Source organism: Phoca vitulina, unplaced genomic scaffold (genome assembly GCF_004348235.1).
Source record: "Phoca vitulina isolate PV1807 unplaced genomic scaffold, GSC_HSeal_1.0 scaffold57, whole genome shotgun sequence".
Lineage (NCBI taxonomy): Eukaryota > Metazoa > Chordata > Mammalia > Carnivora > Phocidae > Phoca > Phoca vitulina.
Genome location: NW_022589760.1, coordinates 8,809,519 through 8,953,697, shown reverse-complemented (window position 1 = coordinate 8,953,697; position 144,179 = coordinate 8,809,519). Strand labels below are relative to the sequence as shown.

Sequence of the window (144,179 nt, the reverse complement as noted above, 5' to 3'; positions counted from 1 at the left end):
CAGAATGATCAGTCAATTGAATCTAATTGATATTTATAAAATACTTCACCCAGCAAGAGCAAAATGCAAATATTCTTCAAGCTCACATGGAACGTTTACCAAAATAGATTACAATTTAGTTCACAAAACACACCTTATCAAACTTAAAAGAGTAGGAATTATACATGTTCATACAACAATGGAATTAAAGTAGAAATCAACAATAGAAAGATACACTTGATCTTAGCCAAAAGGCCGAGAAGCGATAACAATAGAAAGATAAATAGAAAACCACAAAATGCTGAGAGATTAAACAACACAATAAATAAAAAATTGGCCAAAAAAGGCTCAGGAGAAATTAAACAATATTTGAACTATATTACAATTAAATTACAACTTATCAAAATTTGTGGAAATCAGTGAAAACAATGTGTATAAGGAAATGTATAGCATTGAATGCATACATGAGAAAATAAGAAAGATATATTATCAATAATCTAACCTTCCACTATAGGAAACTAAAGAGAGAGAGAGAGAGAGAAAACTAAATCCAAAGTAAGCAGAAGGAAAAAAAAATAGAGATTAGTGTAGAAATAAAATTGAAGCCAGAAAATCAATAGACAAAATCAATGAAATAAAAATCTGGTTCTTAGAAAGGATCAGTAAAATTCATAAGGCTCTAGCCACGGTAACTAAGAAAATAAAAAAGAGAGAGAGAGAACCAAGTTACTAATATCAGAAATGAAAAAAAATCTGTATCTGTATCACTACAGATATCATAGATATTAAAAAGAATAAAAGAATAATATGAACATCACTATGTGTACAAATTTGACAATCTAAATAAAATAAACCAATTCTTTGAAAGACACAATTTATTGAAGGTCACACAAGAAAAAATGGGCAATCTGAATAGATCTATATCCATTAAAAATATTGAATCAATAATTAATAACCTCCCAAAACAGAAAGCACCAGTCCCAGATGGGTTCACTTGTGAATTCTACCAAACGTTTAAAGAAGAAATTACCTCAATTCTCTGCAATTGCTTTCATAAAATAGAAACAAAGGAAGCATATCCTAACTCATAATATAAGGCCAGCATTATCCTAATACCAAGAACCAGATAAAGACATTGAAACAAAGGAAAGCTACAAACCAATATATCTCGTACACATAGAAGAAAATCCTCCACAAAATAGCAAATCAAACCCAAGGTTGTATAAAAGGAATTATACAGTTTCAGATATGCAACACTGGTTCAACATTTGAAAATCAATAATGTAATCCACCACATTAACTGAGCAAAGAAGGAAAATTCCATGATCATATCAATAGATACAAAGAATTTGATAAAATAAAAAACGCACTTATCATAAAAACTCTCAACAAACTAAGAATAGAGGGGAAATTACTCAACCTAATAAAAAATATCTACAAAAGCCAAGAGCTAACATCATAATTACAAATGAAAAACTTAATGTTTCCTCACTTTTGACAAAAACAAAACAAGAATGTCCAATACCACCACTCTCACTACTCATTATTGTACTGAAAGTCCTATCTAATGCAATAATATAAGAAAAGGAAATATTGTGTATAAATTGGGGAGAAAGAAATTAAACTACGTTCACAGATGACATGTTAACGTAGAAAATCCTAAAGAATCCATCCCACAAAAATATCCCTCGTGCATCTAATAAGCAATTATAGCATGGTTGTAGGATGCAAGGTTAGGATACAAAAGTCAATTGCTTTTCTATATAAAAAAGAAATACTTAGAATTCAAGATAAAAAACACAGTACCATTTACAAGATCACCAAACAAATAAAATGGTTAGGTATAAATCTGACAAACTATGTACAAGATATATATGATATGAGGAAATCTACAAAACCTTGATGAAAGTAATTAAAGAACTAAATAAATGAAGAGATATTCCATGTTAATGGATAGGAAAACTCAGTATTGTAAGATGTCAGTTCTTTCCAAATTAACATATAGATTCAATACAATCCAAATAAAAATTCCAACAAGTTATTTTGTGGATAGCAATAAATTGAAGCTTATATAGAGAGGCAAAAGACACAGTATTGACAGCATAATATTGAAGGAGAAGAACAAAAGTCAGAGGACGGACACTACCCCAACTTCAAGACCTACTCTAAAGCTATAGTAATCAAGACAGTGTCATATTGGCAAAAGAAGACAAATTGATCAATGGAAAAGAATAGAGAGCTCAGACATAGATCCACACAGATATGGTCAAATGATCTTTGACAAATATCACAGACAATTCAATAAAGAAAAGAGTTGTTCTTTTTTTTTTTCTTTTTCAACAAATGGTACTGGAACAACTGGACATATCCATGCAAAAAATTATAATAAATCTAGACACAGACCTTATATCCTTCACAAAAATAATTCATAATGGGTCATAGACATGAATGTTAAAATGCATCACTATAAAACTCTTAGAAATGACATAAGATGATATCTCGATAACCTTGGGGTTGGCAATGACAAAGATGTGATTTTGTTAAGAAAAAAAAAAAAAGATTAAGTTGGAATTCTTAAAAAAATAAACCAAAAACTTCTTTTCTCCAAAACACACTGTGAAAAGAACGAAAAGACAAGCCACAGATTGAAAGAAAATATCTTCAAAAGATTTATATATAAAGGACTATTATCCCAAATACACAAAGAATCCGTAAATCTCATTTTGTTAAAATTAACAACCCAGTTAAAAATGGGGAAAAGATTTAAATTATTTTGGGTAAATACCCAGAAGTAGGATTACTGGGTCATATGGTAGCTCTATTTTTATTTTTTTAAGATTTTATTTATCTGTGGGCGCCTGGGTGGCTCAATTGGTTGAGCGACTGCCTTCAGCTCAGGTCATGATCCCGGAGTCCCGGGATCGAGTCCCACATCGGGCTCCCTGCTCGGCGGGGAGTCTGCTTCTCCCTCTCTAACCCTACCCCCTCTTGCGCTCTCTCTCTCACTCTCTCTCTCTCTCAAATAAATAAATAAAATCTTTAAAAAATATATTTTATTTATTTGTTAGAGAGACAGAGAGAGAGAGAAAGAGAAAAGGAGAGCACAAGCAGGGCAAGTGGCAGGCAGAGGGAGAAGCAGGCTCCCTGCTGAGCAAGGAGCCCAATGTGGAACTTGATCCCAGGACCCTGGGCTCATGACCTGAGCCGAAGGCAGAGGCTTAACCGACTGAGCCACTCAGGCGTCCATATTTTTTATTTTTTAAGGAACCACTATATTGTACATTTTGCATTCCCACCGACGGTGTGTAAGGGTTCTAATTTCTCCACATTCTTACTAACACTTGTTTTTTGTTCTTTGGATAATAGTCATTCTGACAAGTGCGAGGTGGTATCTCTTTATGTTTTTGGTTTGCATTTCTCTAATAACTTGTGATGTACATTTTTTCATATACCTGCTGGCCATTTGTATGCCTTCTTTGGAGAAATATCTATTCAAGTCCTTCACAAATATTAAAATCAGGTTATTAGTTTGTTTTGTTTTTACTATTGAGTTGTGGGAGTTCCTTTTTTTGTTTTTGTAATTAAGTTCAACTAGCCATCATTAGTCTTTGATGTAGTGTTCAATGATTCATCAGGTGCGTATAACACCCAGTGGAAGTTTCTTATATATTTTGGAGATTAACCCCTCATCAGAAATATGGTTTGCATACATTTTCTCCCAACTGGAAAAAATATTAGCACTGCCATGTTCATTGCAGTATTATTCATATTAAAAACCTAGTCCATCAACAGATGAGTAGATAACTAAAATATATACATACAATCGAATAATATTCCACCTTTAAAAAAATTGCAATATGTGACAACACGAATGAAACTTGAGGACATTATGCTAAGTGAAATAAGCCCGTTACACAAAGGTAAATAGTGCATGATTCTACTTTTATGAGGTATCTAAAAATAGATTAGAATTAAAGAGAGGAATTAAAGAGAACTAAACACTGTCATAGAATTAAAGAGTGGAATAATGGTTTCTGGGCCTGGGAGGGTATGAGGAGTTACTTATCAACAGGCATAATGTTTAGTCAAGCAAGATGAATAAGCTCTAGAGATCTGCTGTATAACCTTGTACTTATAGTCAATAATAATATACTGTATACTTAAAAGTTTATTAAGAGGACAGATCTCATATTTAGTGTACTTTTCATGGTAAAATAAAATTTTTAAAAAGAAAAAAAAAATGGAGAAAATTTCTGAACAGACAACTCACCAAAGATGATGTGCAGATGGGAAATGGAAAGTATTATGCTAAGCAAAATAAATCAGAGAAAGAATAACACCATATCATTTCATTCATATATGGAATTTAAGAAACAAAACAAATGAGCAAAGTGGAAAAAAAAAAAAAAGAGTGAGAGAGGCAAACCAAGAAACAGACTCTTAACTGTAGAGAACAAACTGATGGTTACCAGAGTGGAGGTGGGTGGGGAGATGGGTTAAATAGGTGATGGGGATTAACGAGTGCACTTGTTGTGATGAACACTGGGTGCTGTATGAAAGTGTTGAATCAGTATATTGTGCACCTGAAACTAATATTATACTTTATGTTAACTAACTGGAATTTAAATAAAAACTTAAAAAAGAACTAAAAAATATTTTTTAAAAAGGTGATCACCATGGGACACCTGGGTGGCTCAGTCAGTTAAGTGTCTGCCTTCAGGGCTCAGGTCATGATCCCAGGGTCCTGGGATCTAGTTCTGCATTGGGCTCCTTGCTTAGTGGGGAGCTTTCTTTTCCCTCTGCCCCTTCTCCGCTTGTGCTCTCTCTCTCTCTCTGACAAGTAAATAAAGCCTTTAAAAATAAATAAATTAATTAAATAATACCCACTCTATCCTCTAAAGACCTGCTTTGTCTAATTTAGAAAAAAAAAAAGGCGATCACTATAATATGTCATTAGGGAATTGAAAATTAAAATGACAGTGAGATACCACTATATACCTTTAGAATAGCAAAAACTTAAATCATGGACTATACCAAATGCTGACAAGGATTTGTAGTAACAAGAACTCTCATTCATGGCTCGTGGGAATAAAAAATGTTAAAGTCACTTTGGAAAATAGTTTGGCAGTTTTTTACAAACTGGAACATATTCTTAGTGTATAATCCAGCAATTGTGCTCCTTAGCATATATCCAAATGAAGTGAAAATTTATGTCCACACTAAAACCTGCTCACTGATATTTATAGCAGTTTTATCCATAATTGTCAAAACTTGGAACACTCAAGATGTTTTTCAGCAGGTAAGTTGATAAACACACTGGCACATCTAGACAATGGAATATTATTGTCAAAGCTATAAAAGAATGGAATATTATTGTCAAAGCTATAAAAGAAATGAGCTATCAGAACATGGAAAGACATGGGAGAATCTTAAGTGTACATTACTAAGTAAAGGAAGACTATCTGAAAAGGCTACATACTGTATGATTTTGTTTATATTACATTCTAGAAAAGGCAAAAAAAAAAGTATGGAGACATTAAAAAGATGAGTAACTATCAGGGTATAGGGAAAAGGAAGGGATACATATGCTAATCACAGAGAAGTTTTAGGACAATGAAACTATGTTGTATGATATTGTAATAGTAGATACATAACATTATACATTTGCCAAACCCAGAGAATATACACTATCAAGGGTGAACCCTAATATAAACTATGGACTTTGGTGGATAATGATGTGTCAATAATGGCTCACCAATTGCTACAAATGTACCACACTGGTGCAGGATATTGACAGTGGGAAGCTATTTTTGGGGTGAGCTAGAGTTTATGTGTGAGTGCTGCATTTTCCATTCATTTTTTTTCTGTGAGTCTAAAACTGCTCTAACAACTGTTTATTAATATTATGATAAAATTATGTAAAGGTAACTAGCTGCTATTTTGTGCCATGATAAATTGCCAAAGCAACAAGCAAGTTTCAATAAATTGGAAAAATTAATGTTTTGGTCAAGACCTTAAGTGTCAGGGGAAAACTGAAGACAAGTCTTCAGAAAGTCCCTGATTTCAGTGTAATGGTGGAATAGTATACAGTTAGCTACTAAAATCAAGTTTCCTTACCTCATAATTTCTTTATTTTTTTATTATTTTTTAAAAAATTGTATTTATTTATTTGACAGAGAGAGACAGTGAGAGAGGGAACAGGGGGAGTGGGAGAGGGAGAAGCAGGCTTCCTGATGAGCAGGGAGCCCAATGCGGGGCTTGGTCCTGGGATCATGACCTGAGCTGAAGGCAGACGCCCAACCAACTGAGCCACCCAGGCGCCCCCTCATAATTTCTTTAAATACACACAATATTTGTTTGCTAGAAGCCTTCTTTGGAATGCAATTCAATTTTGGAGTTCATTACCTAAGTTGAAAAAATAAAAATAAAATTATTTAACTTAAATTTTTTTCATACAAGAGTTTTCATTAATAATTAATTCACCCACAACCTGTCATTACCAAGAGAAATGGGTGTATGTTTTCTTTACAGAAAGAAGTAAGTGTTACCATTTTCTTTGTATTTTCAACCAAAAGAATACATGTCCCTTAGAGTAGGAAAAGACTATGCTGTTGGTTTGTCTTCCTTCCTCTCTCAGTCCTCAAAAATGGACCTTACACCTTTATTAAAATTAGAATTTCAGTTTATTTTGCAAATAATCACCCTTTTCTACCTAATGTCTTCTAGTGTAAATATATAACATGTTAAAAGAAATATATTTAGTACACTGTATATTTTCAAGTTCAGAGTTGTATGCCAATTGCTTCTGGCAATCAAAAGAATGAAGTGAGATACTAAGATAAAAATAATTAGATGAGGTTAAAATACTTAGAGTTGAAAATGTTTCTTCAAGAAAATATATATTCAGACTTTATAATGATCTTTGTATTATATCAGGCACAAAACTTTCTTTTGGGTCAAAAGAGGATGATTAGACTCTCCAGAACAAAGGAGCTGGCTGACAACATTTCCCTCTGCCACCCCTCAGCATAAACACAGAATCACCAGCAAGAAGCAGCACAGAACCCACACTGTCTGCCTAACTTGTTTACACAAAGCACCACCACCCTGTGCTCTGGCGGGACTGCCCTTCTCAGTGAAGTTTGCCTTAGTCCCACCATGGAGTGCCCTACACACACTAAACCAGCAAAAAACCCTGCCCATACAGTGTCTCCCAACTAGAGAGTGCTGCAGGTCCTCAGTTCTGGTGGAGTTGGTGTCAGGCCTCATTTCACAAGCAGACCACAGCACACCAAGTTAAAACTCACCACATTCAGACTAGGGACCAAACACTGCCCACAGCAGGCAAGGAGAGCCTTTGCAGACTACTGGCCTGAAGGATAAGGCAGCCAAAAAACACAACAGCAGAGCACATGCATTGTGAATTCAGTGACTCCATCAATCATAGTAACAATGGTATTATAGGAGTCCCAGAAAAAGAGAGAAAAAGGGACAGAAAATTTGTTTCAAGAAATAATAGCAGAAAACTTCCCTAATCTGGGGAAGGAAACAGACATCAAGACCCAGAAGGCACAGAGAATTCCCATCAACATCAAAAGAGCAGGCCAACAGCAAGATATATTGTAAATATTTTTGCAAAATATAGCAATAAAGAAAAAAATCTTGAAAGCAGCAGATAAAAGTAGTCCTCAAATTACACAGAAAACCCCATAGGGCTAGCTGCATATTTCTCTACAGAAACTTGTCAAGCCAGAAGGGAGTGGCATCATATATTCAAAGGGCTGAATGGAAAAAAATCTGTAGCCAAGAATACTCTATCCAGCAAGACTATCATTGAGAATAGCGGGAGACAAAGAGTTTCCCAGACATACAATACTTAAGGAATTTGTGACCACTAATCCAGCCTGCAAGAAATATCAAGGGGGACTCTTGGAGTGCAAAGGAGAGACCAAAAGTGAAAAAGACAAGAAAGGATCAGAGAAAATCTCCAAAAACAAAGATAAGACATGAAATAAAATGGCAATAAATATATATCTATCAATAACTCCTTTGACTAAATGGACTAAAAGGTCCAATCAAAAGACATAGGGTGTCAGAATGGATTAAAAAAAACAAAACAAAACAAAAACAAGACCCATCTATATGCTGCTTATAAGAGATTCACTTTAGACCTAAAGACACCTGGAGTTTAAAAATGAGGGGATAGAGAATCATCATGTAAATGGATGGCAAAAGGAAGCTGGAGTAGCAATGTTTATATTGCACTAATTAGACATTAAACAAAGCATGTAACAAAAGACAAAGAAGGGCATTGCATAATCATAAAGGAGAAAATAAAACAAGAATAATAATTGTAAATATTTATACAATCAACATAGGGGAACCCAAATATATTAAGAAAATAATAACAAACATAATGGAACAAATTGATAAAAATACAATATTGTAGGGGGCTTTAACACCTCACTTATATCAGTGGACAGATCATCTAAACAGAAAACAAGGAAACAATGGCTTTGAATGACACATTGGACCAGATGGACTTAAAAGATATATTGAGAACATTCCATCCTAAAACAGGAGAATACACATTCTTTTCATGTGCACATGGGACAATCTCCAGAATAGATCACATATTAGGTCACAAATCAGTTTTCAACAAATATAAAAAGACTGAAGTCATACCACATATCATTTCCAACCACAATGCTATGAAACTGGGAGCCAACCACAAGAAAAATTTGGAAGGCCACAAATACATGGAGATTAAACAACATGCTATTAAATAATGAAAGGCTCAACCAAGAAATCAAATAAGAAATTTAAAAAAATACATGGAAACAAATGAAAATGAAAAAACAATGTCTAAAACTTTGGGACGTGGCAAAAGCGGTCCTGAGAAGGAAGTATATAGCAATGCAAGAAGCAAGAAAAACCTTAAATATACAACCTATCATTACATTTAAGGTAACTAGAAAAAAAAAAAAAAAAGAAGAAGAAGACTAAAGCCAGCAGAATGAAAGGAAATAATAAAGATTAGAGCAGAAATAAATGATATAGAAATGAAAAAATGAAAACAAAAACAGTAGAACAGATCAATGAGATCAGGAGCTGCTTCTTTGAAAAAAATTAACGAAACTGATAAACCACTAACCAGACTTATCAAAAAGAAAAGAGAAAGAACCCAAATAAATAAAATTATGAATGAAAGATGAGAGATCACAACCAACACCACAGCAATACAAACAATTGTAAGAGAATATTATGAGCAATTGTAGGCCAACAAACTAGGTAATCTGGAAGAAATGGATAAATTCCTACAAATATATAACATACCAAAACTGAAACAGGAAGAAATACAAAATCTGAACAGACCCATAACCAATAAGGAAACTTAATCTGTAATCAAAAATCTCCAAAAACACGAGTCCAGGGCCAGATGGCTTCCCAGGGGAATTCTACCAAACATTTAAAGAATTAATACCTATTCTTCTGAAACTATTCCAAAAAATAGAAATGGAAGGAAAACTTCCAAACTCATTCTATGAAGCCAGCATTACCTTGATTCCCAAACCAGAAAAAGACCCTACTAAAAAGGAGAATTATAGACAAATATCCCTGATGAACATGGATGCAAAAATTCTCAACAAGATACTAGATAATTGAATCCAACAGTGCATTAAAAGGATTATTCACCACTACCAAGTGGGTTTTATTCCTGGGCTGCAGGGGTGGTTCAACATCCACATGATTTGATGATTGATTGATTATCAATGTGATATAGCACATTAATAAAAGAAAAGATAAGAAACATATGATCCTCTCAATAGATGCAGAAAGAGCATTTGACAAATACAACATCCTTTCTTGATAAAAGCCCTCCATAATGTAGGGATAGAGGCTACATACCTCAACACCATAAAGGTCATATATGAAAGCCCCACAACTAATACCATCCTCAAGGGGGAAAAACTGATAGCTTTTCACCTAAAGTTAGGAACACGACAGAGATGTCCACTCTCATCACTGTTGTTCAACATAGTACTGGAAGTCCTAGCCTCAGCAGTCAGACAACAATAAGAAATAAATGTATCCAAATCGCCAAAGAAGAAGTCAAATTTTCACTCTTCATGGAGAATATGATACTCTATGTAGAAAACCTGAAAGATGCCACCAAAAAATTGCTAAAACTGATACAGGAATTCAAAGTCACAGGGTATACAATCAATGCACAGAAGTCTGTTGCATTTCTATATATTAACAATGAAGCAGCAGAAAGAAAAATCAAGGGATCAATTCCATTTACAATTACACCAAAAACCATAAGATACCTAGGAATAAATCTAACCAAAAATAAAAGATCTGTACTCTGAGAAGTATAGAACATTTATGAAAGAAATTGTAGACAACACAAAGAAATGGCGACACTCTATGCTCATAGATTAGAAGAACAAATATTGTTAAAATGTCTATACTACCCAAAGCAATCTACACATTTAATGAAATCCCTATTAAATACCACCAGAATTTTTCACAGAGCTATAACAAAGAATCCTGAAATTTATATGGAACCATAATAGATCCTGAATACCCAAATCAATCCTGAAAAAGAAAAGCAAAGCTGGAAGCATCACAATTCCAGACTTCAAGTTATATTACAATGCTCTAGTCATCAAGACAGTATGGTACTGGCACAAAAACAGACACATAGATCAATGAAGCAGAATAGAAAACTGAGATATAAACCCACAACTATACAGTGAACTAATCTTCGACAAAACAGGAAAGAAAATATCCAATGGAAAAATGAGTTTCTTCAACAAATGGCATTGGGAAACTGGATAGAAATATGTAGAGGAATGAAACCAGACCACTTTCTTACACCATACACAAAAATAAATTCAAAATAGGTGACAGACCTAAATACGAGACAAGAAACCATAAAAATCCTAGAAGAAAGAATAGGCGGTATCTTCTTGGCCATTGGCCACAGCAACTTGTTAGTAGATATGTCTCCTGACCAAGGTAAACAAAAGCAAAAATAAACTATTGGAACTTCATCAAAATAAAAAGCTTCTGTACAGCGAAGGTAACAATCAACAAAACTAAAAAGCAACCTATGGAATGGGAGAAGATATTTACTAATGACATATCTGATAAAGGTTTAGTATCCAAAATCTATAAAGAACTTAATCAAACTCAACACCCAAAAAACAAATAATCCAGTTAAGAAATGGGCAGAAGATATGAATAGACATTTTTCCAAAGAAAACATCCAGATGGCTAACAGACACATGAAAAGATGCTCAACATCACTGATCATCAGCAAAATACAAATCAAATACATCTTGAGATATTATCTCACCCCTGTCAGAGTGGCTAAATTTAACAACAAAGGAAACAACAGATATCGGTGAGGGTGCAGAGAAAGGGGAAGTCTGCTACACCATTGGTGGGAATGCAAATTGGTACAGACTCTCAAAAAGAGGTTCCTCAAAAAGTTAAAAATAAAACTACCCTATGACCCAGCAATTGCACTACTAGGTATTTACCCAAAAGATATAAAAATACTGATTCAATGGAACACATGCACCCTGATGTTATAGCAGCATTATGAACCATAGCTAAATTATGGAAAGAGCCCAAAGGTCCATCAACTGATGAATGGATAAAGAAGCGGTGGTATAAATATACCATGGAATATTACTCAGCCATAAAAAAAACGAAATCTTGCCATTTGCAATGACGTGAATGGAGTTAGAATGTATTATCATTCTCTGACTGACTTCTTTTGCTTAGCATAAATACCATATGATTTCACTCATATGTGGAATTTAAGAAACAAAACAGATGAACATAGGAGAAGGGGGAAAAGGAGAGGGAGTCAAACCATAAGAGACTCTTAACTATAGAGAACAAACTCTGAGTGCTGATGGAGGGTTGGTGGGCAGGGGATAGTCTAAATGTGTGATGGGTATTAAGGAGGGCACTTGTGATGAGCACCAGGTCTTATATGTAAGTGATTGATCACTAAATTTTACTAATGAAACCAATATTGTAGTATATGTTAACCAACTAGAATTTAAATAAAAATTTGGAAAAGAAAAAAAAACTAAAAATAAAAATAAATAAAAATAAAAGGAGGAACACCTGGGCGCCTGGGTGGCTCAGTTGGTTAGGCGACTGCCTTCGGCTCAGGTCATGATCCTGGAGTCTCCGGATCGAGTCCCGCATCGGGCTCCCTGCTCAGCAGGGAGTCTGCTTCTCCCTCTGACCCTCCCCCCTCTCATGTGCTCTCTCTCGCTCTCTCAAATAAATAAATAAAATCTTTAAAAAAAAAAAAGGAGGAACACCCCCCCAAAAAAAATCAACACTCTAATATGACCAACAAAGTGACATAGAAGGAAAGGAGGAGAGAAAGGAGAAAGGGAGTAGGGAGGACAGGGAGAGCAACAAGGGTCCTATACAAAATATATATATTTTTTTTTCAAAAAGAGCATCTACGAATATAATAAGTAGACATGATAAAGTTACTTTAAGCATTTTTATTCATATTTCCTGTCGGCAGTAATCCACAATACTTTCTCTACAACCTTTTGAAGAACTTGGTTTGTGGAGAAGCCCTATTTTTAGGGCTTGACTTATATTTCCCCAGGGTAGTAAACTATACTAACATAAGAAATTCTGAATATAAGAAATTCTGAACATACTTTCAATATGACCATATCCTTTGTCATGCAGCTGCTATTCTGGGACATGGAAATGACTTCTTTTCTGGGACCTATAGATCCCAGTGTAATATTTTTGTATTACATCAATCAACATAAATTTCATTTAAATATTTTATAAGTTTGTAAAATATATACCATTTGAAAATGTTTATTAACATCCATATATTTTAAGATAGGCCATTCTATCTCCACTATTAACTGTTATTACATCGCCTAGTTTGTTTCCTATACGGATCTTGTCAAATAGAATTAAGTTTTTTTCTTTATTTTTGTCTATAAATATGCCCCCTCTTAGAATGTGAGAACTATTATGTATAGCAGGAACCAATAATTTCTTGTTCAAAATTCTATCCCCAGTGCCCTTACTTATATAAGTAAATGGATGAACCACAGATAGACCTTAAAATGTATCTTCATACCATCGTATATCAAATGTCAAAAAATTTAATAACTGCATAGAGGACCCCTTTCAATATTTCTTGTAAGGCTGGTTTCGTGTTTGCAAACTCCTTTAGTTTTTGTTTGTCCTGGAAGTTTTTTATCTCTCCTTCTATTTTCAATGACAGCCTAGCTGGATATAGTATTCTTGGCTGCATATCTTTCTCATTTAGTGCTCTGAATCACAGACCTGTACCTCTGAAACAAATAATACATTATATGTTAAAAAAAAAAAAGAAGATAGCAGGAAGGGAAAAATGAAGGGGGGGAATCGAAGGGGGAGACGAACTATGAGAGACTATGGACTCTGAGAAACAAACTGAGAGTTCTAGAGGGGAGGAGGTTGGGGGGATGGGTTAGCCTGGTGATGGGTATTAAAGAGGGCACGTACTGAATGGAGCACTGGGTGTTATACGCAAACAATGAATCATGGAACACTACATCAAAAACTAATGATGTAATGTATGGTGATTAACATAACATAATAAAATAAAAAAATTTAATAACGTCTTAAAACAGCTTTGTGAAGAAAAATTAATGTCATGCTGGGGAAAGAGGAGAGTTGAAGCAAACACAAAATGTCTAGCACTCAAATTGAAACAAAGAGATCACTTAACTTGATGAATAATGTATCTAAACATTCTAAGGGTCATTTCAATATTATTGAAGCCACAATAGATAATAATTAACCAAACGAAATGTCCCCTCATTATTAATTATTGTTTTTCAGTTTTAGTAGTAAATCAGTTTCAAGAATGTTTCAGCAATACAAATATAAGTAGTAGATTAATCACTTATAAAACCAACACAGAGGTCAAAGCACAAATGCAGTAAAATCAATTATATCTATAAAAACCAGTCAAGGGAGTCACAAAATAAAAGAATGTAAAATATGACATCATATACATAAATAAATGCATAAATATGGTGGGGAAGTAAAAACTACTGCTTTTAGAATGTGTTCAAACTTAAGTGACCATAAACTCAATATAGACTGCTATATGCATAAGATGTTATATGTGAACCTAATGGTAACCACAAGTCAAAAACCTGTAATAGATACACAAAAAATATGGAGAAAGGAATCCACACATATCACTAAAGAAAGCCATCAAACTACAAGGGAAGAGAGCAAGAGAAGAAAGGAACAGAGAAGGACTAAAGAAACAACCATAAAGTAGGTAACAAAATGGCAATTAAGTACATGCCTATCAACAATTACTTCAAATGAAAATAATCTAAGTGATCCAATCAAAATACATAGGGTGACTGAATGGATAAAAAAATGTAAGACCCATCTATATGCTGCCTACAAGAGACTCACTTCAGACCTAATGATACATGCAGATTGAAAGTGAAAAGATGGAAAAACATTTACCATGCAAATGGAAGCAAAAAGAAAGCTGGAGTAGCAATACTTAGACAAAATGGCCTTTAAATAAAGACTGTAGTAAGAGACAAAAAACCACTGCATAATGATAAAGGGAAAAATCCAACAAGAGGACATAACAATTGTAAGTATTAATGCACCAAACATGGGAGCACCTAAATACATAAAGCACCTATTAACAGACATAAGGGAAAAAGAAAATGACAGTGATACAACAATAGTAGGGAACTTTTAACACCCCACTTACATTAATCGATAGATCATCCAGAGAGAAATTAACAAGGAAACAGTGCCTTTGAATGATACATTGGACCAGTTAGACCTAACAGATATATTAATATATATAAGATATATTAAGAATGTTTCATCCAAAATAAATAGAATACACATCAATTTCAAGTACATATGGAACATTCTCCAAAATAGATCATGTGTTAGGTCACAAAAGAAGTCTCAATAAATTTAAAAAAGACTAAAGTCATATCATGCATCTTTTCCCAACCACAAAAGTATGAAACTAGAAATCAATCACCAGAAAAGATCTGGAAAGGACACAAATACACGGAGGCTAAATAACATGCTACTAAACAATTTGGTGAACCAAGAAATCAAAAAGTAAATTAAAAAATACATGGAGACAAATGAAAGTGAAACACAATGGTTCAAAATCTTTGAGATACAGCAAATGCTGTTTTAAGAGGGAAGATTATGGCAATGTAGACCTACCTCAAAAAACAAGAAAAATCTCAAACAGCCTAACCTTACACCTAAAGAAGTTAGAAAGAAAAAGAACAAATGTCATTGAACACTACATCAAAAACTAATGATGTACTATATGTTGGCTAATTGAATTTAAAATTTAAAAAAAGAGCAAAGCCTAAATCCAGTAGAAGGAAGAAAATAATAAAAATTAGAGCAGAGATAAATAAAATAGAGACTAAAAAACCAGAACAGATCAATGAAACCAGAAGCTGGTTCTTTGAAAAGATCAACAAAATTTATCAAACGTTAGCCAGACTCATGAAAAAGAGAGTGGGGCGGGGGGGAGGTGGGTAACTCAAATAAATGAAATCAGAAATTAAGGAGGAGAAAAAAACAACCAACACCACAGAAATACAAAGGATTATAAAAGAATATTATGAAAAATTGTATGACAACAAATTAGACAATCTAGAAGAAATGGATAAATTTCTAGAAACATAACCTTCAAAAATTGAATCAGGAAGAAATAGAAAATTTGAAAAGACCAATTACTAGCAATGAAACTGAATCAGTAATTAAAAAAACTCCCAACAAATAAAACTGCAGCACCACATGTCTTCACAGGTGAATTATACCAAACATTTAAAGAAGAGTTAATAACTGTTCTTCTTAAACTGTTCCAAAAAAATAAATAAATAAATAAATAAAAGAGGAAGAAAAGCTTCCAAATTTATTCTAACAGAAGGGCATTACCTTTATACCAAAACCAGATAAGGACACAACAACAATAACAACAGGGGAAAAAAAAAAAAAAAAAACTACAGGCCAATATCACTGATGAGCATACATTCAAAAATCTTCAAAAAAATTTTTAAAAACCAAGTCAACAATACATACAAGAAAAAAATCATTCACCACCATCAAGTGAGATTTATTCCAGGGATGAAAATATTTGCAAATCAATAAACATGATAAATCATATAAACTAGAGAAAGGATACAAAACATATGATCATCTCAATAGATGCAGAAAAAACATTAGACAAAGTGCAAATTCCATTCATTATAAAAACTCTAAACAAAGTAAATTTAGGGAAATTTACCTTAACAAAATAAGGGCCTTATATGAAAAATTCACAACAAACATACTCAATGGTGAAAAATTGAGAGTTCTTCCTCTAAGATCAGGAACAAGACAGGTATGTCCACTCTCACCACTTTTATTAAACATAGTACTGAAGTCCTAGCAACAGCAATCAGACAAGGAAAAAAAAGAAATGAAAAATATACAAATTGGTAAAAAAAAGAAGTCAAACTGTCACTATTTGCAGATGACATGACACTTATATAGAAAACCCTAAAGAATCCACAAAAAACTACTAGAAATGATAAATGAATTTGGGAAAGTTGGAGGATACAAAATTAAGATACAGAAATCAGTTCCATTTCTATGCACTAATAATGAAGTAGCAGAAAGAGCAATTAAGAAAGCAATCTCATTTACAATTTCCCCCAAATAATAAGATACCTAAGAATAAACTTAAGCAAGTAGGTAAAAGACCTGTACTTTAAAAACTATAAAATACTGATGAAAGAAATTGAAGATGACACAAACAAATGGAAAGATATTCCATGCTCATGGATTTGAAGAACCAATATTGTTAAAATGCCCATACTACCCAAAGTGCTCTACACATTTAATGCAATCCCTATCAAAATACCAACTACATGTTTTAAAGAATTAGAATAATACTAAAATTTGTATGGAACCAAAAAAGACCCTGAATACCCAAGGCAATCTTGAAAAAGAAGAGCAAAGCTGGAGGTATCACAATCCCAGATTTCAAGATAAATTACAAATTCGTAGTAATCCAAACAGTATGGTACTGGCACAAAAATAAACATAGATCAATGGAACAAAGTGGAGAAAAGAGAAATAAACCCATGGCTTTATGGGCAATTAATCTATAACAAAGGAGGCAAGAATATACAATGGGGAAAAGACATTCTCTTCAACCGTGTTCGGAAAACTGGGCAACGACATGCAAAAGAATGAAAATGGACCACCTTGTTATACCATATACAAAAATAAATCTAAAATGGATTAAATACCTAAGTATGAGACATGAAACCGTAAAATTCATAGAAGAAAACATAGGCAATGATTTCTGTGACATCGAATGTAGAAACATTTTTCTAGATATGTTTTTTTTCTGGTAAGGGAAACAAATGCAAAAATAAACTATTGGGACTACACCAAAATCAAAAGCTTTTGCACAGCAAATGAAACCATCATAAAAAAATGCAACTTATGGATTTAGGCATTTCTGGGAGCAAGATGGCGGAGGAGTAGGAGACCTGGGTTTCGTCTCCTCTCAGGAATTCAGCTGGATAGGGATCAAACCATTCTGAACACCTACAAACTCAACAGGAGATCGAAGAAAAGAATAGCAACAACTCTCTGAACAGAAAAGCGACCACTTTCTGGAAGGTAGGACGTGCGGAGAAGTGAATCCGAGGCGTTATTCGGGAGGATAGACGGCGGGGGAGGGGCCTCCGTCGGCTGCTTCTGGCAAGTGATAGAGCCACGGAGCACAAAATTGGAACTTTTAGAAGCCTGCTCCGCTGAGGGACGTCACTCTGGTGGCGAAGTGGGGGGTAGAACCCTCGTGGGACAGTGTGGTCTCAGGACCCTCGGGGTCACAGAAAGACCGGGGGTGCCTGAGTGCGGCAGAGCTCCCAGGTATCGGAGCAGGGAAGCCGGCTGCAGAGAGGGAGCCGAGGCGCGGGCTCTCAGCTCGGGGTTGTCATAAACAGTGATCCGCGGCACAGTCAGGCCACTGCTCCTCCAGCAGGGACCCAACAAGCGGCAGATCCGGGGAGACTCACCTTCTTCCCCGGGGAGGAGAGGTGCGGGAGCGCACCGCGGGGATCTGCTGGGTTTGGAGACTCCACCTGGGGTCGGGTGCCAGATAGAAAGGCGCGGTCACAGGCCGGGTGAGCGCGGAGTGTGGCCGGAGACCGGGGAGACGGGAGTGACTGACTGGTTTTCTCTGGGGGCTCGCTGAGGAGCGGGACCCCGAGTTCTCGGCTCCGCCGGGGCGGAGACTGGGAGGCCGCCATTTTCACTCTCCGCCTCCAAAGCTGTACGGAAAGCTTGCAGGGAACAAAAGCTCCGGAGAGCAAACCCGAGCAGATTTCTTAGCCCGGACCGGCAAGGGCAGGGCAATTTTGCCTCCGGCAAAGACATTTGGGAACCACGGCAACAGGCCCCTCCCCCAGAAGATCAGCGAGAACAGCCAGCCAAGACCAAGTTTACCGATCAATGAGAACGGCAGAACTCCAGCGCTAGGGGAATACTGCACATAGAATTCATGGCTTTTTTACCATGATTCTTTAGTCTTTCAAAGTTAATTATTTTTTTTAACTGTCTTTTTTTCTTTTTTCCTTTTTTCTTTTTTTTTGAATTTTTCTTTTTCCCTTTTTCAACCAACATCTTATCAATCCCTTTTTTAAAAAAAAACATTTTTATTTTTCATTTTTAAAGTCATATTCTATCCCTTCATAGTAGTTACCCGTATTTTTGGCATATATATATAAGTTGTTCTCTCTTTAAAATCTTGAGATAGTTTCTTCTAACAGATCAAAATATACTCTAAATCTCTAGTGTATGGTTTTTTTCTACTCCCCTGCCTGAACACATTCTCTCCCTTTTTTCTTTCTTTCTTTTTTTTTATTTTAACCCTCTTCTTTCTTTTTTCAAACAACTTATCAAATCCTTTTTCAAAATTTTTTATAATTTCCATCTTTACAGTCATATTCCATCCCTTCATCATATCAAGCCTTATTTTTGTACATATATAAGTTTTTCTTTCTTTAAAATTTTGGGAGGGACTTTCTTTTAACGGACCAAAATACACCCAAAATCTAGTGTGTGGCACTGATCTATAATCCAGCCTGATCATATTTGATCACATTCTGTTTTTGTTTTGTTTTGTTTTGTTCTGCTTTTGTTTGTTTTTATCTTTATCTTTTTCTTTTTTCTTTTTTCTTTCCTTTTCTTTTTTCTCTCTTTCCCTTTCTTTTCCCACTGCTTCAGGTCTTTTCTGATTTGTTTAGAGTATATTTTCTGGGGACGTTGTTACCCTGCTAGCATTTTGTTCTCTCATTAATCTATTCTCCTCTGCACAAAATGACAAGACGGAAAAAATCACCTCAACAAAAAGAACAAGAGGTAGTACCGACTGCCAGGGACCTACTCAATACAGACATTAGTACGATGTCAGATCTAGAGTTCAGAATCATCACTTTAAAGATACTAGCTGGGCTTGAAAAAAACATGGAAGCTATTAGAGAAACCCTTTCTGGAGAAGTAAAAGAACTAAAATCTAACCAAGTAGAAATCAAAAAGGCTATCAATGAGGTGCAATCAAATATGGGGGCGCTAACTGCTAGGATAAATGAGGCAGAAGAAAGAATCAGTGAGATAGAAGACCAAATGATGGAAAATAAAGAAGCTGAGAAAAAGAGAGATAAACAACTACTGGATCACGAGGGCAGAATTCGAGAGATAAACGATACCATAAGACGAAACAACATTAGAATAATTGGGATCCCAGAAGAAGAAGAAAGAGAGAGAGGGGCAGAAGGTATAATGGAGCAAATTATAGCAGAGAACTTCCCTAATTTGGGGAAGGAAACAGGCATCAAAATCCAGGAAGCACAGAGAACCCCTCTCAAAATCAATAAAAATAGGTCAACACCCCGACATCTAATAGTAAAACTTACGAGTCTCAGAGACAAAGAGAAAATCCTGAAAGCAGCTCGGGAGAAGAGATATGTAACCTACAATGGTAGAAACATTAGATTGGCAACAGACTTATCCACAGAGACCTGGCAGGCCAGAAAGGACTGGCAGGACATATTCAGAGCACTAAATGAGAAAAATATGCAGCCAAGAATACTATATCCAGCTAGGCTGTCATTGAAAATTGAAGGAGAGATAAAAAGCTTCCAGGACAAACAAAAACTAAAGGAATTTGCAAACACGAAACCAGCCCTACAACAAATATTGAAAGGGGTCCTCTAAGCAAAGAGAGAGCCTAAAAGCAACATAGACCAGAAAGGAACACAAACAATATACAGTAACAGTCACTTTACAGGCAATACGATGGCACTGAATTCCTATCTTTCAATAGTTACCCTGAATGTAAATGGGCTAAATGTCCCAATCAAAAGACACAGGCTATCAGATTGGATTAAAAAACAAGACCCATCGATATGCTGTCTGCAAGAGACTCATTTTAGACCCAAAGACACCCCCAGATTGAAAGTGAGGGGGTGGAAAACCATTTACCATGCTAATGGACACCAAAAGAAAGCTGGGGTGGCAATCCTTATATCAGACAAATTAGATTTTAAACCAAAGACTGTAATAAGAGATGAGGAAGGACACTATATCATACTTAAAGGGTCTATCCAACAAGAAGATCTAACAATTGTAAATATCTATGCCCCTAACATGGGAGCAGCCAATTATATAAGGCAATTAATAACAAAAGCAAAGAAACACATTGACAACAATACAATAATAGTGGGGGACTTTAACACCCCCCTCACTGAAATGGACAGATCATCTAAGCAAAAGATCAACAAGGAAATAAAGACTTTAAATGACACACTGGACCAAATGGACTTCACAGACATATTCAGAACATTCCATCCCAAAGCAACGGAATACACATTCTTCTCTAGTGCCCATGGAACATTCTCCAGAATCGATCACATCCTAGGTCATAAATCAGGTCTCAACCGGTACCAGAAGATTGGGATCATCCCCTGCCTATTTTCAGACCACAATGCTTTGAAACTAGAACTCAATCACAAGAGGAAAGTCGGAAAGAACTCAAATACATGGAGGCTAAAAGCATCCTACTGAAGAATGAATGGGTCAACCAGGAAATTAAAGAAGAATTAAAAAAATTCATGGAAACCAATGAAAATGAAAACACAACTATTCAAAATCTTTGGGATACAGCAAAGGCAGTCCTAAGAGGAAAGTATATAGCAATACAAGCCTTTCTCAAGAAACAAGAAAGGTCTCAAGTACACAACCTAACCCTACACCTAAAGGAGCTGGAGAAAGAACAGCAAATAAAGCCTAAACCCAGCAGGAGAAGAGAAATAATAAAGATCAGAGCAGAAATCAATGAAATAGAAACCAAAAGAACAGTAGAACAGATCAACGAAACTAGGAGCTGGTTCTTTGAAAGAATTAACAAGATTGATAAGCCCCTGGCCAGACTTATCAAAAAGAAAAGAGAAATGACCCAAATCAACAAAATCATGAATGAAAGAGGAGAAATCACAACCAACACCAAAGAGATACAAACAATTATAAGAACATATTATGAGCAACTCTATGCCAGCAAATTAGATAACCTGGAAGTAATGGATGCATTCCTAGAGATGTATCAACTACCAAAACTGAACCAGGAAGAAATAGAAAACCTGAACAGACCTATAACCACTAAGGAAATAGAAGCAGTCATCAAAAATCTCACAAAACACAAAAGCCCAGGGCCAGATGGCTTCCCAGGGGAATTCTACCAAACATTTCAAGAAGAATTAATACCTATCCTTCTGAAACTGTTCCAAAAAATAGAAATGGAAGGAAAACTTCCAAACTCATTTTATGAGGCCAGCATTACCTTGATCCCAAAACCAGACAAAGACCCCATCAAAAAGGAGAATTACAGACCAATATCCCTGATGAACATGGATGCAAAAATTCTCACCAAAATACTAGCCAATAGGATCCAACAGTACATTAAAAGGATTATTCACCACGACCAAGTCGGATTTATCCCTGGGCTGCAAGGTTGGTTCAATATCCGCAAATCAATCAACGTGATACAATACATTAACAAAAGAAAGAACAAGAATCATATGATCCTCTCAATAGATGCAGAAAAAGCATTTGACAAAGTACAGCATCCTTTCTTGATCAAAACTCTTCAGAGTATAGGCATAGAGGGTACATACCTCAATATCATAAAAGCCATCTATGAAAAACCTACAGCGAATATCATTCTCAATGGGGAAAAACTGAGAGCTTTCCCCCTAAGGTCAGGAACGCGGCAGGGATGTCCACTATCACCACTGCTATTCAACATAGTATTGGAAGTCCTAGCCACAGCAATCAGACAACAAAAAGAAATCAAAGGCATCCAAATTGGCAAAGAAGAAGTCAAACTCTCACTCTTTGCAGATGATATGATACTTTATGTGGAAAATCCCAAAGACTCCACCCCAAAACTGCTAGAACTCATACAGGAATTCAGTCAAGTGGCAGGATATAAAATCAATGCACAGAAGTCAGTGGCATTCCTATACACCAACAACAAGTCAGAAGAAAGAGAAATTAAGGAGTCGATCCCATTCACAATTGCACCCAAAACCATAAGATACTTAGGAATAAATCTAACCAAAGAGGCAAAGGATCTGTACTCAGAAAACTATAAAATACTCATGAAAGAAATTGAGGAAGACACAAAGAAATGGAAAAATGTTCCATGCTCATGGATTGGAAGAACAAATATTGTGAAGATGTCAATCCTACCTAGAGCAATCTACACATTCAATGCAATCCCCATCAAAATACCATCCACTTTCTTCAAAGAAATGGAACAAATAATCCTAAAATTTGTATGGAACCAGAAAAGACCCCGCATAGCCAGAGGAATGTTGAAAAAGAAAAGCAAAGCTGGCGGCATCACAATTCCAGACTTCCAGCTCTACTACAAAGCTGTCATCATCAAGACAGTATGGTACTGGCACAAAAACAGACACATAGATCAATGGAACAGAATAGAGAGCCCAGAAATGGACCCTCAACTATATGGTCAACTCATCTTTGACAAAGCAGGAAAGAATGTCCAATGGAAAAAAGACAGTCTCTTCAACAAATGGTGTTGGGAAAATTGGACATCCACATGCAGAAGAATGAAACTGGACCATTTCCTTACACCACACACAAAAATAGACTCCAAATGGTTGAAAGACCTCAACGTGAGACAGGAGTCCATCAAAATCCTAAAGGAGAACACAGGCAGCAACCTCTTCGACCTCAGCCGCAGCAACTTCTTCCTAGAAACATCGCCAAAGGCAAGGGAAGCAAGGGCAAAAATGAACTATTGGGACTTCATCAAGATAAAAAGCTTTTGCAAAGCAAAGGAAACAGTCAACAAAACCAAAAGACAACTGACAGAATGGGAGAAGATATTTGCAAATGACATATCAGATAAAGGGCTAGTATCCAAAATCTATAAAGAACTCATCAAACTCAACACCAAAAGAACAAAGAATCCAATCAAGAAATGGGCAGAAGACATGAACAGACATTTTTCCAAAGAAGACATCCAAATGGCCAACAGACACATGAAAAAGTGTTCAATATCGCTCGGCATCAGGGAAATCCAAATCAAAACCTCAATGAGATACCACCTCACACCAGTCAGAATGGCTAAAATTAACAAGTCAGGAAATGACAGATGTTGGCGGGGATGCGGAGAAAGGGGAACTCTCCTACACTGTTGGTGGGAATGCAAGCTGGTGCAGCCACTCTGGAAAACAGTATGGAGGTTCCTCAAAAAGTTGAAAATAGAGCTACCATATGATCCAGCAATTGCACTCCTGGGTATTTACCCCAAAGATACAAAAGTAGGGACCCGAAAGGCTACGTGCACCCCGATGTTTATAGCAGCAATGTCCACAATAGCCAAACTGTGGAAAGAGCCAAGATGTCCATCAACAGATGAATGGCTAAAGAAGATGTGGTATATATATACAATGGAATATTATGCAGCCATCAAAAGGAATAAGATCTTGCCATTTGCAACGACGTGGATGGAACTGGAGGGTATTATGCTGAGCGAAATAAGTCAAACAGAGAAAGACATGTATCATATGACCTCACTGATATGAGGAATTCTTTATCTCAGGAAACAAACTGAGGGTTGCTGGAGTGGGGGGTGGGGTGGGAGGGATGGGGTGACTGGGTGATGGACACTGGGGAGGGTATGTGTTCTGGTAAACACTGTGAATTGTGCAAGACTGTTGAATCTCAGATCTGTACCTCTGAAACAAATAATGCAATATATGTTAAGAAAGAAAAAAAGAAGAAGAAGAATGTAGCAGGAGGGGAAGAATGAAGGGGGGGAAATCGGAGGGGGAGAAGAACCATGAGAGACGATGGACTCTGAAAAACAAACTGAGGGTTCTAGAGGGGAGGGGGTTGGGAGGATGGGTTAGCCTGGTGATGGGTATTGAGGAGGGCACGTTCTGCATGGAGCACTGGGTGTTATGCACAAACAATGAATCATGGAACACTATATCTAAAACTAATGATGTAATGTATGGGGATTAACATAACAATAAAAAAATTAAAAAAAAAATGCAACTTATGGAATGGGGGAAGATACTGGGAAATTATATATCTGATAAGGGGTTTAGCATCTGAAACATTTAAAGAACTTATACAACTCAATAGGAAAAAAAAATCCAAATAAAAATGAACAAAGGACCCGAATAGACATTTTTCCAAAGAAGACATACAGATGGCCAATAGACACATGAAAAGACGCTCAACATCACTAATCATAAGGAAAATGTAAATTAAAACTACAATGAGATATCATTTTACACCTGTCAGAATGGTTAAAATAAAAAACACAAAAAGTAACAAGTGTGGTAAGGATGTGGAGATAAAGGAACTCTCATGCACTGTTGGTGGGAATGCAAATTGATGTATCCACTGTGGAAAATAGTGGGAGGTTCCTTAAATAATTTAAAACAAAATTATCACAGGATCCATCCATTCCACTACTGGGTATTTACCAAAAGAAAAGAAAAACACTAATTCTGAAATATATATGCACCCTATTTTTACTGCAGCATTATTTATAATAGCCAAATATGGAAGTAACCCAAGTGTCCTTTGATAGATGAATGGATAAAGAAAGATAATTAATATCTTCTTCTGGAATATCACTCAGTTATAAAAAGAATGGAGTCTCGCCATTTGCAACAATATGAATGGACCTAGAGGGTATAAAGCTAAGTGAAATAAGTTGGTCAGAGAAAGAAAAATACCATATAATTTCACTCATATGTGGAATTTATGAAGCAAATGAACAAAGAAAAAAGAGATACAAACAAGAAAACAGACTCTTTAAATACAGTGAACAAAATGTTGGTTACCAGAGGGGAATTTGTTGGAGCAATGGGTAAAATAGAGGGGATTCAGAGTACACTTATATTGATGTCTTGATGAGCACTGAGATGTGTAAAATTGCTAACTCATTACATTGTACACCTGACACTAATATATCACTGTTAATTATACTTGAACTAAACAAACAAAAAGAATGTTTCAGCAGTCAAATTTTAGTAGTAAATCTTAAATATGTTATGAAGAAAATAAGAGGAAATAACTAGCCACAAGCTAACTATTTTAGTTAATAGTAACAATCTCAGTACTCCTTATATCTTTTGAAATTTTGTGGTAGATTTATCCCCCAATCTGTATTTATTTAAATATCTATAAGAGGATTGCATTTCTACTGGAAATGTGCTAGAGCTTAGGTATTGTTCCAAGTCAATAAATAATTATTTTTATTATATTATAAATCAAAAAGTAAGCATTGCTGATGACTCTTTATTGAAGAATATCTAATTAATTCGAATTTGTATCTCCTTTCCAGATCAGATGAATTAGTTTACTTTAAACTTTGAAGTTTCTGCAAGTTTTTATGTTGTCAAAATCTAGCTTGCCACTTAGGCTCTCTGATATTGCACAGGAACTATTTTTTTAAGTAAGGAATTAAATTATAATTTTAATAAAATAATTGTAGAAATCATCATAACTTTTTATAAAGGTATTAATATTTCTCTGGTGCCAACCCACCCCCAAAAAAGTATTCTATGGAAAATATATATATAATGCAAGACTTTTATTTTTTAAAGATTTTATTTATTTATTTGAGAGAGAGAATGAGAGAGAGAGAGAGAGCATGAGAGGGGGGAGGGTCAGAGGGCGAAGCAGGCTCCCCGCTGAGCAGGGAGCCCGATGCGGGACTCGATCCCGGGACTCCAGGATCATGACCTGAGCTGAAGGCAGTGGCTTAACCAACTGAGCCACCCAGGCGCCCATAAGACTTTTATTTTTAAGAGTGTATTTAGAAACATGGCAAAGAGGAGTGTCTGGGTGGTTCAGCCGGTTGTGTCTGCCTTCAGCTCAGGTCATGATCCCAGGGTCCTGGGATTGAGCCCGATGTTGGGCTTCCTGCTCAGTGGGGAGCTTGCTTCTCCCTCTCCCATCTGCTGCTCCCTCTCCCCCATGCTTGAGCTCTCTCTCTCTCAAATAAACAAATAAAATCTTTAAAAAAAACAAAGAAATAGAAACATGGCAAAGGTAAAGTACTAAGGAATTCATTCAAAGACCAAATTGAAAATGTAGGATTTTCACCTGTGAATCTAATGGCCACTTAATATAACTACCACTATATGTATGAAAGCATGGAGATAATTATTATTATAATATTATCTCAGAACAAAATGAGCATACAATTCCTGTCACCTGCTGTGAGGATTAATATGGATGACCAAGAAATATACAAGAGGAGTCCCAACAGCTTTCTCAGGAATTTTCTGAGTATTTAGTGTGCCGATAGCCACAGGACAGGAATTTGGGAACGTGGGATGTCTTAAGACAAAGAAACTATGATCCTCCCACTGATAAAGATTAAACAATAATGTATTATGTTACACCTGAACTTCTATGTCAGAAAAGACAAGCAGAGAATTTTCTTCAATCCTCTATTTATTTAAATGTTCAATGTTCCTTATCTGTGGAGAACTGTTTCCCATGCTTTACACTTCTGAACAGATAGTCCAGAAGGAAGGAAAAAAGTATAAGATATGATGGTCAATATGTGGAATGTTTTATTTTGTTTTGCCATTCTAAACCAGAAGTCTTTAATTATCTTCCCATCACATATCCCCTTCTAAATCCTTATTATGTAAAACTTAACCCTGCTCCAGCAATCTGCCTACTGCCACACTCACACATAACACACAACTAAGTCAATAGTTATCCAAGTTCCATCAGTAAATGGGCCGACCATCAGTCTATAACTTTATTCTGGTTTGAAAAGAGAAGCTGGGTTTATGAGAATTCTCTCTTAATTTTATAAAAGTGACCTACTATTTAGTTGGAAATAGTTTGAATAGCACTGACCCTACTTGCATTTTCTTAAAGACTATAGAATAGTACTCAATTATAAAATCACCTGTGCCTCTTATTCTATTTTTCACCTACATGACTTATTTATTTTATAACTGGAAGTTTGTACTTCTTAATCTCCCTTATCTATTTCACCCATACATCCACTCACCTCCCTTTTGGCAACTTTCAGTTTGTTCTCTGTATTGTAAAGTGTTTGTTCGCTTGTTTTGTTTTGTTTTACAGATTGCACATATAGGTGAAATCATATGGTATTTTTTTAATAGCATATGTAAAATAATTCTCTAATATGGACATTAGCAATTGTTCTTCTATTTTTCCTTTGAATCAAATTTGGTAATTCTTTTTTTTTTTAAAGATTTTATTTATTTATTTGACAGAGAGAGAGAGATAGCGAGAGAGGGATCACAAGCAGGGGGAGTGGGAGCAGGAGAAGCAGGCTTCCCAGGACCCTGGGATCATGACCCGAGCGGAAGGCAGACGCTTAACGACTGAGCCACCCAGGTGCCCCAAAATTTGTTAATTCTTATTTTGCTAGAAATTGGCCATTTCATCCAAATTTTCATGTTGTTGGTAAAATAAGTAAATTACTATAGCATGTTTGAAAGAAATCTGACTAGTATATATAACCAAATAATAATACATATACCATTTAATTGTGTAATCCCCACTTCTGAAAATCTAGCTAATAGAAATAGGAGCAATAATATATTGCAATGCGAATATATTGTATGTGAATAAGGATGTTTATTAAAGCATTGTGTATCATGATAATAAAATAATTTAAAGCCTTAATGCCCTATAAAGAAATGGCTTAACATATGTTAAGTGTCATTTAAAGCATAGATTAATGGATAGAGAATTTCAGTTCGGCAAGATGAAAAGAGTTCTGGAGATAGTGGTGTTGGTTGCACAACAATGTGAGTATAGTTAATGCCACTGAATTGTACACTTAAAATCATTAAGATGGTAAACTTTGTGTGTTTTAACCATAATTTAAAAAACAAGAATATAGCACAAAGCTTACATTTAAAAATGACTATAACTCAATGTTTTAATCAGAGTATGTGGGGTGTGTGTGTGTGTGTGTGTGTATTTTCCTGTATGAGACATCTGTTCAGTAAACAGACCCTAGTGAGGAGAAAGAAATTTGAGACTATCCGCCAAGTGGGTGATACTCCTACCCTATTTTAGTGCATCATAACAGAAAATACTTTGATTCAACATCATATATGCTATATAAACTTTTAGATAGGCTAGATTGTGACTACATATCAATTGCATAAATTCCCAAGTAGTATTCTTTACATTTATTTTAAACTTAGAGGATCTAATTAAAAGAGCACCCTAAGGGGGCACCTGGGTGGCTCAGTCATTAAGCATCTGCCTTTGGCTCGGGTGGTGATTCCAGGATCCTGGGACTGAGCCCCTCATCGGACTCCCTGCTCCGCGGGAAGCCTGCTTCTCCCTCTCCCACTCCCCCTGCTTGTGTTCCCTCTCTCGTTGTGTCTCTCTCTGTCAAATAAATAAATAAAATCTTAAAAAAAAAAAGCACCCTAAAGAGACACTTAATAAAACCTAAATATATATGAAGTTGTTACGTAATATTGTATTATGTTTATTAATACTCAGATTTCTTCACAGTAGAATGCATGATATTTTTGCAGCAGTTTTTTGTCTTTTAAATTTAATTTTTATTATTTTTATTGAAATATAATTAACATATAATGTCATATTAGTTTCAAGTGTATAACATATTGATTCAGCAATTCTATATATTACTTAGTGCTCACCACAATAACTGTAGCACCATCTGTCACCAAACATTATAAAAATATTATTGACTCTATTCCTTATGGTATGCTTTTCACCTACATGACTTATTTATTTTATAACTGGAAGTTTGTACTTCTTAATCTCCCTTATCTATTTCACCCATACATCCACTCACCTCCCTTTTGGCAACTTTCAGTTTGTTCTCTGTATTGTAAAGTGTTTGTTCGCTTGTTTTGTTTTGTTTTACAGATTGCACATATAGGTGAAATCATATGGTATTTGTCTCTCTCTGCCTGATTTATTTCACTTATCAATATATCCTCTAAGTCTATTCATATTATTGCAAATGGCAAGATCTCACTCATTTTTATGACTAAGAAATATTCCTTGTGTATACATACCACAACTTCTTTATTCATTCATCTATTGATAGACATGGGGGTTCCTTCCATATCTTGGCTATTGTAAATAACACTACAAAAAACATAAGGTGCATATATCTTTTGGAATTAGTGTTTTTCTTTTCTTTGGGTAAATACCCAGGAGTGGAATTACTGGATCATATGCTATTTACATTTTTAATTTTTTGAGGAACCCCCGTACTGTTTTCACATGGGCAGCATCAATTTACATTCCCATCAACAGTGCACAAGGGTTCCTTTTCCTCCATATTTTTGTCAACACTTGTTATTTCAATCCCATATTTCCAGATATAATACAGAGCTATGATAATCTAAACAGTATGGTACTGGTACAAAAATAGACACATAGATCAATAGAACAGAATAGAAGGCTCATAAATAAATCCATACTTATATGGTCAAATCATCTTTGACAGAGGCAATAATATACAATGGGGAAAACATAGTCTCTTTAATAAATGTTTTTGGTGAAACTGGATAGCTATATGCAAAAGAATGAAACTGGACCTCTTTCTTACACCAAACACAAAAATAAACTCAAAATGGATTAAAGACCTAAATGTGACATATAAACCATAAAACTCCTTGAAGAAAACATAAGCCGTAATTTATTTGACATTGTCCTTAGCAATATTTTTCTATATATGTCTCCTCAGGCAATGGAAACAAAAGCAAAAATAAACTAATGGGACTACACCAAAACAAAAAGCGTTTGCACTGCAAAGGAAACCATTAACATAATAAAGGGGTAACCTACTGAATAGAAGAAGATATTTGAAAATGATATCATCTGGGGGCGCCTGCGTGGCTCAGTCGTTAAGCGTCTGCCTTCGGCTCAGGTCATGATCCCGGGGTCCTGGGATCGAGCCCCGTATCGGGCTCCCTGCTCCGCGGGAAGCCTGCTTCTCCCTCTCCCACTCCCCCTGCTTGTGTTCCCTCTCTCACTGTGTCTCTCTCTGTAGAAAAAAAAAAAAAAAAAGAAAATGATATTATCTGCTAAGGGGTTAATATCCAAAATATATAAAAAACACAACTCAACACCAAAATATATATATATAAATAATACCATTAGGGCGCCTGGGTGGCTCAGTCGTTAAGCGTCTGCCTTCAGCTCAGGTCATGATCCCAGGGTCCTGGGATCGAGCCCCGCATCGGGCTCCCTGCTCCGTGGAGAGCCTGTTTCTCCCTCTCCCACTCCCCCTGCTTGTGCTCCCTCTCTCGCTGTGTCTCTCTCTGTCAAATAAATAAATAAAATCTTTAAAAAAATAATAATAATACCATTAAAAATGGGCAGAAGTCCTGAATAGACATTTTGTTTTTCCAAAGAAGACATACACATGGCCAACAGGCACATGAAAAGATGTTCAACTTCACTAACCATTAGGAAAATGCAAATCAAAACCACAATGAGATATTACCTTACACGTTTCAAAATGGCTAGAATCAAAAGGATATGACTTTTTGGGGCGCCTGGGTGGCTCAGTCGTTAAGCGTTTGCCTTCGGCTCAGGTCATGATCCCGGGGTCCTGGGTTCGAGCCCCGCATCGGGCTCCCTGCTCAGTGGGAAGCCTGCTTCTCCCTCTCCCACTCCCCCTGCTTGTGTTCCCTCTCTCACTGTGTCTCTCTCTGTCAAATAAATGAATAAAATATTAAAAAAAAAAAAAAAAAGGATATGACTTTTTATTCAACAGAGATTTAGTTCATTTTACAAATGAAAAAAAGAAAATATATTAAACTAATACATTTGTCTTAATTTTCAACAAATCCCCTAGGGTTATAAATGTATGAATTATAGTTACTGCCTTGAATATCTAAAATATAGTTCTATAATTTAAAAATACTGAAATTTTGGTTAAATATTGAAGAATAAGACATTCTGAATTATTAACAATTTAGCATTAATTCTTTTTTCAGTACTTTGCATTTTTCATTAAATAAAATATTCTCAAAAACTTTCTATTCAGCACATACAAATATGCCTCATTCTTTTTTTTTTCAAATTTTTATTTAAATTCTAGTTAGTTAACATGCAGTGCAATACTAGTTTCAGGAGTAGAATTCAGTGATTCATCACTTAAATACAACACCCAGTGCTCATCATAACAAGTGCCCTCAATACCCATTATCCATCTAGCCCATTCCCCCACCTACTTCCCTTCATCAACCCTGAATTTGTTCTCTATCTTTAAGAGTTTTTTACGGTTTGTTAAACTCTGTCTTTCCTCCCCTCCCATATGTTCATCTGCTTTGTTTCTTAAGTTCCACATATGAGTGAAATCACATGGTATTTGTCTTTATCTGACTTATTTTGCTTAGCATAATACATTCTAGCTCCATCCACATCATTGTAAATGGCAAAATTTCATTATTTTTGATGGCTGAGTAATTAATTCTGGAAGGCAGCTATGCTCACCACTATACCACCAACGCTGAGTAATTAATTCTGTTCCATTGTAAACTCTTTTGAAACTTTTCTAGTTTTGGCCACTTTCTCACTTTAGTAAGTATATTCTAATAAACACAAATTAATAATTCTTTGATAATCTTATCAATGTCCTTCAGGATTATCAGGATAAAATTTTTGGAAATAGAAAAGAAGAATCACTATTGGCTCCAAAACCTACTATAAAAATGCCTGTTCGTATCACATTCTCAACGTCAAACTGTTTTCTTGAAATTTTCCTGTATCTAAAAAAATATGAGTCAAGTACTAGGTAATGAAGTTTTAACTTTATAATATTTTTTTCAGTCATCCCAGATTTCACTCAAGAAAGCAGCAAATTTAGTTTCATCGTGAAGTCTCAGCAATATGTACTGCTGATACTTTTAACTGGAAACACAGAATCAAGTGCCTGTTAAGACAAAGCTGAAAAATAAATTCCCAACTTTCCTTTTCTTCCACGCATGCTGACACTTTGCTATTAACTGTAAATAACAACATGTGATGAGATACACTTAGAATGCCAGTTGTTCAGGATTCTTTTCTCATGCAAAACATTTCTCAAATTTGGAAAGACTCAGATGTGCTTCAACCAATTGCCTTAGGAATCTGGGTGGGGATTTTTAATGGATTTCATATATGAATCATATTTATAATAGGCTATAAACTTCCCTTTAATATATAATAATAATGACAGAGAAATGTTCTATATCTAATTTTTGTTTTATAGATTCTTTTCAATTTAAATTTTAAAAGGATTAAACAAATTACAGGTAAAAACTTTTTTTTTTCCCCATAAACTTCCACTTAGCAGAGGGAACACTACTAAAATTCACTCATTTCAAAGCAGTTCTAGATTTCTGATTTTTGACCCAATAAAAAGTTCACTATAGTTTAGAATGTCTATACTTTAATGACCCCAAAATAGCAAATAAGTGTAGAAAGGAGTTTATCTTGAAAATAATTATTTTTAACAACCCAAACATATCTATAATCTTAGAGAAAATATGCACAAATGAATTGGAATATGGAAAACATTTAGATGATTACATAAAAATAAAATATTGATTTGACTCAGTGATAATATTGTGGGAATTCGCTTGGATTTGTGTTATTTTAATATAATATTTGCAGTAAAATAATATTTTTAAATAAGAAAAATAAAAACAGTCCAAAATTCTAGCCCATTGTTAACTAAAGTCACGAGGAAAGGTGTTTATTTTTTTTTTTCAAAATACAATAAGCTAAGCAGGTGTTCACAAGTGTTTCTACATGTTGGTCACTGTGGTTATACTGTAATACTAGTTTTTATTAGTCTATCTCTATTATATTTTTTGTTTGTATTTGCCTTTTCTCACATGGTCTCCATGTCCTACCTAAGCAAGAATCCTATAAAGCAAGCACAAGAGCTCAATAAAGAAAATTACTAAATATTTGAGTAAATAATGAGGGTAAATTGTTATCTTTAGTCAGCTACACAGTCTAATAGAAAATGTAAGATGTAAAAAATGAAGCACCACATGAATTTAGCCTGTTATTATAATAATTTCTTCTTAAAACAACATCCTTTGGGGTGATGTCCTTCACTTGCATTCTTTGTTATTGCCAGGATCTTTTCCAGCATAATAGTATTGATATAAGTTTTGTTTGGATTTTCTTTTAGAGGGGAGGGGTTGTGGAAGGGACTAGATGAGGAGCTGTGTGTTATAGACATTGATGATTTTCCAAAGAGAGGGAAACACTCCTTTCCAAAACAATTTCTCACAAACTTTAAGGAGAGAGATATAGTGGGAAACCTGAGTTGAGTCTAAGCTTATAACATTGTTTCTTGCCATGGTTTAAAGTTGAAAACTCATGTTGAAATTCATAATTAAAGACATTCCATGCTCATGGATTGGAAGAACAAATATTGTTAAAATGTCTATAATATCCAAAGCAATGTTCACATTTAATGAAATCCCTATCAAAATACCATCAGCATTTTTCATAGTGCTAGTATAAGCAATCCCCAAATTTGTATGGAACCACAAAAGACCCCAAATAGCCAAAGCAATCTTGAAAAAGAAAAGCAAGTCTGGAGACATCACAATTCTGGACTTCAAGTTACATTACAAAGCTATAGTGATCAAAACAATATGGTACTGGCACAAAAATAGACACACAGATCAATGGAACATAATAGAAAACCCAGAAATGAACCCACAACTATATGGTCAATTAATCTTCAGCAAAGCAGGAAAGAATATCCAATAGAAAAAAGGCAGTCTCTTCAACAAATAACAGAGGGAAAACTGGACAGCAACATGCAAAAAATGAAATTGGACCATTTTCTTACACCATACACAAAAATAAATTCAAAATGGATCAAAGACTTAAATGTGAAACCTGAAATCATAAAAATCCTGAAGGAGAACACAGGCAGTAACCTCTTTGACATAGGCCATAGCAAATTCATTTTAGATATGTCTCCTGAAACAAAGGAAATAAAGCAAAAATAAGCAATTGGGACTTCATCAAGATAAAAAGATTCTGTACAGTGAATGAAACAATCAACAAAACTAAAAGGCAACCTTCGGAATGTGAGAAGATATTTGCAAATGACATATCTGATAAAGGGTTAGTATCTAAAATATATAAAGAACTTGTACAACTCAACACCCCAAAAATGAATAATCAAATCTAAAAATGGGCAGAAGACATGAATAGAAACTTTTCCAAAGATGACATACAGATGGCCAACAGACACATGAGAAAATGCTCACATCCTTGATCATCAGGGAAATACAAGTCAAAACTACATTGCGATATGAACTCACACTTGTCAGAATGGCTAAAAGCAACAATACAGGAAACAACAGGTGTTGGTGAAAATGTGCAGAAAGAGGAACCCTCTTGCACTGTTGGTGGAAATGCACACTGGTGCAGAAACTCTGGAAAACAGTATGCAGGATCCTCAAAAAGTTAAATATAGAACTACCCTATGATTCAGCAATTGTACTACTAGGTATCTACCCAAAGAATATAAAAATAGTGATTCAAATGGATACATGCACCTGGAAGTTTATAGCAGCGTTATCTACAATAGCCAAATTATGGAAATAACCCAAGTGTCCATCAACTGATGAATGGATAAAGAAGAGGTGGTATGTATATATATGAATATTATATATAGTATACAAGATTGTATATATACAATGGACTATAACTCCGCCATAAGAAAGAATGAAATCTTGCTATTTGCAAAGACATGGATGGTGCCAGAGAATATTATGCTAAGGGAAATAAGTCAGTCAGAAAAAGACAAGTACCATATGATTTCACTCATATGTGGAATTTAAGAAACAAAACAAATGAGCAAAGGGGAAAAGAAAAAGAATGGGAGGCAAACCAAGAAACAGATTCTTAACCATAGAGAACAAACTGATGATTACCAGAGGGGAGGTGAGTGGGGGATGGGTTAAATTGGTGATGGGGATTAAAGAGTGCACTTGTGATGAGCACCAGGTGCTGTATGGAAGTGTTGAATCACTCACTATATTGTACACCTGAACCTAATATTACACTGTATGTTAACCAACTGGAATTTAAATAAAAACTTAAAAAATAATCAGTAATTAATGCATAAAGTGCCTATATTTTTACATGTTTATTTCATCTATGAACGTTAATCATACATTTTGTATTGATTCTGCAGCTTTTATCTCTTTCGGTAAGATTTTGTAATATGTGATTATGGAGACAGCACATTTTCAACGTTTTGTGACACAAGGTATCATAAAAAGCCATTTTATGGTTCTCCAGTCATTAAAATCTTAGTATTACTGGAGCAGTGAAAAGAATTCTGCCTACTACCTGGGGATAATGTGATCATTATGCTGGAGTTTAATGGAGTAAGGATAAAGGCCAAACACAACATGGCCCTGTGTTTTATTTGACCCTGTGATCATTTAGCACTGTAATGGGAATCCAGTATAGCTGTCAATTCTGACTTTCCAATTAACTCAGGAAAGTATGCAACCCTTTATCTTATTTCCTAAGCAGAAATAGTATTGGGAATTATTTTTTTATTAAAAAAAAGTATGAGAGTTCCTTCTGCCTAGGTGATCACCTCCTGCTTTGATTTTGGGATCAGCAGCCTAAAATTAATATTTTAAGATAATAAATAAAAACATAAAATCTTAAAAAAAAATATTGAAAAAGCTTTTTTTTTTTTTTTTTTTTTTTTTAATCTTGGCACAGAGGAAGCGGGAAGTTACTTAGCAGGGTTCCGGGTTTCCTCACGCCCCGCCCGCCCTACCACAGCTAAATGGTTTTCGTCCTTGGGTCGGTCTGTCCTGCGGAGAGCAATCCACGTCCATGGTCCCTGCTCTCCCCGCCCGCTGCGCATCTGCCCTTCTCCTCTGACTCCGCCCCGCATCTGTCCGGAACCGCCTCCCGCCTGAGCTGACCCAGTGCGTGTCTGCCAGTCAGTCCCTCCGGACCTGCCGCGAGTCTCAGACTGCCGAAATTACCGCGCGTCACTCGGTCCGTACCCGGTGGGCATCTGGGGTATCTGGGCGGTCTCCCGTCTCCAGCGCGTGTGTCTGTCTGTCTGTCTTTCTGTGCGATCTGATCCGCCGTCTGCAGCCTGCCTTCCGGCCCCAGCGCACCAAGTGTTTAGTCTGCCCTTTTGCTGACGCTGAGTGTGTTTAGCGGCCTTAGTTAGCTGAGAGCCCGCCTGAGACCGGCCAGGCAGCCGGCGGAGGAATACACGTTTGGCCCCTGCCCATGTAAATAGAAATTTTAAGCCAACAGGAGCTCTAGGCCTATGTTTATGCAGAAAACAGGTCTCGAGGCCTCTGTCTGCAATGCTGGATGTGGGGTGACAGCCAGCTGCCTGATGATTTCTTAACAATTAAATGGGGAACAGGAAATTTCTTTCTTACTACTGGCTTTTGAAACAGATTTTAAATCTTAATGGGTGGAAATTATAAGTCCCCTTAGAACAGATTCGTTATTGGGATGCATTTTTGTCTGATGTGTTTGTTCTGAACCTGCTGACCAGCTGTTTCTGAACTTCATTTTCTCAGCCTCAACAGTGATTCTGAGTCTGCTTTTAGCTTCCTTCTCCTTGGCTTTCTTCTGTTTGTGAACAGCTGCTTGGCCCATAGCTTAGAGAAATCAGCCTTCTTTTCTCTCCCAAGAGAGCCACCTCCCTGTACTCAGAAAGATGGGGAGTGGAGAGCCTAATCCTGCTGGCAAGAAAAAGAAGTACCTAAAGGCTGCCCTGTACGTGGGTGACTTGGACCCAGATGTCACGGAGGACATGCTTTATAAAAAGTTCAGGCCTGCTGGCCCTCTGCGCTTCACCCGAATCTGCCGTGACCCTGTCACCCGCAGCCCCCTGGGCTATGGCTATGTTAACTTCCGCTTTCCTGCAGATGCTGAGTGGGCCCTGAATACCATGAATTTTGATTTGATTAATGGCAAACCTTTCCGCCTCATGTGGTCTCAGCCAGATGACCGCTTAAGAAAGTCTGGAGTTGGAAATATATTCATCAAAAACCTGGATAAATCCATAGACAATAGGGCCCTTTTCTATTTATTTTCTGCTTTTGGGAACATTCTCTCATGCAAAGTCGTATGTGATGACAATGGCTCTAAGGGTTATGCCTATGTGCACTTTGACAGCCTGGCTGCTGCCAACAGAGCCATCTGGCACATGAATGGAGTGCGGCTTAATAACCGCCAGGTGTATGTTGGCAGATTCAAATTCCCAGAAGAGCGGGCAGCTGAAGTCAGAACCAGGGATAGAGCAACTTTCACCAATGTTTTTGTTAAAAACTTTGGAGATGACATGGATGACGAAAAACTGAAGGAAATCTTTAGTGGATATGGGCCAACTGAGAGTGTTAAGGTAATAAGAGATGCCAGTGGGAAATCTAAGGGCTTTGGATTTGTGAGGTATGAGACACACGAGGCTGCCCAAAAAGCTGTATTAGACCTGCATGGAAAATCCATCAATGGGAAAGTTCTATATGTAGGGCGAGCACAGAAGAAAATTGAACGATTGGCTGAGTTAAGACGAAGATTTGAACGGCTGAGATTAAAAGAAAAAAGTCGGCCTCCGGGGGTGCCTATCTATATTAAGAACCTGGATGAGACCATCGATGATGAAAAACTGAAGGAGGAATTTTCTTCCTTTGGATCAATTAGCCGGGCCAAAGTGATGGTGGAAGTAGGGCAAGGCAAAGGGTTTGGTGTTGTCTGCTTCTCCTCTTTTGAAGATGCTACCAAAGCAGTGGATGAGATGAATGGTCGCACAGTGGGCTCCAAGCCCCTGCATGTTACCCTGGGCCAGGCCAGGCGCAGGTGGTGAGAATAAGAATGCTCAATTTGTTTCAGCCTTAAGCTGGTGCCTACTTAGTTTGGGCTACTTTGTGATAAGAGGTTATTTTATTCCAGGTTATTTTTTTTTAAGTGAATATTTTCTTTTGAAAAAAAAAAAAAAAGTAAAACTAGAAAACCTTGTTCATTTTAGTGAAGAACATAATTTCTAATTGTAAAACTGTCATTTTGTACTATTTTTTGATAAAATATCCTTAGAAATATGTAGAATAAAATTCATCCCTCCACATACTGTTTTTTTCCTAAACCAGTCCAGGTAAGGTAATTGGTTGAACATAGGTTCCTTCCTTATTCCAGTTATAATACTAATGTAATTGCTTCTGTGAAAATATTCTCAAGATGGACATTATTTCTGAATCTATCACACATAAAACTTCTGACTTTCTTTTTGAGAAATCAGTAGAGCAGGCGAAAATGTATGTGATCCACTTAACATTTGTGCATAATTTTACCTTATTATTTAAAGTGAATGTTATTTTAAAGAGATGTGAGTTTCTTTATTTATACTTTTTTTTTTTCCCTTTTCTAATATATTGTGGGCATACCACAGAGTTGGCAGTGGCTTTGACTAAGTGTCGGGAGTTTTCTTTCATGCCCAGAGAAATAAACATATTGGTGTTTTCTCAATCAGTACCTTAGGAGACTAACACTTTAAGCATTATTAAAATGAGTTTCACCTTAAAAATCTGAGAGATTTAATATATGAGGACGTCTAAGGAGCATTCTTGCCACTCATTTTTTTTAATTCTTTAGTAGTATAGATGGGTCATGTTAAAATAATGAAAAAGATGAATAAGTGCACTGAATTGCCTTTACCTATAGATAATTTTAAAATTTTACCTCCGCCTCTATAAAGTGTCAATATAAGGATAAATAATCCATACAGTGATGTTGAAAAACTGCATTGAAGACTATCTTCAATATTAAACTTGTCATTATCTCTTGTAAATTTTTTAATACATCCCTGTGATAATATTCACATATGTATCAAAAGTAAGGAAAAGCTTGCCTCTCTTGATTAAATCATATGCCTCCATCTATTATATGAGAGCTATTAATCCAGTATGGTTCTCTTTATGTCTGGCTGCTTGGAAGTTGTGACAAAATGTTCTGTTCTATATTGCAGTTACATTATTTAGCCTGTAATTTCTTGATTACAGATTTTCAATATTTTACTTGTAGTCCCCTCTTTTCCCCACCCATCTACCTTCCATCCATATTATACTTACTTTTATGTTTTCTTTAGATTGCCTTTCATTTAATATGTGGGTGTTCAAATCCATTTGGAAGTAGAGAAATTATTACTTAATTTGTGTAAAACTTAAATAATTACTTTTTAAAAATAGGATTCACTCATATCACAGATCCAACCATAAGAAAATGTTTTGTCTCTATTCTTAATTGGCTTTTATTATGTTATATAGAAATCTTAGGTTACATACATAATGCAATATAAATATATAATTTTGTTAACACTTTTGTTAGCTATGTGCCCATAAAATAATGGGAAAAATCGTTTCTGTGTAACTGTTTATCTACAAATTACATTTATATTCATTATCAAGTATTTTCAAATGGAAATCACTGTTTTTGTTGATCATATGCATAATACATGCTCATTTAAAAAATGTACACAATGCAGACATTTATAAAGAAGTAAAATTTCCACAGGACAGAGATAACCACTATTAGTGTTTTCAATGCATACATATACTTCCATGCCTTTTCTCCCATGTATACACACAATATTTTACAAAAAACAGAAAACATACTATATGTACTGTGTTTTGTTAAATTGTAAACTAAAACATAATCTTTTTATGTCAATAAATATCGATCTGTATCATCATTTTAGTGACTGCACAGTATTCCATTATATGGATGTACTATAAATTAAGTAGCACATTATTGAATAAGATTTATGTTTTTCAATGTTTTCTACATCTATAAACAATGTTGTGATTAACTTCCTTGCTTAAAACAGTATGAGTTATATGAGCTTGAGAAAAAGTATCTATAGCATATAAAAGCTTAAGTCTGCTAGAAAAATTAAAATGCACATTATATTGATATATGTATCAAAATTCTGAAAAAAAACATTCAAGATATATTCTTTACTCAAATTGACAAAAGTAAAACTAAAAACTAATGGGATATAATTTTTCATATTTTCTGAGCCCACTTGCTTTATACCCTTGTGATCATTAAAATATATGAAAACAATGCAAACAAATAAATTTAAAATAGTTACTTTGGTAATTATTTACCATACGTACTCTCTACTCCTTTTTACCCATTACCAGTTTTTATTTAAATTTATAATATTGAAGTGTTAGTGTTAACTTAAAACCTTGACGAATGCTTTGATTCAGTATAAATCATGAAAGATTTCTAGTAGGTAAAAATCTTCAAGTATAAGCATTTAATACATTTTGGGAAATTATTCAAGTATTTTAATAATAGTAAATAATAGTAAATAATTACTATTTTCAAGAAGTCAGACAGTATAAATAAAGGACTAATTAAAATATGTCCAAGGACAGTTAAAACATACGTTAGGACACTGCAAAATAGTCAAAAACTCTAAATTTAGTTGGTAAAAAGGGGGAAAAGATAAAGGAAAGATAATCTCTATTTGAACACAAACACCTCGGTAGTATTCCAATCTTGTACTTTTCATTTTTAACTACATTTAATAGACTAATAATTAAGGCTTCGAAGGGGGAGCAAAACAACTGAACAGCTTAAATTGGTGAAAAGGCATTAAAAACATTTCCTAGCACAAGATAATTAGTAAAGATTAGTAAAACAATACTATCAATTGTCATGGTAAACTTAAGAATGGACTGTTCAACACAAGTTTTTTGTTTTGTTTTGTTTTGTTTTGTTTTTAGCTTTTCAAAAAAGTCACTGTACAAACTTCAAATGTACCCAGGGAGAAGAAAATTAAGAACATTGCTTTGTGGGGTGCCTGAGTGGCGCAGTAGGTTGAGTGTCCGACTCTTGGTTTCAGCTCAGGTCCTGATCTCAGGATCCTGGGATAGAGCCCTGCCTTGGGCTCTGCGCTCAGTGCCTAAGTTTCTCTCTCCCTCTCCTTCTGCCCGTCCCCTCCACTCTCTTTCTCTCTCTCTAAAATAAATAAATCTTAAAAAAAAAAAAAAAAAAGAATGTTGCTTTGTGATTGTAAACCATCATATTAAAGGTTATTTTGGTGCGACTTTTCTGTACAGAAAATGTCATACATACTGGTGCCTTTCTGGTTGTATCTATGGTTAAGGGGAAAAAATAAAATGTTACATGTGTAAGATATTTTCAGCACAGGGGAAAAATAACTAAGAATACTGTGTCTTTAAGGGAATATTTAGGAATGGTGTGAATACCATCTTACCTATAAATGGCCTAATTTAAGGGACTAGTTAGAAATGTATCAAAAAATGACTGAATATAGATGATACATGTGTTCCCAGCACCTACAGTAATACCCAGAGTTTAGTTAGCATTCCATGATTAGTTGTTGAATTATCCCTCCATTTGTTTGCTTTTCAATTCTCTTCTCAGAATTTCACAAGAGAAATGAATTACAGAATAAGCCATTTTTATTAAATTTCATCCCATGAAGAAATAATTGAGAACTGATTGGTTACATAGATTGCTGCTTCTAACGTAGTGTTACTGGTGACAGACTAGTGCTTATACCATTAAGGTGTTATCAATACTTTTATACTTCTCATGCTTTCCTTTTCATTATTGTTCAACAATTGATTGATGAGTTTATCTTAGACAAAGCTTCTAAGAATTGGCAAACTCAAATGAAAGTCTATTTGTATAGAAACATTTTTTAAATAAATTAATGGGATGTTGCTTCAAGACCAAGACTATTCCACAAGGTCCTGCTCCTACATTAAATCAAATGATTGCAATAACCCCTGAAAGACTAATGCTTATGCATGTGAAATTGTTTCTTACATGTTTTAGGGCATTACTTCCCATAAAGTATGACCTAGCAAATGGTTTCTTGGAGCCTCAAGAAAGTTAATGTATCTCACTTGGCTCCAAAGGATCATGGTCAGTAGTTAGATAATCTAGCTACCACTGGAAATCTGAGAAAGACCTAACTCAATGTACAAATACTGAGGATATAATTACTATGAAACTTAAAAAAAAAAAAAAAAAAAAACTAACTCCAAGTACTTTCACCCTCAAAAGTCAAAGTCAATTTTAAAAGATTTCCCGTTTGGCAACCAAAAATGATTAATGTTCACATTAAATTTCTCAACAAAAGTTTGGAGCCTTTGTATTTTATTTAATTAAGAAAATATTAAGTTCTTTAGAAAGACATGCAAGAGAAGAGATGAATGATGATATATGTCATGACTGTCTCAGTTATCAGAGTAAATTAATTTCTTTGTTTTAGAACTAGTAAGGGAAATACCAGATGTTGGCATCTTTTGCATAAAAAATAAGCCTTCTGTAATGTAGAATAAATAATTTTACAAGTTTGGAGATTGGTTTAAAACTTCCAAAAGGGTAAATTATACTTTTGGGAAATCAATGACTTTTTAAATCAATATTTAGGAACATTTAAAAAATAATTTTAAGCAAATTTACACAGGATGGCACACAACTCCTTTTTTAAGCAAAATTGACATACTAATTATATTAGTTTCAGTTGCACAACATATTGACTCAACAATTCTATACATTACTCAGTGCTCACCATGGTAAGTGTAGTTACCATCTGTCACTGAACAATGTTATTACAAAATTATTGACTACATTCCCTATGCTGTACACTTCATCTCCAGGACTTACTTTATAACTGGAAGTTTGTACCTTTTAATCCCCTTCATCTATTTTATCCACCTCCCCTCTGGCAACCACCCATTTGTTCTCTGTATTTAACAATCTATTTATTTATTTGTTTATTCATTTGTTTTATAGATTCCACATATAAGTGAAATCATATGGTATTTGTCTTTGATTTAATTAGTATAATACTCTGTAGGTCCATGCACGTTGTTGCAGATGGCAAGGTCTCATTCTTTTTACAGCTGAGTAATATTCCATTGTGTATATATACCACATCTTCTTTATCCATTCATCTATGGATGGACACCTGGGTTGCTTCCATATCTTGGCTATTGTAAATAATGCTGCAATAAACGTAGGGTGCATTTATCTTTTGGAATTAGCATTTTCACTTTCTTTGGGTGTAAACAACTATTTTTTTGTTGTTTCAAGGTTTTTTTTTAAAAGTTTATTTATTTATTTGTTTGTTTGTTTATGAGGGACTGTGAGAACGAGAGAGAGAGCATGAGCAGGGTGAAGGGCAGAGGGAGAAGTAGACTCCCCGCTGAGTGGGGAGCCTGATATGGGGCTCAGTCCCGGGATTCCAGGATCATGACCTGAGCAGAAGGCAGATGCTTAACTGACTGAGCCACCCAGGTATCCCTGTTTCAAGTTTTTATTTGAATTCCAGTTAGTTAACAAATAGTGCAATATTAGTTTCCAGGGGAATTTAGTGATTCATCACTTACATATAACACCCAGTGCTCATCACAACAAGCGCCTTCCTTAATACTCAACACCCTTTTAACCCATGCCCCTGCTCACCTCCCCTCCAACAACCCTCAGTTTTTTCTCTATATTTAAAAGTCTGTTGTATGGTTTGCTTCTTTTTTTTCCCTCTTATGTTCATCTGTTTTGTTTCTTAAATCCCACATATTAGTGAAATCATATGGTTGTCTTTCTCTGACTGACTTATTTCACTTAGCATAATACTTCCTCCACGTCATTGCAAATGGCAAGATTTTATTCTTTTTTATGGCTGAGTAATATTCCATTGTACATATATAACACGTCTTTATCCATTCATCACCTGATGGACATTTGGGCTCTTTCCATAATTTGGCTATTGTTGATAATGCTGCTATAAACAGTAGGTGCATGTGTTCTTTTGAATCAGTATTTTTGTATCCCTGGGTAAATACCTAGTAGTGCAATTGCTGGATCATAGGGTAGTTCTATTTTTAACTTTCTGAGGAAACTTCATACTGTTTTCTGGAGTGCCTGCACCAGTTTGAATTCCCACCAACAGTGTAAGAGGGTTCCCCTTTCTCCACATTCTTGCCAACATCTATTGTTTCCTGTGTTTTAAATCACCTTTCTGAGGATTTTGGACAGACTACATACCTGAGTAGAACAAACATAGAGAAGAATTTGCAAGCTTTTCTTTTCCAGTGCTTTAGGAAACACAAAATATATGTCTAATTTATTTTATGGCAGAGAAACTTATTATATGTTAATTTCCTTAAATAAAGGAGTAAATATCATACTTTTTGTGATGAAGGGAAGATTTTTTACAATATGGTAGGAATGGTGACAAAGTTATGAAAGTCAAGAGGAAGAATATGTTTTTCTCTATTCATTAAAGAATTTTTTTAAATATATGGGATTTATGAATTAAACAAAGGATAATTTAAAAAGGGACATAGATACACCATACAAAGTTACTGCAATGTTACTGACTGTATTTTCTATGCTGTACTTTTTATCTCCAGGACTTACTTATTTTATAACTGAAAGTTTGGATCTCTTAATCCCCTTCCTCTATTTCACCCATCCCCTAATCCCCTCCCCTCTGGCAACCACCAGTTTGTTCTCTATATTTAAGAGTTTGTTTGTTTTGTTTTGTAGAATACACATATAAATGAAATCAGATGGAAAAAAAATAAAAAGGGACATAGATAAATAAAAAGTAATTTGAATGTTATAAGCATTTAAGAGTAAAGGCAGTAAATGTCTGCCTGACTTGATATTTACTTTAAGGTGAAGTATCATGAATAGTTTTCATTTAGTTTGTATGGTTCTTCTTTTTTATTAAAGATTCATTAATTTATTTTAGAGAGAGAGAGACAGAGCACAAGTGAGAGGGGCAGAGGGAGAGGGAGAAAATCTCAAGCAGACTCTGAATTGAGCATGGACCCCCACGTGGGGCTCTATTTCATGTCCCTGAGATCATGAGTCAGATGCTTAACCAACTGTGCCACCCAAGGCTCCCCTGTATGATTATGCTTAACATTGATTTGACTACTACAGTAATAGTAACCCTCAGGAACTTTTCATTTATAAGTGAATTTCTTAAAAAAAAATCATCAGTGCTAATCTTCTTCTCTCTACTCTCTTATCTTCGTCACCTTATCTCAACTCCATCCTTTGCTGAACACAGACGTTTTAATAAGGCATTTTTAGTTTACATAGTTTGTCTAAACATTACCTCAAACATTTCTAGTAGATGTGTGTGTATGCAATTTTGTACCAATTTGTTGAAATAAAATTTCAGGACTTGCATATTAAGCCACAGTAGATGGCAGGACAGGTACTGTTTATATATGGATGAGTGTATCTAGCTGAAGATATTCTTCTTAAATGTAAATATCAAAATGATGCTAATTAAGCCAACAACAAAACTATGGGCTCTGTTTGGAATTGTGTTTTCATAATGTATACATGCTCCAGAGCATCTGAGTACTAAAGAGGTAATACAACTAGAACTATATATTGCTAATGTGGTAAAAATTTTGAGATGTGAAAGCAACATCCCAAGCATAACAAGAAATGATCTAAGAGACACTAACCAACTTTTCTGAAGTGGCATCTTAGGCAATTAAAATGAACTATATGTAGCCCTTAGTTGTTTTATGGGGATATACCACAATAATGTAAGCCCTCTCAGTCAAAGAGTAAAAATACATAGGAAGATACAGTTTTCTGAAACTTCTATTATATTTTGATATAAATGAAAAAAACTGTGATGATTGAAAAGCAAGCATGAACTAAGTATGTCTCCCACTTTAGTCTCCAAAAGAAAAACAGTTTTACTTCAGACAGAATGATTTTCTTAGACCACTGGGTCATTTGCACTTTTTAAAAAATTTTTTAGGTTGTGAGAGATGCATATATATAATCTATTTTAATGCTCAAAGATAAATATGTCTCCTCAAATATTCTATTTATAAGGTGAAATATAAACTGAAAAACAGTGTCACAACTTTTCCTCAACAACAAGTTTCATCTATAGAAATCATTTAAGCTGAGTTTCTCATATAAGTAATTGCATGTTTGAAATTGTATCTCTAATCTGGGGCCAAGGATTTAGGGCTATAAGAATTGTGTTTTAATTCACTGGGATCATACATTTTTATTTTTACTTTTTCAGATTTCTTTTTTCCCAATGTAGGGCTTGAACTCACAGTCCTGAGATCAAGAGTTGCACACTTTACCAAATGAGCCAGCCAGGCACCCCATGGGATCATATATTTTTAGAATATTGTCTGGTAGAACTGTTTATCTTGCTTAATGTGCAAAGGCAATCTATCAGGTTTCTGAGTGAAATTGAAAATGTAATTAACTACTTGAAACAATATGGAATTTGTCCCTAAAAAACAAAATTAAAGCTCATTGAATAACTAAGAACACTATATTAAATAATTTTAGTCAGTATTAGAAATTGAATTAAAATAGAATAATTTCAGATGGATTGAAGATACATGTTTTGAAACACAAGAAACACAAGAAATAAATTAATACTAATTAATACATTGTCTCCAGAAAGAGAACTTGCACAAAAAATATGTAGAAGTGAGTATTGGACACAGAAGGGCAAAAAAGTCATGGAAATCCTTCACATCTACTCAGAGAAGGAACCCATATTTCTCCGATGCACCATTAGTATAAACAAAAAAGGCAATGAAAATGTCAAGAAAGTAGAGAAAAGAGGAAAGGTTTGGTTCTTAGAAATATGAACTGGGGGCAACCTGTATAAACTTCATTAAGAAGAGTTCATAATTAATGCTTAAAGTTGTCTCTGAAGATAAATTATTTCTTCCTTTCTTATTTTCACATGTACTACCTAAAACTTTCAGGACTTCTCAGAATTATTTTTTTTTTTAAGATTTTATTTATTTATTCGTCAGAGAGAGAGAGAGCACAAGCAGGGGGAGCAGCAGGCCGAGAGAGAAGCAGGCTCCCCGCTGAGCAAGGAGCCCGGTGCAGGCTTCCATCCCAGGACCCCAGGATTATGACCTGAGCTGAAGGCAGAAACTTATCTGACTGAGCCACCCAGGCGTCCCAGGACTTCTCAGAATTCTTATTAAGGTATTTCAGCAATAAATTCTAACAACAATGACTCTAGAATGTACTGTAATGTTTTGATTTTTTAAAGCTCCTTATGTTTTGTTGTTTGTACTCAAATGTCACAACATTTTGTCTGTCCCAGGTGCATTGGTAGATTTCTAAATTGACTATGACATAAACAGTATATCATTTCTATCAAAAATTCAAGGTTTGCATGGTAATTGGGGTGGGAGGTGGTACTAATTCTAGCAAAATTAAAATCCTGTATTTATTTTTTTTATTTTTTTAATCTTTTAAAGGGAGATTGGATGGATGGATATGTGCATACATACATATATACATAAAATAATAAAGAGGGAATAAAAAAGGAGATAAGAACTGATGTATGGAACCCAAGAATAATGATGCATCTATCTATCCCTATCATAGAGGTTCAAATTAAGAGTTACAGACCTCCTAGACCATAAACAATGTTTTGGTTCCCCAACAGTGCTGTGTTCCAATGGATGATGACTGCACAAATGGTGACAGGTGGAAAGAATCATAGACAAGTGTGGTCTCTGTGGCAATTCATTCCAATGAGATCTTTACAATGAACTGGTATTTACCAGCATGCCAGTGGTGAAGTACAGGCCCAAATGTAGCTCAAAGGCAGTACTAAAATTTGCACAATGCAAGTTGGCATTCTGTTTTTTTGTTTGTTTGTTTGTTTTTTATTTAGTTCAGAGTGTATCAGAATTACCTAGGGTGTCTGTTAAAATTGAGATTCCTAATACTCATCCTTGGCTTACTGAATCAAAATTGATGTAGGAGTGGTGAAGGTAGGGTGAACAACAAAAATCTACATTTTTCTCATAGCCTCTGAGTAATTTTTATGCACTTAGGAAGATCTAGAACAGGAGTCAGCAAACATTTTTTCTGTTAAGGCCAGATAGTAATTATTTTAGCCTTTGGGGGGACAAAAAGAAGTAACATCAAAGATATTATGTGGATACTTATATAAAAAAAAAAAATTTTCCACACATTTTAAAATTGGCACAATTCAAAATATAATGATGACAATGATAAAAGAGTATTCTTTGGTAATAAAATTCTAATGAAAATAATTTGGGAGATTACATTTAGCTTAATTAAGGTTCAAAGTTGTTTTTTTCAATCATCAAATCAATTGTAAATGTCTTCATCTATCAAAAGCCTTTTTTAGCTTGCAGGCCATATGAAAAAAAGTGGCTGCCCAGATTTGGCTTGCAAGTTATAGTTTTTCAACCCCTGATTTAGAATCACTGGCATAGATACATTGGCCTATAAAGTATTTCCCAAGGTTAGCTACTTAGAATAAGTAATAATAATAATATAAAAAACTTATTAACTGATATAATTCAGTAAAATAAGTTACAAATTAAGTCAAGTAAAACAATAATGATAATAGTCAAACCATATATGTGCTAGAACATAGTACAAGTGGCTCATTAGGAAAAAAAAAAATCTAAACCAATGCTAGATGTTGAGTATCTGAAATGATCAGCTCATGAAAAGTATCTCATTTTAGTAAGAAAATGTTATATACATAACATGTTTATATTTGTGTGTGTGTGTAAAGACTACAGTTACATCGAGACATTGAGTAATTTTCTTTGGTTATAAAATTATAGGTGATTTTTGTGTTTTTTTTTCTTTTTCCTTATTTATATTTTCTAAATAGTTAAAACTAAAATGTAGAATGTCTTTAATAAAGAAAACTATTTAAAATATCATTACAAAGATTTTTTTAATAACTAAACTCTTAATGTCCTTACCCTCTAAGTCTACTCTTCCTGTATCTTCTTCATCTCAGTAAATGGCAGCTCCTTTCTTGGTGTTGGGGGCCAAATACCTTGGAGTAATTATTAACTCTTTTCTTTTTCTCACATCCCATATCCAGTCTGTCGGGAAATTATGATGTCTAAGTCTTGAAAGTATACTCAAAATCTTATGACTTATTATCACTTTTTATTGCCAATAGCTTAGTCTGAACCACCATCATCCCTTACCTAGATTATTTCATCAGTCTCCTAACAGATCTTCCTGCTCTCACTCTTTTCTTACTACACTTTATTCACAAAACTGATTGAGTGATTCCTTATAAATATAAGTTGGATTAGGTAACTTCCCTGCTTTCAATGTCCATTGGTGGTCCTGCTCACACTGTGAAGTTCAAACTCCTTACCAAGACCTTACCTTGCTGATTAAATATCTTACTCTTCTTCCCCTCACTCACATCACTACCACCACGTTGTTGCTTCAGTATTCTCAGATAGCAAGCTCATTCCTATGTCAGTTCTTTTGTTCCTGCTGTGTCCCTTCACCTGGAGTTCTCTGTATCCAGATATTTGCATGGCTCATTCTATCAATTTACTTGGTCTCAACTAATATAATACCAAATAAAAAAGGCTTTTTTTGGGGTGCCTGGGTGGCTCAGTCGTTAAGCGTCTGCCTTCGGCTCAGGTCATGATCCCAGGGTCCTGGGATTGAGCCCTGCATTGGGCTCCCTGCTCTGCAGGAAGCCTGCTTCTCCCTCTCCCACTCCCCCTGCTTGTGTTCCCTCTCACGCTGTGTCTCTCTGTGTCAAATAAATAAATAAAATATTTTTTTAAAAAAAGAAAGGCTTTTTCTCACACCTTTGTATATAATTGCAAACCCTGCTCCCTTCCTGAACTCTTTATTCCTCTGACTTAACCTACTTGATTTTTCTTCACAGCATGTAAAAACATGTGATATATTTTATGCTTATTTCCATTGTTGTTCCTTACCCCACTACCACTAAACTGTATTCCAGTGCCTAAAAGAGTGACTGATATGTAATGATAGTAAATAAAATCTGTTTAACAAATGAACTGCATGACTTAATAGAATGTAACATGAAAGAGTGATGATTATATCATAGAATATGGCAGAATGAATTTTGCTAATAATCAAGCAACAGCAACATGAAAACCTTTCCACAGAGAACAAAAAAGCAATGAAAAGAAATTCAACAAAATATTTATAGTGCATATGAGGCTGTCTGAAATTAGAAACAATATGTATTTTTTTACTTTTCTATTTTTTGGATATTACAAATTTTATTTAATTAATAGATATGGTTTTATAATGGATAAAATTGATAAACTTTAAAAATTCTTAAAATGGAATAAATAAAAAATTAAAGCTCAATAAGTTTGTCTAGATTAATATTTTATTCTTATATTTCTCTTAACCAGATGAAAATTGAAAGGCAACTAGAAACAGGTAAATATTCATACCAATTATGCCAGATCAATGGTTACAATTTTTAATTTTGTATAAAGAAATTGCACAAATCAATATAAGAGCACATGGGCAAAAGTTTGTGGGGGAAATATACAGACAACTTGAAAGAAAAAGAGGCAAATAATAATTGTATAGCAAACATATGACAATAGCCAAGGTAACTATTAAGAAATGCAAATTTACTGAGATACCATTTTCACTTCTCAAATTAGTAATACTGAAAAAATAAGTCAATGTTGGTGAGACTGTAGTTAAAACAAGCACTCTCAACTATTGCTAATCAAGGTTTAACTTTCTAAAGCTTTTTAAAAGCTATTTTGGCAATTTGCTTATGTATCCTTAAAGTCATTCATAGCTTTTGAACAAGTGATTACCATCCTAAAACCTGCATATGTACAGTTCTCCATTAGGCTGGAAAATTTCATTTTCAAACCCTCATTAAAGATCTCTGGAGTAATTTCCATGCCTCATCACTCTCCTAGGGCCATGAGAACACCCCACTCTGTGCTTTATGTCGGCAAGTTTAACTATTTCATGCTAGAAAAACTCACTTTCTTCAAATATGGCCTTCTTTTACCTATCTGCTTGTCTCAAGGAGCTACCTCTACCATAGAGCTGAGATCATAGAAGGCGTGCAGTACTTATTTGTTAATTGAGTTATTGAAAACACACATCCTGTTTCTCTTCTGATTGTTGGTTTTCTATTGTTAGAAATGGAGGATAATATCCAGAAAGAAGGGAGAGACTCAAATGAAATTATCATCTGCCAACCCAGAATTCATAGCTTTACCTTGATTTTAAACTTTCTTCTATGTTGGCTTCCAAATTACACCAAATATCTATTGGATCATTTAGGCCAAATAAGCTTGTTTGTACACACATGCATGTGGCTGCATGTATGGGTGTGTGGGTGTGTTTGATTATATGTGTTTGTGTGTTTGGGGAAAGCAAGGATTATCGCAGTTGTCTGGTCAAAGTAATTACAGTACTTGAACCAGTTATAGGAGTAGAGATAATCGCCAATATGACTTCAACATTTACTAACTCAGAACTGCAAGGGAAAAGAAATGAAAATTTAAAGGTTTTACCAAATGAAGTATATTTCGAACAGAATAAAAGTGTTAAGGAAAAACCATTATTGAAAGAAATAATTTGTGTTTTCACCCAATATGGAAGGAAACATAATATTTTATATAATCTGTCCAAAAAAAAAAAAAAAAAAAAACCACAAATAGCATAAAGATACTTGAGAATGAAGTTAATGTAGATGTTATCCTCAATAGGTATCTGTAGTCATTTGTAAAATGAATTATTTTAACCAACAGAGCAACTTTTTTTTTTAAAGTTTGTATTTATTTATTTGACAGAGAGAGACACAGCGAGAGAGGGAACACAAGCAAGGGGAGTGGGAGAGGGAGAAGCAGGTTTCCCGCAGAGCAGGGAGCCCGATGTGGGGCTCAATCCCAGGACCCTGGGATCATGACCTGAGCCGAAGGCAGACGCTTAATGACTGAGCCACCCGGGGGCCCCCAGAGCAACTATGGATAAACAAAACGAACATGTCATGAATCTATTTACAGGAATGACAAGAACGGAGACAAATGGTTATATCTGCTGCAAAGTAAGCAGAATACTTTGGTACTTATTTTTATCTATCTAAAGAAAGTTTAGTAGTTAATTAAAATGACACCTCATGTATCTTTTTCTTCACCTGTATCTATTTCTAAACTATATTCTATTCACAAATTTCTATTAGTGATAGGGAAAATCACTTCAGTAAATATAAACTATTGGCAATCTTTTTTTCCTTTTAATTTTGAAAATCACCTCTCTAAGTTTCTCTTTATATTAAAAAAAAGTTTTAAATAGAATGGATTTTTTTTTTTTTACCACTAACTATGATAGCATATGTAGTCTTGCCCAATCAGTCATTAATTCTCTCTTATTTGATAGTGTGTTTGACAACAAACACAGTGTATAATTAAATTCAGATTTTTTGTTAAGTTGTAGCCTAGGGTAAATCAGTCACAGTGCTTTTAACTCCTTGTGCCATTTAAAGCTATGATATACTTTATCTTATCTATGAGTAAAAGGTTTGGGTCCTTTAGAGGATGGAGAGATAATTATCCTTTAGTAATTGAGGAACGGTATTCACAAAAATGTGAGAATGACCAATAATGCATGTATATTTTTTTCCTAAAATTAGGCCTACACCAATAAACATGAGTCTATAGATCTTTATCTTTGATACATCAAATAATCTTCACTTTCCCAATTTAAGTATGGGATAGAAAGCTCCACTATAAAATTACTCTGACAGGGAGATGAGCAACTATCTAAGTAATTTGCATATGTGCTCAAATCAATTTTTTAAAATCCATATGCCCTTCTCAAATTTGTGTCATACTTCCAGAAATTAAATCTTTGTACAGTAAGGTTTTCTTTTCCTGCCCCTATCTTACAGTATTAGTATTGGATTGATGATCAGACCAGAAAAGCATCTGTGACTACCATTATATCCTGAAGGGATTTCCAAGCCCTGTTCTTCTTAATATCTATATATGCCTAGCTTCGTCCATAATATTAAATCATTCTTTATGGCTAAGGAAGCCTAGGGTAACCTGTTGTTACTATGTGGCTATATACCTGCGTACATCCAAGAATATCTACATAGACCACGTTCGTGTATTCTATGAAAATGCACCAATATAAAGAAGTCCAGTTCTTTTTGAAAAGGTTCAGTGCTACATAAAATTAAGCAAATTTAGCATACACAAGTATAACTAAGAAAAGGCTAATTCAAAACAGTAAAAATAAAGTTAGTAGTAAAAACACTACACAGGGTTAGTAAAGAGTCCATCAATAATGAAATAAGTGATAGACTTGATGATTTCACACATAGACTGTTTCCATAACTTATTTTGGAATTAACTGCATTCCCATTTAACATTAATAATATCTTTAAAGATGTCTTCATTTTTTTTTTAATTCTAAGTCAACCTTCTTAGAAGAAAAAGTCAAGAATTATGCTATAACCATTTCTATCTGACAGTGTACGATTTGTTTTAGGTAGTTCAGGAAAACATAAATAAATACATAAATGATTATATATATGTATGTGTATATAAAGGGAAAATGACTAGAAATAAATAAAACTATTATGTACAGAAGATATAATTTTGCAGATTGGAAATACAAATAAATCTGCAAATAAACTATTAGGATAAGAGTGCCTGGGTGGCTCAGTCGGTTAAGCACAGGACTCTTGATTTTGACTCAGGTCATGATCTCAGGGTCTGAGATTGAGCCCCACATCTGGCTCAAACTCAACAGGGAGACTGAGATTCTCTCTCTCCCTCTCCCTCTGCCCCTCACCCCCACTCATGCTCTCTCTATCTCTCTCAAATAAATAAAATCTTTAAAAAATACTATTAGGGGGTGCTTGGTTGGTTCAGTTGGTTGGGCATCTGCCTTCCACTTGTGTCATGATCTCAGGGTCCTGGGATGAATCCCACTTCAGGGTCCCTGCTCAGTGGGGGAGTCTGCTTCTCCCTCTCCCTCTGCCCCTCCCCCTGATCATTCTCTCTCTCTCTATCAAATAAATAAATAAAATCTTTAAAAAAAACTATTAGGATAGAAACTAGATTTCTGATATGTACTGAATATAAGTTTATTTTATTTTTTTATTGTGTTGTTAGCCACTGTATAGTACATCATTAGTTTTTGATTTAGTTTTGATTAGTTAATGATTCATTAGTTGCGTATAACACCCAGTGCTCATCCCTAGTACCCATCACCCCATTACCCTATCCCCCCAACCCCCTCCCCTCTGAAACGCTCAGTTTGTTTCCCAAGGTCCATAGTTTCTCATGGTTCATCTCCCTCTTTGATTTCTCCCCCTTCAGATTTCTCTCCCTTCCCCTATGGTCCTCCGTGCTATTGCTTATGTTCCACATATGAGTGAAACCATATGATAATTGTCTTTCTCTGCTTGACTTACTTCACTTAGCATCCCCTGCAGTTCCATCCATATGGATGCAAATGGTAGGTATTCATCCTTTCTGATGGCTGAGTAATATCCCATTGTATATATAAACCACATCTTTATCCATTCATCTGCTGAAGGACATCTCAGCTCCTTCCACAGTTTGGCTATTGTGGACATTGCTCCTATGAATATTGGGGTGCATGTTCCCCTTCTTTTCACTACATCTGTATCTTTGGGGTAAATGCCCAGTAGTGCAATTGCTGGGTCATAGGGTAGTTTTGTTTTTAACTTCTTGAGAAACCTCCATACTGTTTTCCAGAGTGACTGTACCAGCTTACTTTTCCACCAACAGTGTAAGAGGGTTCCCCTTTCTCCACAACCTCTCCAACATTTGTTGTTTCCTGTTTTGTTAATTTTGGCCATTCTAACTGGTATAAGGTGGTATCTCATTGTGGTTTTGATTTGTACTTCCCTGATGGCTAGTGATGTTGAGCATTTTTTCATGTGTCTGTTAGCCATTTGTATGTCTTCTTTGGAGAAGTGTCTGTTCATGTCTTCTGCCCATTTTTTTTTGACTGGGTTATTTGTTTTTTGAGTGTTGAGTTTGAGAAGTTCTTTATAGATCCTGGATATCAGCCCTTTATCTGTAGTGTCATTTGGCAAATATCTTCTCCCATTCTGTGGGTTGCCTTTTAGTTTTGTTGACTGTTTCCTTTGCTGTGCAGAAAGTTTTTATCTTGATGAGGTCCCAAAAGTTCATTTTCGTTTTTGTTTCCCTTGCCTTTGGAGACGTGTCTTGAAAGAAGTTGCTGTGGCCGATGGTAAAGAGGTTATTGCCTATGTTCTCTTCTAGGATTTTGATGGATTCCTGTCTCACATTTATGTCTTTCATCTATTTTGAGTTTATCTTGTGTATGGTGTAAAAGAATGGTCCAGTTTCATTCTTCTGAATGTGGCTGTTCAATTTTCCCAGCACCATTTATCGAAGAGACTTTTTTCCATTGGATATTTTTTGCTGATTTGTCAAAGATTAGTTGACCATAGAGTTGAGGGTCCATTTCTGGAGTCTCTAATCTGTTCCATTGGTCTATGTGTCTATTTTTGTGCCAATACCATGCTGTCTTGGTGATCACAGCTTTGTAATATAGCTTGAAGTCAGGCATTGTGATGCCCCCAGCTTTGTTTTTCTTTTTCAACATCCCCTTGGCAATTCAGTGTGTTTTCTGGTTCCATACAAATTTTAGGATTGTTTGTTCCAGCTCCTTAAAAAATGACTATGGTATTTTAATAAGGATGGCATTGAAAGTGTAGATTGCTCTAGGCAGGATAGACATTTTCACAATGTTTATTCTTCCAACCCATGAGCATGAAATGTTTTTCCATCTTTTAGTGCCTTCCTCAATTTCTTTCATAAGTGTTCTGTAATTTCTAGAGTATAGATCATGTATCTCTTTGGTTAGCTTTATTCCTAGGTATCTTATGGTTTTTGGTGCTATTGTAAATGGAATTGATTCCTTAATTTCTCTTTCTACAGTTACATTGTTAGTGTATAGAAAAGCAACTGATTTCTGTGCACTGATATTTTATCCTGCCACATTGCCAAATTGCTGTATGAGTTCTAGTAATTTGGAAGGGGGAGTCTTTTGGGTTTTCCACATAAAGTATCGTGTCATCTGTGAAGAGAGTTTGGCTTCTTTGCCAATTTGGATGCCATTTATTTATTTTTGTTGTCTGACTGCTGAGGCCAGGACTTCTAGCACTATCTTGAACAATAGTGGTGAGAGTGGACATCCCTGTCGTGTTCCTGACCTTAAGGGAAAAGCTCTCAGCTTTAATATAAAATTATTGTCTTTCTATATGCAAACAAAAAATATAAATTTAAAAGTATACCATTTTGGAATAGCATAGAGGACATTAGGAGAAGGAAGGGAAAAATGAAGGGTGGGGACTCGGAGGGGGAGATGAACTATGAGAGACTATGGACTCTGAGAAACAAACTGAGGGTTTTAGAGGGGAGGGGGTGGAGGGATGAGTTAGCCCGGTGATGGGTATTAAGGAAGGCATGTACTGTGTGGAGCACTGGGTGTTATGCACAAACAATGAATCATGGAACACTACATCTAAAACTAATGATGTAATGTATGGTGATTAACATAACAATAAAAAATAAAAAAACAAAACTAATGATGTTTGTATGGTGACTAACATAACATAATAAAATTTTTAAAAAAGTATACCATTTTATATAGTCCAAAAATATCTAAGTAGAAAACAACCAACAGAAAATTAGAAAAATTAAAACACTTTATTGTGCATTATTAAAACATAAATAGATGAGATATGTACAATGTTCACAAATTAGAAGGCCTAATATTCAAAGAAATTATACAAAATTGATTTCTAGGTTAAATGCAATCACAGTCAAATTCCCAACAATTTTTTCTTATGTGGAACTGGATGAGCTGATTTTAAAATTTGTATGGGAGAAGTGGTTGTGCAAGAGCTGCTGCACACCTAGCAGAGCCTTTGTCCAGACAGCAGCATGACATCCCCTGAGCTCTCTGCCTCCTCGATCAAGTTTTTTAATGAATTGGTTTACACTTGGAGGCCAGAAGTGTTCTGTTATCTGGGACTCACTGCTACAGGACGTGGTATTTACAATGGATCTTCATACCAAGAGCACCGGTGGAACTCCCACGTTCAACATCACTGTCACCGTGACTGCCAAGATGCTAGTCCTGCTGTTGGGCAAAGAAGGTGTCCACGGTGGTATGATCAACAAGAAATGTTATGAAATGTCCTCCCACCTACGGCATTCCCAGTACTGACCTCGTCTCATCCTTTCTCCCACCACTTCCCACTGCTTTTGCACCCCTTTCCTTCACACACACACACACACACACACATTTTTTAATTTTTTGTGGCCTGCGTCATTACCCCACGCCCCTTATAGTTGCCAAAACCACATGGACTAGGGGCTTGGGGCTGGATGTATGGACACCTGCCCTAACCATACCCTCCTGTGTGTGGTTGGAAAACTTTTTTGTGTTGGGGGTTCTTTCTCAGAATAAAAAAACTTCTAACAACAACCACAAAAATTTGTATGGAACTTCAAAGGGTCAGGAATAGTCATGATAAATTTGAAAACAAAGTATGGTGGGAGAAATAGTTTTGTCAGATATCAAAACTACATAAACTTGTAATCAAGGCTATAATAAAGTTGTAAAAATTAAAATGGTGAGTTAAGTATTGAGCCTAATAGATTAATAGAACAGAAAGTCCAGACTGTTACTTTCACACACTTATGGAATGAAATTTGATTTATGAAGAGAAGTTACCTGATAAAAATATATAAGACATCTTTTCCTATTTATTTATCATATATGTTTATTACACAAGTGGTGCTGGAAAAATATACATGTGGAAAAAAAATTAGGCACCATATACCATACCCAAACATCAATTCCAGGTAAATGAAATACCTACATTTATAAGGCAAGACAACAAAGCCTTTTATTTATTTATTTATTTATTTATTTATTTATTTTTATTATGTTATGTTAATCACCATACATTACATCATTAGTTTTTGATGTAGTGTTCCATGATTCATTGTTTGCGTATAACACCCAGTGCCCCCTTCAGTACGTGCCCTCTTTAATACCCATCACCAGGCTAACCCATCCCCCCACCTCCCTCCCCTCTAGAATGCTCAATTTGTTTCTCAGAGTCCATAGTCTCTCACGGTTCGTCTCCCCCTCCGATTTCCCCACCTTCATTTTTCCCTTCCTACTATCTTCTTTTTTTTTTTTTAACATATAATGTATTATTTGTTTTGGAGATACAGGTCTGTGATTCAACAGTCTTACACAATTCACAGTGCTCACCATAGCACAACAAAGCCTTTTAAAAGAAAATGTTATTGGCTGCTGCGTGGCTCAGTGGATTGAATGTCCCACTCTTGGTTTCCACTCAGGTCATGATCTCAGGGTCATGATCTTAGGGTCATGAGATTGAGCCCCATGTTGGGCTCTGTGCTGGGCGTGGAGCCTGCTTAAAATTCTCTCTCTCCTCCTTCCTCTCCCCTCCCCATTCTGCTTGTGCTCTCTCTCTCGCTCTCTCTCCCTCAAAACAAAACAAACAAACAAAGACAGGGGTGCCTGGGTAGCTCAGTTGTTAAGTGTCTGCCTTTGGCTCAGGTCATGATCCCAGGGTCCTGGGATCGAGCTCTGCATTGGGCTCCCTGCTCAGCGGGAAGTCTGCTTCTCCCTCTCCCACTCTCCCTGCTTGTGTTCCCTCTCTCGCTGTGTCTCTCTCTGTCAAATAAATAAATAAATAAAATATTTAAATAAAAAGAAGACAATGTTAGAGAATATTTTTGTAATAACAAGGGAAAATCAGATGCCTAGTACTCATAACAGAGAACATTGTTTATCACTTTTTTTATTTCCTAATGAAGTCATCTGAATTTTCCGTAGTAATATGGAAGCCATTAGTTTATATCTATGTTCAAATTCAAAGCAGTTAGATAGGGGTAGCATTAAAAAGTTTGAATGTATGTAGCACATTTTAACTTCCATGCTTCAGCTTCTATTATTAGTAAATATTTCACCCGAACACACAAAGACCTTGAATAACTGGCAGTATATCTTTGTCTAGTCATCGGTTTTAAAAAACAGATGCTTAGTGTTAGAAAGGACCAGTGAAGGACAATGTACCAACACTGTCAGAAAAGATCTATTCAGATTAAGGTTATAGAATACCTTTATAAAATTTACATGGCAGAATTCATGATATCTGAAGCACCACAGAGAATTTCAATTCCCACTAATGTCAACTGAGTGCCTAATTCACTTAAAAAATAGATAAAATAATTGGATCTAGAATCCTTCAAATTACACTGTACTGTCAAAGAGACTGAGAATTTAGCTGTAATGTCTTATGTTCATGAAAGTAATCTTAATGTTACTATCAGTTTAGATTTCTCCTCTATTGGGCCTGAGTAAAATAAAATTAAGACAGAATATGTTTCTAATGTCATTTTAAACTCTAAATCTACCAAAAATATACAGTGAGTATTGCTGGTAATATGATAAAATGGACCAATATTTGCCAAGTCAGGGCAGTCTAATCTGATTATCTGATTACACAAGAATGGAATAAAGCTGTTTTCTGTTTGTTTGTTTGTTTTTGTTTTTTTACTTTTCTCTAGGTATATAGCTGCCATCTTCTCTTTCACAAAGGAATCAGCAGATAAGTTTATTGAGCTTGGAGGAAATTAAAAGATTCCATAACATTCAATTTCATAAATGACCTTTGATGTATGTGTTACACCTTCTCAGTAGTTTTCTGAGTTAATTAACAATAAAAACAAATAATAACTACATTTATGTAATATCTATCATGTGACAGATTATCTTACAGTTTTTTACATAAAATAGTAAAAATTGTAGCCCTATCCCATATTCACTCTATTCATCACTAACCTTACTGGCAACGGTGGTGGTAATTTTTTTCCTCAAATGCAAGATGTCATCTGCTTCTCTGTCTGAGAGCTTTCTCCTATAAGTCATGAGTTTGCTCAGCAGAAAGGCAGGGCAAAACCAAGGGCAGGAGATTTAATTCTCACAAAATAATCTTCAACAATGACGGATGGGAATAGGTAAATAAATGCCTCAGTGTTTCTGTCCCTCGGTGGGATATTTCAGAAGCGTATTCTTCACAATGTCTCAGAGAATTACCAACAGGACTGAACATCAGTTGCCTACATTAGCAACCTTCACATCAACACACCATTAATTGACTTTTCTTTCTTCCATCTCTCACTTTCTCCACTCTCTTTTGTGCTTCCTGAATCATCTTCTAAATGAATACCTATACCTCAGACTTCATATTTCTATATATTTGCTTATTTGGACATATAAAATCCAGAGTAGAATAGAAAGTACATGTATAGTGTGTTAGAAAACAATTTCATTGCCATTTTAGTGCAGGATTTGTATACTATTATAAAAACACAGTCTAGAAATATTTATTTCAAATTATTCTGTATCTTTATATTTTTGTTACTAATAAGTCTATATCTTACTACTATAATGGTAAAATAAATTAAAGATATTAACAAAAGAGTCCTGTTTAATTACTTCAGTATGTAATGCTAAGCATAGAGCATCAATCATAGAAAATAGAAAAAAAAATAATTTGAAGAAGTAATATTCAATTCTTCATTTGTGTTCCTCCAACTTCTTAAATATCATACTTGAGGATTACTTTGAGAATACTAGTAGTACTACTATCAACTAAAGATAGCATTTAAAGAAAGTAAAAATTCTGGTTTCCAGTTTTTTTATGTAAGGATCTTAAAAATATTCACTCTGTCCTTAAAAGTATTCACTCAGTAAAAATTAAACAAACTGAAAAATCGACGCCTCTTCTTTTTTTTTTTTTAAAGATTTTATTTATTTATTTGACAGAGAGAGACACAGCGAGAGAGGGAACACAAGCAGGGGGAGTGGGAGAGGGAGAAGCAGGCTTCCCGCAGAGCAGGGAGCCCGATGCGGGGCTCGATCCCAGGACCCTGGGATCATGACCCGAGCCGAAGGCAGACGCTTAATGACTGAGCCACCCAGGCACCCCTCGACGCCTCTTCTTATGTCGGTCAGAAAAGTGAAGTTACACTGTGGAAAGAGCCAAGATGTCCATCGACAGATGAATGGATAAAGAAGATGTGGTATATATAGACAATGGAATATTATGCAGCCATCAAAAGGAATGAGGTCTTGCCATTTGCAAAGACATGGATGGAACTGGAGGGTGTTATGCTGAGCGAAATAAGTCAATCAGAGAAAGACATGTATCATATGACCTCACTGATATGAGGAATTCTTAATCTCAGGAAACAAACTGAGGTTTGCTGGAGTGGTGGGGGGTGGGAGGGATGGGGTGACTGGGTGATAGACATTGGGGAGGGTATGTGCTATGGTGAGCGCTGTGAAGTGTGCAAGACTGTAGAATCACAGATCCGTACCTCTGAAGCAAATAATACATTATATGTTAAAAAAAAAAAAAAGAAGAAGATAGCAGGAGGGAAAGAATGAAGGTGGGGAACTGGAGGGGGAGACGAACCATGAGAGACTATGGGCTCTGAAAATCAAACTGAGGGTTCTAGAGGGGAGGGGGTAGGAGCAATGGGATAGCCTGGTGATGGGTATTAAAGAGGGCACGTTCTGCATGGAGCCCTGGGTGTTATATGCAAACAATGACTCATGGAACACTACACCAAAAACTAATGATGTAATGTATGGTGATTAACATAACATAATTAAAAAAAATGGGAGACAAAAATAAAAATAAAGTTGTTCATTCAACAACAACAAAAAAAGTGAAGTTACAGGGCAAATCACTGCCCCAACATTGGAAGTAGACAAGTAAATACAGGGAATCACAACTTACCTGAACAGAAACCCATAAGCAAAAATTTCTGCAGGAACCAGTACCAAGATAAGAAAACCTAAATTGTAATTGATAAATTGCTGGAAGCTCAGTGTGGATGATCCTAAGAGATAAAAACCTTGCCACTACATTAATGAAGGCTTTTTACCCAGTATATCATTTTTTTCCTTTTTTAAAAATGCAAGGCATACTAAATTAAAGAGAGAGAGAGGAAGAGAAGTGGCTGAAAAAGCATCAGAACCAGAATCATAGTTCATATCTCCCTCCAACCCCATAAGAGACTATGGACTCAGAAACAAACAGGGTTTTAGAGGGGAAGGGGGAGGGGGGATTTGTTAGCCCAGTGATGAGTATTAAGGAGGGCATGTACTGCATGGAGCACTGGGTGTTATATGAAAACAATGGATCATGGATCACCACATCAAAAACCAATGATGTATTGTATGGTGACTAACATAACATAATAAAATTAATAAAAAAAAAAATGAACCAGAATCATATATGACAGAAATATTAGAATTATCAGACCAGGATTTTTTGAACTATTATTAATAGGCTAAGAGCTGAATAAATAAACAATCAGATAAAAATTGAGAAAATGTGTTGCCATATACATGCATTGCAGGAAATATTAAAAGAAGGTCTTCAGAGAAGTAAAATGATATAGGTTAGAACTTGAATCTAGATTAAAAAAAACAGAAAAATCATTGGACAATGAATAATTGAAATACAATATTTATTTATTTTTCTTATTTAACAGAAAACAGGGGTCCCTGGGTAGCTCAGTTGGTTAAGCATTTGCCTTAGGCTCAGGTCATGATCCCAGGGTCCTGGGATCAAGCACTGCATTGAGCTCTCTGCTCAGTGGGGAGCCTGCTTCTGCCTCTCCTTCTGCCACTCCTGCTTGTGCTCTCTCTCTCCCTTTCTCTGTCAAATAAATAAATAAAATCTTTTAAAAATCTAACAGAAAACAGTGTGTTCAAAATAATAACAGCAACAATGTATTAAATTATATATATATATATATATATATATATATATACACACATATATATGTATATATACATGAAATGACACCAATAATAAAAGGAACAAGAAGGAAGAATTAAGAATATTTTGTTATTATAAGGTACTTGCATACCTGTAAAGTGTTATAGTGTTATTTGAAAGTGGACATGGATTAGTTGTAAATATACATTGTAAACTTCAGAGAAATCACTAAAAAATATAACAAAATAATTATGGCTGGTAAGCCAAGGAAGGAGAAAAAATGAAATCATAGGAAATGCCCAGTTAAAACTACAAAAGTGTGGAGGACAAGAAGAGGGACAAGAAAGACAACAAATAGAAAACAGTGACAAATATGGTAGATATTAGTCCAAATATATCAATAATAAAAGGCTTAAATAGATCAATTAAAACACAAAAGATGTCAGAGTGGATCATAAGACAAGACCCAACTATATGTTTGGCTGCAAAAAAAACAACATTAAATATAAAGACATATATATGTCTCTACACGAATAAAATGAAGGATAAAGATAATATGATCATTTCAATAGATGCAGAAAAAACACTAGACAAAATTCAACATCCTTTTATAATAAAAACTCTTAACAAAGTGTGTTTGGGAGGGAATGTACTTCAACATAATAAGGGCCAGAGGTGCCTGGGTGGCTCAGTCAGTTAAGCATCTGACTATTGGTTTCTGCTCAGGTCATGATCTCATGGGTCATGAGATTGGGCCCAACATCAGGCTCTGCACTCAGTGGGGAGTCTGCTTGAAGACTGTCTCCCTCTGCCCCTCCCAAAACTCATGCTTACTCTCTCTCTCTGTCTCTCAAATAAATAAATAAATCTAAAAAAAAAAGAACATAATAAGGGCCATATATATGAAAAACCTGTAAGTAATATTACACTCAGTGGTGAGAAACTGAGAACTTTTCCTCTATGGCCAGGAATAAGACAGGGATGTCCACTCTCACCATTTTTATTCAACATAGCATTGGCAGACCTAGCCAAAGCAATCAGAAAAGGAAAAAAAATATGAGACACCCAAATTGGTAAGGAAAAAGTTAAACTGTCACTATTTGCAGATGACATGATACTATATGTAGAGGACCCTAAAGACCCCATTTAAAAAAAAAAAAAAACTATTAGAAGTAATAAATGAATTCAGTAAAGTTGAAGGATACAAAATCAATACACAGAAACCTGTTGCATTTTATACACTAAAAACAAAGTAGCAGAAAGATAAATTAAGAAAACAATTGCATTTACAATGCATCAAAAAGAACAGAATATCTATGAATGAACCTATCCAAGGAGGTGAAAGACCTGTCCTCTGAAAACTATAAAACATGAATGAGAGAAATTGAAGATGACACAAGCAAATGTAGAAACATACCATGCTATGGATTGGAAGAACCAGTCACGTTAAAATGTCCAAACTACCCAAAGCAATCTCCAGATTCAGTGCAATTCAAAAAAAAAAAAAAAAAAAAAAATACCAATAGCATTTTTCACAGAACTAGAATAAGTAATACTAAAATTTTTAGAAAACCACAAACGACTGAATTGGCAAAACAATCTTGAAAAGAAGAACACTGGACCAGATGCACTTAACATACATATTCAGAGATTTTCATCCTAAAGCAACAGAATACACAGTCTTCTCAAGTACACATGGAATATTCTCCAGAATATATCACATACTGGGTCAAAGATGAGGTCTCAAAAGGTAGAAAATATTGAGATTATACCATGCATATTTTAAGAACACAATGCTTTAAAACTTGAACTCAACAACAAGAAAAAAAATTTGGAAGGACCAAAAATACATGGAGCTTAAAGAGCAGCATACTAAAGAATGAATGGGTCAACCAGGAAATTAAGGAAAAATTAAAAAAAAAAAGAAGCAAATGAAAATGAAAGCACCACAGTTCAAAAGCTTTGGGATGCAGCAAAAGAGGTCCTAAGAGGGAAGTAGATAGCAATATAGGCCTTCTTCAAGAAGCAAGAAAAGTCTCAAATGCACAGCCTAACCTTACACCTAAAGGAGCTGGAAAAAGAACAGGCCTAAATCCAGCAGAAGAAGATAAATAATAAATATTAGAGCAGAAATCAATGATACAGAAATTTAAAAAAAAAAAAAAAAGAGTAGAACAAATCAATGAACTAAGAGCTGATTTTGTGAAGGAATTTATAAGATTGATAAACCCCTAGCCAGACTTATCAAAAAGAAAAGAGAAAGGACCCAAATAAATAAAATTATGAATGAAAGAGGAGAGATCACAAGCAACATTGAAGAAATAACAATTAAAAGCAATCTTTTGAGCAAGTATATGCCAAAAAAATTAGACAATCTGGAAGAAATGGATGCATTCTTAGAAACATATAAACTATCAAAACTGAAACAGGAAGAAATAGAAAACCTAAACAGACCTTTAATCAGCAAAGAAATTGAATCAGTAATCAAAAATCTCCCAAAAAACAAGACTCCAGGGCCAGATGGCCTTGTAGTAGAATTCTATCAAACATTTAAAGGAGAAATAATACCTATTCTTCTGAAGCTGTTTCAAAAAATAGAAATGGAAGGAAAATGTCCAAACTCATTCAATGAGACCAGCATTACATTGATCCCAAAACCAAAGACCCCACTAAAAAGGAAAATTGCAGGCCAATATCCCTGATGAACATGGATGCAAAAATTCTCACCAAGACACTACATAATAGGGTCCAACAGTACATTAAAAGGATTATTCACCAAGACCAAGTGGGATTTATTCCTGGGCTACAAGGGTAGTTCAACATCCACAAATCAATCAATGTGATACTCCACATTAATAAAAGTAAGGACAGGAACCATATGATCATTTCAATATATGCAGAAAAAGCATTTGACAAAATACAACATCCTTTCTTGATAAAAACTCTCCACATGTAGGGATAGCAAGAAAATACCTCAATATCATAAAATCAATATACAAAAAACCCACAGCAAATATAATCTTCAACAGAAAAAAACAGCACTTTTCCCCTAAGGTCAGGAATGCCACAAAGATGTCCAGTCTCACCACTTTTGTTCAACATAGTACTGGAAGTCTTAGCCTCAGGAATCAGACAACTAAAAGAAGTAAAAGTCATCCCAACTGGCAAAGAGGAAGTCAAACTTTCACTCTTCACAGACAACATGATACTCTATGTAGAAAACCCCAAAGACTCCAGCCAAAAGTTTCTAGAAATAATACAGGAATTCAACAAAGTCACAGGATATAAAAACAACACATATAAGTCTGTTGCATTTCTATACATCAATAATGAAGCAATACAAAGAGAAATCAAGGAATCAATCCCATTTACAATTGCACCAAAACTCATAAGATACCTAGGAATAAAACTAACCAACGAGCAAAAAGATCTGTACTCTGAAAACTATAGAACACTTAATGAAAGACATTGAAGAACACACAAAGGAATGGAAAAACATTCCATGCTCATGGATTGGAAGAACAAATGTTGTTAAAATGTGTTTGCTACCCAAAGCAATCTACACATTCAGTGCAATCCCTATCAAAATACCACCAGCATTTTTCACAGAGCTGGAACAAGTAATTCTAAAATTTATATGGAACCAGAAAAGACCTGGATAGCCAAAGGAATGTTGAAAAAGAAAATCAAAGCTGGAGACATCACAATTCTGGACTTCAGGCTGTATTACAAAGCTGTAATATCAAGACAGTATGGTACTGGCACAAAAACAGATGCATTGACCAATGGAACAGAATAGAGACTCCAGAAATGGACCCTCAACTCTATGGTCAACTAATCTTTGACAAATCAGGAAAAAATATCCAATGGAAAAAAGACAATCTCTTCCACAAATAGTGTTGGGAAAATTGGATAGCCACATGTAGAAGAATGAAACTGGCCCACTTTCTTACACCATACACAAAAATAAACTCAAAATGGATGAAAGACCAAAATGAGATAGGAATCCATCAAAATCCTAGAGGAGTATACAGGCAGCAACCACTTTGACCTCAGCCACAGCAACTTCTTGCTAGACACATCTCCAAAGGCAAGAGAAACAAAAGGCAAAATGAACTATTGTAACTTCATCAAGATAAAAAGCTTCTGCACAGCAAAGGGAACAGTCAACAAAACTGAAAGGCAACTTATGGAATGGGAGAAGATATTTGCAAATGACATATCAGATAAAAGGCTAGTATCCAAAATCTCTAAATAGAGTTTATCAAACTCAACACCCAAAAAATAAATGATCCAGTCAAGCAGTGGGCAGAAGACATGAACAGACATTTCTCCAAAGAAGACATACAAATGGCTAACAGACACTTGAAAAAATGCTCCACATCACTTGGCATCAGGAAAATACAAATCAAAACCACAATGAGATACCACCTCACACCAGTCAGAATGGCTAAAAATTAACCATTCAGGAAACAACAGATGTTGGCAAGGATGCAGAGAAAGGGGAATGCTCTTACACTGTTGGTGGGAATGCAAACTGGTGCAGCCATTCTGGAAAGCAGTATGGAGGTTCTTCAAAAATTTAAAAATAGAGCTACCCTATGGCCCAGCAATTGCACTACTTGGTATTTATCCAAAGGATACAAACAGTGATTCGAAGGGGCACATGCACCCCAATATTTATAGCAGCAGTGTCCACAATAGCCAAAATATGCAAAGAGCCCAGATGTCCATCAAGAGATGAATGGATAAAGAAGTTGTGGTATATATAAATTTCTATAATGGAATATTATTCAACCATCAAAACAAATGAAATATTCCCATTTGCAATGATATGGATGGAACTAGAGGGCATTATGTTAAGTGCAGTGAGTCAGTCACAGAATTCCAATACCATATTATTTCACTCATATGTGGAATTTAAGAAACAAAACAGATGAACATAGGGGAATGGAAGGAAAAATAAAATAAGAAGAAAATTGAGAGGGAGGCAAACCATAAGAGGTGCTGAACTCTAGGAAACAAACTGAGGGTTGCTGGAGGGGAGGTGGGTGGGTGGAAAGGATAATTGGGTGATGGGCATTAAGGAAGACACTTGATATAATGGGCACTGGGTATTATATGCAAGTGATGAATCACTGAATTCTACCTCTGAAACTAAAAAACAAACAAACAAACAAACAAAAACAAATGTGGAGGTATTACAATGTCAGATTTCAAGATACACTACAAAGCTGTAGAAATTAAAACAGTATTGTATTGGCACAAAAATAGACCAATGGAACAGACTAAAAAGTCCAGAAATAAACCCATGCTTATATGGTTAATTAATCTATAACAAAGCAGGGAAGGATATACAATGGGGAAAAGAGAGTCTTTTCAGTAAATGGTTCTGGGAAAACTAGACAGCTGTATGCAAATAAATGAAACTGGACCACATTCTTACACCATACCCAAAAACAGACCAAAAATAGGATAAAGACCTAAATGTGAGACCTGAAACCATAAATATTCTAGAAGAAAACATAGGCAGTACTTCATTTGACATTGGCCTTAGGAACATTTATCTGGTTATGTCTCCTTAATCCAGTGAAACAAAAGCAGACATAAACTATTCCACAAAAAAGGACACCATCAACAAAACAAAAAGGCAATCTACTGAATTGGAGAAGATATTCACGAATGATATATCTGATAATTGGTTAATATTCAAAGTAGATAAAAACTTATATAACTCAACACCAAAATAATAGTAATTATTATTATGATTTAAAAATGGGCAGAAGACCTGAATAGACTTTTTTTTTTCCTAAAAGAGATAAAGAGGTGATTAACAGGCACATAGGATGATCAACATCACTAATCATCAGGGAAATGTAAATCAAAACCACAGTAATATATCACTTTACAGTTGTCAGAATGGCTAGAATCAAAAAGTCAAGAAATAGTAAGTGTCAGAGAGGATGTGGATAAAAGGGAGCCCTCATGCACTGTTGGTGGAAATGTATATCAGTAAAGTCACTGTTCAAGACAGTATGGAGGTTCTCTCTCTCTCTCTCTCTCTCTCTCTCTCTCTCTATATATATATATATATATATATATATATATATATATATATATATATCATATGATCCAGTAATTCCACTGCTGTGTATTTACCTAAAGAAAATAAGAACACTAATTCAAAAAGGTATATGCACCCCTATGTTTGCAGTATTATTTACAATAGCCAAGATATGGAAGCAACCCATGTGTTCATCAATAGATGAATGGATAAAGAAGACATGGTATATATACAGTGGAATCTTACTTAGCCATAAAAATGAGATTTTGCCATTTGCAACAACATGGATCAACCTAGAGTGCATTATACTAATAAGGCAGACAGTGAATGACAAATACCATATGATTTCACTTATATGTGGAATGTAAAAAAAAAATGAATAAATGAACAAACAACCAAAAAGCAGAAACAAGCCCATCCATAAATACAGAAAACAAACTGTTGGTTCCCAAAGGGAAGAGAGTGGGAGGATGGGCAAAATGAGTGGAAGAGAATGAGAGATACAGGCTTCCAGTTATGGAATTAATAAGTCATGGGAATAAAAGGTACAGTACAGGGAATATAGTCAATGTTATTGTAATAGCATTGTATGGTGCCAGAGGGTAGTATATTTGTGGTGAGCATTGCATAACATATAGACTTGTCAAATAACTATGTTGTGCATTTGAAATAACGTAACTTTACAACTTTTAAAACTTTACAGTATTTAAAAAAGAAAAAATAGAGTAAAGGAATGGAGAGAGATAATTCATGCTAACACTAATTAAAAGAAAGCAGGAGTAACTGTATTACTATTACACAAAGTAGACGTCAGAGAAAGGAAAGCTATCAGGAATAAAGAGGGGCAATACATAATGATAAAGGAGTCAATATTCCAAAATTACATGACAATACTTAATATGTATGTGCTTAACAACACAGCATCAAAATATGTAAGACAAAAACTGATAGAACTGCAAGGAAAAATTGATATATCCACTGATGTAGGTAAAGACTTGATCTCCCTTCTATCATAAATGTACATATCAAACAGGAAGAACATCAGTAAGGACATAGTTGAACTCAATAGCACCATCAACCAAATGATATAGTTGACAACTATTGACTACTTAATTCAAGAAAAGCAGAATACACATTATTCTCCAGCTCACATGAACCATTCACCAAGATAGAAAACATTTGGGCCATAAAACAAACTTTAACACATTTTAAAGAATAGAATACATGCAATGTCTGCTCTCAGACTATGATGAGATTGAACTAGAAATCAACAGAAAGACAGCTGGAAAACCACAAAATACTTGGAGATTAAACAATGAATTTATAAATAACAGGATTAAAGAAGTCTCAAGAGAAATTAAAACAAATATTTTGAACTAAATTAAAATGAAAAGACAACTTATCAAGATGTGTAAAGGAGAAGCAAGGCTTAGAGTATATTTTATAACATTGAATGCATATTTAGAAAAGAAGAAATAACTGAAATTAATAACCTAAGCTTTAACCTTAGAAAACCAGTAACAGAAGAGCAAATTAAATCCAAAGCAGATTTTGGAAAAGATGGTGGAGGAGTAGGGGACCCTATTCCAACTGGTCCCTGGAATTGAGCTGGATATCTACCAGACCACTCTGAGCACCCACGAAATCAGCCTGAGATGTAAGAAGATAGATCTGGATCTCTATAAACAGAATATCGCAGGCAGTTGGTTTCGAGGTAGGAAGCCGGGAGCCGTGATTCCATGGGCAGATATTGGAGGATAAACAGCAGTAGGAGGGAGCCTGGCCATGGGGATCCTATACTTCCAGTGAGTGATAGCCTCCCACGCTGGGGATGGGGCACAGACTCACAGACTGGTAGGTAGTGGCACTTTAGACGGAAACCAGAGCAGCGGGGTCACGCGTGTGAACTGGGAGCAGCCAGCAGTTCTAGAAGCACAAAGGGCAGAGATGTGCCCTGACCTGGAGGCAAGACTGGGAGCGCTGTGGAGGGGCTCACACCCCAGGACACTGCAGTTTATAGCAGCACAGACAGAAATGGAGAGACTGTGGCCTGGAGAGCTCACTGAAGAACAGACTGTGATCTCTCTGCTCTGAGGCAGAGGGTTGGAAACGGTCTCTTCTACTCTGACTCGTGGAAGAGATACAGAAAGCCACCAGGAAAAGCCACCAGAGAACAAAAGCCCCCAAAAAACTGGGTCCACTGAGCCCATTACCTGCCACAGGGGGGCAGGGCAACTCTGCCAAAACAGGGTTGCCTGAGTAACAGCGCAGCAGGCCCTCCCCCAGAAGACAGGCTGGGACAAAAAGAGGCCAGCAACCCTAAGGTCCCTAGAAAACAGGTGTATCTTGCTTGGGTTATGGTCAATAATTTGGACTCTATACATTCCCTCAACCAGCCATCAACAGAATGACTAGGAGGAGGAACCCCGAAAATAGGAAAGACTCAGAGATTATGACTTATGCTGCAGATTTACAAATGAATGCAGATATAACCAAGATGTTGGAGATGGAATTCAGGCTAGCAATTGTGAAGACAATAGCTAGAATGGAGAAATCAATTAATGGCAACATAGAGTCTCTAAGGGCAGAAATGAAAGCTGAATTGGCAGAACTTAAAAATGCTATCAACGAGATCCAACCTAATCTAGATAATCTAACAGCAAGGGTAAGTGAGGCAGAAGAACGAATTAGTGACCTGGAAGAAAGTTTAATAGATAAAAAGGAAAAAGAGGAAGCCAGGGAAAAACAACTCAGAATCCATTAAAATAGAATCAGAGAAGTAAGTGACACCATGAAATGTTCCAATGTCAGAATTACTGGAATCCTGGAGTGGGTGGAGAGAGAAAGAGGACTAGAAGATATATTTGAGCAAATCGTAGCTGAGAACTTCCTTTATCTGGGGAATGAAACAAACATTCGTATGCTAGAGGCAGAGAGGACCCCTCTCAAGATCAAGGAAAACAGGCAAACACCCCAGCACGTGATAGTAAAACTTGCAAATCTCAGAACCAAGGAAACCATCTTAAGGGCAGTTAGGGGGAAGAAATTCCTTAGGTACAGAGGGAAGAACATCAGAATAATGTCAGACCTATCCACAGAGACCTGGCAAGCGAGAAAGGCCTGACAAGACATATTGAGGGTACTAAACGAGAAGAACATGCAGCCAAGAATACTTTATCTGGCAAGGCTGTCATTTAGAATGGATGGAGAGATGCAGAGCTTCCAAGACCGGCAGAAACTGAAAGAATATGTGAGCACTAAGCTGGCCCTGCAAGAAATATTGGGGGGTTCTATAAAAGGAAAAAGACACCAAGAGTGATATACAACAGAAATTTACAGGGACAATCTATAAAAACAAGGTCTTCACAGGCAACATGATGACAATTAATTCATATCTTTCAATAATCACTTTCAACGTGAATGGCCTAAACGCTCCCATAAAATGGCACAGGATTGCAGATTGGATAAAAAGACAGGACCGATCCACATACTGTCTACAAGAGACTCATTTTGAACCTAAAGATACATCCAGACTGAAAGGGAAGGGATGGAGATCCATCTTCCATGCCGGCGGACCTCAAAAGAAAGCTGGGGTAGCAATTCTTATATCAGACAAATTAGATTTTAAGCTAAAGACTGTAGTTAGAGACACAGAAGGACACTACATCATTCTTAAAGGGTCTATCCAACAAGAAAATCTAACAATTGTAAATATCTATGCCCCCAACATGGGAGCAGTCATCTATGTAAGCCAACTGTTAACCAAAATAAAGAGTCATATTGACAACAATATGTTAATTGTAGGAGACCTCACTACTCCACTCTCAGCAATAGACAGATCATCTAAGCAGAAAATCAACAAAGAAACAAGAGCTTTGAATGACACATTGGACCAGATCGACCTCATAGATACATACAGAACATTCCACCCTAAACCAACAGAATACTCATTCTTCTCGAGTGCACATGGAACTTTCTCCAGAATAGACCACATACTGGGTCACAAATCAGGTCTCCACCAATACCAGAAGATTGAGATTATTCCCTGCATATTCTCAGACCATAATCCTTTAAAACTGGAACTCAATGACAAGAAAAATTTGGCAGAAATTCAAACACTTGGAAGCTAAAGACCACTCTGCTCAAGAATGTTTGGGTCAACCAAGAAATCAAAGAAGAACTTAAACAATTCATGGAAACCAATGAGAATGAAAACACATCAGTCCAAAACCTATGGGATACTGAAAAGGCAGTCCTAAGGGGGAAATTCATAGCGATCCAAGCCTCACTCAAAAACTAGAAAAATCCCGAATTCACAACTAACTCTACTCCTTAAAGAACTAGAGAAAAAGTAACAAACAATGCCTCAGCCATGCATTAGAAGAGAAATAATTAAGATTAGAGCAGAGATCAATGAATTAGAAACCAGAAACACAGTAGATCAGATCAACGAAACTAGAAGCTGGTTCTTTGAAAGAATTAATAAGACTGTTAAACCACTGGCCAGACTTATTCAAAATAAAAGAGAAAGGACCAAATAATTAAAATTATGAATGAAAAGGGAGAGATCATGATTAACACCGAGGAAATAGAAACAATTATTAGAAATTATTATCAACAACTATATGCCAATAAACTGAGCAATCTGGATGAAATGGAGGCCTTCCTGGAAACCTATAATCTGCCAAGACTGAAACAGGAAGAAATTGAGAACCTGAATAGGCCAATAACCAGTAACAAGATTGAAGCAATGATCAAAAACCTCCCGAAAACCAAGAAATAATAACTATTCTACTGAAGCTGTTTCAAAAAATAAAAACAGAAGGAAACCTTCCAGACTCATTCTATGAAGCCAGCATTACCTTAATCCCCAAACCAGGCAAAGACCCATCAAAAATGAGAATTTCAGACCGATATCCCTGATGAATATGGATTCCAAAATCCTCAACAAAATCCTAGCTAAAGGATCCAACAACACATTAAAAGGATCATCCACCACGACCAAATGGGATTTATCCCCAGGATGCAAGGGTGGTTCGACACTGGCAAACCAATCAATGTGATAAAACACACTAATAAGAGGAGAGGAAAGAACCATATGGTCCTCTCAATTGATGCAGAAAAAGCATTTGACAAAATACAGCATCCTTTCCTGATTAAAACTCTTCAGAGTATAGGGATAGAGGGAACACTCCTCAAGTTCATAAAAACCATCTATGAAAAACCCACAGTGAATATCATCCTCAATGGGGAAAAGCTAAGAGTCTTTCCCTTAAGATCAGGAACACGTCCAGGATGCCCACTCTCGCCACTATTGTTCAACATAGTACTAGAAGTCCTAGCAACAGCAATCAGACAACAAAAAGAAATAAAAGGTATTCAGATTGGCAAAGAAGAAGTGAAACTCCCTCTTTTCACAGATGACATGATACTTTATGTGGAAAACCCAAAAGACTCCACCCCAAATTACTAGAACTCAGACAGCAATTCAGTAATGTGGCAGGATACAAAATCAATGCACAGAAATCAGTTGCTTTCTGATACACTAGCAATGCCACTGTAGAAAGAGAAATTAGAGAAACGATTCCATTTACAATAGCACCAAAAACCATAAGATACCTCGGAATAATCTATGCTATCCAGACCAATCTATACCTTCAATGCCATCCCAATCAAAATTCCAATGACATTTTTCAAAGTGCTGGAACAAACAATCCTAAAATTTGTATGGTATCAGAAAAGACAGTGAATTGCCAAAGAAATGTTGAAAAAGAAAAACAAAGCTGGGGGCATCACGTTGCCCGATTTCAAGCTATATTACAAAGCTGTGATCACCAAGACAGCATGGTACTGGCACAAAAACAGACATATAGACTAATGGAACAGAATAGAGAGCCCAGATATGGACCCTCAACTCTATGGTCAAATAATCTTCGACAAAACAGGAAAAATATGCAATGGAAAAAAGACAGTCTCTCCAATAAATGGTGCTGGGAAAATTGGACAGCCACATGCCGAAGAATGAAACTCGACCATTCTCTAACACCATACACAAAGATAAACTCAAAATGGATGAAAGACCTCAATGGGAGACAGGAATCCATCAAAATCCTAGAGGAGAACATAGGCAGTAACCTCTTTGACATCACCCACAGCAACTTCTTTCAAGATACATCTCCAAAAGCTAGTGAAACAAAATCAAAAATGAATTTTGGGACTTCATCAAGATAAAAAGGCTCTGCACAGCAGAGGAAACAGTCAACAAACCAAAGAGGCAACCCACAGATTGGGAGAAGATATTTGCAAATGACATTATAGACCAAGGGCTGATAGCCAAGATCTATAATGAGCTTCTCAAACTCAGCACCCAAAAAACCAATAATCCAGTCAAAAAATGGGCAGAAGACATGAACAGACACTTCTCTAAAGAAGACATACAAATGGCTAACAGACACATGAAAAAATGTTCATCATCATTAGCCATCAGGGAAATTCAAATCAAAACCACATTGAGATACCACCTTACACCAGTTAGAATGGCAAAAATGGACAGGGAAAGAAACAACAAATGTTGGAGAGGTTGTGGAGAAAGGGGACCCCTCTTACACTGTTGGTGGGAATGCAAGTTTGTATAGCCACTTTGGAAAACAGTGTGGAAGTGCCTCAAAAAATTAAAAATAAAGCTACCCTATGACCCAGCAATTGCACTCCTGGGTATTTACCCCAAAGACACAGATGTAGTGAAAAGAAGGGCCATATGCACCCCAGTGCTCATAGCAGCAATGTCTGCCAACTCCAAACTGTGGAAAACGCCAAGATGCCCTTCAACAGATGAATGGATAAAGAAGATGTGGTCCATATATGCAATGGAATATTACTCAGCCATCAGAAAGGATGAATACCCAACTTTTACATCAACATGGATGGGACTGGAGGTGATTATGCTAAGTGAAATAAGTCAAGCAGTGAAAGTCAATTATCATATGGTTTCACTTATTTGTGGAACATAAGGAATAGCATGGAGGACATTAGTAGAAGGAAGGGAAAAATGAACAGGGTGAAATGGGAGGGAGAGATGAACCATGAGAGACTGTGGACTCTGAGAAACAAACAGGGTTTTAGAGGGGAGGGGGGTGGGGGGATGGGTTAGCCCGGTGATAGGTATTAAGGAGGGCACGTACTTCATGGAGCACCGGGTGTTATACGAAAACAATGGATCATCGATCACCACATGAAAAACAAATGATGTATTGTATGGTGACTAACATAACATAATAAAATAAATAAATAAATAAATAAATAAATAAATAAATAAATAAATCCAAAGTAAACAGTATAAAACAAATTTTAAAATTTAGAGCAGAAATAAATGAGATTTAAAACTAGAAATCAATAGAGAAAATCAACAAACCCAAAAGCCGGTTCTTCAAATTATCAACAAATATAAAATTGTTAGATGTAAATCTAACAAAATATATATCAGATCTATATGGAGAAAACTACAAAACTCTGATAAAATAAATCCAAAACTAAACAAATGGTGAAACATTTCATGTTCATGGATAGGAACACTCAATATTATCAAGATGTCAGTTCTTCAGAATTTGACTTACAGATTAAGTACAATCCCAAACAAAATCTCAGCAAGTTATTTTGTAGTATTGACAAACTAATTCTAAAATTTATAAGTGAAATACCCATAATAGCCAAATAAATACTGAAGGATAAGAACAAAGTTTGAGGACTGACACTACATGACTTCAAGACTTACTATAAAGCTATAGTAATCAAGACTGTGTGATACTGGAAAGCATAGACAAATAGATCAATAGAACAGAATAGACAGCCCATAAATAGAGCCACATAAATACAGTCAACTGACCTTGGACAAAGGAGCAAAGGCAATACAAAGGATCACAGTTAGTCATTTCAACAAATGGTGCTAAAACAACTGGATTTTCTGAAGCAAAAAGAAAAAAAAAATAAATCTAGACACAAGTTTTACACACTTCACAAAAATTAAAGTGGATCATAGACCTAAATGTAAAACCTGAAATTGTAAAACTCCTAGAACATAAGAGAAAATCTAGATGACCTTGGATATGATGATGATGTTTTGGACAAAATACCAAAAACCCTATCTATGAAAGAAACATTTGATAAGCTGGTCTTCACTAAAATTAAAAATTTCTACTCTGCAAAATAAATGCCAAGAGAATGAGAAGAAAAGTCACAGACCAGAATCAAATATTTGCAAAGGACTTATCTGATAGAGGACTTGTATCCAAAATATACAAAGAAATCTTAAAACTTAATAATAAGAAAATAAACATGATTAAAAAGTGGGCAAAAGACTGAACAGTCACCTCACCAAAGAAGTAATTCAGGTGGCAAGTGAGCATATGAAAAGATGTCCAACATCATACGTCAATAGGGAATTAAAATGACAATGAGATGCCACTACATACTTATTATAATTGCAAAAATCCAAAACACTAACAATACCGTTACTGGCCACAGAAGAACCGGGCCTCTCATCCATTCCTGGTAGGAATGAAGAGCAGTTAAGCCACTTTGGAAGACATTTTGGCAGTTTCTTACAAAACTAAGCACATTTTTACCAAATGATCCAGCAATTGCACTCTTTGACATTTATTCAAATGAAGTGAAAGCTAATGTCCACACAAAAGCCTTGGATGTTTATAGCAGTTTTATTCATAAGTGCCAAAACATGGAAGCAACCAGCAAGTCCTTCAGTAGATGAGTAGACAAATAAAATAAATTGTGGTATATTCAGATGATGGGATATTATTTAATGCTACAAAGAAATGAGCTTTCAAGGTATGCAAAGCCAAGTAGGAAACTTAAATACATATTAGTAAATGAAATAAATAAGTGAAATTAGTAAATAAAAAAGCTATATATTGTATGATTCCAACTATGACATTCTAGAAAAGGCAAAAATATAGAGACAGCAAAAAGATCAGTAAAGTAGAGACCGGGATGAATAGGCAAAACACATAGAATTTTTAGGGCAGTGAAATTATTCTGTATGATGCTCTTATAGTGGATAGCTGTCATACATTTGTCAGAATCCATAGCCTATACAATGCCAAGAGTGAACCCAGATGTACACTTTGGACTGTTGCTGATGTGTCAATGTAGTCTCATCAATTTAAACAAATGTACTACTCTTGTGTGGGATGTTGACAGTGGAAAGGTTTTTCGGGGGGAGAGAGTATAAGGATACACTATACATTCTGCTCAGTTTTGCTGTGAACCTATAACTACTCTAAAAACAAAGTTTATTAATTAAAACATTACATATTTTATTTTATTTTATTTTTTTTTTTTTAAGATTTTATTTATTTATTTGAGAGAGAGAGAATGAGAGAGAGCACATGAGAGGGGGGAGGGTCAGAGGGAGAAGCAGACTCCCTGCCGAGCAGGGAGCCCGATGTGGGACTCGATCCAGGGACTCCAGGATCATGACCTGAGCTGAAGGCAGTCGCTTAACCAACTGAGCCACCCAGGCGCCCTAAAACATTACATATTTTAAAAGTATTTATAACAAATACTTTAAAAGTGCTTTGCTATTCTGAAAGAATTTTATGTAGCTATAAGAAATGCTTTAGGATTATGGGAGATGATTAAACAAAGTGGTTAAGAACACAGATTCTGAAGCCAGATTCCCTGGCATAAATCCCAGTTCTATTACTTACTAGCTACACAGCTTTGAACAAATTATTTATTCCTTTTATGTCACAGGTTTTTCATATATAAGATGAGAAAATAGCATCTTACTTCATAGATTTGTTGGAAGTATTGGGTTAATATATTTAAAGTTTTAAAAATAGAACTCTGTACACAGTGTAAGCATTCTAATATATATTACCTATTATTTTACATACATATTCAAACACCTTATTGGAGTTGTATAAAATAATGTTAGCAAAATAAGAAAATTCTTACAAAAATTGTTGGAAGTCTTTCTAAAAATATGTCTGCTTGCATAACAATCTTTAAGAACTGGATATAAATTCACAATAAACCTCTTAACTCACCTTTTACCACACATCAATTTCACACATTCTCACATGTTACACTCTGCTATATCAAAATTCTTTGCATATAAGAAATCTAAATTGTATTCTATTATTTAGATATGATATAATGTATGTCTTTTCCCATTATGTATTATAGCTCATAATTTTCATAAGTATAGTTCTATACTAAATAAAGTAAGTTCATCTATTAAATATGATTTGGAGAAGTTGGAGAACACAGTATGCATGCAAGTTCACAAAGATTGCAGTTTTTTTTAAGTCAGGACTTGTAAATTTCAATTAACCTTGTATTTTTATTTTTTTGTGTTTCAAGTTATTATTTAAATTCCAGTTAGTTAATGTATCATATAATATTAGTTTCAGGAGTAGAATTTAGTGGTTCATCACTTACCTATAACACCCAGTGCTCCTCACATCAAGTGCCCTCATTAATACCCATCACCCATTTAGCCCATCAAAGCATCCACCTCCTCACAGAAATCCTCAGTCTGTTCTCTATACTTAAGAGTCTCCTTTAGGTGTGCCACCCTCTCTTCTTTCCCCTATGTTCATCTGTTTTATTTCTTAAATTCCACATACGGGAGAAATCATATGGTATTTGTCTTCCTCTGACTGACTTGTTTTGCTTAACATAATATGCTCTGTCTCCATCCACATCATTGCAAATGGCAAGATTTCATTCCTTTTTATGGCTGAGTAATATTCCATGATATATATACACATGGTAATATTCCATTACACAAACACACACACACACTCCACTTCTTCTTTATCCATTCATCAGCTGATGGACATTTGGGCTCTTTCCATAATTTGGCTATTGTTGATAATGCTGGTGTAAACATTGGGGTACATGTGGCTCCTTTGAATCAGTATTTTTGAACCCTTTGGGTAAATAACTAGTAGTGAAATTGCTGGATCATAAGGCACTTCTATTTTCAACTTTTTGAGGAAACTCCATACTGTTCTCCAGAGGGTTTGTACCAGTTTGCATTCCCACCAACAGTGTAGGAGGGTCCCTTTTTCTCCACATCCTCACCAACATCTGTTGCTTCCTGTGCTGTTAATTTTAGCCATTCTGACCAGTGTGAGGTGATATCTCATCCTTGTTTTGATTTGTATTTCCTTGATGAATCATGTTGAGCATAATTTCCTGAGTCTGTAAGCCATCTGCATGTCTTTGGAAACATATCTATTCATGTCTTCTGCCCATTTCTTAACTGGATTATTTCTTTTTTGGGTTTTGAGTCATGTAAGTTCCTTACATATTTTGAATACTAACCTTTTATCAGATGTCATTTGTAAATATCTTCTCCCATTCCATAGGCTGCCTTTTAGTTTTGTTGATTGTTTCCTTCACTATACAGAAGTTTTTATCATGATGAAGTCCAAATTGTTTATTTTTGCTTTTGTTTCCCTTGCTTCAGCTGATGTCAAAGTGGTTACAGCCTGTGTTCCCTTCTAGGATTTTGATGGTTTCCTGTCTCACATTTAGGTCTTTCATCCATTTTGAATTTATTTTTGTGTATGGTGTAAGAAAGTCATCCACTTTCATTCTTCCACATGTTGCTGTCCAGGTTTCCCAAAATCATTTGTTTTTGAAGGGACTGTCTTTTTCTATTGGATATTCTTTCCTGCTTTGTTGAAGATTAATTGACCATAGAGTTGTGTGTCCATTTCTGGGATTTCCATTCTGTTCCAGTGATCTATGTGTCTGTTTTTGTGCCAGTACCATACTATCTTGATGACTACACCTTTGTAATATAGCTTGAAGTCTGGGGTTGTGATGCCTCCAGACTTGCTTTTCTTTTGCAAGATTGCTTTGGCTATTTGGGACCTTTTGTGGTTGCATACAAATTGTAGGATTGTTTGTTCTAGTTCTGTGAAAAATGCTGATGGTATTTTGATAGAGATTGCATTACATGTGTACATTGCTTTGGGTAGTATAGACATTTTAACAATATTTGTTCTTCCAATCCATGAGCATGTAATGTTGTTTTTTGTTTTTTTTTTTTTTCATTTCTTTAGGTCATCTTCAATTTATTTCATAAGTGTTCTATAGTTTCAGAATACAGATCTTTTACCACTTTGGTTAGGTTTATTCCTAGGTATCTTATGTTTTTTGGTATAACTGTAAATGGGATCAATTCCTTGATTTCTCTTTCTGCCGTTTCATTATTGGTGTATAGAAATGCAACGGATTTCTATATGTAGATTTTGTATTCCATGACTTTACTGAATTTGTGTATCTGTTATAGCAATTTTTTGGTGAAGTCTTTAGGTTTTCTACATAGAGTATCATGTTGTCTGTGAAGAGGGCAAGTTTGACTTCTTCTTTGCCAATTTGCATGTCTTTTATTTCTTTTTGTTGTCTGATTGTTGAGCCTAGGACTTCAAGTGCTATGTTAAATAACAACGGTGAGAGTGGACATCCCTGTCTTGTTCCTGACTGTAGAGGAAAAGCTGTTAGGTTTTCTCCATTGAAGATTATATTAGCTGTGGGTCTCTTGTGTATGGCCTTTATGATGTTGAGGTATGCTCCCTCTATCTTACTTTGTTGGGGGTTTTTATCATTAATGGATGATGTACTTTGTCAAATGCTTCTTCTGCATCTATTCAGAGGACCATATGGTTCTTATCCTTTCTTTTATTAATGTGGTTTATCATGTTGATTGATTTGCAAATACTGAACCACCCTTGCAGCCCAGGAATGAATACCACCTGATTGTGGTAAATAATTCTTTTAATGTACTTTTTGATTCAATTTGCTAGTATTTTATTGAGAATTGCTGCATTCCACTTCTTCAGGGATATTGGCCCATAATACTCCTTTTTAGTGGGGTCTTTGGTTTTGGAATCAAGGTAATGCTAGCCTCATAGAATGAGTTTGGAAGTTTTCCTTTCATTTCTATTTTTTGGAATAGTTTCAGAAGAACAACTATTAATTCTTCTTTAAATGTTTGGTAGAATTCCCCTGGGAAGCCATCTGGCCCTGGATTTTTGTTTTTTTGGGAGATTTTTAATTACTGATTCAATTTCATTGCTGTTTTTTTGTTTGTTTCATTGTTGTTGTTTTCATCATAAACATTGACACAAAAATCTTTAATACAGTTTTAGCAAACTGAATGCTAGATACATGAAAATGATGATATATCATGAATATTTAGGGTTTATCCTGGGAATGTTAAGGTTGGATTAACATTATAAAATCATTCAATTTAATTTGCCATCTTACTAGGATAAATAAGAAAATTCATATAATTATTTTCATAAGTGCAAAAGAAGCATTTGACAAAACTAAACACCCATTCATGATAAAACTCTCAGTAAACTGAGAATAAAAGAGTTTTGCAGCCTGATTCAAGGGCATCTACAAAAATTTATATGGAAAGACAATGAACATACAATAGTAAAAACAATCTTTTTTTTATTAAGTTCAATTAGCCAACATACAGTACATCATTAGTTTTTGATGTAGTGTTCAATGATTCATTAATTGCATATAACACCCAGTGCTCATCAATCACTTGCCCTCCTTAATGCCCATCACCCAGTTACCCCATCCCCCACCCCCCTCCCTTTTGCAAAACTCAATTTGTTTCCTGGAGTCCAGAGTCTCTCATGGTTTGTTCACCTCTTGATTTCTTCCCAATCAGTTTTCCCTCCCTTCCCCTATGGTCCTCTGGGCTATTCCTTATATTCCACATATTAGTGAAACCATATGATAATTGTCTTTTTCTGCTTGACTTATTTCACTTAGCATAATACTCTCCAGTTCCATCCATGTCAATGCAAATAGTAGGTATTCATCCTTTCTGATGGCTGAGTAATATTCCATCATATATATGAACCAAACTCAACACCCAAAAAACAAATAATCCAGTCAAAGAATGGGCAGAAGACATGACAGACACTTCTCCAAAGAAGACATACAAATGGCTAACAGACACATGAAAAAATGCTCCACATCACTTGCCATCAGGGAAGTGCAAATCAAAACCACAATGAGATGCCACCTTACACCAGTTAGAATTGCAAAAATTAACAAGATAGGGAACAATAAATGTTGGCAGGATGAGGAGAAAGGGGAACACTCTTACACTGTTGGTGGGAATGCAAGTTGGTACAGCCACTCTGGAAAACAGTATGGAGGTTCCTCAAGGCATTAAATATAAAGCTACCCTATGACCCAGCAATTGCACTACTGGGTATTTACCCCAAAGATGCAGATGTAGTGAAAGGAAGGGGCACCTGAACCCCAAAGTTCATAGCATCAATGTCCACCATAGCCAAACTGTTGACGGAGCCAAGATGTCATTCAACAGATGAATGGATAAAGAAAATGTGGTTCATATATACAATTTCATTGCTGGTTATTGGTCTGTTCTTTTTTTTTTAATTTCTTCCTGTTTTTTCTTTTGGTAGTTTATATGTTTTTAGGAATTTGTCCCATTTCTTCCAGAGTGCCTAATTTGTTGGCATATAATTTTTCATAATATTCTTTTATAATTGTATTTCTGTGGTGTTGGCTGTGATCTCTCCTCTCTCATTTGTGATTTTATTTATTTGGGTCCTGTCTCTTTTCTTTTTGATAAGTCTGGCTAGGTATTTATCAATTTTATTAATTTTGTTCAAAGAACCAGCTCCTAGTTTCATTTATCTTTTCTACTGCTTTTGTTTCTCTATCATTTATTTTTGCTCTAATCTTTATCATTTCCCTTCTGCTGGTGTTAAGCTTCATTTGTTGTTCTTTATTTAGCTCCTTTAGGTGTAAGGTTAGGTTGTGTATTTGAGATTTTTCTTGCTTGTTGAGATAGGCCTGTATTCCTATATTCTTCCCTCTTATGAGTGCTTTTGCTGCATCCCAAAAGTTTTAGTCCACCGTGCTTTCATTTTCATTTGTTACCATGTAGTTTTTAAATGTCTTCTTTAATTTCCTGATTAATCTTTTCATTCTTTAGTTGGATGCTCTTTAACCTGCATGTATTTGTGGTCTTTCCAAATATTTTCTAGTGGTTGACTTCAAATCTCATAGTGTTGTGGTGAGAAAATATGGATGGTATGATCTCAATCTTTTTTGTTTTTGTTGAGGACTGATTTGTGACTGATCTATTCTGGAGAATGTCCATTGTGCACTTGAAAATAATGTGTATTCTGCTTCTTTAGGATGAAACGTTCTGAATATATCTGTTCAGTCCCTCTGGTCCAGTGTGTCATTCAAAGCCATTGTTTCCTTTTTTATTTTCTGGTTAAATGATCTGTCCATTGCTGTAAGTGGGGTGTTAAAGTCTCCTACTATTGTTGTATTACTATTCTTTCTATGGAAAATTTGCATATTTCAACTCTAGACTTTAATCTCTAGTTCCACAAGCATTCTCATTCTTGTTCCTCTTCACTTTATGTGGATAAGTTACACATACCTACCTTCATTCTGTTATTCCTATGTACACTAAGAATGTAAGCTCTCAAGGCAAACCTACTATATTTGAATCCTATTTCCAACATTATTAACTGTTTGACATTTGGTAAATGATTCACATCTCTTGCTTCAGTTTCTTCATCGGCATCCATGGACACTTGGGCTGCTTCTGTATCTTGGCTATTGCAAATAATTCTGTAATAACCATGGGGGTGCATATATCCTTTTGAATTAGTGTTTTAGTATTTTGGGGAGTAAATATCCAGGAATGTGATTACTGGATCTTATGGTAGTTCTATTTTTATTTTTTTAGCAGAAGAAACATACTGTCTTCCACAGCAGCTGCCCCAGTTTGCATTCCCACCAACAGTGCATGTGAGTTCCTTTTTTTCCACATCCTCACGAACAATTGTTTTTTCTTGTGGTTTTGATTTTAGCCATTCTGACAGGTATGGAGTGATATCTCATTGTAGTTTGATTTGCATTTCTCTGATGATGAGTGATGGTGAGCATCTTTTCATGTGTCTGTTGGCCATCTGTATGTCTTCTTTAGAAAAACGACTGTTTATATCTGCCCATTTTTATTTGGGTTTTGGTTTTTTGGGTATTGAGTTGTATCAGTTCCTTATCTATTTTGGATACTAACTCTTTTTTGGATATGTCATTTGCAAATATATTTTCCCATTCAGTTGTTTGTCTTTTAGTTTTATTCATTGTTTCCTTTACTGTGCAAAAAACTTTTTATTTTGATGTAGCTCCAATAGTTTATTTTGGTTTTTGATTCCCTTGTCTTAGAAGATATATCTAGAAAAATGTTGCTACAGTTGACGTCAGAGACATTACTGACTGTGCTCTCTTCTAGAATTTTTATGGTTTAAGTTCTCACATTTAGGTCTTTAATCCATTTTGAGTTTATTTTTGTGTATGGTATAAGAAAGTCGTCCAATTTCATTCTGTTGCATGTAGCTGACCAGTTTTCCCAAGACCATTTGTTGAAGAGACTGTCATTTTCCCATGGCATATTCTTGCCTCTTTTGCCAAAAATTAATTGACCATATAATCGTGGTTTTGTTGCTGGGATTTCTATCTTCTTCCATTGATCTACATGTGTATTTTTGTGCCAGTACCATACTGTTTTGATTACTACCTTTAGGTAATATAACTTGAAATCTGGAATGGTGATACCTCCAGCTTCCTTTTCCTTTTTCAAGATTGCTTTGGCGATTTTTTTTTTTTTTTTTTTTTTTTGTGATTCCATACAAATTTTAGGATGGTTTGTTCTAGTTCTGTGAAAATGCTGTAGGTATTTTGATAAGGATTGCATTATATCTGTAGATTGCTTTGGGTAGTATAGACATTTTAACAATACTTATTATCCATCCATGAGCATGGAATGTCTTTCTATTTCTTTGTGACATCTTCAATTTCTTCCATCAGAGTTTTATAGTTTACAGAGTACAGGCCTTTCACTTCCTTAGTTAAGTTTATTCCTAGGTATTTTATTATTTTTGGTGCAATTGTGAATGGGATTGCTTTCTTTTTTTTTTTAAATATTTTATTTATTTATTTGAGAGAGAGAGAAACAGCATGAGGGGGGAGAGGGTCAGAGGGAGAAGCAGGCTCCCCACCAAGCCGGGAGCCCAATGCAGGACTCAATCCCAGGACTCCGGAATCATGGCCTGAGCTGAAGGCAGTCGCCCAACCAACTGAGCCACCCAGGTGCCCGGGATTGCTTTCTTAAATTATCTTTCTGTTGCTTCATTATTTGTGTATAGAAATGCAATGGATTTCTGTACATTGATTTGTATCCTGTGACCTTACTGAATTTATCAGTTCTAGTAGTTGTTTTGGTGCAGTCTTTAGAGTTTTCTTTATATAGTGTCATGTCATCTGCTTTACTTCTTCCTTACCTATTTGGATGTCTTTTATTCCTTTTCTTTTTGTCTAATTGTTGTAGCAGGAATTTCTGTATTATGTTGAACAAAAGTGGTGGGAGTTTACATCCTTGCCTTGCCTTGATCTTAGGAGGAAAGCCCTCAGTTTTTCACCATTGAGTATGATGCTAATGTGGGCTTCTCACGTAAGTCCTGTACTAAGTTGAGATATGTTCCCTCTAAACCTACATTGCTGAGGATTTTTATCATGCATGGATGTTGTACTTCGTCAAATGCCTTTTCTGCATATATTGAAATGATCATATGGTTTTTATCTTTTCTCTTATTGATGTGATGAATCATATTCATTGATTTGTGAATACTGAATATCTCTTGCATGCCAGGAATCTCACTTAATCGTGGTGAATAATTTTTTTAATGTATTGTTGGATTCGGTTTGCTAACACTTCATTGAGGAGTTTTACATCTATGTTTATGAGAAATATCGACCAGTAGTTTTGTGTGTGTGTGTGTGTGTGTGTGTGTGTGTGTGTGTGTGGTGTCTATCTGGTTTCTGTATCAGGGTGTTACTGTTCTCATAGAGTAAGTTTGTAAGTTTCCCTTACTTTTGTATTTTTTGGAATAGTTTGAAAAAAATAATATTAACTCTTCTTTAAATGTTTGGTAGAATTTGCTGGTGAAGTATCTGGTCGATGACTTTTCCTTGATGGGAGTTTTTTGATTACTGATTCAATTTCATTGCTGGTAATCAATTTGTCCAAATATTTTATTTCTTCCTGATTCAATTTTGGTAGTTCATATGTTTATAGGAATTTATCCATTTCCACTAGGTTGTCCAAATTGTTGCCATATATTTTTTTAATGATTCTTTTTTTAAATTATTATTTATTTATTTGACAGAGAGAGAGAAAGAGAGAAAGAGCACAAGCAGGGGGAGTGGCAGAGGGAAAGGGAGAAGCAGACTCCCCACTGAGCAGGGAGCCTGACACGGGGCTCGATCCCAGGACCCTGGGATCATGACTTGAGTTGAAGGCAGCCACCTAACTGACTGAGCCACCCACGTGCCCCAGCATATAATTTTTATAATATTCTCTTATAATCCTTTGTATTTCAGTGGCATTGGTTTTTATTTCCCTTCTTTCTGTTCTGATTTTTTTGAGTCCTCTCTCTCTTTTTTGATGAGTGTGGCTAGAGGTTTATCAAATTTGTTAATCTTTTCAGAGAACCAGTTACTGATTTCATTGATTTGCTCTATTGTTCTTTAAAAACAAATATTTATTTATTTTACAGAAAAAGAATGAGAGAGTGAGTGGGAGAGGGCCAGAGGGAGATGGGAGAGAGAGAATCCTCAAGCAGACTCCCCACTGAACTCAGAGCCCAACTTGGGGTTTGATCCCAGGACCCTGAGATTATGAAATGGGCCAAAATTCAGAGTCGGCCTCTCAACCAACTGAAGCTCCCAGGTGCTCTGTTTTATTTTTCTTTATTATTTCCTTCCTTCTTTTCATTTTGCTTTAGTTTGTTCTTCTTTTTGTATTTCCTTTACCTGTAAGATTAGGTTGTTTATTTGAGATTTTTCTTGCTTCTTGAGGTAGGCCTGTATTGCTCTAAGCTTTGCTCTTAGAGTAGTTTTTACTGCATCCTGAAGATTTTAGAACATTGTGGTTTTATTTTCCTTGTTTCTATGTATTTTTCAATTTCCTGTTTGATTTTTTGGTTGACCCATTCATTGTTTAGTAGCATGTTATTTAACCTCCATGTATTTGTGCTCTTTCCAGATTTTTTATTGTGGTTGACTTCTAGTTTCATATTATTGTGATCAGAAAAGATGCATGGAATGACTTCAGTCTTTTTTAATTTGTTGAGACTTGTTTTATGGCCTAATATGTGATCTATTCTGGTGAATGTTCCATGTGCACTTGAAAAGAATGTGTATTCTGCTGTTTTAGGATAGAATGTTCTGAATGTATCTGTTGAATCCCTCTGGCCCAGTGTCATTCAAAGCCAAGGTTTCTTTGTTGAATTTAGATTTAGATGATGTGCGCATTGATGTGTGTGGGGTGTTAACATCCCCTACTATTATTGTATTACTATCGATTATTTCCTTTATGTTTGTTAATAACTCCTTTAAGTATTTGTGTGCTCCCATGTTGGGTGCATAATTTACAATTGTTGTATATTCTTGTTGGTTTGTTCCCTGAATGGTTATATAGTGCCCTTCTTTGTCTCTTGTTATAGTGTTTGTTTTACATTCTATTTTTTCCCATTATAAGTATTGCTACCTAAGCTTTCTTTTCACATCCATTCACATGATAAATGCTTCTCCATTTCACTTTCAATCTTCATGTGTCTTTAAGTCTGAAATGAATCTCTTGTAGTCAATATGTAGATGGGTTTTTTTAAATCATTTTATCACTTATGTCTTTTTATTGGAGTGGATAGTCCCTTTAAATTCAAAGTAGTTATTGATAGTTATGTATTTATTGCCACTGTGTTACTTGTTTTATGGTTGTATTTGTCATTCTTTTATCTTTACTTCTTTTAGTCTCTTCTCTCATAAGTTGGTTATCTTTAGTTATATACTTGCTTTCCTTTCTTATCTTTTGCATATCTATTACTGGTTTTTGATTTGTGGTTATCATCTGTATTATATACAACATTTTCTGCATATAGTGGTCTATGTTAAGTTGATGGTTGCTTACATTTGAACCCATTCTTTACTCCTCTCTTCCCCATGTTTTAGGTATATGGTGTCCTACTTTACATCCTTTTATTTTGTGAGTCTCTTGACTGATTCTTACAGATATACTTATTTTTACTGCCTTTGTGCTGCCTACTTTCCGTACTCTTGATTATGGTCTTTCCACTCAAAGAATCCCCTTTAACATTTCTTGTAGGGCTAATTTAGCGGTCATTAATTCCTTTAACTTTTGTTTCTCTGGGAAACTCTTTATCTCTCCTTCCATTCTGAATTATAGCTTTGTTAGATAGAGCAGATTTATTTTTTCTTTCAGGGCTTTGAATATAGTATGCCACTACCTTCTGGCCTGCAAAATTCTGCTAAAAAAAGTCAGCTGATGTCTTTATGGGGTTTCCCTTTATTTTTTATGGGGTTTCCTTTGTATGTAACTGCTTTCTTTTCTCTTGTTGCTTTTAAAATTCTCTCTTTGTCACTACTTTTTGCCATCTTAATTACTAGGTGTCTTGGGGTGGACCTCCTTGTGTTGACTTTTTTGTGGGGCTTTCTGGGACTTCTGGATCTGGGCTTCTGTTTCCTTCCTTACATTCAGGAAATTTTCATTTATTATTTCTTTCAATAAATTTTCTGTCCCCTTTTCCCCTTCTTCTTTTAAGATCCCTATTATGTAAATGTTATTATGCTTGATGGAGTCACTGTGTTCCTTAAATCTATTCTCATTTTGCATATTTTGTTTCCTCTCATTTGCTAAGCTTGATTACTTTCCATTACTCTGTCCTCCAGGTCCCTGATTCATTCTTCTTCTTCTTTTAGTCTACTATTTATTCCATCTTTTGTAATTTTAATTTCACTGATGGTGTTATTCATCTCTGATTCATTCTTTTTTATCTCATTGTTAAAGGTCTCACTGATGACCTCCACTCTTTTCTCATGCCCAGTGAGTATCTTTATGATCATTTCTTTAAATACTCTATCAAGCATATTACTTATCTCCATTCACTTAAGTCTCTTGGTATGATTTTCTCCTGTTATTTCACTTGGGACATATTCTTCTATCTCTTCATTTTGTCTAACTCTCTGTGTCTGTTTATGTGCATTAGGAAAGACAGCTATGTCTCCTGCACTTGAGAGTAATGGCTTTTTGAAGAAGAGGTACTATACTTCTAGTACCTTGCCATGCAGTGTCCCCTGTTCACCAGAACCTGGCACTTCATGGGTTTCTCCTATGTGTGATGTTTGTGCCCTGTTACTGTGGCTCAGCCACTTTTTCCTTCAGTTAGTTAAGTCATCTGCAATGGCTTTTTTTTTTTTTTTTTTTTTTTGCCTGTTGTGAGCAGTGTTTGGTCCCCGTAGTGTTAGTGAGTCAGTCTGGGGATGACTTGGGCTTGAATTGAGTCAGACCAGAAGTTTGCCAGAGACACTGCAGCACCAAACTACAAGATGTGGTCCCTGTGTTGTCCCCTGAGAAGCTTTAATTGGTGGACAGAGCCTTCAGTCAGGCCACTTGTCTGTCTCCAGCCCACTGCTGTGGCCTCTGACGGGTGTGTGTGGTTATCTTTCCCCCTCTATATGGCAGCAGTCACTTTGGAGTGGTGCTGACCACTGTAGGGGCTGCTTGCACATTGCCCAGCCTGCAGTAATGCCCTATATGGGCTCTGGACAAGAGTGTACTGGAAAGGGCAGATCAAAGAAAGCACAGTATGGGGTGTGGTGAGCAGTGGTGAAGTGGTGCTAGCAAGTTTTGCATGGCTCTGGTCCTCTGTGGGAGGGGCTCTGCAGTGCCAGGACTGAAGTGGCTCATCCAACTCTGTGGAAGCAGAGCACCAGGGGGCAGGGCAGAGCAGTGGGGTAGCAGTGCTAACAAGCTTTGCATGCCCCCAGTCCTCTGTAGGAGGGGTCCAGCAGCACCCAGACTAAGGCAGGCTGTCTGGTGTGGTGGATTGGCAGAAGCACTGAGTGGGGGGGGGGGCGGGTGGGGGGAGGAAAGACAGCAGTGCTAACAAGTTAGGTAGCGAGTCCCACAGGTGGTCTTGTGTTTATACTGGGGGCAGTGGAATAAAATGCTGCCTGCAGTTCCTCTGTTTCTGGAGGAGTTCCCCAGTGATTTCTGTCCCTCCAGGACATGCTCTGAGACTAGTACAAAATCTCCCTCCTATATGCCCCAGGCACCTTTTAAACTACTGCTTCTATGCTGTACCTCCAAGGCTGTTTGTTGTGCTGTCTCTTTAAGTGCAAGGACTCAGTTTCCTCTCACCCTCCTAACTCTTCTAGAGCTAAGCCTGAGGATCTTTTTTTTTTTTTTTTAATCCCAGGTTTTAAGTCACGCTGGTTGTAAGAACTCAATGAATTTGGCCCCTCTGATTTTCAAAGCCAAATGTTATGGGAATTTGTCTGTCCCATGTGGGGTCCCTGGTGTGATAGTCTGTTTCTCTCCCACCTCTGTGCCCACAGCATCCCTCCTTCCCATGGAAAGCCCCACTAGTCCATTTAGTTCCTGACCACATCTCTGTCCTTCTTACCCTCTTCAATGTGGCCTCTTCTCTACATTTAATTGTGCAGTCTTCAGGTCGTTTTCTGGCTTATTTACATGGCTGTATTATCTAGTTGTATCAGTGGGATAAGGTGAGCCTAGAGTCCTCATACTCTGCCATCTTCCCCCAGGGCTAGCTCTAGTATAGCTTGTATTTTCCACTAAAGACTCTTGTTCACCCTTTTCACTAGACTATCTCGTTCAACTCTTTATCTCTATGTAAACTATATAGCATATGTATGCTATATAATCATTTTCTTCTTATCTTTATTTACTTATCATGACTTAATCAGTTGGCCTTGACAAAATCTCATATGCATACTCTTGTCATTCACTATCTGATTCACAGAGAATCAGATTACCTCTGAGGTCACTAGTTTTTCTTGTTCTAAAGTATTTCATGAATTGTGCCTATTTTTTGGACACAATGTTGTAGAGTACACAAAGGGGATTCTCTACAATTTATCCAAAATAAATAATATGACCTCTACATTATCTAAATATTTTTTAAATTTTTAAAATTTTAAAATTTTAAAATTTTAAAATTTTTAACAAATATAATCCAGAAATATCTGTGTCATCTTTGCGTTAACCTCCCAAGGGACTAATAACAGAAACTTTAAAAGTCTACTCTTTTTCTTTGAATAATAGAATGGGTTTCTAAGGTTTTACAGATTATTATAGATAGTTCTGCTCAATAGTCAAATTAAGGCAAAATTTTGGTTAAGTATTATAGTAAATGATAGTGATTCGGAGAAACTCAATTGCTTTTTTTTTTTTTTTTTAAAGATTTTATTTATTTATTTGACAGAGAGAGACACAGTGAGAGAGGGAACACAAGCAGGGGGAGTGGGAGAGGGAGAAGCAGGCTTCCCGCCGAGTGGAGAGCCTGACGCGGGGCTCGATCCCAGGACCCTGGGATCATGACCCGAGCCGAAGGCAGACGCTTAACGACTGAGCCACCCAGGCGCCCCTTTTTTTTTTTTTTTTTACTGGCAGTCATAGTAGTGCCTAGGGCAAAGTTATGAAAGTCTCCCTACCATTACTGGCTATAATAACCCAGCATTTCCATTTTATTAATTGTGGACATTTTCTCTCAACAAGTAAAATATTTTGAGACAGAACTGGTGTATTATGTAGATTCCTTACTATTCATGACCTGATATATAGATTAAGCAGCAAATTATTATTTGCCTTTGGAAAATATGGATATTGCTTAAGGTGCTATAGGTTTCTCTTTACTTTCTTCAACCTCACTCTTTCTTGACTTTTAGTAGTCCTGTATGCATCACTGTCACTTTGATATTAGTGTTGCTACCATGAGCATTTATGCTAATTTAGTTTATATGATATAGTTATTACTGTTAGCTTCCGAATTGAGAATTAAACCTCGTAAAGTCAGCTGTGTAGACTATTTCAGTGCATCACCGTCAATGAGTCATAAAGTGTATAGATCCCTTAATGCATTGATTAACTCAAAAATATATATTTTTTATTTAGATAATAGATGAACATGTACCCTTACAAAACTTATGAGTGCTTCAATTGAAATGTACAATACTTTTTGTAGGCAGTTGTTACCATGTCCTCTAGTTGTTAATATCTAACAAAATCTAAAATATATGTGACATATAGATATGTGTTGATAGCTATAAACCTCGGAGATATCAAATGGTATTTCTTTGAAAATCAGGGATGATAAAAGATTTGGAATATGACAGATACATATGTGTAGCAGGTATTTTTTGCTGCATTTTTCATTTCTTCCATGTGTGTTATATGACTTTTGTAAGGGGTTACACATGTGTAATAAAAGAATTAGCTCCCTTATTCCTAAAACAAAAATTAATATTAAATTTGATATTATATGTTGATAATATATTTGCTGATATATTGGTATTCTTTCTACTTAAGCTGTTTAATATACATTTTAAACATCTACCTGTATCTTATTTGTACATATAACAAACAAACATGCTCCTAACTAATGTAAACTTAACTTGTTTGAGCATTAAAAAAATGACTGGGAAATAATTATATACACTATGGATGATTTGTTTTTACTGGTGGAAAAAAAACTGCATTGGACCTTTAACTTTGATGTGTATTGTTTTTCTTTAACGTTTGACAATAGTAATAATTTTGTGCCATTTTTTCAGTTGTACAACTTCAACTTTTAATACAATTCAAACAAAAATAAAGTAAATGAAGAAGGAAAATCTACAGAACTCCTCATCAAGTAAGATGGGCAATTTTTTAGACATATCAATATACCTTAGTAAACACAGTATTTTATATAAGTTAAAATTCTGAGTTTAGCGATATATATATATATATCTTTAAAACATCAAATATTCCTTTATATTCCTGTTTAAATGTCCTCAACTGATAGTTTTTTGATAAACACCATTAGATTTCAAGATAGAAGAGTTTCCTCTGGCAATATTCTGATACCATATTCCAAAACTTTATTCACTAAACTGGTTTTTAAAAGAACAAAAGGTTCTAATAAAAACTGGACCTCTTCTTCCTTCCCAGTGAATAGATTTTATAATGCCTTTCATAATTTGCTTAAAAATTTAAATATGCCAGCTACATCCCTTAGGATATCATTCCCTATTTTTAATCTTTAGTTTAACTGCACCAAATTATTATTTGAGGAAAACTGGGAAAGCAATCCTTTTTCCTGTGCAGGAAGACCTGAAGTTCATTATATACATGCTATTATCTTGAATTACACTGGATCCTAAACTGGGGTTTACAAAAAGAATGAGAAAATTTAAAGTAAGCTAATGACAACTGTTGACAATGTTTTTAGAAATGTTGTATGTTTTAGAATCATAATAATCTGTAGACCACAACTCTATCTGTAGAGATTTCCATCAAGATGGTTGGAATGTGGTTGTTATCATCACATGGAAAGACGAACAGTCACTGAAATTTATAAGAATGAAGCTCTGTGGCTGTGTAGGTTGATTGCCCATCTCCTGCATGCCATAACTATAACTTGTTTCACCACAGCTAGGCCAGCCAAACACCCCACCCCCATGTGCCATGGCTGAGGACTTCCCCACCTCAGTCAGGATAACTAAGCACCTCATCCTTACACAACATAACCAGGTTACTGAGCACGCTACCCCCCACACTGCTTCAGCCAGATTGGCTGAGTGCCCAGGCCCTGCATAATGCAGATGCATGTCCTGCCCCAGCCTATGGGTTTGCAAAGCCCACACAGGGGATGCCTTTTTAGGTCCTGACTAGTGACCAGAGGAGAATGTATTTCTGTGTTCCATGAGTCTGAATCAATTGAAGAAACAGTCTTTGGCAGGCTACCACCCCCCAGGGCACCGTACAGACAGTAGATTGAAACACACCCTTAGTCTTTCTATGAAAAAGGCCTATTTTCTTGTCCTGGAGCTTAGTCCTGAAGGACAAGTTTCAGATTTGTAACATACTCAGAGGATACAGAGGCACACCCCGTGAACATGACATGGTCCGGGAGACACCACATTAGAGCCTTCCCTTGGCCTCATCACAAGTCACTGAAAAGAGTTTATATACACATCTAAAGCCACAATTTTTGCAACTGTCACTTAGAGACACCTTCAAATCCCCTGGTAGAGAAGTCAGCAGGGTTTATGATTGCAGACCCACTGGAATGCATACATTTACATATCTTAAAAGCTGCTGCTTAAAAAATCTGTCTTACAATTAGCCTGAAACTAGGCACTGATATCTCTCCCTTTGAAATGCTGGCAGGTTTTGGCACACCCTCAACAACTGGGACCTATCAAAAACAAATCAGGCTACTAGACAATCACAAAGGTCTGGGAAACAACCACAAGCTAGAGCAAGTTTCATCTTCTATACAAGGCCATTCATTCAAGACTGGGAGAGGTAACTGTTTTGCCTAATACATAGGAACGCAGATAGTCAAGCAAAATGAGGAGACAGAGGAATATATTTCAAATAAAAGAACAAGATGAAACTTCAGAAAAAATACCTTAATAAAATAGGTAAGTAATCTACCTAATAAAGAGTTCAAAGTTGTGGTAATTAACAATGCTCACCAAACTCAGGAAAAAAAAATGGATGAACTCAGTTAGAACTTTAAAAAAGAGAAAGAAAATATAAGAAAGCATCAAACAAAAATCATAGAGCTGAAGAATACAATAACAACTGAAAAATACACCAGAGGGGTTCAACAGCAGACTAGACAAAGTAAAATAATGGATCAGTGACCTGGAAGACAGGGCAGTAGAAAGCAATCAGAGCAGCAAAATGAAAAGGAGAATGAAAAAAAGTGAAGATAGCTTAAGGGACCTATGAGACCTCATCAAGTGAGATAACATCCACATTATAGGGGTCACAGAAGAATAAAGGGGTAGAAAACTTAATTAAAGAAATAATGAATAGAAACTTCCCTAACCTGGGAAATGAAACAGACATGTAGCCCCCAAAAGCAAAGAGAATTCCAAATAAGATGAACCCAAAAAGATCCACACCAAGACACATTATAATTAAAATGTTAAAAGTTAGAGAGAATCTTAAAAGCAACAAAAGAAAGATGGCTATTTACATACAAGAGAACCCCAAAAAAACAAACAGCAGATTTTCAGTATAAACTTTGCAAACCAGAAGTGACTGGCATGATATATTAAATTTGCTGAAAGGAAAAAAAAAAGAAAAAAAAAAAAACTTCCAACCACCTGGCAAGGTTACAATCAAGATTGAAGAAGAGATAGAGTTTTCCAGACAAGAAAAACTAAAGGAGTTTATCACAACTAAACCAACCTTACCAAAGATGTTAAAAGGACTTCTTTAAGCTTAAAAGAAAGGCAGTAACTAGTGACTAGAAAACATATGAAAGTAAAAATCTCATTGATAAATGAAAATATACAGGAAAGGTACTGGATTGACTACTTGTAAAGTTAATATGAAGGTTAAAAGACAAAAATGGTAAAATTAACCAAAACTGTCATAATTAGTTAAGGGATAAATGAAATAAAAAGATGTAAAATATAACATCAAAAAAAGAACATGGGGGGCAGTAAAATGTAGTGTTTAGAATGCATTCAAGCTTAAGATGTTATCAACTTAAAGTAGACTATTATATATACTATGATGTATGTGAACATCATAGTAACCACAGAGCAAAACTTTGCACAAATTACAATGAGAAAAAAATCTAAACATAACACTAAAGAAAATCACCAAACCATAAGGGAAGGGAACAAGAGAAGAAGAAAGGAATAGAGAGGAACTACAAAAACAGCCAGAAAACAGTAAGTACAGTGCAATAAGTACATACCTATAAATAATCAATTTAAATGCAAATGAACTAAATTCTCTACTTAAAACACATAGAGTGGCTGAATTAAAAAAAAAAAAAAAGACCCATCTTTATGTTGTCAACAAGAGGTTCATTTTAGATGTAAGGACACACAGTCTGAAAATGAAACGATGGAAAAACATACTCCATGCAAATGGAAATGAGAAGAAAGTTGGTGTAGCCATACTTATATCAGATAAAATACACTTTAAAACAATGACTATGGGGTGCCTGGGTGGCTCAGTTGGTTAAGCATCTTACCCTTGATTTTGGCTCAGGTCATGATCTTAAGGTTGTGAGCCTGAAACCCACAAGGCTCTGTGCTGGGCATGTAGCCTGCTTAAGATTCTCTCTCTGCCTCCTCCCCCTCTCTGTCTCCCTCTCTAAAAAAATGACTATAATGAAAGACAAAGAAGGGAATTATATAATGATAAAGGGGTCAATCCAATAAGAAGATATACATATGTAAATATTGCTGCACCCATAATAGGATCACTAAAATATGCATAGCAAATATTAACAGAATTAAAGGGAGAAATTGACAGCAATAAAATAATAGTAGGTAACTATATAGTACCCCACTTACATCAATGGATAGACCATCCAGACAGAAAATCAATAAGCATCTGCCTCAAATGATACAGTAGACCAGATGGACTTAAGAGATATAAACAGAATATTCCATCCAAAACAGCAGAATACATATTCTTCTATAGTGCATATGGAATATTCTCCAGGATAGATCATGTAAGGGCAGGAAAAATTATCAATAAATTTAATAAGATTGAAATCACATCAAGCAAGTTTTCTGACCAAAATGGTATGAAATTAGAAATCAATTTCAAGAAGAAAACTGGAAAAAAAAAAAGAAGAAAACTGGAAAAATCACAAATACGAGGAGATTAAACAACATACTATTGAACAACCAATGGGGCAATAAAAAATTAAAAAAAAGAAGTCAAAACATATCTGGAGACAAATGAAAATAAAAACACGAGTCCAAAATCTATGGGATGCATCAAAAAACAGTTTTAAGAGAGAAGTTTCAGGGCACCTGGGTGGCTCAGTTGGTTAAGGGTCTGCCTTCTGCTCAGGTCATGATCCTGGTCCTGGGATCCAGCCCTGCATCGGGCTCCCTGCTCAGCAGGGAGTCTGCTTGTCCCTCTCCCTTTGCCCCTCCCTCCTTGGTTGTGCTGTCTCTCTGTTTCTCTCTCTCAAATAAATAAATAAAATCCTTAAAAAAAATAGAAGTTTCTAGTGATACAAATCTACCTCAAGAAACAAAAAAAATCTTAAATAATCTAACTGTACACCTAAAGGAAATAGAAAAAGAAGAACAAATGAAGGCCCAAGTTAATTAAAGGAAGGAAATAATAAGGATCAGAGTGAAAATAAAGATATAGACTACAAAGACAATAGAAAAGATCAATGAGGGCGCCTGGGTGGCTCAGTTGGTTAAGCGACTGCCTTCGGCTCAGGTCATGATCCCAGGGTCCTGGGATCGAGTCCCACATCGGGCTCCCTGCTCCGCGGGGAGCCTGCTTCTCCCTCTCCCACTCCCCCTGCTTGTGTTCCCTCTCTCGTTGTGTCTCTCTCTGTCAAATAAATAAATAAAATCTTTAAAAAAAAAAAAAAAAGAAAAGATCAATGAAACTAAGAGCTGGTTCTTCAAAAAGATAAAACTCACAAACCTTTAGCTAGACTCACCAAAAACAAAAAACAAAAAAACCACAATAGTGAGATCTCAGATAAATAAAATCAGAAAAGAGAAGCTACAACTGATACCACAGAAATACACATAAAGAGTATACTACAATTATATGCCTACAAATTGAACAACCTAGAAGAAATGGATAAATTTGTAGAAACAGGGCGCCTGGGTGGCTCAGTTGGTTAAGCGACTGCCTTCGGCTCAGGTCATGATCCTGGAGTCCCGGGATCGAGTCCCACATCGGGCTCCCTGCTGAGCAGGGAGTCTGCTTCTCCCTCTGACCCTCCTCCCTCTCATGCTCTCTGTCTCTCATTCTTTCTCTCGCAAATAAATAAAATCTTAAAAAAAAAAAATTGTAGAAACATACAATAAGATTGAATCATGAAGAAACAGAAATTATTAATACAACAACTAGGAGAGGAGGCTGGTTTGTGGGTCTCATGAAAGGTGGTTGGGCTAAGGATCCCGGGAGGAGAGTAGCTAGTTTGGGCTCTCTGGGAGAAGTGGCTGGTTTAGGAATCCCAGTGCTGCTAGGAAGTGGCTAATTATGACCCTCCCTTCTCCTTCAGTGGAAGTGACTAAATATCTCAAGGAACTGGCAATCTCCTAGATTCCCACTCATTTTCAGTGGCTCAGAAGAGGTACCTCAAATGGAGATTTCTGGGGTGGTGGCTGAGCAACCCCTGGCTAGCAGTTGTGACCCTAGTCCCAGATAATTTGGGGTTCCAAGGAATGGAAAAACCAAACCACATGTGGATTGGGAGAGAAGTATGCAGGCTTCGTGCAGCCATTGGAGTTTGTTTGAGGATCCACCTCAGCAACTGTGCACATGGAATCTCAGGAAGTAGAATCCAAGGAGCCCCCAACATCCACAGACACTGTATGTTACCCCTGCCCTCCACTCCACAACCTTAAAGGGCTCAAAAGCCAGAAGTGAATGACAGTGGCTATAGTCATGACTTCAAAGACAAGGGAAACAAAATAAATAAATAAATAAATAAATAAACAAACAAACAAATAAGTGGAACTATATCTAACTAAAATGTTTCTGCACAGTGAAGGAAACCATCAACAGAATGAAAAGGAAACTTACTTAATGGGACAAGATATTTGCAAATCATATATCTGATATGTATCCAAAATATATAAAAAATCATACAACTCAAAAACAGAAAAAAACAGGAGGGCTGTGCAGCCCCATCCTGTTGGCACCGTCATGGCGGGTTTGTGAAGAAGACCACCGGCCTTGTAGGATTGGCTGTATGTGAGAGTCCATATGAAAGTCTAAGAATATTACACACAAAGATTCTTGATGTTCTTGAGCAAATTCCTAAAAACGCAGCATATAGAAAGTATACAGAACAGATTACAAATGAGAAGCTGGTTGTATGGTTAAAGCAGAACCAGATGTTAAGAAATTAGAAGACCAACTTCAGGGTGGCCAACTAGAAGAGGTGATTCTTCAGGCTGAAAATGAACTAAGTCTGGCCAGAAAAATGTTACAGTGGAAACCATGGGAGCCTTTAGTGGAAGAGCCTCCTGCCAACCAATGGAAGTGGCCAATATAATCATCATTGAATGACTAGTGTGTTCATGGGAAACGGATGTAATTAAATGTTCTGTTATATTAAAAATGTTTCTATATTATTGGTATAATCAAGAAAACTAATACAGAGCATATTTAGGACACTTCTTAAAATTGATGATTATGGTAATAGGGACTTGTGAATCCATTTTTGATATGTAAAGCATTTATTTAAGCTATCTTAAAGATTTTGTTGTTGTTGTTGGTTTTTTTTTTGTTTGTTTGTTTTTTGTGTTTTTTTGTTTGTTTGTTTTTTTTTTACAGAGAGGTTGTGGAAAGATTTGAAAGTTAATTGGAAAAATTCCTATAGATTTTCAATGTAGAAGCCATAACCCAAATGTGAAGTATTTATAGTGGTATCTTCAACACATCATTTAATTATTTTTATCCTGGAAAAAAAAAAACAGGAAAGATACTTAATTATTATTGTTTAGACAAATTTATAGGTCACTAAAGTGAAGTAGTAAGAGTAAAAACCATCGAGTTATAGTTGTACAGTTGAGGAAATTGATTTGGTATTTGAAAGAAAAATTTCTTTCTTGAAAGAAGAAATTTCTCATAGTGGTAGTTGGAAAACTTTTCCATTTGTCTCATTCAAAGAAGTTAGCTTTCTGTTCTTAGCCTTTAGTTTTCTTGATCACCCAAAATACATCAGGATAGAGATAGAATTTATGTAAAAGGAAAGACATCAAGAGTTCCTAAGTTTTTCATAGGCTTATATTCAGAACATCTTACTCATACATGGGTTGTAACTCTAAAGTGGAATCACTAGGTAGTTTTCACTAAGTTTCCAATATGAGTGCAGTTGGGTATCAAACCCAAGATAAGTGTTAATTCAAGGAAAGAAACAGTTGGCTTAAATTACTTTTCACGTGTCCTCACCCTTTCACCCTAGACCCTATCATTTCTAAATACTTAAATTTGGTATTTTTTAACTTCAAAGATAGTACTTTTGTGTGTGTTTGTACACATATGTTTTTGTGTCTTTTGCTATCCCTTGTGGCAAAGTAGAATCATTCAGAATTTTCAGAAAGAGAAAATTATATTTTCCTCTGATATATTTCTCCCCTTACAGAGCTGTAAATTGAATGGTAAATAAATATTAAATGAAAAAAAAAACAACCAAATTTAAAAAATGTGCAGAAGATCTAGATATGTTTTGTTTTGTTTTTAAAGCAGACATACAGATGACCAACAGTCATACAAAACCATGCTCAATATCACTAGTTACCAGAGAAATGCAAATCAAAACCACAAAGAGTTATCACATCACACCTATTAGAAGGGTTACTATCAAAAAGACAAAAAATAGGAAGTGTTGGAAAAGATGTGAAGAAAAGGAAATCCTCAGACATTGTTGGTGGGAATGTAAAGTGGTGCAGCCACTATGGAAAATGGTATGGAGATACATCTAAAAATTAAAAATAGAATTACCATATGAGCAAGCTCTTCCATTACTATTTATCCAAAGAATTTATATAAAAATACTAATTCAAAAAGATATATACATTCCTATGTTCATTGCAGCATTGTTTACAATAACCAAGATATAGAAACAACCTAAGTGTCTCTCAATGGATGAATGGATAAAGAAGATATGATACACAAGACACACACATACACACATGTGCACACACACACACAATGGAATACTACTCAGCCATAAAAATAGAAGGAAATTGGGGCGCCTGGGTGGCACAGTTGGTTAAGTGTTGGACTCTGGGTTTTGGCTCAGATCATGATCTTATGGTCCTCAGATGGAGCCCTGCATCAGGCTCTGTGTTCAGCATGGAATCTGCTTGAGATTCTCTCTCCCTATCCCTCTGCCCCTCCTGCTCATGATCTCTCTCAAATCAATCAATAAATCAATCATTAAAAAAAGAAAGAAATCTTGCTATTTGCAAAAACATGAATTAACCTTGAGTGTATTAAGCTTGGTGAAGTAATTCAAACAAGAAAAACAAATATAGTATGATTTCACTTATATGTGGAATCTAAAAAAACACAACAAATGAACAAAACAAAATAAAAACAAATTCAAAGATATAGAGAGCAGATTGGTGGTTACAAAAGGGAAGGGGGTTGGGGAGTCAGCAAAATGGGTGAGTAAGTTCAACTGCTTGATGAGGGATGGTAACTAGACTTATGGTGGTGATCACTTTGCAATGTATGCAAATATTAAATTATAATGTTGTACACCTGAATCTTATGTAATGTTATATACAAATTTATGTCAATAAAAAGAATAATGAAGTTCTGTGCACTGTTTCCACAAGATCTTTGTCATCTAAATTGATTTCTACAATAGGGAATAGTGGAAATATCAAGGTATATCACAACTCTCACAAATTTAGATGGCCCTGACAGTTATATCATATTTAAAAAATCCAATATAAAATAAATTGACCTTCAGATTATTTTTAAGTAGTAAACTGAAGAATTTTCTTTCTTTTTTAGGGTTGTGATTCAAGTGAATGTATTTTATTTTTAAATTCAAGGATAATTAACATACTGAATATATATTTTTAAATATAATTTATAAATATAATTATGTATATATAAATATAAAATGAATATATATATCAAAACTTTGTACCTTCATCTGTTGATAAACACTTAGGTTTTTCTATGTTTTGGCTATAGTAAATAATGTTGCTATAAACATGCAGATGCAGATATCTCTTTAGTGATATCTATAGACAGTGGCTATAACTATTTACAATCCTAGCAGTAGTGCCAAGGGTTTCTTTTTCTCCACATCCTTGCCAGCATTTGTTATCTCTTGTCTTTGGATGAAAGCCATTCTGATAGGTGTGAGGTTTTAGCTCATTGCAGTTTTGATTGGCATTTCCTTAGTGATTAGTGAGTGACCTTGAGCATTTTTTCAAGCACCTGTTGGCAATGAGTACATCTTCATTGTTAAAATGTCTATTCAGGGTCTTTCCCATTTTCAATTGGATTATTTATTTATTCTGTTATTGAGTTGTATGAGTTCTTTATGTATTTTGGATATTAACCCTTTGTCAGATATATGGTTTGCAATTTCTTTTCCCATTCCATAGGTTTTCTTTTCATTTTGTTGATTATTTCTTTTGTGCTATTATGTTATTTTATTTCTTTTTTATCATTTTGTTTTATTTTATTATATTTCACCATGATGAGTGTACTCTTTAATCCCCATCATGTATTCTGTGCATTCCCCCCACCCACACTCCTCTGGCAACCATCAGTTTGTTCCCCATACTTAAGAGTCTGTTTCTTGCTTTCTCCCTCTTTTTCTTTTTCCTTTGCTTGTTTGTTTTGTTTAAATTCCACATATGAGTGAGATCATATGATATTTGTCTTACCTGACTGACATATTTATCTTAGCATTATACACTTTAGGTTCACACATGCTGTTGCAAATGTCATTCTATTTTATGCCTGAATAATATTCCATTGTATACATATACCACATCTTCTTTATCCATTCATCTTTAGATGAAAAGATCATGTAATGACCTGCAGTGCAGTGTCCCCTGTTTACCAGAACCTGGCACTTTAGGGGTGTCACTTATTTGTGTTGCATTCGCTCTGCTCTTGCAGCTGAGGTGATTTTTCCTTAAGTCTTATCATCTGCAGTGGATCTTTTCACCTGCTGTAGGCAGTTTTTGGTCCCTCTAGTGTTAATGACCAGTCTGGGGCAACCTTGGGCTTGAACTGAGTCAGACCAGGTATTTGCCAGAGATAGAGTAGCATCAAACTGCAAGACACTTTCCCTGTGTTGTCCCCTCTGAAGCTTTTTATTTTTTTGGTAGGTGGGGCCTGCAATCAGACCAGCTGTCTACCAGCAGCCCACTGCTGGGGTCACAGTCCAACTAGTACGTATAGTTATCTTTCCCTCTCCTCAGGGCAGGAGTCCCAGTCTAAGAGAATTCCCCTTTCTCCGCATTCTCACCAATATCTGTTGTTTCTTGAGTTGTTAATTTTAGGCATTCTGACTGGTTTGAGGTGGTATCTCATTGTGGTTTTGATTTGTATTTCCCTGATGATGAGTGATTGGGGTATTTTTTTCATGTGTCTGTTGGCCACTTGTATGTCTTCTTGTAGAAATGTCTGTTCATGTCTTCTGCCCATTTCTTGACTGGATTTTTTTTGGTTTATTTGGGGGGGGGTGTTGAGTTTGATAAGTTTTTAGAGATTTAGGATACTATCCCTTTATTTGATAAGACATGGAATCTTGTTTGTTGGGAGACTTTTGATTACTGATTCAATTTCTTTCCTGATTATAGGTCTGTTCAGGTTTTCTATTTCTTCCTGTTTCAGGTTTGATAGTTTATATGTTTCTAAGAATGTATCCATTTCTTCCAGATTGTCTAATTCGTTGGCATATACTTGCTCATAATATTCTCTTGTAATTGTATTTCTTTGGTGTTGGTCATGGCCTTTCATGATTTTATTTATTTGGTCATTTCTCTTTTCTTTTTGATAAGTCTGGCTAGGGGTTTATCAATCTTATTAATTCTTTCAAAGAACCAGCTCCTAGTTTCATTGATCTGTTCTGTTTTTTTTTTTTTTTTCTATATCATTGATTTCTGCTCTAATCTTTATTATTTCTCTTCTCCTGCTGAATATAGTCTTTATTTGCTGGTTTTTTTCCAGCTCCTTTTGGTGAAAGGTTATACCATGCATATTTTCATACACAATGCTTTAATACTTGAAGTTAACTACAAGAAAAAATTTGGAAGGACCACAAATACATGGATGTTAAAGACATTCTACTAAAGAATGAATAGGTCAACCAGGAAATTAAGAAGAATTAAAAATATACATGAAGCAAATGAAAATGAAAATAGGACAGTTCAGAACTTTTGGGATGCAGTAAAGGTGGTCCTAAGAAGTAAATACATTGCAATACAGGCCTTTCTCAAGAAACAAGAAAAGTCTGAAATATACATGGTTTATTTTCAGTGACTTAAACATACGGCTATGTCCATTTGCTTCTACCACTACATTTACAAAATCCTATCTTATAATGAAAGAATTTAGTACTTGAAAGAAGTTTTATACACAGTGTAAGTTCAAAGAGTTAAGCACAGGGCTATATAGATATGCTTCCATGCATTCCTTACAAACACTTCTCAATTTTTCCCAAGTTTTTGTTTAAATTCCAGTTAGTTAACATAAAGTGTAATATTAGTTTCAGGTGTAGAATTTAGTCATTCATCACTTACATACAACAAGTGCTCATCACAAGTGCTCTCCTTAATACCCATCAACTATTTAACAGATCCCCCAGCCCATCTCCCCTCCAGTTTGTTCTCTATTTAAGAGTGTGTTTACTGGTTTGCCCCTCCTTTTTCTTTTCCCTTATGTTCATCTGCTTTGTTTATTTAAATTCCATATATGAGTGAAATCATGTGGTATTTGTCTTTCTCTAACTAAATTATTTCATTTAGCATAATGTTCTCTAGCTCCAACTAAGTCCTTGTAAATGGCAAGTTTTCATTCCTTTTATGGCTGAGTAATATTCCATTGTATATATATCACTTCTTTATCCACTCAACAGTTGAATGACACTAGGCTCTTTCCATAATTTAACTATTGTTGATAATGGTGCTATAAACTTTGGGGTGCATGTATCCCTTCAAATCACTATTTTTGTATCCTTTGGTAAAAATCTAGTAGTGTATGGCTGGATTACACAGCAGTTCTATTTTTAACTTTTTGAAGAACCTCCATACTGTTTTCCAGAGTGGTTACACCAGTTTGCATTCCCATCAAAAATGTAAAATGCTTCCCCTGTCTCCGCATCCTTGCTAATACCTGTTATTTCTTGTGTTGTTCATTTTAGCCATTCTGACTGGTAGGAAGTGCTATGTCATTGTAGTTTTGAATTGTATTTCCTTGATGAAGTGTCATGTTGAACATCCTTTCATGTGTCTGTTAGCCATCTGTATGTCTTCTTTGGAAAAATGTCTATTCATGTCTTCTGCCCACATTTTATCTGGATTATTTATTTTGGGGGGTGTTAATTTTTATAAGTTCTTTATATATTTTTGATACTACTCTCTATCATATATGTCATTTACAAATACCTTCTCCCATTCCAAAGACTGCCTTTTAGTTTTGTTGATTGTTTCCTTTGCTATGCAGAAGCTTTTTATTCTGATCAAGTTCCAATATTTTATTTTTGTTTTAGTTTCCCTTACCTCCAGAGACATATCTAGTAAGATGTTGCTACAGTTGATGTCAAAGAGGTTATTGCTTGTGTTTTCCTTTAGGATTTTGATGGTTCCCTGTCTCACATTTAGGTCTTTTATACATTTTGAATTTATTTTTTGTATGGAGTAAGAAAGTGGTCCAGTTTCATTCTTTTGCATGTTGCTGTCCAGGGTTCCCAACACCATTTGTTGACAGACTTTTTTCTATTGCATATTCTTTCTTGCTTTGTCAAAGAGTAGTTAACCATATAGTTGTGTGTCCATTTCTGGGTTTTCTATTCTGTTCCATTGTTCTGTGTGTCTGTTTTTCTGCCAGTACCATAACCCATACTGTCTTGATCACTACAGCTTTTTTTTTTTAAAGATTTTATTTATTTATTTGAGAGAGAGAGAGTGAGAGAAAGAGATCGAGGTGGGGGGAGAGTTGGAGGAAGAAGTAGACTTCCCACTGAGGAGGGAGCCTGATGTGGGACTCCAGCCCAGGACCCTGGGATCATGACCTGAGCTGAAGGCAGACACTTAGCCAACTGAGCCACCCAGGCGCTTGAACAGTACAGCTTTGTAATATAACTTGAAGTCCAGAATTGTGATGCCTCCAGCTTTGCTTTTTTTTTTTTTTTTTTTAAAGATTTTATTTATTTATTTGACAGAGAGAGAGAGAGCGAGAGCAGGAACACAAGCAGGGGGAGTGGGAGAGGGAGAAGCAGGCTTCCTGCTGAGCAGGGAGCCCGATGTGGGACTCGATCCCAGGACCCTGGGATCATGACCTGAGCCGAAGGCAGATGCTTAACAACTGAGCCACCCAGGCGCCCCAGCTTTGCTTTTCTTTTTCAAGATTGATTTGTCTATTTGGGGTCTTTTGTGCTTTCATATAATTTTTGGGATTGTTTGTTTTAACTCTGTGAAAACTGTTGTGGCATTTTGCATTGTGGTCTAAAAATATGCCTGGTATGATCTAAATCTCTTTATACTTTTTAAGACTTGATTTGTGACCTAGTATGTGATCTATTTTGGAGAATGTCCCACGTGCACTTGAGAAGAATGTGTATTCTGTTGCTTTAGGATGAATGTTCTGAACATATCTGTTAAGTCCACTTGGTATATTGTGTCATTCAAAGCTGTTGTTTCCTTGTTGATTTTCTGCTTAGATGATCTGTCCATTGATATAAGTGGGGTGTTAAAGTCCTCTGTTACTATTGTATTATTATAAATGAATTCTTTTATGTTTGTTATTAATTGTTTTATATATTTGTCTGTTCCCTTGTTGGGAGCATACATATTTACAATTGTTAGATCTTCTTGTTCTATAGTCCTCTTTATTATGATATAGTGTCCTTCTTCATCTCTTGTTACAATCTTTGATTTAAGATCTAGTTTGTCTGATATAATTATGGCTACTCTGGCTTTCTTTTGATGTCCATTAGCATGATGGATGGTTTTCCATCCCTTCACTTTCAATTTGGAGGTGTCTTCAGCTCTAAAATGATTTTTTGTAGGTAGCATATAGATGGGTTTTGTCTTTTATCCATTCTGACACCCTATATCTTTTGATTGGAGCCTTTAGTCCATTTATGTTCATAGTAATTGATAGATATGTAGTTAGTGCCATTTTATTATTTGTTTTGCCATTATTTTGGGGGGCTTTCTGTTCCTTTCTAGTCTTTGTCGCTTTTGGTCACTCCTTCCCACTCAAAAGGTCCCCTTTAATATTTCTTGCAGGACTGGTTTAGTGGTCATGAACTGCTTTAGTTTTTGTTTGTCTGGGAAACTCTATCTCTCTTTCTGTTCTGAATAATAGCCTTGATGTTTACAGTAATCTTGCTGCAGATTTTTCCCATGTTGCACATTGAATATATCATGCCACTCTCTTCTGGGCTGCCCACTTTATGTGGAGAGATCTGCTGTTAAATTTATGGGTCTTCCCTTGTAAGTTAGGGACTACTTTTGTCTTACTACAGTTAGGATTTTTTTCTTTATCACTATATTTTCCAAATTTAACTACAGAATGCCTTTATATTGGCCTGATTTTGATGGGACTACTCTGTGCCTCCTAGAGGATGTCTGTTTCCTTCCCCAGATTAGGGAAGTTTTCAACTATTATTTCCTCAATTGAACCTTCTGCACCCTTTTCTCTTTCTCTTCTTCTGGGACTCCTGTGATACAAATGTTATTATGTTTGATGGAATCACTGATTTCCCTAAGTCTACTCTCAAGATCCATCATTTTTTCTTTCTCTCTTTTGTGACTTTATCTCCTTCTTTTGTGGGGGGTGGGGGATTCCTCTCTCTTGGCATTTGTCTACATCTTTGCCTCCTTCTGTGTGTTAGAAAAGCCAAAGCTCCTGAGAGTAATGGCTTTATGAAGAAGAAGTCGTAGAGTGTCCAGAGACTGGGGCTTCAGGGAATGTTTCTGGTGTGTGCTGTGTGCACTCTGCTGCTGTGTTTTGGCTGCTCTATCCCTCAGGTCAGTTGTCTGCAGAGGCTTTCCTTGCCTGTAGTGGGCAGTGTTGGGACCTTGGCCAAAGTGTGGTGAGTTTTAACTAAGTGTGCTCTTTTCTGCTTTTTAAATGAGACCTGATGCTACTGCCACTAGAATTGATGCCTTGTTGAACTCTGGTCGGTGGTTGTGGTGCATGTGGACCTTTCTGCTGGTCTTTTGGGGAAAGGGTCTGCTATGCTTGTCCTTAGGCACACTTACCCAAGTAAAGTAGTAATAGCAGAGCACAGGGGGGTGGGAACTGATGTAAGCAGATTAAGCAGCCAGCAATGTTGCTGTGCTGTTTACTGAAGTTGGATTTTGCTGAGTGGTTGGGGAGGGAAATGGTGCCAGCCAACTCCTTGTCCCAGGAGAAAGTTCTTCATTCTTGCTCTCAGGCAAGCACTCCCAGAAGAATAAATAATTTCCTCTTTTGTGTCCCAGGAAGTTTTCAGATCACTGTTTTCATGCTGTCTGTCTCTGGGTTGCTTGCCTGCCTGGAGCAGCACAGTGCATTTTGTGCCTTATCCCAGCCAAGCCTACTGACTTTTAAAACTCCAAACTTTAAGATTGTACTGTGGCTGTGGTCTGCGCTTTTCTGGAGGAGGGTGTTGCTGTGCTGGGACAAACGCATGTTTGACCAGGAAGGGCAGTTTTGTCAGAGCACAGAGGCATGGGATTCAGAGCAAAGCAGACTAGGCAGCCAGTGTCCTGGTTAGCTGCCCTTAACAAGGTTCTCAGTGCCTATGCTTAAGGGCAGGGAAGGGAAATGGTGTCCACTGGTTATTCTGTCCCCTGAGAGGTGTCTCTGCAAATGCCACTTTTCACAGATGTACTCCAAGAAGAGCAGTCTCTTCCTGTGTGCCTTAGGCAATCCTCAGATCATGGTGTCTGTCCTGGGGTTGCTTGCTTGTTTTCTTTCTAGGAGTAGAGCAGCACCCTCAGGGCTCTATCCCAGCCAAGCCTGCTAATCTCTAAAACTCCATGCTTTGAGCCCCCACTGGTTGCAAAAACTCAGGAATTTCAGCCCCTCTCATTTTCCTAGCCAGTGGCTTTGGGGAAGTGTTCCCCTTGTTCACTTCACTATCCTTTGTCTTTCTCTGCAACCAGGGTTCCCTCCCCTCCAAAGCATGTCTCTGCACTTCTTACCTTCCTTGATGTGGCCTCTTCTCTCCTTCTAGTTGTGCTGTTTGTTCTGTCAGTACTCAGGTTGATTTCCTGGATATTCAGAATGATTTGATAGTTATCTCACTGTGTTCAAAGGACAAGACAAGCCTAGGGTCCTCCTACTACATGGCCATCTTAGGTCTCCCCAAATTTGATATTTTTAAGTCATAAAAAAGCAGTTCTCCCAATGTAACAGATTCTAATATATGCTGACCAAACTCATTACCTTTTTCTTTCACACATCTCAACTAAACTTCTCAGCCTTCCTGGCTTTGCTAAATGTTATCTTATGTCTGATTTCTATGTAATAGTTTGGGAGTAGAGGTGTTGGGCACTAATTCCAAAGCTTTCATACAAAAACCTTCCACTGTGACCACCCATGCTGTTTTCTGCAGTGACTTCAGTTGTTGTGTGTTGAAGGTAGAGAAGCCACAAGATGGTAGGAGCCCATATTCCTGAATCAGCACTTGGATGAAAGCTGTCAGCTCATCTAAAACCTCTGTTTTTCACTTTATGTAGCTCTTAAGCCACATATAGTTGAGGATTTATCTGTTACCATAGCTATTTTAACCTTATATAACAAAACTTAGTTATTTGAAGTTGGGAGCTGCCACAACAAAATCCTAAAATACATTAGTTTAAGTGTCAGACAGTGAGCAGTAATGTAACTGATTTGAAGATTGAAGAGATGAAGAATCCTGTTATGCAGTGGGAAAACACTTGCTAAATCTGTTGCCAGCTATAACTTGGAAAGCAAACCATATGCCACTGAGCCTCTTGTTCTAAAGAGTTTGAATCAGAGTTATAGTATGTCTTTTTAAAATTTTCTTCTTTAAGGAAGTATTAAAAGAGATAAGCTGAGTAAAGAATTGTCCAGTTTGCAAGCAAAAAGTAACCATGTACTTCAAGTCTCCATAAAGCCGAAGTCTGGGAGTTCTTTCCATACTATGAAGGTGTACAAACAAGACATTGCCTCTTCATCAATCCAAGGAAGTCAAAAATAAATTAATCTTAAGCTCTATTTTTTAATCAAAATAAATAATTAAAATTTAGAACTATGTATGATAACCAGTAGTAGATTTCAAAGAAACAGATGACTTAGTCTTTAAACTTAGGAAAGTTAAAATCCGGTTGAATAGGAAAAAAAAATTGAGAGTAATTACAAATAAGTCTAGCTTAGTCTAGATAATTATACATTTCGTTATGTGAGGATCTCCTAAATGATGGTTAGTGATGAGTAAATTATTAGATTCTGTGGTCTTAAGGGTAGTAGGAAAAAAAAGGAACAAATCAATAACTTTGATACTACAAAATTAGTATAACTTTGATACTACAATACTGAGAAATGCAAGGTAAAAGGCATCCAGAAGAAGAGATAAATTTATCACAGAAGTGGATCTTAAGCCAAGTGTTTAAGAAGGTGATGTGCATGAATTGTTAGAAAAGAAAGGTATCAGAGGAATATTTCGTGTTTATAGTTGTAAACAAGTTTAAAATATTTAACATCTTAATGGAGTCAAATAAGGACATGCAAACTCATTTGCCTAATATTAGTGCATTGTCCTAGTGACAGTAATGGAAAAAATAGTTAATATTTGCAACCATACTGATATACTGGCATTGGTTAGCAGTAAGAGAGAACTGTGAAATGGGAATGTAGCCTCTATAATTCCCATTCAAGCACCTGGGTGGCTCAGTTGGTTAAGAGTCTGCCTTCAGCTCAGGTCATGAGCCCAGGGTCCAGGGATGGATTCCCGCGTTGGGCTCCCTGCTCAGCAGGGAGTCTGCTTCTCCCTCTCCCTCTGCCCCTGCTCCTGTTCTCTCTCTCTAATAAATAAATAAAATCTTAAAAACATCAAAGATAATTTTAAATCACCGTAGGCCAGACGCTATCATGCAAATAAACAAAAAATGGGTTAATTATAAAAAAATAACTTTCAGTTTTGTCTTCTTTTTCATCCCTCTGCCTCTGCATTGATATATATCTACTGAACAATGTCAACAGCCTCCTAAACCAGTTTTACTGTCTTCTCACACAACCCTCCAACCCTCACCTCCACCATGCATCTACCATGCTCATTGCTAACAAAAGCCTTTTTTTTTTAAATTCAGAAGCCTACGTCAGTTCTCTGTTAAAATTATTCAAATTATTGCCTATAAGATAAATTATAAAATACTTAGAGTGGCATACAAAGTCATTTAGAGAGACAGACAGGACCCTGACTAATTTTTTAGTATCCTTTTACACCACTTTTCTCATGAATCTTGTACTGAACTATTAACTGTTGCTTAACACCATAATCTTTTTTATATCTCTGCCCTCTTGTACACTATTCTCCTTAACAAGAATGATTTTCCTTTTATTCTCATGACTACTCATTGTCCTTTATTTCAGGGCTTAAGCATTTCCTTTTATATAGAGGTTACCCAGGTACTGCTTTCACTCAAGCATATATACAAATATTATCTTTCGTGCTCTCTAAGCCTTTTGCATATCAGTTTTATCACACTGTATTTCAATTTCCTATGTGTTTTTCCTCTATTAGACTTTGAGAGTTTTGAAAGAAATGATGATACCTGATTCATCTTGAGAACTTCAAATCATAGAAGAGTGACCAAAGGAGAGTAGGTGCAGATTAAGTTATTGTAAAATAAAATTCTGATTATTAATATGATACAAGTAAGCAGGAAACAACAAAAATGAACATGAGCTCAAGGCAGAGTACTACTTTCATACTACTTATTTAGGAAAGGAGTAAGATTCAGATCTTGGGAACGTGGTTATGATTAGCTAACAAAAGGATGCAGGGAACATTGTAGCCTATTATAATACATAAATGATACAGTTAAGCCATCCAAAAGCATATTTCATTCCATTAAAGAATTTATTATTTTGTAGTTTGACCTTTAGTATCTTTAAAATGTAAACCACTGGTGACTTTATCAAAAACTTAAAGGTGAAGAAAAAATAATTTGTAAAATGAATGAGTTAATTTAGACCAGGAATGACTCAGTTTCCTCCACTCTTTAAAAACATTCCATGCTCCTGGATTAGAAGAATAAACATTGTTAAAATATCTATGCTACCAAGAACAATCACCTCATTCAATGCAATCCCTATTAAAATAAAATCAACATTTTTCACAGAGCTGGAACAAATAATCCCAAAATTTGTATGGAACCAGAAAAGACCCCAAATAGCCAGAGGAATGTTGAAAAAGAAAACAAAAGCTGGTGGCATCAAAATTCCAGACTTCAAGCTATATTACAAAGCTGTCATCATCAAGACAGTATGGTACTGGCATAGAAACAGAAAGATGGATCAATGGAACAGAATAGAGAACCTATAAATGGACTCTCAATTCTATGGTCAACTAATCTTGGACAAAGCAGGAAAGAATCCCCCATGGAAAAAGGAGAGTCTTTTCAAAAATGGTGCTGGGAAAATTGGACAGCCACATGCAGAAGAATGAAAGTGGACCACTTTCTTACACCATACACAAGATGAACTCAAAATGGATGAAAAACCTAAATGTGAGACAGGAATCCATCAAAATCATGGAGGAGAACATAGGCAGGAACCTCTTCAACCTCGGCCACAGGAACTTCTTCCTAGACACATCTCCAAAGGCATGGGAAACAAAAGCAAAAATGAACTATTGGGACTTCATCAAGACAAAAACTTTCTGCACAGCAAAGGAAAGTCAACAAAACTAAAAGGCACCCTACTGAATGTGAGAAGATATTTGCAAATGACATATCAGATAAAGGGTTAGTATTCAAGATCTATAAAGAACTTATCAAACTCAACACCCATAAAACAAAGAATCCAGTCAAGAAATGTGCAGAAGACATGAACAGACATTTCTCCCAAGAAGACATAGAAATGCTCCACATCACTTGTCATCAGGGAAGTGCAAATCAAAACCACAATGAGATACCACCTCACACCAGTTCAGAATGGCTAAAATTAACAAGGCAGAAAACAGATTTTGGAGAGGATGTGGAGAAAGGGGAACCTTCTGACACAGTTGGTGGGATTGCAAGCTGGTACAGCCACTCAGGAAAATGGTATGGAGATTCCTCAAGAAGTTAATAGAGCTATCCTACGAGCCAGCAATTGCACTACTAGGTATTTACCCCAAAGATACAAACATAATGATAGGAAGGGGCACCTGCACCCCAATGTTCATAGCAGTAATGTCCACAATAGCCAAACTGTGGAAAGAACTGAGATGTCCATCGACAGATGAATGGATAAAGAAAATGTGGTATACACACACAATGGAGTATTACTCAGCCATCAGAAAGGATGAATATTTATCATTTACATTGATGTATATGGAACTAAAGGGTATTATTCTGAGCAAAATAAGTCAATTAGAGAAAGACCATTTTCATGTGGTTTCACTCATATGTGGAACATAAGAAACAGGGCAGAGGACCATAGGGGAAGGGAGGAAAAACAGAATGGGAAGTCATCAGAGAGGGAGAAAAAAACATGAGAAACTCTTAGCTATAGGAAGCAAACTGAGGGCTGCTGGAGAAGAGGTGTGTGGGGGGGATGGGGTAATTGGGTGATGGGCATTAAGGAGGGCACGTGATATGATGAGCACTGGGTGTTATACGCAACTGATAAATTATTGAGCACCGCATCTGAAACTAATGATGTAATATATGTTGGCTAATTGAATTTAAATAAAAAAATATTCACTGTTGGTGAATAAGCTTTTTTATGGTCATTCCCCATATTAATCAAATACTAAGATATAGGAGATTTCAAGGGAACAGAATGCCTAAGCACTAAATGCCATTCACATGCTACTCACCTTTTGATTCCAGAGAATGAAAGTTGTCCTTTTGAGCAGTCTTGTGTGAATAAGAATAAGGTCTTGAATAAATTGCTTAGAAAATCCACACTCAACTATTCCTCCAGTGGCTCCCAGTAGTCACATATGTCTTTTACACAAATTTCTGCAATGCTTTACCAACATCATGGGCCTCCCACACCTCAGTTAATGGGTCAATGTGGGCATTTGCCTGTTTTTTTAAGAAAAAAAACACTTTCTGAATTTAGGCTAACTGCCATATAATTTCTGTCATGCACATAAATGTAATAATTATTGTAGCTGGGCTTATGAGCCACATCCTGGAAAAAGATTATTCACTTATAAGATTTCTAAAAACCCAAGGATTTTAGATTGTTCATGCTGCCACATTCCTATTATCAATCCACTATTAAACCTGCCAAAAAAGAAACACATTCAATTATATAAAATAACGATAATATCTGTACATTTTAAGATATTAAGATTCAACAATCTTATACATTCTAAGCTTTTTACAGCACATCTCATAAGTACAAATGAGAATCACATGTATTGGTAATTAGGACAAGAGTTGTTAATTATATATTAATCATCTTACTACTTTTTTATTTAAAATAATATTTATATACTGAAGTCAGAACAAACTATTTCAGAAAATAAGAAGGAATAGACAATAGTTCTTCAAATGCTATTAAAACTTTATCATTAAGGTTTTTCTCAATTTAATGTTTTAAATTCCCATGCATTTATGCACTTTATTATTTGTTCGTTTTGTATGTTTTTGCCCCATTAAATACCTGAGTCAGAAATGACATTCAGTATTATCTTTATTGTACTTAGTCCTTTTATTATCATTTATCCTGATCTCTATTCAAGAAAATAAAAAAAAAAAGTTGAGGTTTAAATGACAAAATAAATATTCTAAAGTTTGAGTCATACTTCCTGATATTAAATAAAATGAGGAGATAACATCAAAGAATGGGATAGAAGTTGAGAGATTAAGTTTTTGTTTTTGCTTTGCCATTAGCAGTTCTGTGACCACAGGCATATAATCAAATCTTTTTCTTTCAATAGTCTCATCAGTAAAAATGGCACTAGTAGCTTCTCCTTTCCTTGGGTTCCCAACAGTTTAAAGTGTTGATGGCTAGTCTGTGGGGTTAATAATTTGTACTAGGCAAAGGAAAAGAACCAATGACTGTACAGATAAGGTAAGAATGTTTGCCTTATTATTTGAAAAAAATATTATTTATTATTATTATTTACTTATTTTAAATCAAAATACATATTAAATGATCAGAGTAAATAACAAGAACAGGAGATAAATGAGCAGAAGGTATTAATAAATTAACCATCTAATTCTATATGGGAGTCAATGCTATTATTTTAATGTTTACTTATTTAGGAAGCTTTTCTCCATGGTCTTTAATGTTGCCTCAGGATAGTATGAGACAATTGAGAATGTTTGTAAAGATGTAGTTGATATTATAAGATAAGACTCTGATGGCTTACTACATAATCAGGGAAGGAGTCTATAAGAATATAAAGACTTGCACTGATCTTAAACATCTTGAAAATATTATTGTGTTTCTCCAGTAACTACAAGGAATTAATTACCCACAGAAAGGAGTCTTGACAGCAACACAAATGTGATAAAAGATAAAATATTTTGGAAAAAAAAGCACCAACACATATGTAAAAGGATATGCACTCTTTCTTCCTTTGTTGTCTTTAAAAGAAATTATATTCTGAGGTAATAAAGAAATCCTACTTTCTAGAAACAAAGATAAATTTCAGTTCTAAGATTCTATATAATTATTTTAGAATTAAGCAGTGTCTTTCCACAAAAAGATTCAAGTTATTTGCCTCTACTTTTCTAAAAGTCTCGAGGAAATATTTTTAGAAAGACCATCACAAAATTTAACACCCACAGAAAGAAAAAGATACACATATATGGGATCCTTCTCTATTCCTTGTTTTTTGCAAGTATGCACTGTAGCTGAGCAAGAAATCCTATTACACCTGAGTCAGTTAACAGTCATAAAACTATATGACCAATTACTTTTGGGGGGAAAAGACAGTGGAGTAGGGTACCCTATTCCAACCAGTCCCTGGAATTGAGCTGGATATCTACCAGACCACTCTGAACACCCATGAAATCAGCGTGAAATATAAGAAGATAGATCTGGATCTCTACAAACAGTATATCACAGGTGGTTGGTTTCAAGGTACGAAGCAGGGAGCCATGATTCTGTGGGCAGATATCAGAGGATAAACGGAAGGGGTAGGGAGCCCAGTCATTGGGATCCTACACCGCCAGTGAGCAATAGCCTCCCACAATGGGGACTGGGGGCACAGACTCGCAGACTGGTAGTGGCGGGGAATGTACTTTAGGGCAGCACCCCTGACTGGGACCTGGAGTGGCAGGGCCACCCATGTGAACTGGGGGTGGTTGGCAGTTTTAGAGGCACAAAGGGCAGAGACGTGCCTGATCTGGAGGTGAGGACTGGTAGCACTGCTGAGGGGTGCAAAACCCAGGACGTTGCATGTTATAGTAGAACAGACAGAAATGGAGATAGTATGGCCTGGAGAGCTCACTGAAGAACAGACTGAGTTCTCTCTGCTCTGAGGCAGAGGGTTGGAAACGATCTCTTCTGCTTTGACGCTCAGAAGAGATGTGGAAAACCTCCAGGGAAAGCCACCAGAGAACAAAAGCCCTAAAAAATTGTTTTTTACTGAGCCCATCCCCCGCCACAGGGGGCAGGGTAAGTCTGTCCAAACAGGGTTGCCTGAGTAACAGAGCGGCAGGCCCCTCCCCAGAAGACAGGCTGGGAAAACAAGAGGCGAGTAACCATAAGGTCCCTAGAAAACAGGTGCATCTTTCTTGGGTTGTGGTCAATAATTTGGACTCTATACATTCCTTCAATCACCCATTAACAGAATGACTAGGAAGAGGAAACCCCAAAATAGGAAAGACTCAGAGATTATGATTTATGCCACAGATTTACAAATGGATACAGATATAACCAAGATGTCGGAAATAGAATTCAGGGTAGCAATTGCGAAGACAATAGCTAGAATGGATAAATCGATTAATGGCAACATACAGTCTCTAAGGGCAGAAATGAAAGCTGAAGTGGCAAAACTTAAAAATGCTCTCAATGAGATCCACTCTAATCTAGATAATCTAACAGCTAGGGTAAGTGAGGCATAAGAACAAATTAGTGATCTAGAAGACCCATTGATAGAAAAGAAGGAAAAAGAGGAGACCAGGGAAAAACAACTCAAAATCCATGAAAATAGAATCAGAGAAATAAGTGACACCATGAAAAGTCCCAATCTCAGAATTACTGGGATCGCTGAGGGGGTGGAGAGAGAGAGAGAGGACTAGAAGATATATTTGAGCAAATCATAGCTGAGAACTTCCCTAATCTGGGGAATGAAACAAACATTCGTGTCCTAGAGGCAGAGAGGATCCCTCCCAAGGTCAAGAAAACAGGCCAATGCCCTGGCATGTAATAGTAAAACTTACAAATCTTAGAACCAAGGAAACCATCTTGAGGGCAGTTAGGGGGAAGAGATTCCTTCCGTACAGAGGGAGGAACATCAGAATAATGTCAGACATATCCACAGAGACCTGGACAAGCCAGAAAGGGCTGGCAAGACATATTCAGGGTACTAAATGAGAAGAACATACAGCCAAGAATACTTTATCTGGCAAGGCTGTCATTTAGAATGGATGGAGAGATGCAGATCTTCCAAGACCGGCAGAAACTGAAAGAATATGTGACCACTAAGCTGGCCCTGCAAGAAATATTTAGGGGGATTCTATAAAAGGAGAAAGACCCCAAGACTGATATAGAAAAGAAATTTACAGGGACAATCTATAAAAACAAGGTCTTCACAGGCAACATGACGACAATAAATTCATATCTTTCAATAATCACTCTAAACGTGACTGACCTAAATGCTCCCATAAAATGGCACAGGGCTGTAGATTGGATAAAAAGATAGGAAGCATCTATATGCTGTCTACAAGAGACTCATTTTGAACCTAAAGATACATCCAGACTGAAAGGGAAGGGATGGAGATACATCTTCCATGCCAATGGACCTCAAAAGAAAGCTGGGGTAGCAATTCTTATATCAGACAAATTAGATTTTAAACTAAAGTCTGTAGTTAGAGACACAGAAGGACACTATATCATTCTTAAAGGGTCTCTCCAACAAGATCTAACAATTGTAAATCCCAACATGGGAGCAGCCAACTACATAAGCCAACTGTTAACCAAAATAAAGAGTCATATTGATAACAATACATTAATTGTAGGAAACCTCACTACTCCACTCTCAGCAATAGATGATCTAAGCAGAAAATCAACAAAGAAACAAGAGCTTTGAATGATACACTTGACCAGATGGACCTCATAGATATATACAGAACATTCCACCCTAAAACAACAGAATACTCATTCTTCTCGAGCACACATGGAACTTTCTCCAGAATAGACCACATACTGGGTCACAAATCAGGTCTCAACTGATACTAAAAGATTGAGATTATTCCTGGCATATTCTGAGACCATAATGCTTTAAAACTGGAACTCAATGACAAGAAAAAATTTGGCAGAAATTCAAACACTTGGAAGCTAAAGACCACTCTGCTCAAGAATGTTTGGGTCAACCAGGAAATCAAAGAAGAACTTAAACAATTCATGGAAAACAATGAGAATGAAAACACATCAGTCCAAAACTTATGGGATACTGCAAAGGCTGTCCTAAGGGGGAAATACATAGCCATCCAAGCCTCACTCAAAAAAATAGAAAAATCCTGAATTCACAACTAACTCTACACCTTAAAGAACTAGAGAAAAAGCAACAAACAATGCCTAAGCCACGCATTAGAAGAGAAATAATTAAGATTAGACCAGAGATCAATGAATTAGAAACCATAAACACAGTAGATCAGATCAATCAACATAGAAGTTTGTTCTTTGAAAGAATTAATAAGATCGATAAACGACTGGCCAGACTTATCCAAAAGAAAAGAGAAAGGACCTAAATTAATAAAATGATGAATGAAAAGGGAGAGATCACGACTAACACCAAGGAAATAGAAACAATTATTAGAAAATATTATCAACAACTACATGCCAATAAACTGAGCAACCTGGATGAAATGGATGCCTTCCTGGAAACCTATAATCTGCAAAGACTGAAACAGGAAGAAATTGACAACCTGAATAGGCCAATAACCAGTAATGAGATTGAAGCCATGATCAACCCCCCCCCCCCCAAAAAACAAGAGTCCAGGGCTTGATGGATTCCCTGGGGAATTCTACTAAACATTCAAAGAGGAAATAATACCTATTCTCCTGAAGCTGTTTCAAAAAATAGAAACAGAAGGAAACCTTCCAGACTCATTCTATGACGCCAACATTACCTTAACCCCCAAACCAGGCAAAGACCCTCTCAAAAAGGGAATTTCAGACTGATATCACTGATGAATATGGATTCCAAAATCCTAGCTAATAGGATCTAACAATACATTAAAAGGATCATCCACCAGGACCCAGTAGGATTTATCCCCGGGATGCAAGGGTGGTTCAACATTTGCAAATCAATCAATGTGATAGAACACATTAATAAGAGGAGAGGGAAGAACCATATGGTCCTCTCAATTGATGCAGAAGAAAACAGTTGACAAAATACAGCATCCTTTTCTGATTAAAACTCTCCAGAGTATAGGGATAGAGGGAACACTCCTCAAGTTCATAAAAACCATCTATGAAAAACCCACAGTGAATATCATCCTCAATGGGGAAAACCTGAGAGTCTTTCCCTTCAGATCAGGAACACGTCCAGGATGCCCACTCTCGCCACTATTGTTCAACATAGAACTAGAAGTCCTAGCAACAGCAATCAGACAACAAAAAGAAATAAAGGTATTCAAATTGGCAAAGAAGAAGTCAAACTCTCTCTTTTCACAGATGACATGATACTTTATGTGGAAAACCCAAAAGACTCCCCCCCTCCACATTACTAGAACTCATATAGCAATTCAGTAATGTGGCAGGATACAAAATCAATGCACAGAAATCAGTTGCTTTCTTATACACTAACAATGCAACTGGAGAAAGAGAAATTATAGAAATGATTCCATTTACAATAGCACCAATATTAGAGAGTGTGTGCTTCCTCCCTTAGCTGTACTTAAGATACCTTGGAATAAACCTAACCAAAGAGGTAAAGGATCTATACCCTAGGAACTACAGAACACTCATGAAAGAAATTGAGGAAGACACAAGATACCTCGGAATAAACCTAACCAACGAGGTAAAGGATCTATACTCTAGGAACTACAGAACACTCATGAAAGAAATTGAAGAAGACACAAAAAGATGGAAAACCATTCCATGCTCACAGGTTGGAAGAATAAACATTGTTAAAATGTCTATGTTACCCAGAGCAATCTATACCTTCAATGCCATCCCGATCAAAATTCCAATGACAACTTTTAAAGTGCTGTAACAAACAATCCTAAATTTGTATGGAATCAGAAAAGACCCCAAATCGCCAAGGAAATGTTGAAAAAGAAAAACAAAGCTGGCAGCATTACTTTGCCCGATTTCAAGCTATATTACAAAGCAGTGATCAGCAAGACAGCATGGTACTGGCACAAAAACATATAGACCAATGGAACAGAACAGAGAGCCCAGATATGGATGCTCAACTCTTTCATCAAATAATCTTCGACAAAGCAGGAAAAAAATATGCAATGGAGAGAAGACAGTTTCTTCAATAAATGGTGCTTGGAAAATTGGACAGCCACATGCAGAAGAATGAAACTCAACCATTCTCTAACACCATACACAAAGATAAACTCAAAGTGGATAAAGACCTCAATGGGAGACAGGAATCCATCAAAATCCTAGGGGAGAACATAAGCAGTAACCTCTTTGACATTGGGCACAGCAACTTCTTTCAAGATACATCTCCAAAGGCTAGTGAAACAAAAGCAAAAATGAACTTTTGGGACTTCATCAAGATAAAAACCTTCTGCACAGCAAAGGAAACAGTCAACCAAGCAAAGAGGCAACCCACAGAATGGGAGAAGATATTTTAAAATGACACTACAGATAAAGGGCTGGTGTCAAAGATCTACAAAGAACTCAAACTCAACACCCAAAAGCAAATAACCCAGTCAAAAAATGGGCAGAAGACATGAACAGACACATCTCCAAAGAAGACATACAAATGGCTAACAGACACATGAAAAAATGTTCATCATCATTAGCCATCAGGGAAATTCAAATCAAAACCACACTGAGAAAGCACCTTACACCAGTTAGAATGGCAAAAATTGACAAGGTAAGAAACAGCAAATGTTGGAGAGGTTGTGGAGAAAGGGGAACCCTTTTACACTGTTGGTGGGAATGCAAGTTGGTACAGCCACTTTGGAAAACAGTGTGGAGGTGCCTCAAAAAGTTAAAAATAGAGCTACCCTATGACCCAGCAATTGCACTCCTGGGTATTTACCCCAAAGACACAGATGTAGTGAAAAGAAGGGCCATATGCACCCCAATGTTCATAGCAGCAATGTCCACAATAGCCAAACTGTGGAAAGAGCTGAGCTGCCCTTCAACAGATGAATGGATAAAGAAGATGTGGTCCATATATACAATGGAATATTACTCAGCCATCAGAAAAGATGAATACCCAACTTTTACATCAACATGGATGGGACTGGAGGAGATTATGCTAAGTGAAATAAGTCAAGCAGAGAAAGTCAATTATATGGTTTCACTTATTTGTGGAACATAAGGAATAGCATGGAGGACATTAGGAGAAGGAAGGGAAAAATGAAGAGGGGGAATCGGAGGGGGAGACGAACCACGAGAGACTATGGACTCTGAGAAACAAACAGGGTTTTAGAGGCGAGGGGGTTGGGGGGATGGGTTAGCCTGGTGATGGGTATTAAGGAGGGCACGTACTGCATGGAGCACTGGGTGTTATACTCAAACAATGAATCATGGAACACTACATCAAAAACTAATGATGTAATGTATGGTGATTAACATAATAAAAAAAGTAAGGAATTAAAAAAAAAAACTAACAAACAAAATCCCCCCACAAAATTACAACAGGAATGATAAAGAAGCTTGTAAAAAATACTGGCAGCATGCCCAGGGGAATTATTAAGAAACTAAGGAGCATGCCAGTAGTTTTTACATCATGACACATAGGTAGCCATTCACTCATAAGGATGGGCCACATGGTTTAAATCAAGAGATAATAAAATGGGCTTTTTGTTCCTGGTGGGATGAGGTAGACTGATGCTAGAAGCATGCAAAATGTGTCAAAAGTACAGCTAAGGGAGGAAGCACACACTCTCTACTAAGTATATACCACCTTCCAAACGTTAATTTTGAAAAATGCCACTAGTGACTGAAAATTTTTTTGAAAAGGTTGATGGAACTAGAAATTTAGTTAAGATGGGGACAGTTAGCATTGACTCTCTCAGGGCAACATTATTATAAAAATTCTCAAAACATACATGAGGATTTAGTATCAAGAATTGACATTTTCTCTGAAATATTAGAAGTTATGTTAATTATGCTTCAGTGTTTCCCACTCACAATTCTAAAAGTGTTTTTATTTATTTCTATATGCAATCAACATTACATCTATTTGCATCTATATCAGTCTTGTTTTACTATAGAGTTCTAGCTCTATAACTGAACACCATTTCTTAAAATATCCCCTAAATGGAAAAATGCTCTATTTATTTTATTTCTAATAAAGTATAGCACATAAAAAATGAAATAAAATCTCATAGGATTGTTCTATGAACAAAACAGTAGTGGGCAGATAGCAACAAAGTAATACACATTTGTCACTCAAAATGATATTAACCCACAAAAATACTTCTGTTCTTCTGAAAAATTGCTAAGAAAGAAAGAGGGAGAGAGAGAGAGAGAGAGAGAAATAGAAAAGTAACATTCCATCAAAATCCCCACTATGGGTGGATAAGCAGAAAAACATGAAGCAGAAAAACATTCATCCAAGAGCAGTACTATGACTATTTTAATTTTGTTTATGTAGCATTTACACTAAAATTTTTTACTATTTCATATTATACTTTATGAAAAATTTAAAAATAACTTCTTTGTCAAAGAAATGGATATTTACAAATCAGAATATTGCAACTTTAAATTTTGTCACTTTTTTTCTTAATATGTTTGTTTGTTTGTTTCTATACTTTCCCCAGATAAATAGTAATTTCTAGTTTACATTGGATTCTCTACAAGGTAGGTAAATTTGCTACATAAAGACAAGAGTATGAAAAGAAAGTGTTGGAGGGCGCCTGGGTGGCTTAGTTGGTTAAGCGACTGCCTTCGGCTCAGGTCATGATCCTGGAGTCCCAGGATCGAGTCCCGCATCGGGCTCCCTGCTCAGCGGGGAGTCTGCTTTTCCCTCTGACCCTCCCCTTCTCATGCTCTCTCTCTCTCAATCTCTCTCTCTCAAATAAATAAATAAAATCTTTAAAAAAAAAAAAAGAAAGTGTTGGAAGAGAGTGAAAGAAGATCGGAAGATATTGTGTAATGGAGAAAAGGACATGGTTAGGTATACAGAGGTTTGGTTTAGTCCAGGCAGGCTATAAGTAAAACTAAGAATTATCTACCTGTCCTTTCTCCACTTCTCTCCAACAGGAAACTCCCCTCTCACTTGGATGAGAAACATATTTCCATTTCCTTCATTCCTTACAACCTTCCATTCTTAACAAACCAACACACACACACAGATCTTATTAAATATTCCTGCTGAGATATTCTAGGCTTAAGATAAAATCTTTCCTCTAATTATTTGGCTCATTCATTTAAAAAAATTGTTCACACATATATATTGAACATTTCTCTTCTAGGCACTGTGCTAACTACCGTGAAGATAAGCCCATTAATCTGATGCTACAATTAAAGTGTGGGCAAGGAGTGGAGAGACAATGAGGTGATGTCTAATCACCTGGAGGAATGAAGAAGGCATTCTTAGAGAAAATGGAATGTAAGCTGGGTCTTCCATGATTATTAAAGTGCTCGTGAACCCAGGAAAGCCATTAGGACCTAAGGCATTCTAAAATTTGCTCAGCACATTCACCATACAGAAAGTTGATGATGAAGCCATTTTTTTTAAGTGTGACAGAGAGTGGGTGAAGACAGGGAGGAGTTCTAGAACTCCTCAAATGATAGCACAGTGTGGTCTTACATTCTGCCTGCTTGAATATACTCCTTCCCTTAGTTATTTTAGGACACATCTTCAGGAAGCCTGTGTAAAGAATGCATTGCTGTTTGGCTTTGTTCTTTACTCCTCACATAATTTAAAGGGCATAGAGTCAAGTGGAACAAGAAAAAAAAAGCCAATTTATATGGGTATTTTAAATCATGAGAAGCTATGACTATTTGAGTTGACAAAAAAGGATCATATAAGCTTCAGGAAAAATTTAAGAATGAGTATATATGAGGCAAGTCACTTTGGAAAAAAAATAACCTAAACTATTTTATCTATGCTGTCACTTTAAGGCCTAGCAATAGGACTTAGGTCATTGTTGATTGTGAATTACTCCAGAAAATAAAACAAAGAACGTTACTCACCCAGTATCCCTAGATTGGGGTTTAGCTGCATTTAAACTACCCTAAATTTGTCAGCTTCTATTGGAGAAATAGAAACAGAGAAGGAAAAGGTTAAAAGAAGGATATGTCAAGAAGGAATTCAGAGGATACTTGGAGATATGTATATATTTATATATGTTTATAAACATAGATAACATTTATATATAAACATTTATATAACATATATAAATACATATATTTATAGACATATATAACATTTATATAGCATATATAAATATATATATTTATAAACATATATAAATATATAATTTATATATTTATATATATATTCTGACTTAAGAAAAGGCCAGGAATAAAATAGAATGAAAGCATATTCTTTGACCTCTGAAAGAGATGATGATAAAATGATGATGATCACCATGATGGCAGCTACAATTTAGTGAACACCAAGCACTTTATTTATACTATCTTACCTCAATTTTACCACATGAAGAAGGTATTTTAAGATCTAATTTACATATGAGAAAAATAGAAATACATTGTGTAATCAGTGACAGCTACATAAATATGAACCTCCTCTATTGTTATGGTCAATACAAAATATATTAAAAGATATCATGATCTGGGGCACCTGGGTGGTTCAGTAGATTAAGCGTCTGACTCTTGGTTTCGGCTCAGGTCATGATCTCAGGGCCATGAGATTGAGCCGTGCATTGAGCTCCACTGTCAGCTAAGAGTCTGCTTGAGATTCTCTTTCTCCCTCTTCCTCCCCATTTCCCCCTACTCGCGTGCACTCTCTCTTTCTCCAAAATAAATAAACAAAATCTTAAAAAAAAAAAGATATCATGACCTTAACTGGATCATTTATTTGGAAAGCCTGTATAAGATCTGATTTCAGTCATTGTATATAAACTTATTATTTGTATTTTATTTTTTTTTAATATTGTATTTATTTATTTATTTGAGAGACAGAGAGAGAAGCAGAGCATGAGCAAGGGAGAGAGACAGAGGCAGAGGGATGAGCAGACTTCCCGCTGAGCAGGGACCCTGATGTGGGACTCGATCCCAGGACCCTGGGATCATGACCTGAGCCAAAGGCAGATGTTTAACCAACTGAGCCACCCAGGCACCCCTATTATTTGCATTTTAAATTAAAAATAAACTCATGGGCAAGGGTTAGTGAGACAATGGTAATGATATCAAATTGTTTTAAATGTCCTAGATAAAATATATATTTAATTTTTATTTCAGTGTAGCTAAAAAATCCAGACATGATTATTTGCAGTAGGCTTTTTTCCTATTTGATTCTCCTGCTCTTCCACTTCCTGCACAGCTTTTGTGTGGCTCCCACAGCAGTGCACTTCACACTGATATGAAGTGCTGAAATTATCTCTTCTTTTTACAGTACTCAAACGTATCATTCATTCAGCTACACAACATACCACAGACCCATCATTCCCTAAAAGTCTATATTTGTGGTTGTCTACTACTGCTTTGAAGTCACATAATCCTTTTCACAGTACTCAAACATATCATTCATTCTACTACACAACACACCACAGACCTGTCATTCCCTAAAAGTCTATATTTATGGTTGTCTACTACTGCTTTGAAGTCACATAATACAGGTAAAGATATTTTTGTATTTATACATCTGTATTTTATATAGATATGTTAACATGAATATTAATTAAACAGATAGGTCTAAATCATAGTTGGTTAAGACAATAGTATATCCTTGAAAGAGACAGTAATTAATTAATTAATTTATTTTACTTTGTGGCTTTTCTTTTTTTTATGTTCAGTTAGCTGGCATACAGCACATCATTAGTTCTTGATGTAGTGTTCAATCATTCATTAGTTATGTATAACACCCAGTGCACATCACAACCCGTGCCCTCTTTAATACCCATTACCCAGCTAACCCATCCCTGCACTCCCCTCCCCTCTAAAACCCTCAGTGTGTTTCCTGGGGTCCATAGTCTCTCATGGTTCATCTCCCTCTCTGATTTCTCCCCCTTCAGATTTCCCTTCCTTCCCCTATGGTCCTCCGTGCTATTGCTTATGTTCCACATATGAGTGAAACCATATGATAATTGTCTTTCTCTGCTTGACTTACTTCACTTAGCATAATCCCCTCCAGTACCATCCATGTAAATGCAAATAGTGGGTATTCATCCTTACTGATGGCTGAATAATATTCCATTGTATATATGTACTACATCTTCTTTACCCATTCATCTGTTGAAGGGCATCTCAGCTCCTTTCACAGTTTGGATATTGCAGACATTGCTGCTATGAACATTGGGGTGCATGTGCCCCTTCTTTTCACTACATTTGTGAAAGATACATTAATTTGAAAATTGTCCAGTGCTATTTTTCTTGTTCATACCTTAAGATTCTTGCACATTACCCCAAAAGATGAATATGACCACAGTGATTACATATTTCTTTGAAATTTTCCTTAGGGAAGAATGATCCAGAAAGCCAAATAGGAGGACTAAAGTAAGAGAACAAAATTTTTGTTCTGATCCTTTATATTTGTTTAAAAATGCATAACAACATAAATAGAGTTCTAGTTATAAGTAAAAATGGAGCTATCTCTTGAAAAATGCCTGAGATGGCTGAGACTAAGTCCAATTTTATTCCCTTTCCTCTTCACAAAATAGATATTCTATTAGAGATAGAAAATATTGTTTTTCTCTATCAGTGATCAAATGGCATAGATACAAACCTAATTTCACCAGAAAATCCAGGCAATTGGGGGAAAAGAAAAGTTATTATTTTCCCTCCCTGTAACAAAGAACACTTACTAGAATTAGAACGAATAATAGGGATGCCTGGGTGACTCAGTCGGTTAAGCGGCTGCCTGAGGCTCAGGTTATGATCCTGGGGTCTTGGGATCAAGTACCACATTGGGTTCCCAGCTCAGTGGGGATTCTGCTTCTCCCTCTGCCTCTCTTCTCCTCTCGTGCTCTCTCTCTGGCTCTTCCTCTCTCTCTCAAATAAATAAATAAAATCTTTAAAAATAATGATAATCCTTAATTTATGTGGCATCAGAATTAGGATTAAAATCTGCAGAGACTTTTACAATTCACAAAGTATGTTCATATATATTACCCCAGCAAAACTGGGAGGAAATAAGTATTATTTTCATTTAACAAGTCTCAGAAGTCCTGCCTTCTATGCCTGAACCATTTTTTTTTTCCTGCAGCAATTTGATTTACTATATGATGGGTACCAAAACATTTGCAATGTTGTATATTAGATATTATTATTTAATTATGTTATTAACAATTTTATTAGTTTATTAATATTTAATTATTAATATTAGTATATTAAATGTATATTGGCACAGAATCTACTAAATATTCAAATATTGTTGTTATTTCTGATACTATTTTCCATTTAAAACACTAATTTGTAAATTCTAATAGGAACTAAATTACCCTGTAAGGCAAGAACTACAAATAAACAGTTCCTCATATACACTATTTGCTCAAATGTTTCTTTGAAATGGAAGTATCCTGCAAAGAATTTTCCAGTGAGGATCTAATATTTTAACAATAAAATGTCTTTTATTAGTCACATAGGAAAATATTGAGTACACTGCTTTGGAGGAATAAGAGCTCCTTTCTCCAAGATAAAGGTGGTAACTGATGAAGGAATCTGAGAATGCCAAAGCTGTTTCACCTCTTATTTTACGTTCATTTTATAAAATTGTGGCAGCTTTCCTAGAGCTACTATCTAGTTTAGTAGTCAGGGATTATGTTTGACAATAAATCATTTTCAATTCCCTTTTGATGTCCCTCCCTTTGCCTCAGCAACAGAATCCTGAAAGAACAAAATAGGATAAATCTCTCTGAGATGGTTTTGCATAGTACAGCTGCAGTATATCCGACATACAGAATGCAGGTTACAAGAATTCTTCTCAGTGTAACAATTCTAAGTGTACCCTACTTTAGTGCACTTCTTTCCTTCAACAAAAAGCATTTAGAGAGTTGAAATAGGATATTTAAGCATATATCATGCTTTTAATTTCAAGCCTTTGTACACAATCAAAAGCAATTTTAAATGAGAAAATACATCCTATTTCAGTATCCTCTACTTTCACTACCAGAAAATAAGCATGCCATAACTACAGATAACATGATCCTAAATTGATGTGATGGGGTTTGCAAAAGCTTCATTATAAACAGTAACAACCCTCACAGAATATCCAGTGACTATACAAATGTATTCACACACTTTTACTAACGGGAGAGAGAATAAAGGTGACTGTTCACCAAAAACCATAAGATACCTAGGAATACACCTAACCAAAGAGGTAAAGGATCTGTACTCTATATCTGTAAACTATAGAACATTTATGAAATAAATTGAGGAAGACACAAAGAAATGAGAAATATTCAAATACTCATGGATTGGAAGAAAAAATATTGTTAAAAGGTCTATGCTACCCAAAGCAATCTACACATTCAATGTAATCCCTTTCAAAATACCATCAACATTTTTCATAGAGCTGGAACAAATAATCCTAAAATTTGTATGGAGCCAAAAAGGAAAAAAAAATCCTAAATAGCCAAAGGAATGTTGATAAAGAAAACCAAAGCTGATGGCATCACAATTCCAGACTTCAAGCTGTATTACAAAGCTGTCATCAAGACAGTATGGTACTGGCACAAAAACAAAAACATAGATCAATGGAACAGAATAGAGAACCCATAAATGGACTGTCAATTCTATGGTCAACTAATCTTCAACAAATCATGAAAGAATATCCAATGGAAAAAAGACAGTCTCTTCAAAAAATGGTGCTGGGAATTTGGACAGCCACATGCAGAAGAATGAAACTGGACTATTTTCTTACACCATTCACAAAGATAAACTCAAAATGGATAAAAGACCTAAATGTGAGAAAGAAATTCATCAAAACCCTAGAGGAGAACACAGGCAGCAACCTCTTTAACCTTGGTCACGGTAACTTCTTGCTAAACACGTCTTCAAAGGAAAGGGAAACAAAAACAAAAATGAACTATTGGGACTTCATCAAGATAACAAGTTTTGCACAACAAAGGAAATAGTCAACAAAACTGAAGGACAACCTACAAAATGGGAGAAGATGTTTGCAAATGTCTTATCAGATAAAGGGCTAGTATCCAAAATCTATAAAGAATTTATCAAACTCAACACCCAGAAACCAAATAATCCAGTCAAGAAATGGGCAGAAGACACGAATAGACATTTCTCCAAAGGAGAAATACAAATGGTAACAGACACATGATAAAATGTTCCACATCACTTGGCATCAGGGAAATACAAATGAAAACCACAATGAGATACCACCACACACCAGTCAGAATGGCTAAAATTAACAAGTCAGGAAACAACAGATGTTGGAGAGGATGTGGAGAAAGGGGAACACTCTTACACTGTTGGTGGGAATGCAAATTGGTGCAGCCACTCTGGAAAACGAAATGGAGGTTCCTCAAAGAGTTAAAAATAGAGCTACCCTATAACCCAGCAATTGCACTAATCAGTTTTTATCCAAAGGATACAAACATCGTGATTCGAAGGGGCACTTGCACCCCAGTGTTTATAGCAGCAATGTCCACAATAGCCAAGATATGGAAAGAGACCAGATGTCCATCAACAGATGAAGGGATAAAGAGGTTGTGGTATACACACACACACACACACACACACACACAGAGTGGAATACTACTCAGCCATCAAAAATGAAATCTTACCATTTGCAAAAATGTAGCAGGGACTTGAAGGTATTATGCTAAGTGAAATGAGTCAGTCAGAGAAAGACAAATATCATATGATTTTACTCATATGTGGAATGTAAGAAACAAAACAGATGAACATAGGGAAAGGGAGGGAAAAAGAAAATAAGACGAAATAAGAGAGGGAAACAAACCATAAGAGACTCTGAACTATAGGAAACAAACTGAGGGCTGCTGGACGGGAGATGGGTGGGGGGATGGGGTAACTGGGTGATGGGCATTAAGGAGGGCATGTGATGTAATGAGCACTGGGTGTTATATGCAACTGATGAATCACTAAACTCCACCATTGAAACTAATAATATAGTATATGTTAATTAAATGATTTTAAATAAAAATGACAAATAATTTTAATAATTTTAAAAAGGTGACTCATTTCCTATGAAGGTTACAAATAATCACTTATTCTCAATCACTTATTCTCATTTTGTTATGGTCAAGTTAATTTTCTTTCATTTAAGGGAGGAATCAATATAGTAAAGAAATCTCTGAGCTGATATGAAAGCTACTGAAATTTAACTATTATATTATGATAATCTGATTGGTATAATATTCTTACACTTAAATTCTATTTATTTATTTATTTATTTTACTGAGGGGTAGCTTCTCTAACCAGAGGGGTTATATGTATAATGCCTGGATCAGAGACATAGATGTCACAAAGAGTTTATATAATTTTAAGTTGTCATCTCTCAGTGGAGAATTCCACCATGCAATAAGGGTGGGACCTCTCTACTGGACAGCCTAATAAAAGGTGCAAAATTCTCAGTTTATAAGCACTCCTGTCTTAACGTGACAAGAGGATATTTTATTAAAATGAAAGTAATAATTCCCCAGTACTTTGCAGTAGGCAGATCATTGCCATATAGAGTAACAGAGCGAAACAGTGAAATATGTGTCAAAAGATTTTGACAATTTGAATACTTTTATTTCTTTTTGCTGTCTGATTGCTGTTGCTAGGACTTCTAGTACTATGTTGAAAATAGTGGCAAGAGTGGGCATCCTTGTCATGTTCCTGATCTTAAGGGAAAGGTTCTCAGCTTTTCCCCATTGAAGATGATATTTGCTGTGGGTTTTCATAGATGGATTTTATGAACTTGAGGAATGTTCCCTCTATCCTTAAACTCTGAAGAGTTTTATCAGGAAAGGATGCTGTATTTTGTCAAATGCTTTTTCTGCATCAATTGAGAGGAACATATGGTTCTTTTCTCTCCTCTTATTAATGTGTTCTATCACATTGATTGATTTGTGAATGTTGAACCACCCTTGCATCCTGGAGATAACTCCCACTTGGTCATGGTGGATGATCCTTTTAATGCATTGTTGGATCCTATTAGCTAGGATTTTGCTGAGGATTTTGGAATCCATACTCATCAGGGACATCGGTCTGAAATTCTCCTTTTTGATGGGGTCTTTGCCTGGTTTGGGGTTAAGGTAATGCTGGCCTCATAGAATGAGTCTGGAAGTTTTCCTTCTGTTTCTATTTTTTTAAACAGCTTCAGGAGAATAGGTATTATTTCTTCTTTGAATATTTGGTAGAATTCCCCAGGGACTCCATCAGGACCTGGACTCTTGTTTTTTGGGAGGTTTTTGATCACTGCTTCAATCTCGTTACAAGTTATTGGCCTATTCAGGTTCTCAATTTCTTCCTGTTTCAGTCTTGGTACTCTATAGGTTTCCAGGAAGGCATCCATTTCATCCAGGTTGCTCAGCTTATTGGCATAAGGTTGTTGATAATAATTTCTAATAATGGTTTCTATTTCCTTGGTGTTAGTCATGATCTCTCCCTTTTCATTCATAATTCTATTAATTTGGGTCCTTTCTCTTTTCTTTTGGATAAGTCTGGTCAGTGGTTTATCAATCATATTAATTCTTTCAAAGAACCAGCTTCTAGCTTTGTTGATCTGATCTACTGTGTTTGTGGTTTCCAATTCATTGATCTCTGCTCTAATCTTAATTATTTCTCTTCTAATGCATGGCTTAGGCATCATTTGTTGCTTTTTCTCTAGTTATTTAAGGTGTAGAGTTAGTTGCTGAATTCGGGATTTTTCTATTTTTTGGAGTGAGGCTTGGATGGCTATGTATTTCCCCCTTAGGACCGCCTTTGCAATATCCCATAGGTTTTGGAACGATGTGTTTTCATTCTCATTGGTTTCCACGAATTGTTTAAGTTCTTCTTTGATTTCCTGGTTGACCCAAATATTCTTGAGTAGAGTGGTTTTTAGCTTCCATGTTTGAATTTCTTCCAAATTTTTTCTGGTGATTGAGCTCCGGTTTTAAAGCATTATGGTCTGAGTATATGCAGGGAATAATCTCAGTCTTTTGGTATTGGTTGAAACCTGATTTGTGCATTCAAGAAGAATGAGTATTCCGCTGTTTTAGGGTGGAATGTTCTGTATATATCTATGAGGTCCATCTGGTCCAGTGTGTCATTCAAAGCTCTTGTTTCCTTGTTGATTTTCTGCTTAGATGATCTGTCTATTGCTGAGAGTGGAGTAGTGAGGTCTCCTACAATTAACATATTATTATCATTATGACTCTTTATTTTGGTTAACAGTTGGCTTATGTAGATGGCTGCTCCCATGTTGGGGGCGTAGATATTTACAATTGCTGGAGAGACCCTTTAAGAATGATATAGTGTCCTTCTGTGTCTAACTACAGGCTTTAGTTTAAAATCTAATTTGTCTGATATAAGAATTGCTACCCCAGCTTTCTTTTGAGGTCCGTTGGCATGGAAGATGGATCTCCATCCCTTCGCTTCAGGTCTGGATGTATCTTTAGGTTCCAAATGAGTCTCTTGTAGACAGCCTGTGGATGTGTCCTGTCTTTTTATCCAATCTGCAACCCTATCCTGTTTTATGGGAGCATTTAGGCCATTCACGTTGAGAGTGATTATTGAAAGATATGAATTTATTGTCATCATGTTGCCTGTGAAGACCTTGTTTCTATAGATTGTAAATTTCTGTTGTATATCACTCTTAGGGTCTTTCTCCTTTTATAGAACCCCCGTTAATATTTCTTGCAGACCCGGCTTCGTGGTCACATATTCTTTCAGTTTCTGCCAGTCTTGGAAGTTCTCCATCTCTCCATCCATTCTAAACGACAGCCTTGCCAGATAAAGTATTCTTGGCTGCATGTTCTTCTCGTTTACTACCCTGAATATGTCTTGCCAGCCCTTTCTGGCTTGCCTGGTCTCTGTGGATAAGTCTGATGTTATTCTGATGTTCCTCCCTCTGTACATAAGGAGTCTCTTCCCCCTAACTGCCCTTAAGATGTTTCCTTGGTTCTAAGACTTGCGAATTTTACTATTACATGCCAGGCATTGGTCTGTTCTCCTTGATCTTGGTAGGAGTCCTCTCTGCCTCTAGGACATGAATGTTTGTTTCATTCCCCAGATTAGGGAAGTTCTCATCTACGATTTGCTCAAATATATCTTTTAGTCCTCTCTCTCTCTCCACCCCGTCAGGGATCCCAATAATTCTGACATTGGAATGTTTCATGGCATTACTTATTTCTCTAATTCTGTTTTCGTGGATTATAAGCTGTTTTTCCTAGGCCTCCTGTTTTCTTTCTTCTCTATCAATTTGTCTTCTAGATCACTAATTCATTCTTCTGCCTCGTTTACCCTAGCTGTTAGAGTATCTAGATTAGATTGGATCTCATTGATAGCATTTTTAAGTTCTGCTAGTTCAGCTTTCATTTCTGCCCTTACAAACTCAATGTTGCCATTAATCAATTTCTCCATTCTAGCTATTGTCTTTATAACTGTCACCCTGAAGTCCATTTCTGACATCTTGGTTATATCTGTATCCATTTGTAAATCTGTTCCAGAAGTCAGTCTCTGAGTCATTCCTATTTTGGGGGTTCCTCCTCCTAGTCATTCTGTTGGGGGTGGTTGAGAGAATGTACAGATTCCAAATTATTGACCACAACTCAAGCAAGATTCACCTGTTTTGTAGGGACCTTAGGGTTGTCGGTCTCTTGTTCTCCCAGCCTGTCTTCTGGGGGAGGGGCCTGCTGCACTGTTACTCAGGCAACCCTGTTTGGGCAGAGTTGCCCTGCCCTGTGTGGCGGGGGAATGGGCTCAGTGAAAAACGTTTTTGGGGGGCTTTTGTTCACTGGTGTCTTTCCCTGGTGCCTTTCCATGTCTCTTCTGAGAGTCAGAGCAGAAGAGACCATTTCCAACCCTCTGCCTCATGACAGAGAGATCTCAGTCTGTTCTTCAGTGAGCTCTCCAGGCCACACCATCTCCGTTTCTGTCTGTTCTGCTATAAACTGTGGCGTCCTGGGTTGTGTGCCCCTCAGCATCGCTCCCAGTCCTCGCCTGCAGGTGGGGGCTCGTCTCTCCCTCTTGTGCTTCTAAAACTGCCAGCTGCCCCCAGTTCATACACATGGCCCCACTGCTCCAGGTTTCAGTCCAGGGGTTGCCCTAAAGTCCTTTCCCATCTCTACTGGTCTGCAAGTCTGTGCCTGGTCCCTAGCACTGGAGGTTTTTGCACACCAATGGTGGAGGATTGTGATGGCTCCCTCCCCCTTCCATTTAGCCTCTGATATCTGTCTGAGGAATCATGGCTCCTTGCTTCATACCTTGAAACCAACCATCTTCGATATTCTGTTTGTAGAGATCCAGATATATCTTCTTACATCTCAGGCTGATTTCATGGGTGTTCAGAGTGGTCTGGTAGATATCCAGCTCAATTCAGGGATCCAGTTGGAATAGGGTCCCCTACTCCTCTGCCATCTTTTTTCTCCTCTGAGTCTTTATTTCAATACCCTCTCCCACCCCACTCCTAATTCATTATACTAATCATTACTAAACTAATCTCTTGAAGAGTAGTTTCATACAATCATTCTTATACTCAACATTCTTCAATAAATCTTTACAATCTGGCTCCAAAACCCTCTAAAATTTGCCCTCTACTTTCTCTGAATCCCAACTCCTGTGAATTTATGACTTGTACTGGCCTAATTTTGTAATTAATCAATCAATTGTTTTATCTTCTGAATCTCAAATTAGTATTTAAAATTAATGGGGTCACATCTTAATTTTCCCTATAAAATTGTAAGCTTCTTGTGGATGATTATAAAATATTATACATTTTTCTCCTATAGTAACTTACCTTACATTACACACAATAAATATTAGCCTACTTTATTTTACATTATAACTTGTGCATTTATAGTCTGAAGTTGATATACCATTCCAAATAATCAAATTAATTAGTAACTGTACCTCTACCCTTGACCTTGTAAAGAATAATGTCTTACCTAACAAATATATTGTGGTAAGACACAATCATTCTGGTCACTAATATTTGTGCTAATATTCATTCAAGGGCAGATACCAGACCATTTTAAAGTCATTTTCAGTGGACTCTCTTTCATTAGTGGTCAGAAACTGTCTCTTGCTCTCCACTTCAAACTCCTCAGTGATATGGTTAGGCCTATCTCTACAGCAGACTGAGCCTTTCTTATACTCTAAACAAACGATTCTCAACCTGGGGAAATTTTACCCTTCAGGGGACATTTTGCAATGTGTGGAGATGTGTTTGGTTATCATAAATGGGGCAGGAGGGGAGATTGCTACTGGCATCTAATGGAGTAAAAGTCAGGGATACTGCTAAATATCCTACTTTGCCCAGGACAGTCCCCCACAACAACAACAAAATTATCCAGTCCAAAATATCAATATTGCCAAGGTTGAGAAACCTTTGTCTAGACCCATTGACCCCAAAGTAGTCTTAAACCTTTATATGCCCTTTTTCTTAAACCTTCAGAAAAACAGAGGAAAGTCTTAGGGGTGACCAATCATATGTTTTCCCTTTTGATTCTCAGTCCAAGTACATTGTCTTCAGGGGCAATTGTGACAACTGTCAATGCAAATACTGACCTAAAAAAACTCAATCAAAGGTAGAAGGTTGTTTGTTCTTGTGCTTGTTTTCTTTTTCAATTATACTTCCCTCTTCACTTTTAATCTCTTCCACAGAACATTTGTCTTAAACCTTTATATTTCCTTTTTCCTCCTCAGATTTAGCTATTTGCCTTCTACTTGCTGGTTTACTTATGCCTTAGTTATTAAATAAATCTCATATTTAACAGTGCTTACTTGATGCCTTGATTAGTGAGTTTTTACTTCATTTTGAAAATTGAGGCTAATATAATTTTGATAAATGGCTCTATATTTTGCCTTGTATTCTTGAATACTCCAGTAAATCAAGAGCTAAAGCTTATGTTACTCTTGCTAGTTGTCTTCCTAAGAAAAAGTCTTACTCCCTAATATCCCATGGCTGGACTCTGTATTAGCTATAAAACTTCCCTTACTATTGCCTGCTTTTGGATTTTCAAATTTTATTCTCCACTTGTCTGTAGAGTTATCTGCCTATCTCTGGGGTTGAGATCGCCATCATATTGTAAAACCCATTCAAAGTAAGCATTCATAAAAATCCTGCCAGCTTTACTCTTGGGAATAACTGTCTGACATAAATACTGTGGTAACACAGTATTACAAATCTTCTTTAGCCTAAATATATGATAAATTTGATGACAATAATTCCAGTATCTTTATTAACATCTCAGCTTCTTTCTTAAATGATGCAGAAGAAAGTAAATGCAGCACTTAGAAAATGTAGATTGGTTTCTATTCACTATCTGACATTTTCAGGATCAGCATTTCAGTTTTAAAAAAATAATGACAAATAATTACTTTGGTATTTCAATTCAGTTGTGACTGAAATGTAATTTTCAAAAGAAGAAATGGTAAACATAACCAAAAAATAAACCAAAGGGTAGTAAATCAATCCCCTAAAAATCCATTAGCAAAAAGAGCTATAAAATTTTCAGTCTTAGAAAAAAAAAAATATATGTAAATTTTCTTTAAATTCAAGCATGTGTAGTTTTGTTTTAAAGTCACAAATAGCTTGGACTTTTAGTTTATAAGGTTAGGTATCAAATTTTCCTCTCTCTGAACACCCTAAGCATACTGCACAGCCCAACCAAAACCCTAATGAATTATCACCTCTTTCTGATAAGCAAGATGCTAGTTCTAAGAAGCACTTAATGGCATTCACAATTAGAAGTCTTACTTAAAATTCTAGTTATGGAAAAATTAGCTTCATTACAGGTTTGCCACAAAGTCATTCTTAAAAATTTTCTGTGGAAGAGAGGGGTATCTGGCTGGCTCAGTCAGGAGAGTGTGCAACCCCTGATCTCAGGGTTGTGAGTTCAAGCCTCATGTTGGGTATAGAGATTACTTAAAAATAAAATCTTTTAAAAAATGTTCTGTGGAAGAGATTAAAAGTGAAGAGGGAAGTATAATTGAAAAATAAGCACAAGAACAAACAACCTTCTACCTTTGATTGAGTTTTTCAGGTCAGTATTTGCACTGACAGTTGTCACAATTGCCCCTGAAAACAATGGTACTTGGACTGAGAATCAAAAGGGAAAACATATGATTGGTCACCCCTAAGACTTTCCTCTGTTTTTCTGAAGAACTTGGGCATATAAAATTATAGGGGGAGCTGACATTAGCTCATAGACCATCTTCCTATGATTTTTTAAAGGCACCTGTATAGGTTTTCTATTGTTACCACAACAAATTGCCACAAACGTAGAGGCTTAAAACAAAACCCATTTCTATCTCATAGTTCTATAGATCAGAAGTTCAGGTAGACTTTACTAGGTTCTCTGCTCAGGGTCCCACAAGGCTGAAATCAAAGTGTTGGCAGATCTGTGTTCCTTTAGTGTAGGTTTTAGAGAAGAATCTGCTTCCAAGCTCATTCAGGTTGCTGGCAGAATGCAGTTCCTCCTGGTTGTTAAGACTGAGGTTCCTGCTCCCTTGCTGGCTAACGGCTGAGAGCTGCTCTTAGCTTCAAATGGATATCCACATCCCTTCTCACATGATCCCTTCCATATTCAAAGTCAGCAAAGGCATGTTGAAGCTCTCATGTTCTTCAGTTTTTTTCACTTTCCCTTCTCTGACCTGCAGGAGAAGACCCTTTGCTTTTGAAGGGCTCACATGATTAATTCAGGCCCACTTAGATAATATCTGTATTTTATGGTCAACTGACATGGGACATTAATTACAATTGAAAAATCCTTTCATAATAGAGTCTAGATAAATGTTTGAATCACTGGGGCATGGGAATCTTGAGTGGGGTTCAGGGATGGAGGGATCTTTAAAATTCTGCTTGCCATAGAACCCCTTCCTCTAAGAGAAAAAACTTCCAGGTTGCACAGCTTGGATTTAAACCACCACTGGTCCCACATGTAAATCCCTTGTGTTGTGAACAATTGCACTACCATACATAGCAGTCCTGAGCTATAGCTTCTAGGGGTCAGGTTTCCTTGTCTTTACCTTTTGACTTCTTTCTGTCCTTAGAACCTTTCCTATCTTGTCCAATCCTATTCATTCAAGATCTTTTACCTTCCTAATATATCTCCTTCTCACCTTCTCCTAAACTCTGATCTTTCTTTTCCTATATTTGAAACTTTTGTGTGTTTGATAATAACTTATACATATTTGTTGATCTGGAATACATTTCTATGCCTAATTTATTTCTGCCACTGGGGGCATGTATTTTCCCCAATGAACTGAGTCATTCAAATGGATCTCCTTCAATATATATATTTTTAAGTAGGCTCCATACCCAGTGTGTAGCCCAACACAGGGCTTGAACTCATGTCCCTGAGATCAAGACCTGAGCTGAAATCAAGAGTCAGATGCTTAACTCACTGAGCCACCCAGACACCCCAATAATTTCTTATTTTAATTTCACTAAAAGAAAAGCTATAAACCCCGACAGTAACCCATATTTTTTTATCTTCAGTTATTATTGGCAAAAAGGTAGTTGCTAAATTATAATATAGATAATGGTCAATTGAGGAGTATATAATTGTGCTGCTAAGGTCATTACCTGAGATATACTAAATCACATTTAATTTTGCAAGTGTTATTTGGGAAAGAAGTTCCACCATTGAGAAGGCATCTGAGGTGACAATAGTAGAAATGAAGTGCATACAGAAAAGTAACTATGAACAACTGCTTTTTAATAGACCTAGTAGAGATTTAGAAAAACAGTAAGTGCAGTCTTTGAGTCTCAATTGTCTGGAAACTAAAAAGAATTCTATTTACCTTTCAAGGGGTGTTAAACTTTTAGTGAACTGAGACTCCATTCAGGAAATAGAGATTGAATCTCTCCACTGGACAGAAAAGTGGATATGAACTTCTTCACTTGCAAACTCTCACAGTAACCCACCAAAAATCCTTATATTTCCATGTAAATGTTAGATGTCCATAATCTCTCCTCATGTGTGAACATGACTTTATTCCCTAGGGTCATTGCAAATCACAAAAGGACTTATGGCCATCTTAAACAGTTTGTAAGTCTACCTCAGCAAGGTTTTTTGGCATTCTAAGACAGAAGAGCTAGATGATTAAAAACAAAGGTGCTGGAACTCTGGCAAGAATGTTTATTTCCATTAGTTAGCATATACTTACAAATTAAAATGCATTGCTGTTTGTTAGGAAAAACACTGACTTGAATTTAGAATATGTGGATTTTAATTTGAGTCCTGCCTCTAATTATAAGTCCTTTTATTTAGCCTGAATTTCAGTTTCTTCATCAATAAAGTGTAAATGCAGGCCTTGATGTTTCTTAAGATCTCAGTGAGTTCTGAGAGTCTACAGTGACAGCTTCACAGACTTCTGATAAGCATTTTGAAAAGTACATGTGCAACATATGTGTAAACTGACACTTTCTACACAAGCTGTTATTAGAACAAATTATTATGATCCACAGCAAGCCCTTGAGAGCCAAGAGAACTTAGTTTTCATCCAGACTTTACCAATAATATGGTATAACCCTGGTGGGTTTCTCTCTTTCAACTTCATCTCTTCATCTCTAAAATTGAGCTAAGACTTTCTATAACCACTTAATAACTTTATCAAAAGTTATTTATTTTATCATTAATTTTGTAATAATATAGTTATTACAAAATTAAATGTGATTTAGTATATCTCAGGTAATGACCTTAGCAGCACAATTATATACTCCTCAATTGACCATTATCTATATTATAATTTAGCAACTACCTTTTTGCCAATAATAACTGAAGATAAGTGTTATTTTCTGAGGATCAAATCAAATAACAGATATGAAGCTGCTTTGAAAAGTTCAAAATCATATATAAATATAAGGAATAATGAACATATCTTGGCAAATTACTTTGATGAACAATTCATTCTGCCACTCAGTAAATGGGTATGCTCACAAATAAGTTATTTAAATCTACTGGGTCTTAACTTTTTCAACATTAAAATAAGGAGGATGGCCTACATCAATGATTTTTTTAAGGTATTTTTCATTTTTTTTGCAAAAGAACTCTGACTTCATGCAAAATATTAAGTGGAACCTCACGTATAAATCAGGAAAAAAAAAAAAAAAAAGCGGCAATCCTGAGGATGACCCAGAGACTTACCCAACCTGCTTCCTTTTCATTGCACCACATAACTTAGCTTCTAAGGCATTTCCATGAAACCCTAGGACTCTGAGGAATACAATGTGAAAACATCTGGAGCAGATGATCTTTAATATGTCTTCCAGTTCCAAATATATGTTTAAAATTACGACAATTGAAAATATCTATTCACTGGTTTTTATATGGAAAATTTGTATTATCTAAGAAAAGAATAGGAAATATGTTCAACACTTTTATAGCAACTTTTTTTATTTGTGTTGTTCGTCCTTTGATTTTCATTCTTTAAAAGACCACAATGTCTTCCCAATTATGAAATGAAGCTTCTTGTCATAAAATGTATTTACTATTTCTACTTCATTGGTTAGAGATTAAAGATTAATTTTTCATTTAAAACATCATTATAAAATAACTACTTTTAGTGTTCTCATTATACAAAGTAGTTATTACCAGCTTTAAACATGATTGAAATTTGTATAGCAGTACTGATTCCATAATAAACACTCACCAAGAAAAGTCAATTCTCTACAGATGTTATTAGACCAGATCCCATGAAACTGATGTGTTTCAGGACATAGTATTTTATTTCTTTCCAAATGATAAAAAATAAGCTTCTGACCATGGAGTTATATGGTATTATGGTGCTCTTCTAAATAGGGCATCAAAAATAGTTATTAATAAGTTAAAATAAGGATTGCCACTATTCCAACAAGGTATGTAATTAATGAATAAGCACCTCCAGTGCACCCAGCACATATACCTCATGAATGCAGAATTCCACTTGAAAGAAGACCTGCTTTTATCTTAAACTTATGATAAAGCTTACCACAGGAGCAACCATTTACAGGTATGAGGGAATACTCTGCTATGCAATTAGAAACATAATTTTAAAACTAATTTGGATATTATATGTATATATGAGTCAGGTTAATTTTAGAAAAGAATTTTTCTGATGGTTTAAACAAGAATACGAATAGAATTGACAAAGTGAGTACTATAAATCCCTTCACTGTTTTTCACAAATGACTTTGGTAAACAGAATGAAATTGCAAATGTCATTGATCTATTAAGCATATTATTTCCTGTGGAGAGTTTAATAAAATACTAAAAGTAAGTGTTTTACTTTCAATATATATTATGTTGAACATTATTTTTAATCTTAACCAAGGGAAACAGTGATTTAAATATGTGGCTTTAGTGTCCATGGTTGACTGGCAACAGCCAAAATTGATATGTCACACCATAATAGCCTACCATGTCAATAATCTATAATATGAAATTGGTCTATGAGAGATCATTGAGTTGGTCTGATGAATTACATACATTGGAATACATGAGAGTTCTCTTTCATGTCTGTAAACAGTTATTAATTTCTTAGCAAAACAAAGACAATTAACAAAGGAATTATGATCAAGCAAAGTGAGTTTCATTTATGCTATGAGTATCATCTAAAGTCCCTTTTCAAACCAATGTATCAGTCATCTGAAGGGAGCTACTTAGCAACAAAATAACATAAGACAACATAACAGAGATTTGAGGCAGGAAGTGAAGAAAAACTACATATAATGGATGCTATAAGTGGACTTTTAATTAAGCAGAATGTAATTTAGCAGAAATTGTACTTTGGCCAAGTAACTGATATTGCTTCTCTTGTATTCATGTTTTGATGCATAGTAAAGCCACTCTAGTCCAAATGTCTAGAACTTAAGGAGTTGCTACTTAAATCTATTAGTTTGATTTTAATCGTTTTAAATATATTGTATAATTTTATACATTAAAATATAAAAATGTAAAATTTAGAGACATAAAGAAGAAATTCTAAACTTGGGCCTCAGTTTCTCTCATGTGATATTTCTTCAATATACAAGTAATTTCATCTATTCTTTCATAAGT

The 144,179-nt window shown here is 35.9% G+C and overlaps 1 protein-coding gene and 1 pseudogene across 1 annotated transcript; both read left to right on the top strand.

Moving 5' to 3' along the window:
- The first annotated feature begins 36,620 nt into the window (after nucleotides 1-36,620).
- On the top strand, nucleotides 36,621-38,678 carry PABPC5 (poly(A) binding protein cytoplasmic 5). The gene is made up of 2 exons (XM_032390093.1): nucleotides 36,621-36,705; nucleotides 37,251-38,678. The coding sequence occupies exon 2, from the start codon at nucleotides 37,391-37,393 to the stop codon at nucleotides 38,537-38,539; it is 1,149 nt and encodes a 382-aa protein (XP_032245984.1). The 5' UTR covers nucleotides 36,621-36,705; nucleotides 37,251-37,390; the 3' UTR covers nucleotides 38,540-38,678.
- An 18,961-nt stretch (nucleotides 38,679-57,639) lies between these two features.
- Nucleotides 57,640-100,715, top strand: LOC116623118 (annotated as a pseudogene).
- The last annotated feature ends 43,464 nt before the right edge of the window (nucleotides 100,716-144,179 follow it).

Bases quoted from the DNA above. Each gene is read 5' to 3' on its own strand.
- PABPC5 (XM_032390093.1), top strand. From the start codon at position 37,391: ATGGGGAGTGGAGAGCCTAATCCTGCTGGCAAGAAAAAGAAGTACCTA.